Raw genomic sequence first — 144179 nt, 5'->3', positions numbered from 1 at the left:
CTTTCTGAGTCTGGGTTACCTCACACAGAATGTTTTGTTTTTCTAGTTCCATCCATTTGCCTGCAAATTTCATGATGTTACTGTGTTTTTTTTTTTCAACTGAGTAATATTCAATTCTGTAGATATACCACATTTTCGTTTTCTACTTTTTAGTTGTGGGACATCTAGGTTGTTTCCAGTTTCTGACTATTATGAATAATGCTGCTATGAACACAGTTGAGTGAGTGTCCTTGTGATATGATTGAACATTCTTTGGGTATATTCCCAAGAGAGGTATCACTGCGTCTTGAGGTAGATTGATTCCTGATTTTCTGAAAAACTGTCATACTGATTACCGAAGTGTTTGGACAAGTTTGTACTCCCACCAGCAGTGGAGGAGTGCTCCCTTTAACCCACATCCTTTCCAACATAAACTGTCCTCAGTATTTTTGATCTTGGCCATTCTGAAAGGTGTAAGATTGTTTCTCAGAGTTATTTTAATTTTCATTTTTCTGATGATTAAGGATGCTGAGCAATTCCTTAAATGATTTCCAATCATTTGAGGTTCTGTTGAAATTCTCTGCTTAGCTCTAATACCTCATTTTGAAAATTATTTGGTATTTTGATATCTAGTTTATTGAGTTCTTTGCATATTTTGGAGACCAGCCCTCTGTCAGACGTAGGGTTGGTGAAGTTCTTTGCCCATTCTGTAGACAGTCATTTTATCTTATTTACCTTGTCCATTGCCTTACAGAAGCTTTTCAGTTTCAGGAGGTCCCATTTATAGATTGTTGCTCTCAGTTTCTGTACTGCTGGTGTTATATTTAGGAAGTGGTCTCCTGTGCCAATACATTTACCGATACTTCCTACTCCTACTTTCTCTTCTATCAGGTTCAATGTAACTGAGTTTATGTTGAGGTCTTTGATCCACTTGGACTTGAGTTTTGTGCATGGTGATAGATATGGCTCTATTTTCAACCTTCTATGTGCCGACATTCAGTTATGCCAGCACCATTTGGTGAAGTCGCTTTCTTTTCTTCATTGTATAGTTTTGGCTTCTTTGCCAAAAATCAGGTATTTGTAGGTGTGAGCATTGCTCGTGCTTCTCGACTGTTTCCTGTGCCAGGTGACAGATGACAGTGACTTCCAGCAACGGCTTCCTTTGCCGCTTCAGTCATCAGTTCCCCAGGAAAGTTCAAAGAAGATGATTCTCAGGGAATCAAATTGTACTGTCGTTTTCTGCTGTGAGTCTCCTGCCTCTGCTTCCCTGTGCTGAAATAGCAGATCTATTAGTATCGGTGCCTGTATGTGTATGGACTCGAATGAGTGCATGCTGGCTAGATGTTGACACCAGCTACCTTCCTGGGTATTGAGGCAGGATCTCTTGCTGAAACCCTTCTTCCTTCCAAGTACCGTGTTAGGGATTTGAACTCTGGTCCTCATGCTTATGTAGCAAGTGCTTTATCTGAGGATACATCTCCCCCTCCCTTTTAGTAGATATCTTTTTTGTATGTGAAATTGATGAGCTATTGCTAAAATAGATGTATAAATGTTTATGATAGTTGAAAAACTAAAATAATTTTTAGAAAGAACAAAGAAGGCAGTTTTACACTATTCATTTTTTATAATTTGAACAAAGTTACAATAATCAGCACTGTGTGAATTAATATAAAGGAGATAATATAGATCAATACAGCTTCTTAATAGAGTACAAATAAAAATGTGTGTGCATGTTTTTGTGTTTGTGTGTTTCTGTGTGTGTGTGTGCAGATACTGGTACATATGGTTAACTTATTTTTGACAAAGTTGTTAAGATAATTTAGTAGGAAGAGAATACATTTCAACAAATGATTTTTAAATGCCTAGATAAAAAAACCCAAACTAATACACTAGAGAAATATAATACATGAATGACATGATGGTCCTAAACCAAAGAGCTAAAACCACAGTGCTCCCAAAAGAAAACAAGAGAATCCTTTGTGATGTAAGTGAGTGAGACAAACCTTTTAAGAAATAAAATCATAAACCACAAATTGAAATAGATAATTTTAACTTCAAAAGGAATGATTTTTAAAATGAAGGGGGAACAATATTCTGGAAGACATTATTTTAAAAATATTTGTTGGACAAAGCATTTGTACCTAGAATATATGAAGAATACTTTATCTAAAGAATAACTTAAATTTCAACTTAATTTAAAAATGAGAAAATTAAAAAGAAATGAAAGATATGAAAGGAAAATTATCTCATCAGAAGACACTAGATGTTAGGCATAAGAAGTCACTTATGTTAGCATGCAAGAAGTAAGACAGGAGGATTGTTGTGAGTTTGGGGTTAGTCTGGGCTACAGAGTGAGACATCAACTAAAGAAACAAAGGAGAGAACAAAAACTCAGACATCATGAGAGAAATGCATATTAAACTACAGTAGAATATTCTTACTTAGACACTAGAACAACTAAAATTAGGACTGAAAATGGCGGACAGCTTGTATAAAATTAAGAAATTTTTTTAAAAGTCAAACACTATGTATATTTGCAAGAGAATGAAACCTCTCTCCACATCATGATATGAACATAAATGTTCATAGTATTTTCACTCATAATAACCCAGAATGAATAGTAATAATATATTCATACATTGGAATATCATTCAACATGAGGAACAGACTCCTGGTACAATCAGCAAGGATAAATCTGAAGCACAATGCTGAGTGAAAGAAGCCAGACATACAGGAGTGGGTACTGTGAGATTCCATCCTGAGGATATGTTGTACAATGATGCAAGTGTTAGTAGGTTGTATCTGTGGGTCAGCGTTAGCTTGTGCTACCAGAGTTCTGACCTAGTGGGAGACCATTAGACCGCATGGTAGAATGCCCCCCAAAGGGATCACGGTGGCTCCCATGGGACTTTGAGTTAGTCCTGTGGTGACAAGGCTATTAATAAAACAGTATTTTTTCTTTTTTTTGGCCCTTCCCCTCTCTGGCTTCCTTTCTTGCTATGTAACTAGTCTACTCATCTTCCTTTTGGTTTCTCTGCACTGCCTTCTATATGAGGTATGGCCAAGGTATGCACACGATAAAGTTGCCGCCATGCTATTTGGATTTTTTGGATTCAAAATTGTAACTTAAATAACCTACTTTCTTTGTGAGCTTACTGGTGTCAAATATTTTATTATAATATTCTAGGAATATCAGCCCACAGTAATCTTAGTGAGGAAATCAACTGTTTTCTTCCCCAGCAGAAGGATGCAGATCAATCCGGCAGATACAGGGAGAAGTTTTTCATATGTGGTGAATGATTTGACTACAGTGGTGGTTACAGAACTGGGAACATTGAGCTGTATAGTTTAAATTAGTGTATTTATTACATATGAATCCAGTTAAAATAAAACTGTTTTTAACGAAAGAACCAGAAGAAACGGTTGATTCCAGCTCTATTCCATGAAAAGCATGGAGGCTTGGGATGGCTCCAAGAGACAGGCTTTGTGCCTGTCAAAAACAAAGAACTATGCAATGAGTAATGGGGTATCCGAAGGATAGTGAAGATAGTGACGTCCTACTGATTTCTTCAAGGATACCTTCAGTACCCAAAGTGATATGATGCATTGTAACTCATTGGTGGGAGTAAGAACCAAGGAATCCCTTGTGCCATGAACGAATCAGTGAACCAATGCACCACAATTAGCAAAAGGAAAGTTCTTAATAGCCAAATGCTGTCAAAATACAGAAATTATGGCATCAAATTTCATCAATGAACAGTAAAACTAGTAATAAAGGTTTTACAACAAACAGGATGATCACACAATTCAAAAATGTTCCCTCCACTTAGCGCTTAAACATAAAGTTAAAATAGTATTCGTAATGTGAAAATCGCCCGCTCACACCAGTGACCACAGACAGCTATTGAGACACCAGAGAGGTGCCAGCAGATCTGGAAGGCTGAGAGACACAGTGAAACAGATGAGCTTTGAGCTGTGCCTTTAGGGGCTGAGTCAGGCGTAAACAGGCAGAGGAGGCTTTGAGACAGAAAGCCCAGCAACTACGGAGGGATGGGGTTTACAAGCACAGCTGTGTTCAAGTTTGCTTTGAATGACTGAGTAGAAGTGAGGGAGAGGGAGGTAAAATCGGAGGCTAAAGAAGGGCCAGGGTCAACCAAGAGAGTCCTCAATGATGTACGCTAGAGGTATTTTACTGTGCCTTGAAGGTAAAACCTTTAGACAATTCTCAAGAGACATGTTCATTAGGACTGAACAATCTACACTTGGAAGGCAATCGGAAGGTTAGAAATGTAGATTTAAGATTTTCTTTCTATTATTTACTTTTTGCATAGTGTGTGTGTGTCTGTGTGCGTGCAATCGTGCATGTGCCACAGAAGGCGACTTTTGGGAGTTTGTTCTCCTTAAACCATGGGTTCCTAGTATTGAACTCAGGTTACTGAGCTTCTGTAGCAAATGTTAGATAACTAGTTTCCAGGAGAAGAGGAGGAGGAGTCTGGGAGAGACTGTCTGGATGAATTTTCTGTAAGAACAGTGCTTGGTAAAGCCAGGGTCAGATGGGGTCTCCCGGAGAGAGGCAGGTAGACCCGGGAACATAAAGGATGTATTTGCCAGCAAGACCATCAGTAGTTACAAGACACCAAGAAGAACAGAAGACAAATTAACAGCTACAAACAAACAAACAAACAAACAAACAAAAGCCAGGACAATGTTAGAGGACATGGAGAGAACAGAATGGCAACATCTACAAAAAAAGGAAAAAATAAATAAAAAATAAGCGCTTTCACCACAGATGAAATAGCCATGAATAGGACCTAGTACCTCATCTGTCACCTGCAACACCCTTGGAATGTCCTGTGCTGAGGCAGACAGACACACTGTCCCGTTTCCTTCCGTTTGTTTCTGTGATCGTCTCAGAGCAAGCATGGTCTCCAGACCAGCGGGTAGCTGAACTCTGTTCTGCTTCAACTCTATCTGATCCTGTCTATGTTTGCGCCGGGTCTGCAGCTCAGATTTCCTATTACTAGGAAACAAAGGTGAATGTTTCAGTTCTCCGTCGCAGAACCTGCAGCTGGCTGCGACTTATTTTGAAAGAAGGCAGAGGCATGAGTGTGGAAACATCCTTAAAACTTCTAAGCGTCGGCAGGCATGTGGAACTTCAAGCGTTCCAGGCAGAAGAGACAAGCCTGCTGTTTGTTAGGGCAGCTGGACCACAGGCCTTCATTTACATCACTAGATAGCCTGTGGGCTAGGGCTGAGGTTAAAAGTTTAAGGGCTTAGTCTTCTGATAAACCAGGTGATTCAGACGCTGTGCCAGACGGAGGGCTCAAGCTGATAGCCTCACTGGGCCATTTCTGGTTTTCACAAGTAAGCTAGTTGCTTATCAACGGGAAAGTGTTTGTACACACATGCTTTTTTGGAAATCGGCTTTGCTTAGCAACAAGCTGATCGATCTAAGATTTGTGTCAGCTCTGTGTTGCCCACTTTTGAGGAACAGAAAATGTTGATAATGACACAGCCCAAGACCACAAGGAACCAGTGTAACAAGGGCAGACAGAAAGACATCTGTCTATGTGTTCTCGTGGGATAGAGTGGCACTGAGCTCACGGCAGAGGGCGAAAAGAAATCTTGTCTCACTGTGCTCTGTTTCAATTGCAAACAGGGCAGTAGATAGCTAGGTTTGGGCTGGAATGGCAAAGGGCCTTTGAAGATAAGAGGCATCATGTATTTGAGCATGATCTCAGCTAAGGGATCAATTATGGGAGACAGAAAGAAGGACCAATGTTTGAGGCAGGATAAATTCCATTTCCCTTTGCCCCCTTCCCATGGAAAAGAAAAAGGAGTTTCTTATGGTAGTTGTATGGTGAGGCTCCAAGGCTTTGGTGGTCCGTGCAAGTATTGAGCCCTCAAGTTTAGAATGTTTATACATACAGAAAGCTCTGGAAAAGCCAGACGCTGTATATTTAACAGTCACCTAAGTAGCACTTACTTTGTCCCAGGCACTGCTCCAAGTGCTTTAGAAATAATAACTCGGTGCCCTTCCCAAACCGGCGACGCTTTATTATTCCCATTTTGCAGCTAAAAACTGAGCCACAAAGAGCTCTAATAATTTGCCTGAGTCACACTTGTCTTCCCGTTTTCTTGACAGATCTCAGGGGTAAAACAGTCTAAAGCACAAGGAAGAGGGGAAGTGCATCTCCCCGCTAATGGCACTCCAGATGATTGAGTCCCCAGGTTCGTAGTATTGATCCCGTCTTCCCTCCCTCTCCATCCACATCTGCTTACTATTCAGGTTCTATTGCTGTTTTCCAAGTTCCCTCAAAGACAGTTGGTAGATGTGGCAAGTGGGATTCCCTACCCTGTTCCACACTTCAGGGCACCTTCCTCAACTCTTTAGTCTTTTGTTTCTTGAGTTTAGTCTATTAGTGCTGTTCCTGGGTGTGTTCCGGCACTAGTGGAGGTTATTTGTGGGGCCTGGTACCCGTTGTTCTCTTCAGGAACTGTCTGACCCTCCCCACTAGCACAGGCCAACACGGTGGTGTCCCTAGGAACTTCTTCCAGTGTGGTTCCTTGGAAAAGATACCACTTCTGCTGACCAGGATGCTTCTTTCATGAGACTATACAAGAACCGTGACGATGAACTCCTCTGTGTTGTGCTGGTTTGAATGAGGCTCATATGTTTTGGTCTCTGGTTGGTGGAACTCTTTGAGTAGGATTAAAGGGTGTAGACTTGTTGGAGGAAGTGTATCCTTGGGGTGGTGTTTGAGGTTTTAGAAGCCCACACTAGTCCCGATTACCCCTCTCTGTGCCTTGTAATAGATTGTCATCTCAACATGTGGACTCTCAGCTACTGGTTCAGTACCACTTCTATCTGCCTCCTACTGTACTCCCCCTCCTCCTGTGATGGTCATGAACTCACTCTCTCAAACTGTGGTCCTCAATAAACTCTCCCTCTACAACTTGCCTTGGTCATGATGCCTTACAACAGCAATGAAAAACCTTAATTTCTGGTCACAGAACGCATGGAATGAATTTTTGGTGCTGATCCATTGCCAAGCATGCTTGAGTCATGCATTGACTTTTGTCTATCCATGTTCCGATTATGGTGCTTGGTCAGGAATGATGGCCAACATCCTTGAGATTATGGCCACCCTACTGCTAGAACCCAGGGTGGCTCTTGAATCCATCTAGAGGCATGGGGGCTCACTTCAGTGATCAAGGATAACCACCTTTTCTTTTCTTTTTGGTTTTTCAAGACAACTCTGGAGCACCGGAGCCTGTCCTGGAACTAGCTCTTGTAGACCAGGCTGGCCTTGAATTCACAGAGATCCGCTTGCCTCTGCCTCCTGAGTGCTGTGATTAAAGGCATGAGCCACCACCACTCAGCTCAAGAATGACCACTTTTAGAACAACTGAGGACTTTACGGTCCACTATCCCATAATGCCTGCAGCCCTTCTAACTGATATCCCTTCTCCTTAGTTTTCTGTACAAATAAAAAATTCCCTCAAATGTGTCTTTTGCCAGGGTAGATCAGAGACAAAGACCCTTTTGCATGAATGGGACAACTTAGCTCTGTCCATGGCCCCTTACCTGATTTTCTTGCTCTGCCTGATGTGCAAATGGTTGGCATGAGTCATATTCTAGAAATGTAATGGTTATGGACTAAGGAATTTAGGAGAGGACGCTGTGGAAAGTGAGTTATTCTATTTGTAATCATAAAATTCCAAATGGTGGAATGAAATGACAAGCCCCTGGTTGTTCAGTGTCTACATCTCCAGTACGCCCCACCTGCCCATACTACTCGAGCCTACTTGAGCAGCGGTTTTCAAGCTGGGGTTACGGCACTTTGGGGGCTTGAATGACCCTTGACAGGGGTCACATATCAGATACCCTACATATCAGATATTTACATTATGATTTATGACCGTAGCAAAATTACAGCTATGAAGTAGCAATGGCATCATATTGTGGTTGGGGAGCTGTGTTACAGGGTCGCAGCACTAGGAAGGGTGAGAACACCATGCTTCAGGTACACTTCTCCACTGCTCTGTCAGGGACTTGCGGCATCAACAAAGGATCAACACTGTTTGAAAGTTATTGGAATCCAATATTTTCAAGATACACCATGAGTAATCAAATGTTTTAAACAGTTGTGTAAGAGCAGGTGACAAATCATGTCAGGAGCCACAGGACAGGAAAAGCTAGGCTGCTTTAAAAGGCGTCTCAAGAGCCACAGTGCTGTGCCAGCAGAATTGCTGTCCCTTCTAATACATTTGTTAGAAACAGTTCCTGGGACAATAAAAAGAGGTAGTTCTAAAACTATAAAACAAACAACAAAAACAAACAAAAAAATCCCACTTCATTGCACATTTGCTAGTAAGCAAGTCTATGTTCCTGCATACTTGCTGTACTTGAATATACCTGCAGATTCATCTGTCTGTTTGGGAGCTTTTCTGTTGCTTTAAATCTTCATCTCCTCTTTGCTTGCTGGTGTAGCACAGATCTCCTTTTGCATCCTCTGCATCCTTTCGAATCTAGCTGCAGGCCACCTTAGCAACTGCATCCCTTTGGTGTGGTGTTACCACACATGACATCTACAACACTGAACTTCTGGCTGCTCTTCAAAGTTTCTGCTTCTTTCTTATTGTTTCACATTTGGTTTCAATATTCCTGCCCCACTTCTGTCTCTTCCATTTTTCTCCACTAAAATTATACTCCAGCTTGAAGGACTCAAATGCCTCCATTTTCCCAAGCCTGGAGTCAGAAGGATCGTTTTCATCTCTGTGCTTATTTAGCTGCACTTCTTTTCCAGTTTATTTCCTATTTTCCTTTATTCCCCTTCTGCTCCTCGTTGCAAACTGACTTAAGAAACATGAAGACTAAGGGACTTGGCCAGGGTGCGAGTTCAAAGCTGTCAAACAGTTGTTCATCTCGGCAGAAACATTTTTCCTGCTGCCTATTTTGACATCTAGATGATTAGCTTTAGCAAAAAGAACCACACTTATATTCATAGTGGGAGCTGATAATAGGAATAAGCTTGTGGGTTTCAAGACGAAAACCTTCATGCTCTGTTGAGTAAAAGGGAGGAATGAGTCCAGGCTGAACTGGGAAGTCTAGAAGTCCTCGTAAATGTTCTGCATCCCCAGACTTAAGAACAGCGTCAGAGAACCCAGATTTCTTCTTGTTGCCTTTGTTGTCTTAAAAGAGCAGACTCTGCCAAACCTACAGCAGCCATGCAGAGCCCAGCATCTGCAATCTCTGACAGGTTTCAGATTTCCAAAAATGACTTGAAAAATCACATGTCAGCAAAGTAGAGGCATACAGGGAAATGCTGATAGGAAACCAGCAAGTTTCACATGCTCCTGAAATTCTATGACAAAAACATGCGAAGCACTAATCAAGAAGTCTGCAATCTTCCATTTTCCTCTGTATGACAGTGATTAACTTCATAATGTCTTTCAGAGACTTGAGCAAAGAAAACAAGCTGGAAAATCAATACAGTAAATGGCAAACACGCCATGGGTGTGGATTGGAATAGGAACCAGAGTCACTGAGAACACGATGTTTGGGTAACATTGTGCCTGCACTGGCAAACTTTGATCTGGCAAGTTTTGTATCTAAAGTATGCCGTAACACACAGATGTGCTGTTAAAGGCACAGACCGTATTAGAAAGTCTGTTCGGGAATGAAAATCAGACACCTCGGATTTAATCTTGGTCCAGGCCATAGTTAACACATATGACACAACGTAGATTCCAGAATGAAGGACAGCTGTCAACCAGGTATCTCATCTCCTGGGAGTCTGTCTGTTGCTGCATATTGTCTCTTCTATTCATCTGATCATGTACTGTTAAATGCTCAAGCCTGTATGTTTGCTATGGTTATATTATTACCAAAGATGAACAAATAGAGAACACAATTATATTTATATGCCTACCATGGTGGAACTCAGCTTGTGACTTAAAGAAACACCTGTGTCCAAGATTAATGACGGTGCTCTCAAGAGGCTGTTGCATCACTTGGGTCCTTGCAAATAGCCTAAGTACACTAATGCTTTCACAATAGAACTAGAAAGAAGACATATTTTGTAGAATTATTATGCAAACACACAACCTATTTAAATTGTATCTACGGGCAATATTAAAAATTAATGTTATATTGTAAAGGTTAGCATTTAGTATTTTCTGAATTTGGGGTACTTAGAAATAGAAGAGCCTCACCCCTTAGACAAATCATGTTAGAACATGTGCTAATGGGTTAGGGATAAAAGGCAGTCACTGATTAGACTATCATCAAACAGGAATTCTGAGTGCTCCAAGTGAACATATGCCTGTAAACCTTAAAAGTCTTTTAGAAATTAAGTTAAATTGCAGTTATATGTTTAAAATAACTATTTTAAAAGATCTTTTCCCATTTTGTAGGCTTCCATTTTGTCTTGTTGACCGTGTCCTTTACTTTACAGAAGCTTTTCAATTTCAGTAGGTCCCATTTATTAATTATTTCTCTCAGTATCTGTGCTATTGGGGTTATGTTTAGGAAGTAGTTTCCTGTGCCAATGAGTTCAAGTGTACTTTCCTCTTTATCTTCTATAAGGTATAGGTGTGGCTGGCTTTATGTTGAGGTCTTTGACCCATTTGGACTTGTGTTTTGTGCATGGTGGTAGACATGGATCTATTTTCATTCTTCTACATGTTGATATCCAGTTATGCCAGCACCATTTGTTAGACATGCCTTCTTTTTTCCATTTGAAAATTTGTTTTGCTTCTTTGTCAAAAATCAGATGTTTGTAGATGTGTGGATTAATATCCGGGTCTTCTATTCCATTCCATTGGTCATCCTGTCTGTTTTTATACCAATCCCAGGCTGTTTTCAGTACTGTATCTCTGTAGTAGAGTTTGAAGTCAGGGATTTTGATGCCTCCCAAAGTTCTTTTATTGAACAGAATTGGTAAAATAGAACCTTAAAGATGCTTCTCTGGTAACAAGAACCCTGGATTCCAGTCTCAGAGCATTCAGCTGCAAGCCCCCATTCAGAATGGCCAGCCAAGACGCCATGTAGACAGACTGCTTCAGAAAGACCATTCTAAACAAGTACCAGTGATCTGACCAAATACCCCATGTTGAGAGCCCTCTGTAAAGCCCTGAGTGCGTGTAGTCAGAAGTCTGCTTTTTATTTACTTTCCTTGCTTGTTATCATAAAATTTGAGTGAACGGCAGAGACCACAGTCTAGGACAGACATGCAACTCTGTCTTTAGCAGGCATAGGGTGGGGCTGGAGTGCGTCTCTTTTCAAAACTGGGTTAGAAATGTGACCTAATGCCGGAAGTCTGTCGCTCCCGAAGAGGAGAGAGCTATGCATGGGGCTGGTGATGATGGCAGGTTGCCATCCCAGCAGAATTGCACAATCAGCTTCCAGAACATGTTGCTTTCATTTTTTCTTCCTCTCCAGAAGTCAGTAAGCTACACTAGAGGGCAGGCTGACTCAGACCTTTATTTTCCTCTAGCATCAGAGTTTCATCTGTTGTGTTTGCTATAAAATACTATGGAAATAGAAGGCCCCAGGTGGCAACGATCACGACACTCTATTACCGGCGATGGAGAGTTGTTCATGTGATATGGCTTTATTTAACTTTGTTCTTGGGACAAGTAAATCTTACCTTAAAGTAAAACTTAAAGAAAAGTAAACCAACTAAAGCCTGTGAAAGCAGTGAACAACATGTGATTATCAATCATATTATTTGGAAAGAGTCATTGTCTTGACCAGTAACATGCAGATACCTTCTGCACAGGAACAGGAAATGCAGGCGTCATTGTCAACATGGTGCAAATCAGATGCAGAGTGCCAATTTATACCTAATATCTTGCTTGAAGACATGATAATTTGCTTCCTTTCTTCTGTGTTCTCTTAAAGCATACTGGGTATTGATAATATCAACTGTATAAAGTAGGAAATCCCACAAGCAAGGTCAGTGCTCCTCAGGCTGGGCTTGTCCCATACCCCCACAGAATCCTCAGGCCTCGTAAGGATGTTGGGGTGTGTAGAGAGTGGCATAGCATTTTCAGACTGAACACTGATCGCACATATTGTCAAAACAGCGACTGATAAATAGCCACAACTCCCTGCTTGCTGTTCTTTGAGCACATCCCTGGAGAAGCTTAGCCTCTTCTCATATGTCGTGTGCTTCTCCATAGACAAGAAGACCATACGATATATACATCAGTGGATTTATCAGTGGGGATTGCTGCATGTACCTCTGCAATCTGACAAGTCTCCACATCTGTAGCTAGAACCAAATGTGGTAGCACACATCTGGAACCCCAACATTCGGGAAGCCGAGGCAGGAGGATTGCCAACATTTTGAAAATGGCATGGGCTGTATAGGAAAACATGATCTTACAAAAAGGTAAAATAATATCAAGTATAGAAATAAAAACCCCTGTGATCAGCAGGCTGGAGACAATGGCATGTCACATCCGACTGTAAAGACTTAAATACTGTGGGAGCTGAAGAGGTAATCTCTCATTGGAGTCGGAGTTTGAGAGAGAGGCTACTGACGCTACAGTGAACAGGTAGATCGCTCTACAGTGCTTGCTCCTCCATGTTTTATTCAGGCCTTCAGTGGACCTGGTGAAGCTGTTCTAAATGTATAGCCTTTAATGCTTTTCTTCTTGGTCTACAGATCCAATTAATTTTGTCCAGAATCAACCTCCCAGACACAACTAGAACAATGTTTTCCCATATCCGGGCACCTCAAGTGTCACAAAAATTTAAACATCACAGCTAGTCTTTTGCTTTGTGCTTGCTTTTATGCCATAGAGTATACAAAATCCCTCTCTGAAAGCATGATCTCAATTGGCCCCTACTTGCAGTCTGTGAGCTAGGATGCATATGCTGGGATGGTACGGGAGAATTGTCTGTATTCTGTTAATCATGTTTTAAATAAATGCTGATTGGCCAGGCATTGTCTCGTGGGTCAACCAGACAGGAAGTAGAGGTGGGGCGATGAGAACAGGAGTATTCTGGGAAGCAGGAAGCTCCCTCTGCCGTTCTGCCCAGATCACCGAAGAAGTAAGATGTGAGCTGCCCCGCTGAGAAAGGTGCTGAGTCATGTGACTAACATAGATAAGAATAATGGGTTAATATAAGCTACAAGAGCTAATAAGTAGCCTGAGCTAATGAGCCAATCAGTTTTATAACTTATGGAGATCTCTGTGTGATTTTCTTTGGGGTTTACTGGCTGTGGGGAGCTGGGTAGGACATAAACGCCAACAAGCAGATCCCTTCATTTTACACTGAAAGATCACCATGATTACTGCCATGAGAAGAAACCATTTAAATCCTGGTGGTCTTCATGCGTTTTATGAAAATGAAGCTTAGAGAGAGTTCATAACTTCAGCAACATGAAATTTGTATTATTTTTTCTAACTATTAGTCCTAGGCTTAAAAAAAAAACACATTGCATTTTATTTCAAAGTCTGAACAATGGTGACTACAGCAAATACCAAGTCCTCATAGATGACGTGTCTGGCTGACAAGTACAATATCCCTGACTAGTCTGCTCACTTTAAAATCGGTGCACAGTCTCTCTTTAGATGGCTTGGTAGTTTAGAATAAGTGCAACACGAGCTCGGTGGTGGTAGAGGAAAACGTGAACAACACATGAATAAGTGTGTCCTCACAATTAATAATAACAGAACCACAAGAACACCCCATGCTGGGAGACTCCTTTCCTCTCATGACTCATTTGGGAAAGATTTCCTTTGTTTGCTGTTTTTCCCAGATAGCACTTTCTCTCCACAAATAAGATAATCTAACACTTGAGGTTGATCTGACACTTTCATTTGGTGACCAGGACATCTGAATCCTTCAAGTATTGAACCTCCTAGTGATGGCAGAGATGACAAAATGGGGAACAAGAGAACAGGAGAAAGGAATGTTGTACCGGACAGACAGGCTTTTGTTCTTTGTTCTTTGGTTTATAAGCCAAAAAAAGGTAAAAATGTAACCTTTGTAACTTTCCTTTATCCTTCAAAAATTTAGTGGACTAAGACAAGCCCTAAAGTGTGTATATTATAAAAACCATGTACAAATAAAATTGTCCTATAAAGTATTTTTAAATTATATATACTCACATATATGTATATACACAGATCTGTACACACTTATATACACAATACACACACACACACACACACACATGCATGTTTTGACTGCATGTAGGTCTATGTACTACATCCATGCCTGGTTTCCATGCAAACCAGAAGAAGACTTCAGATCACCTAGGAGTGGAGTTATAGATGGTTATGTGCGGCTATGTGGGTTCTAGGAACCAAATCCAGATCCTCTGCTAGAGTAGCTAGTGCTCTTAGCTTTGGAGTCATCTCTCCAGTCCTTCATTTATGATCTTAAACCACTCTTGAACTGTAGTATAAACCCTGATTAACATTTTACACATGCTTATATATGTATAGTGTATACTATATGGTATATACACATGTAAAAAATTTAGAAACCAAACATTCTGAAAACCAAAACTGACCTTGGCACTGAATGATGTGAGGAGAGTGTTAACCATTGTTACCTAACTATCTCGTAAAGGAGTAAGTCACAAAACAATCCCATACCAGTTTGGAATTATGATTAATAAAAGGGTTATTTATTTAAAGGGAAAAACTTACAGATCATCGCCCTAGACAACAGCCTCCTGCATGACCAGGAAAAGCATCTGGTAGCCAGAAGCTGGGTCCGGAGTCTGAAACAAGAGAGAGAGTGGAGGACTGCCGCCGCTTTTTTAAAGTGAAAGTGGGCTGGTATCTCAAAGGCTATTGGCTGAAGGAGTGGAAGGAGCTCCTGCAGCAATCTTGTGTCCCATCTTCACTTCATTCACCCCCTCAATTCATGTTCATTTAGTAAATGGAAACTTGGATTGCAAGGATATATATATATATGTATGTATATATATATATATATATATACACATATATATACATATATTCTTCCATATAGTTTTTTACTTTTACACAATTTCAGACAATAGAAAAAGCTACATAAATTACCCAATGTTAAAATTTTAATATTTGCTTTATTTTTTCTTGATTTCTCATTCCTGTGTTTTTGAGGATATTTAGAAGCAATGCTTGTCTTTGTTTCTGTGTGTACCATATTGTATCTTAGTGCTCTAATCAGTATTGGTGAAATGTATTAGAAACCAAGACAACTAAATGATGATCCCCAAATTTTGACTTGGCGAAGTAAAATGAATCCTAGTAACAGTGAGGAATAGAAGATCACCAGAAGGATGCTAGTTGTTTACTTATAGAAATCTTTACCTAACAAAGATAAAATCTGTCTTTTTCTAATTTACATCACTAATATGCTATTACACCCTCTTGCCTTTGTTAACATACAGATGTGAATGGCATGTGTGATCTCATGAATAATTCAAAGATCCACTGTGTGTTCTTACCGCTGGAATCTATTGTTCCCTAGCCAAGAAAGATGGCTTTCAGTTTTACTGGAACTGGAAGAATCCTCACAGGCAATATTATCATTATTAGTGTTACAGCAAGTGATTATTGTGATTACAAGTGATTATTTTCTTTTAACCAGTAATTACCAAGATCCTGTTTTGGGTGGTCTCCAAACATCAAGACACATCTCTTGAATTTCAAAACATAAGTTATTGTATCTTAATGAGTGTTTGGCTATGGGGCTGCTTAGTAAGTTGCTATCTTGTAGAGAGTTAAATATCTTTAATGTTTTTGAATTTTGCCCATACTCAATACGTAAATTACACTCTTTCTAGTTCCAGGTCATAGAAAACAATGAAACCTTTGAGAACGTAATGAAGAAAACCCAAGCAAGATGCATCCAGTCAAGTCAAATTGACATCTCCTGAACAACGCTTTCAGCTGCTCTCTTAAGTGTTTGTAGCATGATTTGATCATGATTTCCAAATTGCAGTACACTTGCCTAATCCCTAGGATTGCTGTTGTTTGCAAAAGAGCCTGGTTTATCTAAGTTTGCACATCTCATCTTTCAAAAAGCTTTCTTCTTTTCTGATACGTGTCAGCAATGATCAGTGAACGGTCAGCGGTTGTCCCAGAGTTCATGAAGAAGTTGTCTTTTCAAATGAATGCCCAGGGAATGCAGAGGAAGCTGCTGTGCACATTTTTCTTTTACATAGTATGGACTTAAGGCCCTGAAGAAGAGGGACTTCACCAAATACCTGTGACTAGGCAGAAATCACTCATGAGTTCTGCACTGTGCCAGCATGCTGCGAGAAGAGACGTATATGGAAATATGTGAAGGTGAGACACACATCCCGCTTCTGGATCTACCAGGCATGACTGCTGCACGCTCACAGCCTTGGGTGATAACCAGAAGGGTCAGGGAGGGGACAAAACACCCTTAAAAGAGTTTTCTCTGAGGCAAATATTTAGGAAGTTCCGCCATTTCCTCTGCACAGTGGTTGCATGCATGGCCATTCTTATCTGGAGAAATGAGAACACAAGGAAGTTGGGTGAAGTGTCATGTTCCAAACGCTAGGCAAGTGGGTGAGCTTGGCCTAGTACAATGGTTAAGGTGAAGGAAGAGATGCTGAGCTTCAGATCCTCCATTCGTGCTCTAATGCTTTTTGGCTGTGTTTCCTGAGGCAAATCATTAATAAGTGTTTATTTTTCTTATACTTGAAATGATTATACTTACTTTTTAAAAGTTAGTCTTCATTGTATACATTTTCTGTAACCCACAGCTGAAGTGTCATACAGAGCTGCTTATGTTAGTGCAGATCCTAACTCCCTATCCTTTCATGGTTCAGCGGTTCTTCCCAAACTCCCGAACCTACATTGCTTCAATTTTATCACTTGAAGAGCACAGATAATAACCATGACTCCTCTCTCGCCCTATCTGAGGACTGGGAGAATTCACAGGAGCAATCAGACTGTCTTCTAGCTCAATGGCAACTCATGAGAACCAGACATTGTATTTTTGCTTCTGGACTCTGAGCTTGTAATTCAGATCTCTGCAAACACGGAGTTCCCTATACGTGCTGACATGCTAGCTCCTCCGGTCGTTTATCAGCAGCCCGTTTACTCAAATGAGAAACTCTTTATTTTATGCTTATTATTTTTGACAGAAAGTTGTATAATCCATTTTGGTTTTTATAGAATGAGAGTATTATTGAGACTTTAGAGTGCCAGTAGAGTCCAGCAATCACACTTTTATGGTATTATAAATCTATGTCTTCCCCAAGCCTTGAAGACTGTTCCTAGCAACAGAAATCATGTTAAAGGAGCATATTACCATTTTAATACCCACAGGTGTTTCGCTCTTAAGTGCCTTTCTTGCCCACATCGCCACACTTAGCCAGTACTGAAATAAATGCATATTAATTTTGGTGTTATTTTATTTCTGCAGGTGCGTCTTAATTCTAGAGTCCAGTTAAGCCTGTCTAGACCTTAAATGCCACCAAATCTCTTAAGCACACACTTTGGATTTTATTGTTTTTGTTGCACTCTTTATTATGAGAATTAATGAGTGCAGTTTTTTTTTTATAAAGCTTATTACTAACCCTGAAGACTGGATTTGAATGTACCACTCTGGTCTGCAGAATAAATGGAGATTTAATAACAGATATTTAATTGCTTACTGTGAACTTATGGACTAGGACCGTGTAAGGCCTCTGCACTGCTTTTCCCCTGGAAATGCACTCCTGGGGCGGGAGCTCGTCGTGTTCTAGCTGCTGGCCTGCACAACTTTACCTCTAACCTGCTAATCGTCCCTGCCCGCGGTTACTGTGGAGCAAGTATTCTTGATAATATTATTTATAATCTACTTACTGTCCTTCTATATAAGGGGAATACTCTGAGAACAAGTGGTAGCTATATAAGAATAAATTTCCGAGCTAGCTTTGGTCTTCTTTACAGAGAAACAGTCACTGGAGTTTTTAAAACAGAAAGGCCAAAAATTCAACTGAAATGTTGAATAAATGCTGATTATATGATTATCTTGATTCTCACAAAAAGCAAAATACAAAATACTACCGTATTTTGAGAATATTTTGAGAGTCCTTTGTTGTGTTAGAATGTATAGCCATGAGCATAACTAAAACTGATTAAAATTTAGTTACACATCCTCTTTATGTAATGTTGGTACAATATTATGGGGAAATTTTACCTCATATACATTTAGTGTACTGATTTTAATCACAAACTTGTCTTCCCTAGAAATATATCCATCCTGCAATACAATATATGCATAAAATTTTTATGGGATTTTACTTTTATAAAAACCATTTTGGTGGCTATGCTTCCTGATGCACTGTCAAAATGCGGTCACTTCATAAATGGCCTTTTACATGGGTAGCTTATGGGGATGGCACGCAGTTCTGCCATGCAGGTGATGCGTACTCATCAATGTCTTGCATTAAGAGTTGTTCCTCCCTTCCCTACATTAGCCCCTGTTGCCCAGGAATCTCTGGAGATCTTAACTCCCATTCAATTAAGAATGCCTTCTTTCCTCCATCTTGGCATTGAACACAATCAGTTTGATCAGCGTGCTCCTGAGGCCGCCACAGCTGTCTTGCTAGCTAATTGTTGCAGAAGGAGTTATTGCAGCAGATCTGTTTCATGGCAAGAGTGGGTAGTCATGGTGCTGTGTTTTCACAGTGAGCACTGCTAACACCCTGGGGTCCTTGCTTCCTGCCCTACCCAGTACTGCCCTGCGGCTGAGGGTTCTGTGGCAGGCAGTGGTTCCAGATGATCCTTGTCTAGGACAACGGTATGACACATTGTTTAATTACATAGACAACATCTACATATGAGTCACTTTCTTCTTGAGTACTGGGATGTGTTTAGTACTTCAGCAATGTGCAACCTCCATTCCACTGTGTCTGCACTGTGAACCCATGGCCAGTCTTTACTCCCCTCTGTCATGATGAATGTATTTTAGGGCCCATAGTTCCCTTCTCTTATGCATGCTCTTTGTCAGAAGTACCTAATTCACACTGTTGATTTCAATAATATGTCCCCATTAGAAATTTATGGCTATTTGCACATCCTTTATTCTGTAACTTCAAGATTTCTATTGAACACCTATGAAATATCAGTTCTGTTCCCTGATATATTCATGATGAATTTTTATGTGAAGCAGTTGTTTTCATGAATATGATGCATTTTGTAAGCTAATCCATTTATGAAGTTAGTTCTTTGGATGTGGTCAAGATTGTATTTAAAATGAGTCAATTAATAGTAATTTAGTGGTTATAGCCTTCATTTTAAAATATTCCAAATAAAATATCTGAATTTTCATAACTAAATTTATTTTAAATATTTTATAAGAAGAATCTTGGGTTCTCATGGAACAGTTTTATGATGACAGTTAATAAATATTATACTGCAATTATTATAACTGCATTTCACATCTTCTCTTCAGTTGCTGTTTTCTTTCTCACTTACTCTCAGGTGACTGAATATAAAAAGCATTGACAGTAGTATTTCAGGATTTTTTTTGACTTTTGAAAGTTCAGAAATAAAAGATCAAAATTGAAAATAGTTCCTTATTCCATCACACGCCCAAAATATGTTAATGGTCTTTACAGAATCAGTTGGGATATAAAGGAGTTATAAACACAAGGATACGAGAGGAGGGTTTCTGAGTATGGCAGGCTGGTGTTGGGCACTGAGTTACAGATTACTGATGACACAGTGCCTTAGGGTAAACATAAACACTTTCTTTATTTTCCTGAATTACTCCAGGAGACAGATTAAGGTCATTTTAAATCAAGACATAGGATACAGGTAACAAAAATACTCAAGGCTATTTTCTTAGGGTAGGGCATGGAGACACATCTCCAGCTTGGTCTTTGTCCCACCTTTAAGGAGTTGTATGACACTGATAGTGGCCTAAGGAGGACAGTCAGTAGCATGGGACATTCCCTAAACATTGGTATTAAAGTCAGTCAGTGACCAACACAAGCAAAACCAGTATTTAGGTCAGAACATTTTATTAAACTGAAACATTAAAATGCATATGCTTCATTTCTCTTGAATAGTATATTTGCAAAGACTTATGTGACTGGTCCCCAGGGAAGGATACTTCAAGTATTCTAGTATCTCAGAAGTCATTTGAAAATAAAATGAGTTGAGGCTCCATGTTGGAGGTGACAGTTGAGGACAGAGGTCAATATTCACTATTTCTGGTCCCGCTGGTGGGTTTGTCACCATGGACTCCAAAATGGAAGAATTTTTTAATTCATATTTTTTCAACTTTGGGTCCTTGAATGCAATTTTAGCTGATTTTTCTTGTCTCCCTGATAGCTCAAGAAAACATAGAACATCAAAGCCCCAATCAAGGGAATGGAATTCCTCCTTTATTATAGAATGAGCCTTCAGTAGTTGTTTAGCTGAATGCCTTTATTTTAAGGCAAAAATCAGAGTCCTGGTAACAACAGTGACTATGACCGTCAAGATTTATGCATTATGCTATGTAAGTAACTAGGATTATTTCATTTAATCCCCTTGACAATCCTGTGAGGTAGGAACTCTCATTTCCTCTTCAAAGAGAGAAAACTGCAGAACATCAAATAATCCATATGTCTAAAGAGAGACATGATCTTAGTAGTCTGGTTAGAAAGACAAAAGTTTACCTACTACAACCTTACTTATAGTACCTACTGTACTGCTTTTGTATTTGTGTGTGTTTGAATGTGTGTATGTGGTATATATGTGTATATAATATGTATGAATGTATCCATGTGTGTATGTGGTGTACACATATACACATGAGTGTGTACATGTGTATATATACATGTGTGTTTATGAGGTATATATATGCATGAACACACATCTTTCTATGTTTATGTGTTGTACACATATGTGCATGAGTGTATAACCATCTGTGTATATGTGTGGACAGTAAAGCTCAACCTGGAATAGTGTTCTTTGAGAGCTGTCTGCTTCATTTTCATTTTAATAAAAATATTTATCTTTTGGGTATGAGTGTTTTTGCTTGCATGCACTTATGTGCCCCACATGTGTGCCCAGTATCTGAGGAGATGAGAGGAGATGCTATGCGGGTACTAGAAACTGAACCTGGGTCCTCTGCAACAAATACTCTTGACCATTGAGACTTCTCTCCAGCCCCATCTTGATTTTTGAGATCTAGAATTTCTCTAGATCGATGGCTCACCAGCTAGGCTGGCTGGGCACTGAGCAGCAGGGAACCCATCTGCATCCCCAATACTGGGGTAAGACTTTACTCAGCTCTTTGGATAGGCTCTGGAGAGCCACTCAGGTCCCAATGCTTGCAAAGCAAATGCTTTGCTGACTGCGTTATCTTTCTAGCCTGCTTTTTCATTTTCAAAATTAAATTACTTGCAGAATATTGCATGATAATTTGCTCCTGCCGTAGCCCAGATTTTCTGCTTTTTAGTCTTTTGCAATTTATGGATTGCCTTGAGCAATGATGGTAGCCATTGGTTTAAAGAGATGGAGGAGGAAGGGCAGAGAGAGAAATAGTCCAGGAGATCTTTTTATTGACTTGCTTGCTTTTTTTTTATTTTTTATTTTTTTTAAATTTTTTTATTATTAAATTATAAAAGTTTCCATTTCAGCCCCTCCTCCCACCACCCTCCCACTCCCCCCACTCCCTCTCCCCCTCCCTCTCCATCCCCCAGAGCAGTCAGGGTTTCCTGTCCTGTGGGAAGCCCGAGTTCCTCCCCCCTCCCTCCAGGTCCAGGGAAGGTGAGAGTCCAAACAGACTGGAGCGCCAAAATCCAGTACATGCAGAGGAAGCAAGTCCCAGTGCCATTGTCAACGGCTTTTCAAAAAGGCTCCGGGCCAGCCACATTCAGAGAATCTGGCTGGATCATGTCCTTGTTCAGTCCCAGTCCAACAGGCCTTGGTGAACTCCCATTATATCAGTCCCCTTGTATCAGTGGGTGCTCGCATCCCTCGCAGTCCTGATTACTTTTTTTTATTTTCTTCATCATTCTGTTCCTCATTTGGACTGTGGAGTGCTCAGTTCAGTGTTCCAATATGGGTCTCCATCTGTATCGCCATCCAACGTTGGATGAAGGTTTCCTGTGCCCTTGCCTTCATTGCTCACGATCTCTTTCCTTCTGCCTCTAGCCACTGTGGAAATCAGTGTGGCGGTTTCTCAGGAAACTGGGAGTCAACCTCCCTCAGGACCCAGCAATTCCACTCTTGGGAATTTACCCTAGAGATTCCCTAGCATACAACAAAAGCATTTGTTCAACTATGTTCATAACAGCACTATTTGTAATAGCCAGAACCTGGAAACAGCCGAGGTGCCCCTCAATAGAAGAATGGTTAAAAAAGGTGTTAAAAATGGTTAAAAAATGGTTAAAAACGTAACATATACACGTTAGAGTTTTACTCAGCGGTAAAAAATAATGACATCTTGAATTTTGCATGCAAATGGATGGACATAGAAAACGCTTTACTGAGTGAGGTAAGCCAGACCCAAAAAGAGGAACACGGTATGTATTCACTCATAAGTGGATTCTAACCATAATTTAAAGGTATTTGAGCCTATTTTTCGTGATCCTAGAGAAGCTAAATAAGAAGACGATCCTGATGAAGATTATTTAGCTATCCGCCAGGAGGTAGGAAATAGTCAAGAGTCCCAGGTAACCTTGGGTGCATGGGGGGGTGGGAGGGTTGTTGGAAGGGGAGAGGGTTAGAGAGAAGGGAGTAGGGGAGGAATGGAGAAAGCTCGGTTGACCGGGATGGGGGAAGGGAGGAAGGATGAATAAGGGATCAGGGAAGAATATATTTCAACTAAGGGAGTCATTTTAGGGTTTATAGGAAACTTGATTATATATGGGATCCCAGGTCCAAGGAGAGATCCCCAGATTGTTCTCTGGACAGAGGAGAGGGTACCTGAACCGGCCTTGGCCCACAACCATACTGATGAATATTTTGCATGTCACCATAGAACCCTCATCTGGCGATGGATGGAGATGGAGGCGGAGAACCACGTTGGAACACTGGACCTAGCTCCCTAGGACTTGCTTGCTTTTTAATTTATTATTACATCACTTTCCCTTTTCCTTTTTCTCTCCACAACCAATCCATGATGCCACACTCTCTCTCAGATATAGATAGATAGATAGATAGATAGATAGATAGATAGATAGATAGATAGATAGATAGATAGATAGATGGATAAATCTTGCTGAGTGTTTTAGGGATGGGCACTTTGTGTTAGATAACCACTAGTTAGGGGCTCACCTCTGGGAGAGGTCAGTTGTCCCTCTCAGCAGCCATTTGTTGACTATGATTCTTTTAAAAGAAGTTGAATTGGTCAACCTTTAAAAACATCCTACAACTCCTTCATCTAAGCTAGGGGCATCTCTGAACTTCCACCTTCACTTCCCACGTGGCTGCTTCTCGTTTCTCTATTTCCCTGTTGAGTAAACAGTCACCTCCAGTCCTAATGCAGGTGAATTTTAAACTTTGTATCTTTATCAGTCTAGTAGGATATTTTTTCCTATTAAGCAGAAAGTTCATGAACATGTATGTAGATTACTTAATCATACACTCTAGATCTCCAGAGTAGAAGGAAAAACACTGCCAACATATAATATTATTTGTGGGACCCTCCTTCTCCAAGGATAACTTCTGTTTAAAATGCTGATTAGGTCTTTGTGGTGTGTGTGTGTGTGTGTGTGTGTGTGTGTGTATGCACGCATGCTTGTAGCTTATCACCTATGTTATGTAACAGTGCAGTTAAATTAGACCAATACAATTTTTCTTTCTTCACCTCTTGTACTGCAGGCCATACGTTTCCCTTTTGTGACCCTCACACTTCAAGCACAGAAACCCCTTCTTTAATCTTTTGCAGGTAAACACCTAATCACTACATTAATCAAAGTTTTTCTTTATCATTAGCACAGCAATGCACAGTTTTCCTTGTGAGTTCTTTCTTTCTTTTATATTTATTTCTTCATAATTCAACATATTACATCATTTCTTAACTTCCTGAAAAGAAAAGAAATATAGGAGTATGTTGGAGAAGGGCAATGGGCAGTTTGGTACTCATGGCTTTTTTCCCCTGGAAACAGTGGCTGGGGTGTGGTCCAACATCTGCACTACTGATTTTACAGTGGTTCCAGATCCATTCCTCTTGTTCCTCTGAGGAAATGGTTCTTGCCCCACTGTCTTTACCTGGGAAAAATCCCAATGGAAGTACATAGAAAAAAAATACAATGGCTAAGTATACTTATTAGAAAAGCCCCATGATCCTATCCAACTCTAAACATTTTGATCTTGGTCCATTAAAGAAAATGACTTTGTACCCATCCAAAATGGTGTTTTGTCCATCATTTAGTGGTCTGGAAGTGATGCTTCAATAACGATTAAATATAAAAGCAGAGTTTTGGACTCTCCAAATTCACAATTCCAATTTTAACAAATAAGTGCACAAAAACATAGTACAGAATAATATATCAAAATATTAACAACAGTTATTGGTTATTTATACTTTTTCTTTGTATTTTTGCATACTCAGGATTTTCTATAAAGAGCATGAATATTATTTTTATAATCACACCTGAATGATGTATGTCTAGAAAAAGAAACTGGGAGATTTTCCATTTGTCTGAGAAAACCAATTCCCAAAGGCAGGAGACTGTCATCCACGTGTCTGTCTGGAAGGGGCTTGAGTCTGGTGGTAACAGGTAGCAGACTGGCAGTTCGGGCTTCCATCCCATTTGGAAGCTGTTTGGCTCTTAGGCAAGGCTCCTCCTAGACCCTTCCATTTCGCACATCTGGGCATATCCCATGTGATCTGGAGGGAGAGCATCCCCGCCCCCAGAAGGCACAGGGTTCCTTACCTTTATGATCATTTCTGCACAGAAGGCCCTGAAGATACATTCTCATGACTGTGAGGGACTCACGGAGTGCCAGGCTGGGGCAATGCTGAATGAAATGTGCACTAAATTTGTTCTTTTCTGCTACTCTGAGCTCATGCCTCATCCTTCTCCAGGGTTTGTGAGGCCATAGGCACCACAAGGAAGCACAGAGGAGCTCTGGGTCTTTGTGCAAATAGAAGTTTGGGTTGCAGCGCTAATTGTAGTTTTCAACAGGATAAAGGTATCCAGATGTGAGAGACAATAAAGTTCTTTCCTATGCCACCGAACAGATGGCTGAGTTCAAAGAAACTTTTCTTCTGTGAGGGAAGAAAACGAATACACCTGTGCTATCTAGGGTCCGCTCTCATGCTTCTTAGATTAAAGTGAACCATTATACAGGTCATATTTACGAAGGAACAAATGGAGCACTGTGTTGAAATGCTTTTGATGTAAACTGTTTAATGAAGGGAGAACAGAAATGCATTTATATGATATTAATGGATGCGCCAAAGCTTCCAAAAAATATAGAAGATATTTCATATTACCAAACCTACCATATAAATTTTATCAATGGAGCATTTGTGAGATGTTCTGTGTGAGAACACTTTTGAGGTGTACCCTGCATTTCATTTTTCACTATAATATCTATAAAAGGAATGGCCAAAGCAGAGAAGATGGGAGTTGGATCTAAACAGATGAGGTCATGTAATTAATGTTTTACATGAAAACAAGACAAAAAGACAGCATTATTGAGGTCAAGTATGTCAAGGTCAGCACTGCTGTATTCATATTTGTTGATTGACTAGTTGATAGCATTTCACTACTATGAATGATGAACGGAAGATACTTTGCAAGAGAAGTAAAGGAGAGTGAAACGTGATCTACCATGAATTTAGAAACTGTGTCTTTTGCATATAAGGGAAATAACATGGCTTTTATTGCTACTACTTACACCACATGAATCTTAGCAGTGTTCCCATCACAGATGATGGTATTCATCATAACATACAAAATACAGAATATCTTGAACTGGGGATTAAAAAATAAAGGAAAGAGGGATGAAATTTGGGCAAGTCTACAGAAGAGCAGTTCAAATTTCCTATAAAGTAAAAGAACAAAATGAAGTCTTTCAAATTTTGGAGCAGTGTGCTTCTGGCAAAATTTGGTTTTCAGTTTGTAAGAGTGATGGCTTCAGATTAATTTTTTAACATCAAACAGGCGTTTTTCCAGGGACTCATTTTGATGAGTTCTGATGGGTAATCAGAAATACATGGATTAACTCTGCTTTCAAATAAACATGGGTTTAGCAATTAAAGAGAAGAAAGCTTGGCACAGGGAGTTCAGAGTTCTGCCAAACTCTAAACATGGGACTAGTCAGTTCAGGGTACTGGATGAGAACATGTGATTGGGTGAGGTCTTCTCCTCCAAGATCATCTTAATAAGTCTCAGGTCCTGCTGCTTTGCTCTGCTCCATCCAGGGTTGGGAAAGAAGATGCTATGAGCTAGCTGTCTCCCTGGACCCTTTGCTGATGGTAAAGTTTCATCACATCCTTGTCTCATACTGACTGGAGAATTGAAAATACCTCCTTGGGCTTGTCCCTGGAGCCTACAGAAACCATCCACCTTTGCTATATGTTTTTCAGAGCAATTCTGTAGCGCAAAGTATTCTGTTCTATTTGTGATAATTTACTTTCTTACATTTGAATGCAGTGTTAGTAGGATACAAGCATAGGCCTTCCTCTTGACTCTGTTCAGATCTGGGGGATAAAAATTGAGAGAGAAAGGACCAGGCTTTTTGTAGACGGAGACTACACAATGGCTTCTCGGCTTAGTTGTGAGACCCAAATAATTGCACAAGAACTATATTAATTACAACACTATTTGGCTAATGGCTCAGGCATATTTCTAGGTAGCTCTTACATCTTAAATTAATCAATTCCTATTAATCTATGTATCAGCACGAAGCTGTGGCCTACCTGTAACTTTTTGGCATCCTTTATGTCGTGTTCCTGACTCTGCCTTCTTTCTCCCTGCATTCAGTTTAGTTTTTTGCCTAACTCTATTCTGTCCTGTTGTAGGTCAAAGAAGTTTCTTTATTAACCAATGGTAATAAAAAATACTCCCAGCATACAGTGGCGAATCCCATATCGGCTATTCACAGTGAAGGAGCAGTGTTTCAGCATCTCACAGATGCTCACACTTGCTTCACGCTATATCCTCCTGACAGGGGCAATGGGATCTGGCTTCTGCAGAAAACTCTTGCCCTCAGATCCACAATGATAGGATTTGACATTGAGAGCTATGTGAGAAAGGACAACATTTGAGACTAAAATTTCCTGTCACAGATTGAGGGCATAAACTACCCTTGGTAGTAGGAAAAATCATAGAATCAATCATTATCCAGAATCTGTTTACTGGCACAAGAATAATGCACTAAATTTGTGTATCCCTGCTAACTTAATGCCAATTTTCTGTGTTTCATCCTATTTATACACAAGACTCTGCCATGCTCATCTACTGGAAGGACACTCCTGTATAAAGGTTACAGTTGCGAGCACACTGCTTTTTAGTAGCAGGACTCAAGCAATGTATATGGAATTCCAATTAATATTCAGTCTTTCATCTCGCTTGTCCTAGGTGAGGAAGCAGAGACTCCGAGTCAACATTGGCATCATTGTAACATTCAGCCATCATGAGGCCAGTGAAAAGTGTGGCTTTCAGTGAAGTGTGGCAAATATTCCCACAGGGGCAGGAATAAGATGACAGTTGTGTGTGGTTGACAAGGAAAAGCAGCTTGTTGAGGAATGAGCCAGATCTTGAACCAAAGGCAGACTGGGGAATCCTTACTCTTAGTCTTTCCATGGGTTAGGTTCTCATTCTAGAGTTTTATTGGAACAAAGTGGACTCTGAAATCAGACCTGAGTTTGAATCCTACTTGGCTACATTTGAATTGTGCTCAAGGCACTGTAGGGGGCATTGGGCACAGAAGCAGGTCACATCCCTAAGAATCCAAAAGTTGAGGGCAGAGAGGCAAACAAGAAAACAAGAAGTGAGTTTTGTCAGTACTGTAGAAAGTAAAGCATGCAGTCTGTTTTTGACAAAACTTTAAAGATAGTGGGGAAATTAAGCAATTGTTAGCTGGAAAGAGCCTCAGAGCCAAGGAAACATCATGGGCAGAGGCAGTGACGAATGTGCGGTGGGAAAGTTCAGGGCATGAGTTGGAGTGACTGAAAATACCAGAAAAAGAAGCAGAGGCAAATTTACTGAGGTTCCCCCTATCTTTCTAAGGGAGGAATAGGGAGCCAGTGATGACATTTTCATTGGCTTTGGACTGGTCCGTTGTGTATTTTAAAAGTCCGCTCAGGAACAGAAAAACTGAGTACCAAGAGTGCAGGGTTAGAAAGAGAGATTAGTTAGAAAAAAAAATCTTGTAATAACTCCCAGGAGGTATCAATGGCTTAAAACCATCGCAAGAGAGAGGGGTCTGACACAGCAAAGTCAAGAAGAAAATGTATAAAAGTGAAATTGCCTGTTGATGGCTTTGTTTCATTGATCACCCTTCCTTAAAGAGTAGCCTCCTCCACCTCCATAGTCACCTTTGGTCACTTCAGCATACTGTGTCATTGGGGTCTGAGAGGACACGTGTGTGCTCTGTTTCTTACCTTTGTGGACAAGGACTTGGTGTGGTCTCTCAGTTTTGCATCCTACTGCTGAGAACAGTTCGTGGTGTCATTTAGACATACAGTAGGTAATCATTGAAAGAATGAAGGCTGATCATTGGGATTCTCAGTAGAGTCAAACTGAACTTTTAATAAGGAAACAAAATGTGGTTAGGGTTTGACATAGGAAACGTGAAAGCAGTCAACAGATCCAAATGCCCATGGGAGTACTTGAGCCTCCCCTTCATAAGCTGTAAGATGAAGAAATCAAGTGTGCCATAATCAGCTAAGACACACCGAGTGTTCACTGCCCTCCAGACATGATTCTATGTGCATGCCACATACTGTTGAGTTTAATTCTCACAATGCCATGGAAGCAGGTATCATTGTTCTACTTATTTTGCAGATGAGAAGAACCAAGGCTAGGAGCAATTTAGGAAAGTCATCAGCACCCAAGTGAAAACACTGAGTATGACAACGGCACACCTGGAACCCAGCACTGTAGCAGGCAGAGACTCCCTGACTCCAGTCTAGTTCCCACAGGCAGTGAGGAAGCCCCTGTCTTAAGAGAATACAGCAGAGTGATGGAATAGGATGCCTGACTTCCTCCTCTGGCCTCTTTATGTGCAAGTATGTTTATGGACATCTATACATACACAAGTTCATTCACGGCACTTATATGGAGAGAGAAAGAGAGAGAGAAAGAGAGAGAGAGAGAGAGAGAGAGAGAGAGAGAGAGAGAGAGAGAGAAGCTCATACAGTTTACATGTCCAGGATGTGCTGGAAATTGAATTATTCCTATTCTTTTAGGAAAGTCTCAAGAGCTGAGTGGTGGAAGAAAAATAGGAAAAACGTTGTACAGATCCAGGTAGAAGATGGCCAAATATGTTAACAACAGGACAGTTTGAGAAGATGGAAAGTCAGCATTGTTAAATGCCAAAAGAAACAGAATCAGCTAATTGGGGAGTTATACTTCACTTTTCCCAGAGTTATTTCAGTAGTGTTCTTATAGTACTTTATTATAGCAGTTTCCCAGAAGAATGGTAGCAGTGTAGATGAAAGTTTCTGTTCTGTCTGGTCCCATAGCCAATCACTCCCAAAGAAACACACAGAGGCTTATATTATAAACTGTTTGACCTATTAACTCAGGCTTATTATTAGCTAACTCTTGTACCTTAAATTAACCCATAGTTCTTATCTATGTTTAGTCATGTGGCTTGGTACTTTTCCTCATTAAGGCATTCTCATTTTGTTATCTCTGTATATGGTTGACAACTCTGTTTCTGCCTTTCTTCTTTCCAGAATTCTCCTAGTCTGGTCATCCTGCCAATACTTCCTGCCTGGCTACTGGCCAACCAGGGTTTTATTAAACCAATATTATTGACAAATCTTTACAGAGTACAAGAATATTATCTCACAGCACTTTCCCATTTTTAATTTTCAAAACGAAAACCCTGAATCTAATCTTTGTTAAACTTTTTTTCTGATCATTATCCATAACAACTTGTATTCAGTATGCTAAACAAAGACAAACATCCATAATCCATTTTTTTTTACTGTGGGCATGGTTTTCTAGGCTACTTCCTGCTGATTGGGGGTGTTTGTAACTTTATGGGGACCCAAAGAAAATTTAGGATTATGCTGAAGTTCTGACTGAAGTATTCTGTGGGGCTGGATCATCTCAGTCAGCAGCCTTGTAGGTTTTCTGGATGCAGAACGCAGAAGAATTTGCAGCAAAGGTGCTCTAAAATGTTGGATCATCTGGGTTATTTGTTCCCATTGGAGATTTTTTCAGGGAGTCTTCCTTGGTCAAACTTTATTTCTCTTAACCAAGAATGAATCCACAACCTCTTATTTCCTATGGAAACAAAAGCTAAACCTCTTCTCCCAAGTAACATATCTTTTGACTCAAATTTTGAAGTCAAGGTATGTTTAAAGTGTATAGGTTGGATTATATCTTTTAGAAGCTGTTGCTTCTTCCTCAGCAGTCAAACAATTTAAAGACTACACAATAACATATAGTTTCCAGATTTTCTGTGTATTTTCCATCTTTACATTTTCTTAAAAAAACTCAATTTCTTTTATCTTTATTTTAAAAAATTTTTTGATACAGGGTTTCTCTGTTATCTTTGGCTGTCCTGGAACTTACTCTGTAGACCAGGTTGTCCTCAAACTCACAGAGATCTTCATGCCTCTGCCTCCCAAGTGCTGGGATTAAAGTTGTGTGATAACTTTAAGCCTACATATATTTTTAAACACACTGTTAACTGTTTAGAAGGCTTTTTTATTTTTATTTTTTTACAATGGAGTCTGTCTTTACTGTATATCTCTAGCTTTTTCTGACCACATGAGTCTTTAATCTGCTAAATAGCATGGCTAGGATGAAAACTGTGGCTTTGATGGCTGGCTCTGTCCCTTTCCTTAGCTTTATGAGAGTCTAGCTCCATGGCAGAGATACTGTTGGGAATCATGTTTATTGTCTCAACTCTATAGAGTTTCTAGGTCCATGCCACCTGTAAATGTAAGTTTCTGTCCCACCCGTGCCACAGCCATGCATCCCAAAAAAAACACACAGAGGCTTATATTAATTATAAACTGCTTGACCTATTGACTCAGGCTTGTTATTAACTAGCTGTTACAACTTAAATTAACCCATAATTCTTCTCTATGCTTAGTCATGTGGCTTGGTATCTTTTCTCAGTGAGGTAATCTCAACTTGCTTCCTCTGTGTCTGGCTGATGTCCCTGTCTTTGCCTTTCCTCTTCCCTGAATTCTCCTAGTCTTATTCCCTGTCTATACTTCCTGCCTGGCTACTGAACAATCAGCATTTTATTAAACCAATACAATAGATAAATCTTTACAGTGTACAGTGTAGCAAAGTCAGTAGAGCTGGAGGTGAGGCAGCCTTTGAAACCTGGGCTTCTTATATATTTTCCTCTTGTAACCCCTTTTCTCCAAGAATTTTTTATGTGACCCCAGGTGTGTGTGTGTGTGTGTGTGTGTGTGTGTGTGTGTATCAAACATGTAGTATGAATACATCATACAGATATTTATTTTAAGACAATTCATTGATGATATACTGCAATTTCAGCATTATTAAAGTTGAACGCGACTCTGCATGCTGATTAAATGGAGGTGCTTGTTTTCTTAGGTGAAGAATTAAGTCTTGGCTGAGTACTCAAAACTGCAGGATGTAGAGCATTTTGGGTGCTTTTCAGAGTCCATCAATATTTTTATATCTATCATTAAGGTCAGGCCTGAGAATTTCACTTCTCAAAACACATAGGACAAAATGACAGAAGTGTGCTGAGAGTCATTTCAGAAAGGGAAAAATTCTGTCACAATAGCAATTCAAAATCCCTTTAGTGATTTTTAAAAATGAAACATTTCAGCAACACAAACATCATTTTTTTTCAAAGAAATATTCTGACAATCTGGGGACTGATTCAGGAAGGGTGCAAGTTTGAGGACAGGCTGTGTAAGTACATAATGAGACTGTTTAGTAGGAAGAAAGAAAGAAAGAAAGAAAGAAAGAAAGAAAGAAAGAAAGAAAGAGAGGGAGGGAGGGATGGAAAGAGGAAGGAAAGGAAGCTAGGAAAGAAAAAAAGGAAGGAAGGAAGAAAAAAGAAAAGAAAGAGGGATGGAGGGAGGGAGGGAGGGAGGGAGAGAGAGAGAGAGAGAGAGAGAGAGAGAGAGAGAGAGAGAGAGAACAAGCAATGAAAACAAGACAAAGATTTTGCACAAACCTGCAGCAGTTCTGAGCTCTGGGTTGGCTGTTGTTTTAAGTCCCCATCCCTTGTGAGTTTCACTTGATAATATGGATTTTAGATCAGTCATAGGTCTTTATTATTGCTCTTTATCACAGAGATTTATGATCCTATGCCCAGAGGCCTCTGCTAAATTCTTCCACAGTGCCACCTGCAGCAAGCCTCAGGTGACAGTGGAGTACCCCAGTGTTCCAAGGGGCTCCATGCATTTCTCTGCTTTCCTCCACTGGGAAGTCCCCACTGCTTCTAACGTCCTGGGAATTAAAAGACCCAAACCTACTGTTTATATAAATAAATGCTGCCATGAGATTCAGTTGAACAGTTAAGAAATAAACAGAGATGTATGTGATGGTTGGAAATACTGGGATTCACGGAAAGTAGTATACCCAGGGACAGGAGAGGCCATATCTGCTCTCCAAATAGTTCATCGTCCTTAGTGATATCTCAAAACAAGTGCAGGTAAACTAAGAGATGGCAAAGAAGATACATAGCTCAAGACTGTTTGATTTCATTGTGTGGCAAAGGGCACCATGCCATTCGAAGTGCCGGGAGTGGTTTAAACATTGAGCAGGCACCTTGAGTATTTTGGAGACCAGTAAACTATGAGCTCCTGGAAGGAACACTGAGTTCCTCGATATTCTCGCCCCTTGACCTCTTGCAGAGTCATCAGTAGGCTTTGACCAAGGTCTCCCTCATTGCTTTGGCGTACAAAACCTTCCCATTCTAGAATGTTCTTTTCCAACAGGTGGCTTCATATTCTCACAGGTCTCTTCATTACTGAGGAAACAGGTCGGATTTCACATGTCAAGCCAGAAAAGGTAATTGTTCCTGCTGTTATTGCGGGGCAGTGGGAGAGGAAAATAAAAGGCGAAATTAAAGCAGGTCTGCTTGGCTCAAATTCTTCGCTTTGGCTCCCCGGTCTGCTAGAATTTGCTTGATGCTTTTTGATGAAGAAAGCTCACATATGCACTTGGTCACAATGACCATATTTTTCTCTTTCATATTATGAAGAACATTAAAAAATAATAGTCTAGTGATGCATTGGGGAGTTATGCTTTGCTAGTGTGTGGTTCTTGGCCCAAGGTATATGATGATTGGAAAAAAGTCAACACAGACTGCTCTGTATAATATTATGTCTCTGGCAGAAAATGGTTTGGAGGTTTTTATGGAGTACAGATTCTCAAGGTAAAAGCTTCAGCAAGTCACAGCTCAGAGAGAATAATCAAGCCACACTTTCAAACCTTGCATAAATAAACGAAAAATCTCTACAAAAAAAGAGAATCGCCAAGATTTCATATTTGATTTGAATACTGCATTTTAAAACACTTCAAGCCCAATATTTCCACCCTCTCCTTTGTAAACTCACACAAGCAGGCTGACTTGCTGGTAATGCATGTGTTTTATTCATGTAATAGTGTCTGATAGGATGTTAATACACGTTTTCTAAAATTGTTTGCTTTTTATTTCTCCCATTATTTCTAGACATAGACTTTACAGTGTTTTCTTAAAAACACTTTAAATATCTCTTTTCATTCAACATTTTGGACCTCATATATGTTTATCTATTTTTTTATATTAAATAATATCAATTCAATGAACTGACAGATTTCACTGTGGAACTTCTGAACATGCATGTACTGTTTTTAGTTTTTTTGTTCACACTCCCTACCATCCTTCATACATCTCATTCTTTTCAAAAAGTTCATCCTTCATTTTCAAATCATGTTTGTTTGTTTCTCCATATAATATAAATAAGGAATATTTATCTTTCTGTGTTTCTATAATTTTGCACTGGTTGATAACCACTATTCATTTTCACATATATAACAATAATACATCCTCCTCTATGGGTGAGTAACAGTCTGGCATATATATGTATATGTATATATTATAATATATTATTTATATATACATAAAATCATTTTTTAATTCATTCGTCTGTTGATTAGCATGTAGACTGATCTGCACTTTGGCTATGAGGAACAAAATGATTATGTAGTTATTTTTCAGGTTTGTTGATTTTCTTTTCTTTGCAGACATGCCTATATTTACAAATTTTTCTATACATGTATGTGTGTATCAATCTGTTATTTATCATCTTATTGAGAAATGTTGTTGGATCATTTGGTAGTATTATTTTCTAAAATTTCTTTAATTATTTAATTTTTTAGGCTATACCAGATATAAATAATATAAGCAATAATGAACATCCTTTTCCCTGTGTCTGCAGCAGAGGAATTACAAGGTTGGGCAGCATAGTGTCAAGTCTCCTAAGATATTGCTTCATTTCCTTCTAAGTTGTACCCCCAGATGCTTCTCCCAGAGGGTATGTGTGCTTCACATGCTTGCTAATATCATTATCAAATTTTTAAAACATGTTAATCCAATGAATTTTAAGTTTGACTTATATTTAGTGGATTTTAATTGCCTTTGATTATACCCAGTATTAAGTATCTTATCATAGATCAATCGGTATGTGCATTGAGTCTTCTATGAATAAATTTAGCTCATCAAAAGTACCTGGCAAATGGTTCAGTAATTTTCCAAGTTTTAAAGGGAGGAGTGCCTGTAAATTGCTTAGTTACTTACAGTGGCAACTGCAATCAATCATTAGATTCCAGCCATCCTGGCGAATCATCCAGAGTTTATTTATTTCTCTGCTCTAGAAGAAGCAAAAGGAAACATAAAATTTTGCACTTCTTTCTTATTTTTGGAAGTCGAGTTATCTTTAATTTGAAAAAAAGGTAAAGGAAAAAAATGCTTGGGTGAGAAAAATGAAGCAAAATGTCAAGCCTAATATTTATTTGACTCACGATGAGGCAAGAAACAGATGCAAACATGTGTACACATTTTTGAGAGGACTTTTGTATTTTTAAGTATTTGAATTATCATATATTCATTGTACACAAAGGTGGGCTTCATATTTTAATTAATGTACACTTGTATTTTGAGTACACACAGTACACATTTGACATGAACTGATATTTCCAGGCACAATGACATTTTTTTTCTCTCTTCAGACATGCTTCTTCATTTCTTATTATTCCAGCCACTCTTTCAATCTTGGCCTTATTACTTAAATATGAAAAACAATAACAAAATATGTAATATAAGGCCAGCAAGATGTTCAAACTGGAACTTTCCTATATTGGAATATAATATAAGGTATATACATTACCCCAAATTTTCTAATAGATGCATTTTAAAATGTTAGAAAAAAGAAAGAAAAGAGAAAAGAGGTAAGAGAAATGATATGTGTCTTTTTACCAAAAACTTATCTTAACATATAATTAATGTAGAAGAAATGCAGAAGATGAGAACGGTATCTTGATTCGTTTTGAATCTTCAAAACTCAGTGTGAACTTAAGAGATGGCTCAGTGGGGAAGATGACTGGCCGCCAACCCTGACCACCTGAGGTCAACGGTCAGAACCCACATGGTAGGAGATTTCTTCACAGAGTCCTCTGACCTCCAACCCCTACAGAACACATGAGCTATGGTATGTACAAACACATAAATACTATAGATGACAGATAGATAGATAGATAGATAGATAGATAGATAGATAGATAGATAGATAGATAGATAGATAGATAAATCACCATATAATCTTATCTTTTAGGTCATTTCAAGTTATGCTATCAACATTAACATCTCAGGGGCTTAGTAGACAAGTGAGTTCTGCCCATCTCCTTGGAAAGATTAAATGTAGACCATTTGCAGCTTATTTTGATGTCATCCATGTTAAATTCCCATTCTTCACCTCAGTTCTTTCCTCACCCCCTAATGGTTTGCTCTTCCATCTATAATTCTGGCATCTTTTCAAATTGCAGCAGAACTGAGGTGATGAAGTGAACAGGATTGTCCCGGGATCCCCGTGGAGCACTCTGCCTTGCTTTTCACCGGTAGAAGTACCCCTAGGAACAATGCCCACCCATAATTTACTGTAGAAGTTTAAGTTAGGGTAATCACCCTAATTTTTGTTTCCTTCAGCGCAACCTAATTCCAAAGCACACAAGTTTTGTCAGTAAAGCTAGAAAGGATAATTACTTCTCAACTCAGGGTGGTTAGGTTACTGACTGAAAGAGTCATAGTCCAATAGAGATACATAGTCCAAAGTTTAGCTATCTGGACTCCTTGACCAGTATTTATTGTGTTTGTTAGTCAAGATGAGCAGTAATGATGGGTGATAAGTCTTAGACAATGTGACTAAAGTTCCCTTAACTCTCTAGTGTCTACCAAGGTCCTACAGCATGACTCCCTCTCAGTGCATGGTTGACAAATGCGCTTGCCACCTAGGTTTAGCAGAGAGACTGTGGTTAACACATTATTAGACAAAACAACTATGTCAAAGGCAATGTTTATTTAGCATAGCTGAGTTATGCATACAGTCAATGGATGACCAATGGCTGTCCTTAGGATACAGATGTTCTTTCCATGTGATCTCCCAGATTCTCTTACTTTGTTTAGCTTATTGTGAAGAGTGTGTGTACACAAAAAACGGGATTCCTTTTGGTGAGATCTAGCTGCTTCTCGATTTCTAAGCCCCAAGTCCCTATCAGAGAGCATTTAGCTACTTAAACTCATTTTTCTATTGTTCAAATGTGCTGTTCTCTGTTGAAAATGCCATAGACTTCTTATTTGTTCCACTGTCAAGTAATGTGTGTAAAATACCATCATGACTAGCAACAGATTCCCTAGAGCTTAAAAAACAAAACCAAAAAAACTCTGATTTATCAGTTTTGTGGTGACTACTCAGAAAGCAACTTTTATGTAAACTTCTTTATGATAAATAACAAAGTAATCAATAGCAATGCTTAGATGATGTGGGATTCTCCTCTGTATTCTTTGGATATATTTTACTGTCATTGGTTAATAAAGAAGTTGCTTTCAGCCAATGGCTTAACAGAATAAAGCCAGATGGAAAATTTCAAGCTGAGATAGAGACGAAAAGAAGGCAGAGTCAGAGAGACACCATGTAGCTGCCACAAGGAGAAAGATGCCCACTCCAGAACCTTACAGGTAAATTATGAGCCTCGTAGTAAAATACAAAATAATAGGGATGGGCTAGTTTAAGATCCAAGAGTTAGTTAATAAGAAGTCTGAGCTAATAGGCTGAGCAGTGTTTTAATTAATACAGTTTCTGTGTGATTATTTAGGGTCTCGGTGACTGGGAAATGAATAAGCAGTCTCCGACTACACTTAGGAACTGTGTTTACTTTAGAATAGATGTGGACACAGTGTCTTGAAATAGATTTGTTATGAAAGTCTATGCCTGAAATTGTAACTCATCAGGTGGGTGGGAAGAGCATGCTCAATTGAGGAATAAACTGTAATCTTTCCCACCCCTAAATGTCAAATACAGCAATGCAGTTTGAAAGGTACAAGATGTCTTTGTGAAAATCCCCTAGAAAATCACTAGGGAGGTTTTTGTAGCATTTTTCTTCCCTGTAGTGTGTGCCAGTGAGGCAAATGAGAAAGGAACCTGGCACGTTAAGTCATGAATGTCCTTCACACCACCCTCTAGGTCTGGCATTTTTCAAAGATCGCTATGAAGATTTCTCTCAAGAAAGATTAAGTGTTATTGGCTATTTGGCCACTTGAATAAATGGAATCATGTTGTTTTGCAGGCTGGGTTTTCTTTTGGATTATTGCACTTAGAACTTTAGAATTGTGGGAGTTCTCTCACTGCAGGTGATGAGATGAAGTGCGGGTGTTTTGTAGCTCAAAAAGGGTCAATATGTGAGAAAGTGGCAGAGATGGATTGAAACCTAAATTCATTAACAGTAACTGCTCAAAACCAAAGGGCTGTGGTTGACTGCTGTTAAGAGAGAGAGAGAGAGAGAGAGAGAGAGAGAGAGAGAGAGAGAGAGAGAGATTTTATAATGAAAATGACACGAGGAAAGATACTAGACTCTTCTCATTGAAAATTTATCTAAACATCTAGTAGGTTTAAGCTGTCTGGCATCCTTCACTGAATAATGCAAGATAACTACTTAAATATTGTGTTATCAATATTGGCTTCATGCCTGCCCATCACAGAACATCTGTCAGCCATTGGAATCCATATCAATGAGAGATATCAGGTTTGTTCCTGCCCATCAGTCCTAGCTGGAGTTAGTGTTGGCAGCACAGCATCACAGTGTTACCCAGATCACCACTCCTAAAAAGACTGTTGGCTTCGTCTTCTTAAAATTCTCCCACCTAAAGGACCCCAGAGTCAACAGTTCTTCAATTCAGAGGCGAGACTTCCAGTTTCTCCATTAGCACATGGAGTGCTGGTCTCCTGGTAGCTCTTAGTGCATGATCTGCTTTTGCCACATTTGTCTTTTCCACATGTCTGTTTGTCTGTTATGGGCATGTTCCACCCTTTCTACATCTGATTTTTTTTTCTTAAATTCAGTGCATCTTTGGGGACTACTGATCAGTTCAATAGGGACTTGTCAGGGACTGTTCTGACTTCTGTGACTTCTCCTGTTTTCCATGTTGTTTTATGTTTCTTAATTCCTAGCTCAATATGAGACTTGAAGTCAGGGACAGTTCTCTATCCAAGGTCACTGAGCACTGTTCCATGGGTCCTGCTCTTGTATTTAGTATGGCATAGTGATTTCAGCGAGAATGCCAACTCGCTGTAGCTAGCGCCATTGCTCTTAGATGTCAGTATACATGCTTCTGGAACATATCTGAATCAGGACATCTAGAGGATAACACACATCTTTATTTGCTCATGAAAACCTCTGCTTCTCAAATTACCACCATATAACACATGTATGTGTGTGTGATTACATGGTATTCATTACCACCATATAACGCATGGATGTGTGCATGATTACATGGTATTCAGAGCTCACGTCCCCAGGTTGAATATGTTTCTTTCTATAACATTGAAGGAACACATTTAACTTAAAGATGTTTCTGGTCTCTATCATAGTTCAAGGCATGAAACGTTTGGCCTTCAATTAATTTCTCTGTATTTGCAGGTATTAATAAAACTTAGAGTCAATATAATAACATTTGTAATATGATGTCTAATAGAAAAGTATGGCTACTTTAAGCTGTGATAAAAAAAATCATAACATTCTTTTATGTCATATTGCAAACATTTCCACCAGTGCTAATTTTGAGTCTTGAAGTAACGACAATCAAAAGCAGAATGCGGAGGCCTTGACCATTAGAATACAACTACATCGTGTTTCCAGGGGGAGAAGGTGATCAGAGAACAAAATTACATAGCATTTCCACCAAACAGGTAGAATTGCTGTACATAACTTCATGGGCATAAGTAATAGTAAGATATCAGGAAGTGATCAAATCTCAGTACCTGTTATATTTCCTTTGTATGCAGCTTACATAAATGCAGATTTCTACAAGGCAAATTCTAGTAAAGGTTTATATTAAATAAGTGCTCACTAAATTTTTGAAGGTTTAAAACTCAAGTTTTGAAGGCCAGTTTGCCCTTCTTCCTAGTTCCAGGAATCCTGTGGGTATATAATGAGTCATGGCCGACACTTACTTTTGGAACAGTGCAAGCTATCATTGCAAGTTGTTGTGATGCACACATAAAATACAGATGTTTAGTATAATGCCTCGTACCTTGGTGCTCAATATATTTGCAGTAAATGCAAGAGGATAGTCTTGCGTAATGGAATGAAAAAAGTAGGTGCTAAAATATTTACATATTTGGTATCCTAAGGAAACCAAACTTTCACTCCAATAGTGCTGAGACTGTGAGCACGGATTTTGTCCTGCTTCGGGTAGACTGTATCCTACAGTTAGAAAGGGAAAGGGAGGAGAAGGCCTAAATGACATCATTTCTCTCGTGTGCCCCAAATGGTCCTCATTAAGTTGACTGCACAGACTATAAAGGGGGATTTTAAAAGCCTGGAAAAGTTGAAGGCAGACAATCTCTTGTTCAGAGGACAAAATGGGGTAAATCATAACATATGTGACAAATAATATAGTCTTTGTTTTATGTAATAATTTATTTTCCTCCCTGCTTTTCCTTTCTGCAGGACAGACAGAACTCGGGGGCAGCACTCAACAACCCAGGAAACTGGAAAGTAAACAGGGCTGATGTGGTATTTTTTCTGCCAGGGAACGGCTGAGCTCAGTGCACAGTGGCAGCCTCCTAAAAGTGAGATTACTGTGGCTGCGTTGGCCAGACAGGTCTCACGTTTTATGAGGCTGATAGTGTTCTGCATTTAAACTGTTCGGTTTGCAACTGGGGAAGCCCTGGTCAGAAAAGGTAAAAAGGTGACTTTCCTTCGCAATGGGTCTCAGAGCCGAAGTGATATCTTTCCCGAGGGGCTAACTGGAGAACATTCAGCTTTCCGCTGTGACAGAGCTCTCACCTAATTGAAAATCTGGAGGATAAAAGGATCTTTCAGTGAGATATTTAGACTCATTGACATATATTTTCCTGCTAATTATTAGGACTAGTGGCTAAAATCGTGTGTTACTGTGGACAGAACAAATCTTTAAAACCCATGGAATTATCTCCCAAGAGTCTCAGTAGTATCTTCAAACTAAGTAGAGGATTGGCAACTTCCAATGAACTTTATGAAATATAGAACTGAAAAGTGCATGTTCAAACATATTTCTATGTAACTACAGAATTAACTGAACGTCTAAGATTTTAAAGGCACTAATGATAACTAACTTGAAGGTAGTGAGGTTACTGTTTGTTTTCTACTACTTTGAAAAAAGAGTATATAGCACAATCTAGAAGGAAGGATTTATGTGTGTTTTGGGGGCAGACTGTGGTCCAAGAGATATAAGGGTCTATACATATCACAGCAGGGATGTATGGCAGCAGGCAGTCCTAACTACTGGAGAGGCAACCTGAGAGTTTGCATCTTAAATCCCAAGTAGGAAGCTTATAAATGGCCCAAGTCATTATAAAGTCTCAAAGTCTTCCTTCAAGAAAAACTTCCTCTACCAAAGCCATGCCTACTAAACCTTCCCAAACAGAATCACTAACTAAGGACCAAGTATTCAAATTCCAGAACTACGGGGAACATCTCATTCTGACCAGCACACTCTTCTCGTACTCTTCACTTCTTTTTCACCAAAATACAGCCAATTATTTTGTAAGGCAGCATGTGTGTGTGTCTAAAAATGGCGATGCTAAGTAAAATCATGCAGTAGGTTCCAACATCAGAAAGTCATTTTAAAAAAGGTTAGATAATTGAGCTTCATTAAAATGAAAATTGTTTCTCTCAGTTTCTATGTTGCTGGGGTTATATTTAGGAAGTGGTCTCCTGTTCAAGTGTATTTACCACTTTCTCTTCTGTGAGGTTTAATATGGCTGGCTTTATGTTGAGGTCTTTGATCCATTTGGACTTGTGTTTTGTGCATGGTGACAGATATGGGTCTATTTTCATTCTTCAACATGTTAATATCCAGTTATGCCAGCACCATTTGTTAAATATGCTTTCTTTTTTCCATTTCATATATTTTGCTTTTTTGTCAAAAGTTAGATGTTCGAAGGTGCATGGATTAATATCCAGGTCTTCGATTAAGTTCCATTGTTTCTCCTGTCTGATTTTATGCCAATACCAGACTGTTTTCAGTACTGTAGCTCTGTAGTAGAGTTTGAAGTCAGGGATTATGATGCCTACAGAAATTCTTTTATTGTACAGAATTGTTTTGGCTATCCTGGGTTTCATATGAAGTTGAGTACCATTCTTTTGAGGTCTGTGAAGAATTTTGCTCTGATTTTGATGGGCATTGCATTGAATCTGTAGATTGCTTTTGGTTAGATTGCCCTTTTTACTCTGCTAATTCTACCTACCCAAGAGCATGGGAGATCTTTCCACCTTCTGGTGTTTTAATGTCCAAGATCAAAAACACTGATGACAACTTATGCTGCAGAGGTTCTCGGGTAAAGGGAACACTCCTGCATTTCTGGTGGGAGTGCAAACTGGTATAGCCCTGTTGGATATCAGTGTGATAATTTCTCAGAAAATTAGGAAATAACCTTCCTCAAGACCCAGCAATACCACTTTTGGTTATATATCCAAAGGATGCTTAATCGTGTGACAAGGACATGTGTTCAACTATGTTCATAGCAGCATTGTTTATCATAACTAGAAGCTGGAAACAACCTAAATGTCCCTAGACTGAAGAATGGATAAAGATAATGTGGTACATTTACACAATAGAGTACTACACAGCAGAAAAAAATAACAGCATCTTGAATTTTGCAGGCAAATGGATGAAGCTCAATGAGGATGGGTTATCTCATTTTGAGTGAGGTAACCCAGACCCAGAAAGACAATTATCATATGTACTCACTCAGAAATGTTTTTTAAACATAACAAAGAAAACCAGCCTATAAATCACAATTCCAGAGAACCCAGACAACAATGAGGACCCTAGGAGAGAGACATACATGGATCTAATCTATATGGGAAGTAGAAAAAGACAAGATCTCCTGAGTACAGTGGGTTCATGAACATCATGGGAGAAAGTTGAAGCAGAGGGGAGAGACAGGGAGGGGAGCAGAGAAAAATGTAGAGTGCAATAAAAATCAATAAAAAAATCCAAAATATAGGGAGAAAAAAAAGAATATGGACAGGGCAGTGACAAACTGACAAATAGTCTTTGGATTGCCTATTTAATAGGGTAGTATATCAGAATACATAATATTAATTTTCATCCTAGCCGAGAGGAAAAATAAAATATTGCCATACAATTAGAAAACATGGAAAAATGTGAGGAGATATTTTGGAGAAGAAGACACACAACTGGAAAATAAACATTAGAATGATTTAGCAATAGCAGCCACAGGAGAGACATGAATGAAACTCATAGTAATCTATCAATGCATACTCATCAGAATGCCTGATATAAAAGCGGGACTGGGGATATTGTTGAGAGTTCAGCACTTACCTAGCATGTTCAGAAACAGACTGTAGCTCCAGCATCATGTATATGTGTGCATATGTGTACATTCATCCATCAACACATAGTGACCACATAAATGCTCATAAATATGAAGGCAAACTTGGTCACTCGTACATTTTTGTGGGGGATCTAAACTAGTACATCCATCTTAGGAAACAGATTTTATATATATATATATATATATATATATATATATATATATATATATATCCCAACAACACACTCATGTGCACTTATCCCAGATAAATCAATACTTAATTAACATTTACACAAAACCCTTAAGTGGATTTTTATGGCAGCTTTATTCATAATACTAATAAATGAGAGACAACTTAGGCATCCTTTTACTCTGGCTGGTTCTAAGCTACAGTGTCACTCCTGGGTATTCACTCAAACTTCTCCATGTTGACATCATACAGAGATACTTGAAAATTCATGCTCATTGCTTCTCTATTACAGTGGCTAAGCTGTGGAAGCAACCTAGCTGTTCAATAACCAAGAGGTAGATAAAGAAATGTGGCTTCTACACACAACAGAATTTGTTTCAGTCATAAAACCTGAAGTTATTCCATTAGTGAGAAAATAAATGCAATTGGAAACAACCATATTTATCAACTTAAGTCAATCCTTGAAAGACAAATATCACAGTTTCTCATATGTCTTAGAAATCATAGATACATAAAACAATGCATGCATATAGATAACATAAATGTAAAAGTGAATTATCTCAGAAAACAAAGGGTACTAATGGGAGCAAAGCAAGCTAGAGGAAAAAAACTTTGTAAGTTCATTATATACCTGCACAAAGTGGCCTTGTGTAACTTTAGAATAAGTTTTAAATATAAAAAGAGATCTTTGGACTCTGGTCTAAAAACCCGTGGTATTTATGTAAGAAAACTTACATTATCGACGTATTCAACATCTCCAATGAATCTCTAGGGAATTATTCTGGGAAACATCATTTTCCTCAAGGCTTGCATCATATATATTTTATTTGTTGCACACTCCAGAAATGCCAGGGTTGCAGAGATGGAGAATAGATCAGTAGTTGACAAGGGCTGGAGGCAGGAAAGGAAATCAAGAGGTGAGACTGTCAGTAAAACAACAGGAGCACCGGCTCCTATGGTGATGGACTGTTCTGAACCTTGATCATTTCCATGCCGGTGTCCTGACTTTAGCATTAGATAAAATATTTTGCAAGGCATTATCATCAGAAGAACTAAGTCGATAAAGCATAAAGTAGGTCTCTCTGTACAATTTTTATTGCATATGAATATATATAAATGTACCACACACACACACACACACACACACACACACACACACACACCAACACCAACACCACATATTGTTTCCAGTTTTGTATACTTTAAACTGGTGTTTCATTGAGCTACATTCACAGTCCTGAGACTATAAAAAGACCTTAAATATTATGAGAAAATCGAGGAGTATAACTTTCAAAACTGTCAGTAGCATCAAGGAAGTACAAACAAGACTCTTCTGAAACTGGTAGCGGTTTGACACAGGGTACACGACTGGGAAGTGAATAATGACCTCCTTTGCTATGGTGCCTAAGCTGCAAACGGCCGGCAGTTGACTTGTGGAAGGGAGGGTCATCAGAACGGCAGCTTTGCCTGTGCTTGTTTAGCAGAGCCTTGTCTGAAATCATTTCAAAGGTTTAAAAACCGGATATGAATTTTGTGACTATTATAACCAAGAGAGAAAAGTGCAGCAGCTGGGAGGAGTTTGGGAACAGAGACATGCCCTTCACTTCTTTTGTGTGGTCTTGCCCATCTCATAGTTGGGATATATACACACAAAAGGGGCATGCATTCTCAAATTATTTCCAATTATGTTCTTAGCCTTAAAACAAGTTTTGCATCTCCCAAAACAGGCATTAAAGCAGAACTGAATTCATATTCACTATACAGAAATGGCACAATGCCAGGACCAATGCCAGGACAGTTATGGGAGAGAGAAAATTCCACTTCAGCTGAGAGGTAACTGGCATTTGGATGTCTGAGGGATTGCCAACTGTAGTGACCCTGCGCAACTTACTGCATATTCTTAAAAACGATGCTAAAAATTGAGCAATTTTTGTTCTTCTTTTTTCCCCAGAGGAAAACTAGGATGAATTTAAAATTAATAAAAAGTTCCTAGATTTTTGACTGAAGCAAGATATCACAGTGATATAAGATGTAGATTAAAAGGAAATAAAAGAAATATAGACTTACTGCAATTTTAGGGAAGCAGACACAAAATTTCCTCATTTATTGTTTTACATGTTGTTTACCTACATTTAGTTTACATGTAGTGTGTATGTGTGTAAGTATGTATTAATAGGCATGAGTGAAAACATGTGTGTGCCATGGAGGTCAGAGGACAACAGGTCTTGGTCCTCACCTCTTAACCTTTAACACACATGGTCTCTTATCATTGTTTCCTGCATATATGTAGTTGCACCATGAACTTCCATAGAGTCCTTTCCCATAGGGGTCAGGGATCATTTATATATATATATATATACACTGCAATATCTGGCTTTTGCATGGGTTCAAGGGATCTGAACTTGGGTCATCAGCTTTGTATTGAAAATTCTTAAACCACTAAAGTCACTTATGTCCCTAGCCCACCTTATCTGCATTTTCTTTTAATGAGCAAGGAGGAGAGAAAAAATTTTGTGGTGGAAAATTGTAATTGTACTTACTCTGCCTTTTCTATGAAATGGAAATGAATTGCATACAGTTCGTTGTTGAAAGTTACCATTCCTATTCCATATAAACGGAAACATAAATAGACTATTAGGGGCACCGTTGACGTAATAGTAAATTTGTTCTGTGGTCGGTGGGTTCATTTAGATAGAAATACTGTGGTAAAAAAAATTAAGGGTCTATGTTTGGTTCCCATGGCCAAGTTCCTGTCATGTAGATGACTTGTGTAACCAGATCTCATTTTACAAAGCGCTATGGTCATCAAAGACATTAATGAAATTCTACAGTATTTCAAGTCTGTTGACATCTGAAAGCTGTCCTGATTACAGATCAATAGGACAAAGGGATTAAGTGTAAGAACCCAGCAGTCAGGATGCTCAGGAGACCTTGCTCCACCAGATTGACTTGAACAGCAGTCCTGGTCCAGACACTGAACACGATGCACAAATTACAGGGCTGAGAAACACCAGAGGTTTCTTTAGTTCCCTATTTGAAATTATTAGCACTCACAGAATTGGAGGGATGTGGTTTTGATGAAAAACATGAACCTGAGGTCTCAGGCATCAGAAAAGGTGCCCTGTTTTCTGCAGCAGCAAGGATGGCGGCATCAGCAGGAAACAGAAGGAGAACATGGACAGATCGGAGTATAGGAGGACACCACAGCTGACAACTGACATCCTTCTGAGAACCCAAGTCCAAATGAAAAATCAGGAAAATAAAACTCTGTTTCCAATATGAGAAGGAAATGACCACAGCCTCAAACCACAGATTGAAGAGCAAATCTTCCAAAACTGAAAAATTGGTACCAATGAAAGCAAAAAGAGGCCAGTCACTCGCACCAGCTTTAGCAGATACCATGCAGGATAAAAATTTCCTGAAAAGTCAGTACCTCAGTCTTGAAAACTCTACCAAATAACATTTTCATTAAAGAGACAAGACCTTCAGACTATGTTCAAACCAGGCAATAAGACTTGTAAACAGCTTAGAAGGGCAAGGTGGCCATTACTTAGGACCTGTCCTTTTAACCTAGGTAATGGCAGAAACAAATGGGCCTGTGATAGCTTTGCCTGGATGAATGCTGAATTTAAACAGAAGCTTATATTACAGCGGACTATTCAAGATAGTTCCGAATAGTTGAACTATTCAATTATTGTAGAGTTGTCTGCTCTGTTTTAAAAATCCTAATGGCCTATTTCCTACCAGAATCTGTTCCCTGTTGATTTGCAGCAGCAAAGAGGAAAAGGCCTCCATTTTCATGCAGCAGCTTATCCTGGGGGTGCAGGTGGATTTGTGTTCATATATGAAAACTCTTCTTTACATTATAAGTGAGCATCAGAGAAACATAGATTATATATGTGAAAAATAAATAAAGCACAAAATGAACTGAAGAGAAGCAAGATCATAATTTTGACTTTTATCCATACAAACACAGACTTAACAGTAATAAATTAATATATACGACTTCTGGAGGAAAAGAAAAACAGATTGAATCAAAACCTTTCTGGTTGCTTAAGTAGCCTAACGATTGTCAGCACCAAAAACAGAATAAGAATTTTTTAAAATTGTGCATGCATGTGCATAAATTTATGCATTGTGTGATTATGCATGCCTCAGTGTGCATGTAGCTGTGAGATGGTGACTTGCAGGAGTCAGTTCTGGCTCACTTTTATGAAGGTCAGCATTTAGACACACCATCAATCTAGACCTTAAGTCTGTGCAAGTAGGAATAAGTACTGAGAACAATAGAAGACAGAAAAGCAAGTGCTTTTCTGAAAAGAGAGGTGATTTACTTGCTTTCTAATGGAGAAAGAATTGGTTCCTGAAAGTTTGCCATTTCAGGCTTGCCTTCCCATGAACTCAGCCCTGTGAACTTGGACACCTGAGCAGCTCAAGAACCCATGACAAAACATTAAATTAAATTAAGGTAGTCTTAAATTGCTAATTCTCCACAGTCCATGGAAGAAACAAATGCAAAAGTTCTCAAGAGACATAGACCCTCAGCTAGAGATCATCAAGATAACCACAGATTCAGACCCAAGAAGGAGCAGACAACCAAAGTTATGAACTAGCAGGTCCATAATTCCTCGAGGACAGCAGTGAAAATAGGAAAAAACAAGCTGTAGAATTGAGCCTCTAAGACATCCACGAATTTAGATACCATGTAAGAACCACAAAGTGATTACCTTGAAATGTATAAAATAAAAATACAATGAATCATGGAGGAATTGGGAGAGGGGTGGAGGGTGAATATTATCAAAATCTGAGGAATTGATGAAAATATCTTACATTGAAAGAGAATGATACAAGACTTCAAGAATAGAAGGGACAGGTCAGAAAAAGAACTCATGGAAATGAAAAATGTTCCCTATATAGATGGAATTGTGCACTGATATATAATGAAAGGAAGAACTATATAAACCCTTAGACAGTTCTGAGAAAACTATGTATACTGTGTGTCTAAAGAAGCAAAGTAAAAGAAAATAGGAGTTTAACATGGGATAGAATGAGGAAGTATAAATATGTCAAATAGGAGTTGCCATAAGGGGAGGAGAATGCAACAGAGCCTTGCTTAGAGGCAGGTGGTTGACACGCCTCTAGTCACTATACACAAAACCATGAATAAAAATGTAAGTTCCAACTTGTTTTTTTTGATTCATTTATTCTTTGACATCTTCCTACATTACACAATGAGTTTTGATCACATCCATGATGACCACATTCCTCCACGATGATCCCAATTCCATCTTTTTCCTGATTTCATGTCTGTCTTCTTTGTCTTCAGTGAAATTAGTGCCGTTCATGTACACATGGGTGTGTGGCCATCAAAGGAAGCAGGGAAACCCTGAGAGGAGACTGACTGTTCCCTGCCTCATCAGTCATTGCATGATTCTCTACCACAGAGCAGCTAGGAGAACTTCTCAAGATACAGCATAAAAAAAGGAATGATCCCAAAATGAGAGTTTGAGATAAAAGAAGAAATCTTTTATCAATTTGAAAATTTATTCTTTGACAATTTTTTACACACACACACACACACACACACACACACACACACACACACACTGAGATATACATGTATATAGAACCCTCCCATTTTTTCTCTAACTCTCACCCTACTCTCTAGATCCCTTCTTCCTAACACATCCCCTTACCCTTGTTAGTCTTTCTGTTTCTTACCCACTAAGTTGCTTCCATGAACACAACTATGGGTGCACTTACTGGATAGTGGAAACTTACCAGTGACTAAACACTGAAGATCCTCTCCCATGCCTGAGGCTTTGGATGCTCCCCTATCATCTGTGGGGGAACCTGGCTTGATCTTGCCACACAGGATCTTGTCCATGTAAGCACAGGTGCTGTAAGGAGTGCAATAGCCAAGCCACATCCAGAAGTCATTTCACAGAGCATCTTCCCATCCTCCAGCTCTTTCATTCTTTCTGCTCCCTTCTTCCACAATATTCCCTGAGGATGGGGCGGCATAATACAGTTGACTGACTCCTCACAATTGAAAACCTGCAGTTACTTATACTTGGCACTTTGTCCCATTAATGAATCTCTGCATTAACTAAAACTGGCTGCAAGAAGAAGCTTCTCTGTCAAGTTGAGAGCAGCAACCAGTCTATGGACATAAACATAAATATTTAAGAGGCATTTTGACAGCAAAACCATTAAACATGCAACAGTAGGTTCCTCCCTTGAGCATATGATAGTCCCATTCATAAATTTTTGACCAGGTTTTATAGTACCATGCATGAAATAGCTCCCAAGAATCCAATTACAGAGTAACAAGTTGGTTGCTCCCCCAAACCATCATGTCACTATGTACCCATAGGCACATCTTGTAAGGGTGATCATTGTTATAGGACTGGGAGAGGTCACTGGTGTCTGTTCTCCCCTAGGAACTTAGATAGAACTTTCTGGTACTATGGAAAGTGACCATCAGAGAGCGTCTCCTGGTCAGTTGAGACTAATTTCTTTATGTCTGGCATCCAAATGAGTGCTATCTTTAGCAATAAGATCTTACTACCTCTCAACTTATCATTTACTGTCTTGGCAACCAAGAATAAGGGCAATAGCCTTGTTGTCTTGGGTGCCACTGTGGCCTCCCTGACCAATAACACATGGGAAGATATCCCATGTATAGCACAGAGATTTTCATTTAATAATCCATTTCCTCTGTAAGTACCATTGTCCACCTATGCAGAGAATTATTGAGGAATATTAGTTAAAGACGTGTTAGATTTCTTGATGCTGTAGATGCAAAGAGGTTTTGCATTATTTTATGTGGTATTTGTCTAACTCTTGGAATCTGTGTCATTTTGCCTGCCTAAAACACCAGACAGGTCTAATACAGGGATGCATGGCCAATAACTAGGCAGGAGAGGGAAATAGGTGGGGCTGGTATGCAGAAAGAATAAATAGAAGAATAATGAGAAGAGGGAAGAGAATAAAAGGACAAGGGAAAGAGAAGGAGAGAGGACACCAGGGGTCAGACACAGAGCAAGCCATGGAGTAAGAAGCAATGAACAGTATAGAAAAAGGTAAGAGCCCTGAGGCAAAAGATAGATGGGATAATTTAAGTTAAGAAAAGCTGACTAGAAACAAGCCAAGCTACGAATGGGTATTCATAAATAAGTATAAGTCTTGTGTATTTATTGGGGAGCCAGATGGTGAACCCCTAAGGAGCAAAGAGTAAGAATGAAAAACAAAACAAAACAAAACAAAAAACCTAAAAACAAACTAGCAAACAAAACTACAGGACATGTCTACTTAAACATATTTCACTAATATATGATGTTTTTAATTACCTTACAAGCTAGTAGATTTCTGTAAGTCAAGAATAATAAATTTTAAGAAAACCTACCTGGAGTCCTTGATTTGAAATTCAGAGCACTCAAGGCTAACAAAAACATTTCAATATTCAGAGAGAGAGAGAAAGATGAGCTATGAAGGGCAGAAGGCTATAATGGTGTCTGACTCTTTAGCCACAGTGGAAACAGGACAGGGTGAACTAAAATCTTTAACCTGCTGAGAGAAATTTATTGTCAGCTTCAGATATTTTCTCCTAAGAACAAATAGGACATTTCTAGACAAATCAACATAGACTATTAAACAATAGCTACAGGAATGTCTCATATATCTAGACAAAAACAGGAAAGAAATTCAGCCCCAGAGGGACTCAGATTCACCAAACAAGCATGGGAAAGCAATTCTTGGACATGTTGGTAATCTCAAAATGTGACACACTTAAACAGTAAAAGTACAATAAAAACCACAAATAAAAAACTTAGCACAAACAACGAAGAGTGCGAATGACCATATAAACACAAGAATCCATGAAACGCAAGTTAAAATGTGATGCAAATGATTAGTGTGCTAAAGTCTTTGTCCATGAAGAATGTGAAAGTAAATAATCCTTGACCCAGTTAATAATCACTGTAATAGTTTTAGAACATATCAAATATTGCATATAAAAATAAGAAAAATAATATTCCAAAACATCATATAAAAGTGGGAAATCTGTTGCAAAACAGGATGAATTGAGGCTATAAAAAGTAAATAATAGAAATAGCAAACAGATGAGTAATCAGAATGTGTTTAAACAGATCAACTGCCCTGGTTACAAGTTTATATGTCATATTGAAACAACAATGATAAAAGTCTATATTACTTCACAGATTCACAGAAAGTCCCGATTAGTACAGACACTAAAAACACATTAAAATTTGGAACACTTCAGACTATGAATAAAGATAGTGCATATTGATTGGAAATTTAAGAAAAACAGTGAAAAATTATATTTCTGAAATGAAGGGTCAAATACCTGCCTTCAGAAAGATCTCAAATAACCGAAGAACATTTTATTTCTGAAGGTTATGACTGCTAAAATGTATAGTCAGTAATAGTCTGGGAAATAAGGATTTTATCGCTCATGGAAGGAAGCTAAATGATGCTGAAGGTTTCTATCTTGAGCAAATTATAGTGTAAAGACAGAGGAGAAGGCCAGGCACAGAGTCTGGGGTATGGATATCCATCATGTTAGCAAAGCCTCAAAATCTCTAAGACTTGAATTCAGATGGGAATCCTTAGAGAATACAAAAAAAAGGTCCCTAAACAACTCTGTCAAAGGACTCTGGACATTTGTTAAACTCAACAGTGAAGAGAACGAAGGAGAGCAAATTACAAATCAGCTCAAATGCACCTGAGAATGCTGAATGCAATACCAGAGCAGAGTATAATCAAGATCTTTGTAAGGGTATTTGGTCGGGGGATAGTGAAGACTGTTCCTTATGGAGCTATAGCAGTGCCTGTCAGGAGTGGCAGCAGAGCTTGTCTTGTGTTTGGTCTGAATGGAGGAGCAAACATCCAGGAGACAGCTTTGTCAGGAGACTGTCCTGAAGGCCACCGGGAGTGTCACTGGAGGTCACTGATCTCAAGTGATCCCCCAGGAAGAGAATTCGAAGGCAGCATTCCTGATGTCCTTCTGCCTGCCTCCCTCCAGCTTCCGGGATTGCTGCTGGTCACACCTAGCTGGGAGCTAGAAGGATGTGAGCCGATGTATGTATAGCAGTGGTTCTCAATCTGTGCATCTCAACCCCATGGCTTACATATCAGGTATTACATTACAATTCATGGTGCTAGAAAAGCTCCAGTTATGAAGTAGTAATAAAATGACTTCATGGTTGGGGTTCACCATAACATAATTAACTGGATCAAAGGGGCACAGCATTAGGAAGGTTGAGAACCCATGAGCTATAGAGGCACCTATTGTTACTGGTCCTCAGCAAGCTTGTGTTTGGGTGGGAGTACATGGAAAAGGAAGACCAAGCTATGATGACATGTAGTGAGCATCCTTTGTGTTCCTGTGAAGAAGCAATGTACTAAATATTGTTCTTTTTAAAAATAATGATGTTGGGATGTCCCGGGCAGCTCGCGGAGCAGCTGCTAGTGGCTGTGGGTCCCCGTAAGATCTCCAGGGTGGCAGTGCCATGAGGCCAGGGAGTCAGGGTCCCCGGACGAGAGGCAGAGTCAGGCGGCTGGATGCGGTGGACGGCAGAGTAAATGGACATAAGGCTATACATAAAGCTAAAAGCTAGACATTTATTACTTAAAGAAAGGAAAACATAGACAAATATAGAGAGAACAAAGACACACACACACACGCACGCACACACACACACACACACACACACACACACACAAGAGAGAGAGAAGATGGCTGTGGGGGAGGTCCAAAGTGGCTGGGGTGGGCGTGGTTAGTTCTTAAAGTGACAGCAGAAGACTAACACTAAATATAAACAGAAATAGTTTTAGCATCTCTGACTGAAAAGTAGCCAGCAAACTTCTGCTCCTTGAAATACAAAACAGAAGAATATTCTGCTCCTACTCAAAGGAACAGCTAAAATTACTAGAGAAAACAACATATTATGTGCCTGTGTTCACATATACATGTGCATAATCTGCATATTATATATAACTGTATATATGTCAACATATACTACTATACATAGTTACATTGAAAAACCCTAATTTCTAGGGTTTGGGAAGGATCCCCCAGACTCAATAAGCCACGCCAATGGATGCAAACAGCAAGAGGATTCTTTATTGTCGAAGGCACCAACGGGTGACTCAGTACTCCAGTGAGACTGAGCCCCCTGTGTACTTTTCCAGCAAGCATTTATAGGGTCTCAGGGCTACATAATGGGGAAGCATAGCAACAGCAAAATCATTGGTCAATTCAAATTAACATATGAGGTGGGTCAACATCAGAACAAAAAACAAGTCTAGATTAAGTCAGTTTCAGCCAGTTTCTGCCCCCTTGGGTTTCGATACACAAAGGACTGGGTGTTTTTCTCAAGGCTGCTTCTGCTGCCCACAGATATCCTGTTTTTACCTGGTCTAGTTGATTACAAAAATATCTTAAGATAGAGACTAGGGTTGGGGTCTTTCAACATAAAATGTGTATTTTGTACTTACTTATTTTTCAAATATAGTCTGAAGGAAGCAAAAAGAAATCAGACCAAATTCCCTGGGCTCACCATTTCTATTGTCTCGGTGGAATGCCCATTCCATTCAAATGAGGCTGGCTTTCCACTCAAAGTGTTCTTTCTCCTATTTATTTCCTAAGTTGTAACTATTTGTTGATCTCAGGTTTTATTGTCTTTCTTTGATCTCTTATGCAATTTTCTTCGCATTTTCTTTTACTAAGACCACACATGTTCCAACTTCTGAAGAGAATTTGAAAATCACATAGTATGTGTTTTTTTTTTCTATCATAAAAAGCTTTGCCTCTTTTTCTTGGAAAAAAGGTATATGTGTGTGGGTTTGTGTGTGTGTGTTCGTGTGTGTGTGTGTGTTCGTGTGTGTGTGTGAATGCAGGCATGTGTATAAGGTCTGTAAGTGTCATCTATATTTGATTTTTATGGCTAGTGTGAGGAAGATTATCATGGAGTTCACATTACTCTTATGCTATAATTCAGGTTTGTTGCCTTAAAATTCTTTTTAAATATCTGTCATGGGGCTTATAATAATCTCCAATAAACAAAAAGTCAGTATTATTAATCACCAAGAAATGATGACTTATAATCACTATTGAATATGACTATCTGTCCACTAAAATGGTTATATTAAAAATGACTGACTGTATCACACTCCACTGTTGGTTTTTATAAGCTAATCTAACCATTAGAACAACCAAAGTTAAATAAATGTTTTATCTCATTCAAAATATACCTTGGTCACCAAATAGCACAGAGACAAATGCTACTGATGATGTTAGGGAGTGTGGGCCTATGGAGAGGATGCCCAATAAGATATATTTAGATGCCTGCATGTATTTTATAATACAATATTACGTCTATTACAAAAATATAGCATTTAAAAATTGAATACCTGCCAGGTGCAAATCTTTTGCTCTATTGAATTTGTATTCATTCCTTCTTCTTTCTTAACATATTGCAAAGAAGGTGTTGAAAATGCAGAGCAATAAGGAAATGGGCCAGATGTAGATTGATTCCAAAAGTTTTCTGCTAAAGTCATGAAAGTTTATCTAAATTAGACAGTTATGAAATGCTGGGAAACTGACACAGCCTACTACTAATCTCTCACCTGTGTTCTTCAAATTGCTAATTAACTTCTGCTGGGCTTTGCTTCTTCCACCTTTTCTTTTTACTTTTAAAATTTCTGAGGTGTGCTGTGAATGAAGGTAGCAGACAGCTGTGGAGAGATGGGATGATTTCTTGGGTTGCCACACCACCTACCTGGGTACTACAATGATGGGTCAGAAACCATCAAAGCAGAGAGTAAGATGGCTGTTCTGAGCTGGGACATACTCAGTTTCTAGTGCAAGATTTCTTACACCAAACATTAGAAATAAGTATGTCTATATTCAACAGATGATCCACAAAAATGCCCTATTGGGTAGTCATTCTGCCATTGAATTATACCGTGTTCCTGCAAGGCCAGTTGCTGTGGCAAGTATAGTGTGAGAACAGAGGCTCCATGGAGATTTAAGACCAGGATAGTTACGAGACACATACATGCTTACAGTGAGGTTGCAGTGAAGAAAATTCGGGCCTTGCTGGAAGGGCCTTGAAGGCTTTCAAGGAAGATTATTTTAAGATGTATAAAGAGAATTGCTATGGGTTTTATTAGAAACATTAGAATAGAACCCAGACATTTACAAACATTGCAAAAACTCTAGTGTTTTTGACTCCAAGCAGATTAATAAAATAATGAACACTATAAAATAATGCTAGAAGAGCGCAAAAAGATGTAGGCAATGTGATGAGTTAATCTTCAGTTTTGAGCTCGTCTTTTCCGCGGCCTTCCAATTCTGGGTATGAACTGAAACCTGGTAGTGTTACAGGACCACCCTTATGCCTGCCTCTCTCTATACTTCTTCTTTCAAAACACAAGCAGACCCGGTGCGCACACCTATGTGATCAAGTTTCCAGGCTCAATATCTTACATAAAAAATCTTCTGAAAGCAAGAGGATGCACCCACTTATGAGTGTAGGAATGGGAGCCAATTTTTAATTTGTTCCTCCTGTTTGCTGAAAATATAGTATTTCTCTTTCAAAGACTTTACTAGAAATCTGGTTTTCTTTCAGGAACATAGAGAAACAATTCACAGTGATGCATTAGCGTTGATGGCTGGAGTCAAGAGGTTGTGGTGTTATTAGGAGTTGCTGGTTTTCTTTAAAGGTTTTAAAGTTGCACAAAGATTTCAGATTTTAAAGGAGCTAATTCAAAAAAAAAAGAAAGAAAAAATAAAACAAAGAGAACTACTCAATAATGAGAATCATGACAGTCAAGATGCGGGTGGTCCCTACGGTATCTGGAGATGTGCTATGTGCCCACCCAGCAGTTCAATGGCAGATTCGTCCATAAGGATAGTGCAAGTAGACACCATGACATTATTAAATTTATGTTAGGAAGTCTATTGTCAAGGTTTCAATTGCAGCAAAAAAAGAAAGAAAAAGAAAACTTGCATTAAGTCATATTTAAAGACTGTAAAAGAGCAGTAAATAAAGGCTTGGTGCCCAAGGACGAGGGTGGACTTTCAGGAGGCACAGAAACTGAACTGTACAGCAGAACAGGACTGATTCCAAGAAGAGCTGGACAACAATGGACTCAATGGGGAAAGAAGAAAAAAGTCATCTCAAAGTTAGGTGGGACAGGAAGGGAAGATTGAGTTGTGGTATCATACTCATACTCAAGCGAGTGTGAGTATGTTCAAAATATACTTCATGAATTTCTCAAGAAATTAATAAAATATATAGAAAGCCAAAACCCATAATCAAGAAATGGACAAAGATGATTCAACCCAAATTTAGATCCGTTGAGTGTGTGTTTGTATGTGGTGTATGTGTGTGATAAATGCACAGTGTGTGTGTAGTGTATGTGTGTGTAATGTATGCACAGTAGGTGTGTATGTGTGTGTGGTGCATGTATGTGTAATATATACAGAGGGTGTGATGTATATGTGTGTAATGTATGTATAGTGTATGTATGTGGCATATGTATGTGTAATTATACACAGTGTGGGGTGTATGTGTGTGTCATAGAAGCATAGTGTGTGTGTGTGTAATGTATACACACTGTGTGTTGTAGCATATGTGTTTGAAATAGATACACAGTGTGTGGGGTTTATATGTGTGTAATAGATACACAGTATGTGTGCATGCAATATATACACTGTATGTGTTGTATATGTGTGTGTAATAGATGCACAGTGTGTGTACAGTGTATGTGTGTGTACTGTATGTACAGTAGGTATGTATGTGTGCATGTGTGTGGTGCATGTATGTGTAATATAAACACAACGTGTAATGTATATGTGTGTAATGTATCCAAAGTGTGTGTATGTGGTGTATGTGTAATCATATACCGTGTGTATGTGGTATATATGTGTGTGTAGTACATGTGTGAATAAATAGATGTACAGAATGTATGTGGTACATGTGTATGGTTTATATGTGTATAATAGATGCACAGTGTGTGTGTGTACAATGTATTACAATGTGTGTTCCTGTGTGTGTGTGTGCTTACATGTAGATACATATCTCTATATGAATATACAGACAGAGGCCAGAGGATGAGAATGTCATGTGTCTTACATCTTGCTCTACTCTGTTTTATTACTTTGACACAATATTTTTTACTAAATCTGGAGTTTCCTGGAAGCTAGCAGCCCCTAGGGATCTGTGCTCTCCTCCTCCACATGTTTGGGCTACAGGTATATGCCACCTTGCTAGGTTTTTATGTGAAAGATTAGGATGGAAACTCAGGTCCTCATACTTGTGCAGCAAGTACTCAAGTTACTTCTACAGTTCCTTTTCTTCTTTTCTATCATATAAAGTAGCATGTGTGCATGTGCTAGCATGTGCACACACACACACACACACACACACACACATCACACCACACCCCATACAGTGTAGCCTGAGGAAAAACAGCTCTGTGAATGTGAAGCATGAATTTACAGAGGCCTTTCATCATGAGTGACAGGTGTGTTCATTCTCTCTGGGATAGACTACAAAACCTTGCAGCTTTGTGAATGTGAAGCACATGCTTATAGAGGCCTTCTCTCGTAAGTGACAGGTGTGTTCATGCTCTCTGGGATAGATTACAAAACCTTGCAGCTTTGTGAATACAAAGCACGTGTTTACAGAGACCTTCTGTCGTGAGTGATAGGTATTTTCGTGCTCTCTGGGATAGACTACAAAACCTTGAATGTTTGAAACCATGATGTGACTAGTTCAGCTTTTTCTCTCTACCTGCCAAACAGTTCTGGATTATTTTGAATTTTATTAATACCTAATCCTAAAAATTAAAACGAACAATGATTGTGAATACATGGTTTGAAAGGAAGAATATCATATGCTGCATGTTATATTTTGGTTCTTGATAAATAACAGAAGACTAGTTATAGTAACCATGTTTCTAATAGAGCACTCCAGAACCTGTATCCCACAACCAACATATCCCCACCCTACTCTTTTACCTATCTTCCCACCTTTTGTTTATGAGAGTTTAATATTTTAGATGTCATATATAAATTAGATCGTTCAGTAATAACCTTTCTGGGCCCAGCTTTCTTGTTTAACTTTCCGCCTCCCAGCTCTATCCATGTAATAAATGGGTAAGGCAACGTGGTTGAATCAATACTTTGTTATGTATGCATGCCACACTTTCTTTAGGTGCTCATCTGTTGCTAGCCATGTTTTGGCTGCAGTGAGCAAGGCTGAGGGGAATGTGGGGTTGAAAATGGGTTCCATTTATGTGTGTCTCACTAACAGCGCTGCTGGATTGTGCATTGGCTCTGCTTTATATTGTGGCTGCATCAACCTGTTCCCTACTAGCACTTACAGGGTAACCAGTGCACAGCATGGGAGCATGATGACTTGATAGGACAGTGCTACCTTCTTGAGATTTGATAAAAGAGGAGATTTTAATTGTTTTAAACTTCCTGCTACATGTGTATGCAAAAACACACAAAACCCATAGGTACTGATGGGCATGTTGATGAATTTGCCTATGGTATTCACAATAAAATATATGCACATATCAGATTATTTTATTGTACATCTTGAACACATATCTTCACTTGTCAATTAAACATCTAAACAAAAATTAAAAATGATTTAATCACTTTAAACAATTGATAAATTGGACTTGATCAAAATCAAAAGCACACTACAAAGAACATTACCAACAATGTGCAACAACTCTGGAATATAATCTTTATGGAAAATCATTCTGTCAAAGAAATTCTATTTAGAATATAAAACAATTTTTAATAGCTATTTTCAAAAGGCAACCACAATGTTTAATTGCACAACAAATCTGAGTAGCTATTTCTCCACAGAAGACATAACAGTTCATTAGCACATGAAGAGATGTTTGACACCATCTGTTATTAGGAAATCACATGATAGCATTTCACACTCTGTACAGTGTCTATAAAAAGAGGCAGCCAAGACTATGTGTTGCTAAGGATGCTGAGAAAAGAAATTGCCATCCATTGCTGGTGGAAAAGTTGGGTGGTGACTTAAAATGCTGTATGTAGAGTGTCCCAGGCATTTCAGTCAGAAACATCTAACCAAGAGAAATAAAAACACAGTATTCTGGCTTTAATGCAAACTGTCTCCCACAGGCTCATGGTCTGAGTACTAGTTCTTTGATAGTGGCAATGTTTCGATGGCCTTGGACCTTTAAGAGTTGAGTCCTGGGTGGTATTATAGGTCCCTCAAGGTGGCTTTTTGGAGGTCTTATCTGTCTTTGCCAGTCTTCTTTCTGTGTTTTCTGGTCAGACAGAACATAAGGAAGCCACCGTGGCCATGAACTCTGTCTTGCCGCCCCACCTTCAATGTGCTTCAGTTCAACCATCTGACTCAGGAGGCTAACACGAGCCTCCTCCTCCACTGAGCATTCTGTCAGGTGTCTTGTTGCCCAATATGAAAAGTAAGTAAAGTACACATCTACACAGCCACGTGCGTGCGTGTTTATAGCGACATTATTTATAACGGCTAATGTGTGGAACCAATTCAAATGTCCATTTGAAAAGTGAATAAATAAAATAAATAAGGCCTCTAGAGAATAAAATATTATCTAGTAACTAAAATGAAACATAAGGCTCAGTGGCAGAGTTCTTGTTTAACATAAGTGAGGCTCCACTCCAGGTTTAATCCTCAGTACCACCAAAACTAATAATAAACACAGTACAGATAAATGCTACACTATGTACAAACCGGAAATGCTGTATTTTCTGTAAGAAATCAGTCACATTGTTGACCATGTACTGTACAATGTTCTTCCCTATATGTATAGTAAAAGCAAACTATAAACTATAGAGAGTGATCAGTGGGGCAGAGGGAGGAGAGTGTACCTGTGGGTCAGGCAGGGGCTACCTGTTTTAGACACCAAGATTTCCTGTCAGGGTGACAAGAACATCCTCAAGTCAGATTATGATGGTGTTTCCCTTTACACTAAAAGCCAATTATTGTATACTTTAGGAATGTGGACTGAAACTGAATAGTTCCTGAAACGTGAAGGGTAGCACAGGGACCCAGGACCAAATGCCTTAGTAAGCTCTAGCAAATATCTCTTTATTTGCAATTGGAACTATATGCCTCCTAGAGCCAAAAATATCACAAGGCTGCTGAACTTGGATGTTGTAGAGCTTAGTGTAGTCTCATAACTTCCGGCTGGCCAGTAGGACAGCAGAGGAAACACGAGGTGAAATCATGGTGAGCTTGGCAGTTTCAGGGTCTTCGGTGTTCCAAGGGACCCCTCCCCTCCCCCCACTGCTGCGGGCCCTTTGTCTCCTGAGTCCTGGGAAGACCAGCTAGCCCTGTTGCCCTGCTGAGCAGTTCTTCCCAGAGAGGTGAGTGGGTGCTCACCACTGCCCAGGAAGAGAGCACAGCCCCCCCCCCAGCATCTGCAGCAGGGTCTTTGGTGTTCCAAGGGACCCCTCCCCTCCCCCCACTGCTGCGGGCCCTTTGTCTCCTGAGTCCTGGGAAGACCAGCTAGCCCTGTTGCCCTGCTGAGCAGTTCTTCCCAGAGAGGGCTGAGGAGCTCTATCCAGAGAGTGCTGTGAAGTCCTACCCAGAGAGTGCTGAGGAGTTCTATCCAGAAAGTGCTGAGGAGTTTCATCCAGAGTGGAAGAGATGGGCAGGCGCCAATGCAAGAATTCCTCCAACAACCTGAAAGGCAACATGACATCGCCAGAATCCAGGGAGCTCGAAACTAGAAGAATTGAACACCCTACGCCAGAAGAAATAGAAGAAATTGACTCTAAGCGCTTCTTTATGAAAATAATAGAGGAACTTAAACAGGAGGTGAAAATCTGCCGTAAAGAAATGGAAGATAAGTATAACAAAAAAATTGAGGAAATGAGTAAAGAAATGGAAGAGAAATATACCAAAAAGTTTGAAGAAATGAGTAAATCCGTAAATGAAATTCTGGGAAACCAAGAAAAAACAATCAAACAGGTAATAGAAACAGTTCAAGATTTGAAAACTGAAATGGAGTCAATGAAGAAATCACAAACCGAGGGCCGGCTGGCTATGGAAAATCTGAGTAAACGAACAGAGACTTCAGAAACAAGCTTAACCAATAGAATACAAGAGATAGAAGAAAGAATCTCAGACTCTGAGGACACCATAGAGAAATTAAACACTCTGTCCAAAGAAAACAGCAAATCCAACAAATTCTCATCACAAAACATTCAGGAACTGTGGGACACAATAAAAAAACCAAATCTAAGAATAATAGGAGTAGAAGAAGGAGAAGAATTGCATTTCAAAGGTCCAGAAAATATACTCAACAAAATTATAGAAGAAAACTTTCCCATCCTAAAGAACGATATTCCTATGAAGGTTCAAGAAGCATACAGAACACCGAATAGACTGGATCAGAAAAAAACATCCCCTCGTCATATAGTAATCAAAACACAAAGCATTCAGACTAAAGAAAGGATATTGAAAGCTGCAAAGGCAGTTTCAAATTGGACAAATATACTCAACGGGCAAGGAAATGCTACGGGTAGCGTAATTCTTCACTGTGAGCTAGAACTTTCGATATTAACTCTTCTAGGAACCATCTTTTATCAGTGATTTGAAGCATGAAGATCTTGGAGAATAATCACTTACAGAATAGCAGAAACAAAATGCTAAATACTTCTGACGAAAGACCTCAGTGTCTGTTCACTAATACTCAACTGGGTGCGTGCAGTAAAAGAATCGAAATGAAATAAAAGCCACAACGTTTTTCTTGGGATTAAAAGTTTGCAGCTCATCAGGCATTCTTCTGTTTCAAATGACTTTAAAAACAGCTGAAATTTAGAGTGAAATTGGGTCTCAAGTATCTAGTTCTGCTATTTCTCTAGAATTTTCCCAAACTGTAGCTCAGCAGTCTGTAACCGAAGCCACTGGAAGAGACAGACATATAGAAGAACTTGTTAGTCTTGGCCAGGCCTAGGCCCTGTGGCCTAGAGCCTAGCAGTGTATGGAGCTAAGCGGGACTTCGCTTCCAAGCAGAATTCACTCCTAAAGCAAAGGAAAGCTAAAAGCCTCCAAGCCTCCTGAAAAGTGCCCATCTTAAAATAACCCGGAAAATCAGCCTGTTGTCCTTCTGGCCCATTTAAAGCATGGCTGCGGTTTCCATGTATCTGGGGTTCCTCTGTTTCGACGCCAGCTGCCCCATGATGTTTATGGAGGTGGAAAATCCAAGTAAGGCTTGCCTTTGCAACTCCTTACCTGCCGTTCTCATGCACACTCTGAAGGAGCCATTGTTCAGAGGCCTCGTCACAAACACTGCTGTGTCTATTCATGCGGTGTTTGCTGGGAAAGATGTTGTCTCCGGTTTGCACATGCTTCCTTTTCTTTATTTGCTATTGTTGTTGTGTTGTTAGGTTATATATCCCCCCTTGGGGGCAGTGAATGGAGTTGGAAGCTACTGTCCTGCCAAGACACAGGTTGCAAAACACTTCTGAGTGACCTCAGATACTATACAAGCATGAATCACTGAAGCCCATGCTTTCAACGCTTTGGCCATTCTCCCGTGAAATGGGGACTCAACATATTTGTTCAGCAACCTCCTTACACGAGTCATGCAGAGCTGAAAAGTGGTGGCAGTTAGCAGGGTGAACGCTGGAGATAACATTTCCTGTCGAAAGAAGATGTGCTTTGTGAGGGCTTTAATCAATTAAGTATTTCAGAATATTGTATTCTCCACCAAAATTTTTCTGATAGCATTTCTGTCTTTAATCATAATAATGGAATGTAGTCCAAGCCACATGATTGCATCTGTTTGGGCACTGGACTGCTTTGCCTTAAATCTAGAGATTTCAATGACTCTAGCAATAATAGCATATACCCTGTACCAAGAGGCGTGCCAAGCATTTGTGCCAAGTGCACAACATGCAGCATTTCTAAACCTCACAGCATTCCTCTAAGATATACACTATCAATATCACTTTCTGTGCAAAGACACCAGGATGCAAGTGCATCAGGTAGTCTCCGGTTAATTATTCATTAATAACGCTCAGTACTGAAGACAGGAACGGGCCAAATTCAACTCTGTACCCGCCTGCCTCTACTTTGCCGTCCTCTTTGCACTGCTAAATCAGCCCCCATATTGTTCTTTCAGGCTTACAAGCCTTGCTGTCACTTAGTGGCAATAAGCTGCTATCTCTAACTTGCTATGCTGCATATTAGCAAGAGTGGCAAACATGAGGTGAGGAAAACACTATCCCACCCAGGTGTTATTTGATTTTATGCCTTTATTTTATAAAAGCCATGTTTACCTCATCCACCTTCCATAGCACAGATTACTTTCTTCTTTGAAAACTACAAATTGTTCTTTCTACTTATGTTTCTTAGGCTCTGTGTCCCAATCTTTAAGTTTGATCCCTTGAAATCTCTTCTTCTTGCACATCATGAATAATATACTTTGGTTTTCTTTCTCCCACTCCTTTTTCTCTGTTTTCACACTTATTCACATACTGAGTAATATTGTGGAAACATACACATACTTTTAGTCATGGAAGTATGAAGATAGCATCGACTTAAAATTTAAAAATTCCAATGCATTTACTCTATAATTTGTTTGTTGCGTAGGAAAAAAGGGGCCTTGGGTATCGCTTTTGTCTTATCTATGTGTACTTCTGGGATGTGGTTTATTATACAGCTTGTCTTATACCATGAACTCAACTTATCCCCCTTCTTGGAATCCCTTCAAGGCAGGAACCACTGGTTGTCTGTGGCTTTTGACAGTCTTTTCTAGAAAAGCTCAACACATACATACAAGCACAAATACACATGAGAAAGGAAGGAGGAAAGGAGCGAGGGGTGTGTATGTGAGAGAGATGGAGAGGTGGGTTGGGGAAGGAGAGAGAGAGAGAGCAAACAGATTTGAAATTCAGGAAGCACATTCTGGGATACAAAGGGTATCTGGGAGACTGCCATGTATCATGTGTTTTAGTTGTGAGACAATGAGATTTGAACCTAAATGGAGGATAGGAAGTTGCATGAGGTATAGAAGCCGTTATGTAGATAAAGCCTATTGAACTTGACAGGTAACAGGATGAAACATTGAAAAGATGAAACTCTCTCTAAAAGCAATACTCCAAAATAAAAAAAAATTATTTTAGAGAAAGAAGACATTTATAGATCCATATTCATTTACATACACTCTTTCTCCTTCTTCCTCTCCCTCTCATTCCCCTTCCCTCCCTGCCTCTGTCCCTTTTCTCCTCATCTTCTAAAAGTCTGAAGATTGAATCCAGGGCCATACATGTGCTAAGAAGTCCTTTTACTATGACTCATGAATCCTCAAACAGACTTTCTTGATGATTTTTTTCTCTCTCTCATTTTATTTTTCAAACAGGGTTTCTCTGTAGCTTTGGAGGCTGTCATGAAACTAGCTCTTGTAGACCAGGCTGGCCTCGAACTCATAGAGATCTGCCTGCCTCTGTCTCCCGAATGCTAAGATTAAAGGTGTGTGCCAGCACCACCCAGCTCTTGCTGACTATTTTACTCCTCCATCATTTTGTTTTGGGTAGTAGAACTGCTGACCTTAGGCAATCAGCATAGATTAAATCCATTTTTCATGAATGACTAAACTTGATGTGTTTGGTGTGCCAATGGATCGCTCAGTGCAAAAAAGATGAAAATGATTTTCTGTAGATTCTGTTTGTTAAACTTGTATTAATCATCATTTTATTCCGTTTTGCTAGATATAGCTCCCCAATATCCTGGAATCTTTGTGCTCTCACTGCGGTTGCTCAGCTCCCATCTTTTCCTTTCTTTTCAAGTCTGGTTGGACTAAAGAGCTCGGTTAACGATTATGAGTAGAAACTGAACACGAGAAAGGAAACTGATGCTATCCATCTGGCTCTCCATTTTGAAGAGTGACTTACCAAAAATAAATAATTTAGAAGATATTTTTATTTATATAAAGCCCAAATTAAACCATAATACTTATCTTCACCTGTTTTTATATCTGAGGGAGTGTTATAAAAGCTCAAACTTATTGTACTTGTTGTACACAGTGTTCTAAGAGAGGGATACCAACATTATCCTTATTTATGATGAGGAACCGGAAACCCAGCGAGGTGAAGAAACATGTCTAGAATCATAAAACTATGAAGTGGTTGGGCTAGGATTTGTGAGACTTTAATCTTTTCATCTCCCCACTTCATTAGCATGAAAAATATGAAAATAATTAAGTGTTGAATTTGGCAATGCCCTATGGTGGTTTTTTTTTTTTTTGAGGATTTTACTTTAAATGTATTTTAATCATTTGCAAGAGTCCAACATTTGTATTTGGTTTTTAATTCAATGACTGAAAATAAGTAAGTAGGGATTGAGCATTTGAATGTGTATTTCTAGTTCTACCATCTATAGTTTTGTATGCGCTGCTGTAACCATGTTCATTTTATTTTTCTCCTGCTTGTATGAAAGCTATAGAATCATTACCTTAGCATCTCCACTAACTTCCTCAGTGCAGAGGGATTGCATACCCGCTGACTCACATGAATCCACAGTGCATTGTTGAATAAGGACTGGTTGGCTGTGTCCATCCCTGTTGAAGTGTCAAGGTTCCTTCTGCACAGTGCTGATAATGCTATGTTGCCTGGCCACCGAGTGCGAAAGGAAGTTTCAATACGGTGTAGTGCATTCCTCAATGATCCCATATTGTAAAGACCCCATGCTCAAATTTAAATATTGCACTTGATTTGTAGACAATAACTAGAGTGATCTTTATCATGCAGTTGGTTTTTAAATTTGTTTTATTTTTGTTTGTTTAGTTTTTTAAGTTTTTTTTTTTAGGTCATTCTCTCTTTTGTTGTTGCTTTAGTTTTTGTTTTATAAGATAGGATCTCATTCTAGTCAGCCCAGGCTGGTCTAGAATATGTGATCCTCCTGCTCAGGTTCCAAGGAGCTGGAATTACAAATGTTTGCCTCCATGCATAACTACTATTCTTAAATTTAGTGAAATGCACGTGGTGGGAAAAGGCGGAGGTGGTAAGCAAAGTTTCCTAACCTTTGACCCTGTGGTCTCACTCCAGCACTCTAGAGACAGTTTGAGGTCCCCAGTAGAGATGGGCTTCAATGTCTAAAATAAAATGCATACTCCTTAAAAGAAACATCAATCTGTTTTCTCCATTAATCCTATGTTAAATAAATAGATGGTGTACTTGAAAATCTTTTACCTTTATTTGTATGTATGTATTTATAAAGCTAGATATATTTTTCATTTTTGCATTGATTTACTCTGTGTGAATGTGCGTATGCATGTGTCTGGACTTGCTCTGCTACTGCACATGTGAAGGTCGGAAGACAATTTTTGATATTTGGTTCTCTCCTTTCACCATGTGTGTTCTACAGAAGAACTCAGGGTGTCAGACTTGGCAGCACGTGCCTTAGCCTGCTGAGCTGTTTCACCAGGATGAGTTAATGGATTTTAACGATACAGTGTGGGTGCTGGAATGACAGCATTATAGAGGAGATAATCTTTAACTCGCCTCTTCTGAAGAGCTGGCTGCAACAGCTAAAGATTATGTATTACTGGAGTGCAACTTAGGTTTCTGGGTCACCAGCAAAAACCCTCAACTTCAACAGGATAATGAAGCTATAATGCCCAGAGAGTTCTCATGGGAAGAATCTGCCAATTACACACAATCCACCAATCAGTTTAAAGAGAGCATGCATACATACATATTTATGTGTATATATGTGTGTGTGTGTGTGTGTGCTATTTAGGTGCACATATGAATGCTATATGTATTAATATGCAATAAAGTGCATAATGATGTTTAAATTATCATTTGCAATTATGAGACCAGGACAATATCTGTAATTTCATACCAGTGCCAACCTCACTTATGCCAACATTTTTACATATGTCATAACTGAGGTAAGCTTCATTAGAAATGATAAAAAATAAAAACAAAATTACTTTGCCAATTTTCATGATTCACCTAAATAAGACTCAAAACTCTGCTCCTCAATAAGGACTTTATCCTTATTATGGCCTTACTTTCTCATTGAAACTAAGTTAACTTTTAAAATTTTTATTCTTTAAAATGATGGCAGAAATGTGTACTTTATGACTTTGATATCACCAAATTTGGATATTAGGCAAGGCTTTAGGGAGTTTAAAATGTTCACTGATTTTATTATTTCTCTACACTAGCATTGTTAAGAAAATAAAACCAAATCAGAATCTTGTTTGTTTATTTGCAAACTTATCTGATTCTTCAAATTCCTTGATATTTTTTTCTCTTATCTATGAAAGGTAAAGTAGTGGAAGATGGGAGTGAAGAAATGGAGCAATGGCAAATAAACAATGGAAGAGTAAAGAGAGTTGACTGTTGAAAGCTAACTCCTGAGTTTTCTTCACTGTTTAGCTGAGATAAAATATTAACATATTAAACGCACACATTAAGTCACATTAGCATCGTGTAGACAGATGGCTTCCTTGTGTTGCAAGGAGAGCCAGGCCACTTGTTTGTCCCGGCCGCAGAACTGGGCACCTGCACCAACCTGAAGAACCCGGAAATGTCCTGGATGCTCTTTCCCCACCTGTGGCCCGTACCTCCATCAGCAAACCCTACTCTGGCTTCAGTGACTTTAATATCATGAAGAAGATTGGCCTATTGGTGAACTTTACGTAACAAATCACAGAGTATGTTAGCTGACTTTTGCTTCTGGCTTTTTGCTAACCAGCAAACGCTTGTGATACTTATCTGTTTTGCTAACTCTCTCAATGGCCTACTTCTGTTTGTGTGTAGAAAGCCTGGTTCACTTCTCTCATTAATTTCATGTTTTTCAGAATCCTACTAATTCAACTAAGAATTTGTAGCTCTAAAGATGGTACAAATGTTATAACAGTTGCCTCTTAAATAAGATAGAGTCTAGAACTTTTAGAGCATCAATAACAAATACTGTTATATTTTGAGTTCAAGAAAAACATGCTTCCATTTCTTCTGGGCATCCTTTCTCCAGATTTGAGATACATGAGAATGCAAGCAATGCATTGTGTGAGATGAGATAATATGAGAGGGTTTTGGCTTTATTTTTTTTTAATTTCTCCCACCACCACTGAGCAATCTCTCAGAAGACCAAATTAGTAGTGATCTTTGTTAGTTAAAAGAAAAAACAACCCAGATCTAACGTTGACAGTCATGCAGCAGAAAGTCATTTGGGACTATCACATGTCCCTCTTTGGGAACTCGCAAGTGGAATCCTGGTTCCACTGTGTTATAGATTGTTCTGCTTGCAGAACTGCCGAGAGGCTAGGATCTGTTTGCAATTACCAAATCAAAATGCAATTAACTAGTCACTGGGAACAAACAATGATGTCTTTAAATGCCCCTTGGTAATGCCGAGCTGGCCATAGGGATCCGGTTCCCATGGCTCGGATGTTTTCACTTACCAGCCTCTCTGTGAAATATTATTCTGAGGACCATGCGATGGTTGGTCTGGGGAGGAAAGAGGCGAGGGGGAGATGTGGCATTGATCTGGGCACTGAGGCATTTTCTCTTAGCGTCTTCAAAGGAAACTTTCCCTGCTTTCTTCATTCTTTTGTTCTGACCTCACACATAACATGGAAATGCATCTCAAACTGGGTATTGAATGTTGCTTGCACATGATCTTTTTTCTTATAACATTCTTATAAGAAGTGTTTCTGAGATGGCTGAGATACATAATTCTTGTTTTTTTTTATTTTTTAAACCTTCTAGATAAAAGTGAGTGTCTTTTTCAAAAAAGAAAAAAACTACATTCTTGTCAAGCTAGAAATGTTGCCTTTCCCCTTCCTTTTGTTAAAAGATTTCTCTAGTATATGATTTTCTAAATATTAATTCAACTTGTATTAGATATTGGTCGTTGCTCCTAAAATCAGTCTTTAATCAAGTTTTGCCTAAAGCTTTTCATAGGAATCAAAATATAACAGCAAAATATTCCATTTTATCACCCCAATACTTGCCCGTTACATTACAAAGGGCTTTCCATACATTGAAATTATTTTTTGTACATTTTGTAAATTTTGTATTTTGTCCTTTACTGCTCTGCTGGATGTCAGAGTGGCAATGGAATTACCAAAAACAGGGCAGAAAAACCGCAGTGGGAGCTGGAATAAGCTATACTCTTTCTCAGGCTGAGAGTGAACTCACTAACAGGAATATATACATGAGATCAGAGAGATATACAGAGTCTATGAAGAATCCCTGTGAGTTTGGTTGACATTTCAGACGTCACTCACTAAGGAATAACTGACATTCAACCTTTTACGGAAACTGTAGTGAGAAAGAAACATTTTCCCTAAGAATGCTTTCTCCAGCAATAGGAACTTGCTGCAGGCTCTCTCCTAGTGACTGCAGACAAGGATCCAAGTAGAAACTGTAAGTGTGTTCTTGCTACAAATGAAGAGAAGATGACATCAAGTCAAAGAGCGTAGCCTCCCATCTTGATAGATGCTCCTGAGTAAGAAGCTTGAAGGCCGGCCTTGATCTAGAACCCAGGCTCTTCAGAGTTCCCTGCTGCAGTGTGACTACATGGATGGGGGTGCGGTGGGGATGGGGGATAGTCCGGGCCTGCAGCCTGTAGTATTTCTCCTACTCCCAGCACCATGCTAAATCTCAAGGATTCCTATGAGTTCCCATACGGACACCCCGATCCATTGGTCTGTGTTCCATTCCTAATCCTTGAAAAAAGTGATGGTTATGAAATAGAGGCTCAAACAGTGACAGCTCTGGAGAATTCTCACATTAGGCCTTCAGTAAGGTCAGTTCAAGTTCCACAAGTATACTTGTGGCTATTCGGGAAGTGGTTTCCAGAGCCCGGGTGTCTACACCATGCTTGGATGTGAAAGAGATTCTCCCTAAGGAGGTGCAAGTATGCAGAAGGGCCTTTATTGCTTGGTTTCATATAAGATGGAGTAGCTCACTGCTTGTGATCGTTGAGGAGGGCTATTCGACAACTCTAAAGGTCTTTTCTTTAATTGTACAGACGCTGTACCAAATAGTGCAGATCCAGACATGAGTTTGGCTACTTCCCTCGAGTAAATTACACCCTTCTGAAAAGGCTATTCTACAATACAGGATTAACACAGACAGTGGGGAGTTCCTTCCTCTCTCAGGACTGCTGGAATGTGAACTTTATTCTCAGATGAGCTAATCGCTCCCATTTAAGGGCCGTCTGAAAGCCAGACCCTGGTCGTCACTGCCACTGATTCATGCTGTTTGAGGGTTGGACCCGATCCAGTAAACAGCTCTCCACCTAGTTCCTGCTTCAGTCTTGGTCCATGGTCTGCTCCCCATCCCTTCTCCTCTGAGTCCAGCTTCCTAATCACAAACTCCTGTGAGGAGTCCCTCCATCATCAGCCAGGGCCCAGATGAACCTATCTGTAGTCGAGACTCCCCAACAGCTTCATTTGCCAAAAGACACTCTGCTCAATGATGGAGGAGACCTATGTCCCTAACTTTGACCAGGATGGGTGGGAAAGGTCATCTATGTCTAGGGACTTTCCATGCACATTGTTACCAGCTTCCCTGAACCACCAGATACATGAACAACCAGAACATGCTGACGAACTACAACCAGTGTCCCTTCGGCAAATTCAGTCATAATTTAAAGACTCTAGAATGTACCAAACTTTCTTTATTTAGATCCTACTTTAGATGCAAGTATTTCGGGGGCAACCAGGTAAATTTAAATGTGTTTTTATTGTTAACTGAGATGGAAAACTAATGAAATGGAAAGACTGAGATTGGCACCAAAAGGAAAGACGATAAGTCCCTCTCAAATGCAGATGCGGACCTGCCTGGAAAAACACGCTCAGAGGTTTATAGTGCTCATCACTAGGTGGTACCAATGTGAAGTTTAAGGTTTTTATTATTGCTTTCACGGGGATTGTCATTTAGACATAATTGAAAAATATGCTATATATCTATTTGTTTCCAAAATTATTTGTGCCTCTGAGGTTCTCTACCCAGTAGGCTCAAGCCCCAGGTTTTCTCAAGCAGAAGTATGCTAATTTTCTACCTACATGGGTTCGCTGAGTTAACATTTAATGTTGTTTCTTTGGTTTTCACAGCAAAGTGGGAAAGACACATTAACCTAGAGAATGATTTACTGGAAAGAAGGTAATTTTCTATTAATTAGTGTAATTCATGTAGTGTCTCTTTAGAAATTTATTCATTCATTTTAGAATGATTCAGTCTTTTCAGAAAAGTCTTTTTGCTGAAAAAATTTCCTTTCCTTTTTTCCTATATGTATATGTATTAAAAATATATATTGAGCTTAAAACTCCATCTCTATCAGGTTTTCCTGTTAGTTTGGCTGCTAGGAACCTCAGATGTGAAATAGGCATATCACTGCATTAATGCATTTACTACCTAGTAGCTTGAAAATGCAATCTCCTTTTTCTGTGTACTTCATCACTATTATGCAAAAGTGTAGTTTCAAGGCCTAAACTCTAATGACTCTTTCCTGTTCATGGGGTGATTTTCTATACCATTTCAAATCATTTGGAAAATGGTAACATGTAAAAAAAAAAAAACTGCAGGTTTCCTCTACCAATAATATCAGGTCCTGTGAAGCATATAACATATAATTATGGCTTTAGAGTGTTCACCAGGACCATGGATTCTCAGAGTGATGGGTATTTACAGGGTGAAATCTACTGTCCCGGTAGCAGCTCTACAGTCGAAGGACGTGAGAGCAGACTGGAGTGTGGGGGGTCTCACTCTGGGGTTTTGGAATTGATGAAGTGGGAACTCTCCAGTCTTGACTCTGAAAGTTCTCTGAGGTATAAACAGGACAATAATGGTAGTGGTGATGGTGGTGCCATTTTATTTTTTGTAAAACAAATTTCGTTTTTTAGACAACCATGCAAATTGTACTTCCCCACAACTGATACTAGACTTAGACGAATCTGCTGCTTTAGGGAACCAAAGAGAAAAATATTATATTCTAGTGTAAGTGCGATTCAGTGCAGTAGTTGCAGTGAGGGGCAGGCAGGCATACTGGGGCCTTATCCTGTGGGGAGTTTTGATCAGAAGCATCTTTCTCTACACGTTCCTTCATTACCTGCAGAGGCCATTCTTGGAGCTGTACAGTAGGAATTTGGTCACATGAGATCTATGTCTTGTCCCATTATTCTAACCTTGAAGGCTGTTTGAGATGAACATTCTTTTGACTTCAAAGCGAAACTAATGAGATGACCCCTCAGCAAAGAGTCCCTGATTTTAAATAAATTAGCATTAAGCCATGTTGGTTTGGGGTCAGGTGATAGCAGTAGCTTATTAACTGAGTCTGGATTGAAGTATCGATGACTTTCCCTGATGGAAAATGTGTGATGTTCTCATGACTAAACTGCCCTGAATGGAGCAGTGAACTGCAGCTGGGAACAGCTGTCTAGAGCTCCTCCAGGCCAAGGGTCTACTGTACTCTTCTCAATAGCACATCCTTCTTCCGCTGCACACTTCAGATTCTCTGTACAGATTTCTGACTCCGTTCTCTGTCGATTTTCACATATCTGCAAAAAGAAAAAATGTGATGTATTCTCAAAACAGAAACAGATGTGAGATCTAATTTTTTATTGGAAGTGGCAAGACATATAAAGATTTAACAAAGTACTAAGCTCACATATTTCAAGACCACAAATGCAGTCACTAAAAAATAGAAGAGTAAGACAGCAGGGTGGTCTTCATCCAGATTTGATGTTCTTCATAGTGAAATGACCAGGATACACCACTGTCAATAGAATAAGGCAAACAAATACACACACACACAAATATATATATATATATATATATATATGTATACACACATATAGAGAGAGATCTTAAAATGTTTTATAAAACATTTAAGAAATGTACCTTTCTTTCAGCTTTAAAGAACTGAACTTGATGATTCTTATGTGAAAACTCATTGTGAAAACTCATGGAGTCATTTGACCAAATGAGCTGTTTTATCATGAAAGAAAAAGTTCAAAATTGAGTTATTTTGCTCATTAAATTTTAGGAGAAGCTTCTGTACCAAGCAGAGCAGAGTAGATGGAACAGCTTTTAAGAAAGAGAGATGCAGGCAGCACACACTGATGGAGTATAAGCTTTGTGGTGAGGAAATTAGCATTTATATGGTGCTATTTTTCAGGTAAGACAGTCTGGTAATATATTTGCTACAGTACGTAGTTAGGAAGTCAAATCCACAGTAAACAAAAGTGTTACAGTTCTTTTATTTTTGAAAAAGGCTTTGGATTTGATTAACATTTCTCTGCTGTCTACAGTTCACTAGGCATTGTGCTAGCTGAGAGCTTATTGTTGCTATTTAGTTTCTCTGACAAGCTTCTTTGCTATTACTGTCTCTATTCTTTGAATGAGAAGTCTGGATGTCTAGGAAAATTCAATGATATAGTCAAAGTCTCATATTTACTAAATTGTGAAGCAATGATTAGAACGCTGTTTTCTCTGAGGCTAAAATTACTTTCACAACTATCACAAGTCAATCAAAAAAAGAAAGTTACACATTCTCTTAAGTACTTATAATTCGATATTCTTTAAGTACAAGTTAATTTTCCATTTTTTGTCTTTACCTCTTCCATACATTCATAGGGCATAGCATAGAGGATGCCCGGATGAGTGTTAAGGAATATCCAGAAAGCGTGAGGGACACGTGACAGTAGGCAGAATGTGTGGCAGAGGAGTAGCTAGGCAGCTTTTGGTGACCTGGGATAATGCGTGACACACTCTACGAAATTAATAATTAAAAACAGTCCATGCTTTTGCAAGAAAAGCCTATCCTTATCTGAGTGGTCTTCCAGTGCATTTTAAGGAACACTTGGATTCTTCCAGAGGATCCAACAGGAGGAGAAGTTGGTGAAAATCAACCGAGATGGAATCGATAAAATAGAGGCTCAGTCTATCATCTTCCTGGACCACAAAAGATCTGATTAAATTGTTTTGCATAAGGTATCTCCCCAATTATACTTTGTTCAGATATAAAAATTTTCCTGGTCTTATAGCATTAAATAATTATATATTTATTTCATATACATCTTGTGCTACTTTGATGTTTTATATTTTTTGTACCCACAAATTTGAAAATTTTAGATAGAATCAGTGATTAAGTAATGGACAAAAAGCAAAAGTATAATAGAGTTTTAAGATAACATAAAGTTATAAAGTATTCTGCATATTTGACACAATCAGGATACATGAAATAATGTTTTCCAGTAATCAGAGAAGTAACCAGATATGTCGATGCTTTTAGCATCAGATTAAATTATTTCTAATAGAGTTTGTTAATATATATCAACATAATCATTGAGCCTAATAAAGGGGGCATGATTCTATCAGCTACACACACACACACACACACACACACACACACACACACACACACACACACACACTTTCTTATGTAAATTTGAGCATCCATTGAAAGACTTTGCATTCCTTCAGCAGAGCCCCTTCCCCAAAGTCCAACTGTGCCTATGATTGCTTCTCTATCAGGCTTTTAAGTCTTTAATAAGTTTTAAACCATATACAACATCATAGTCTCAAGAATTAATACTGGTTATTCCAAATTTTGAATATTAAATCCTATATTCAAAGAAAGTAAAATATATTTTATTTTCAGAAAAAAACAAACTCTCATTTTGTCTTTATTAATACAGAGAGAAATAGGGTTAGTCTTCAAATCTCAATAGCAGTACTATTCCTAAAACTTAAATATGATTTATAGTTATTTGAGTTTCACAAGTATTGGCAAAATTGAGAAACAATGAAGAATATTTATCGTCTAGAAAATTTTTCCAAATAGTGAGTGGGTTGAGTGAAGTTGGTGCACTTGTATGCCAACATGAATATGTAATTAATAAATTGGGATCGAATGCTTGCATGAGAATTATCTTCTTTCTAATAAAATCTCTGTAAAAACAACTGATACGATCAAAACCTAACTTCACTGAGAGAAACTTACTCAGCTGGGTTAAAGAATACCTTGTGCACTTTCAATATCTAAGAGGATAACTATATGTTATTCTTTGGGTTCACCTTCTTATTTAGGTTCTCTAGAATCATGAATTATAGGCTCAATGTCCTTTATTAATGGCTAAAATCCACCTATGAGTGAGTACATACCATATTCCTCCTGGATATTGGAAGTGGACGAGATTGCTGGACAGGGGTTGGGAGCACAGGGACAGGGGTTGGGTGGCGAGAAGGGGAGATGAGGAGAGAGAAGGGAGAAGGGGAGGATGGGGAGAGCGTGAGGGAATGGGATGATTAGGATGGAGGAGGGGTGGATGAGGGAGCAGGGAAGTAGATATCTTAATTAAGGGAGCCATTTTAAGGTTGGCAAGAGACTTGACTCTGGAGGGGATCCCAGGTGTCCAAGGAGATGTCCCCAGTTTGTTCCTTGGGCAGCAGAGGAAAGGGTGCCTGAACTGGCCTTATCCTATAACCACATTGATGAATATCTTGCATATCACAATAGAACCTTCATCTGGCGATAGATGGAGATAGAGACAGATACCCACACTGGAGCACTGGACTGAGCTCCCAAGGTCCATATGAAGAGCAGAAGGAGGGAGAACATGAGCAAGGAAGTCAGGACCACGAGGGGTGTGTCCACCCACTGAGATGGTGTGACTGATCTAATGGGAGATCACCAAGGCCAGCTGGACTGGAACTGATGGAGCATGTGATCAAACCAGAGTCTCTGAATGTGGCTGACGGTGGAGGCTGACGGAGAAGCCAAGGTCAATGGCGCTGGATTTTGATTCTACTGCATGGATGGGCTTTGCGGGAGCCTAGTCTGTTTGGATGCCCACCCTTCTGGACCTGGGGGAAAAAAGGAGGACCTTGGACTTCCTATAGGGTAGGGAACCCTGACTGCTCCTTGGAATGGAGAGGAAGGGGGAGGGGAGGGAAATGAGAGAAGGGAAGGAGGTGGAAATTTTCAATAATAAATAAATAGATTTAAAAAAATAAAGGCATGCATCATCACCAAAAAAAAAAAAAGAAAAGAAAAAAGAATACTTTGTGTAGAACAAAGGTTCCCTTGCTCTTATGTTTCCAGGTGGCTCTTTCTTTTATGTCAGGCCATGTGTCATGCTTCACATCAAAAAAAAAATTGCTGCTGACATTATTTAAAATTTCATTAAAATATGAATAATTAGTTGGATCTCTACTTTTCAGAGTGTTCACTAGTAACTCCAAGACATCCAGAGATAGATCCTTAAATTTTAAGATTTTTATTTATTCAGCATTTTACTACCTTGTCTAAAAATGGTAATGGGAAAATGGTAATGAAGGAGAAATAGGAAGGCTTTTGATATGAGCTCTATAAATAATTAGAGAATTAGAATTGACACTGTTCTGTGTAAGAGCAGTTTTACAGCAAATCGGGGCATTGCTCAATGTGGGAGGGGTTAGAGGGAGGAAAGGGAAGAGGGAATGGTATAGCTACATTTTAGTTTAAAAACATATGAAAAATTGATAGTTTATCAGTTACAGTAGAAAGAGAAGAACAATAATCATGGAATCACTGGGACTAGTCATAGTCCAACCAGCTGTACCATGGTGGCTCCATCTAAATCATCCTCCTCCTGCAGATGTCTTCTGTTTCTTCATTTGCAAAATGAAAATACTTACCTTTCAAGACTGCAACCGTGATTAAAAATTAAATGTCTATAAGACACAAGAACACTGTGTTATGCATCACTTGTGTTTCACAGACAAAAGGACATTAAGGGTCTTGACCTGAGCAGCCGGGGTCTTGCCTAAGCCTGTGCTGGTGCTGAGTGTCAGAGCTGAAGGATGCTGTAGCACCTGCCTTCCTCTGGATGATGTTATAGAGCTCACCTTCCTGCCAACCCTGGTCCTCCTCCCTCCACTATGCAGCGGTTGTGCTTGGAATGTCAAGAAGGTTTTTCAGGATAGCTTGAACCGGTCTTTGTAATAAAAAAGGGTCATCTGTTGATTTCACTTTGTTCTCTAGCTCAAAGCATTATGAAAGTTGTCTACTCATTCATGTGATACATACTTATTCAGATGTAAAACTCATCAGCACTGTCCTAGCAGTTTGAAGTATGTCTGTAAACAAAGCAGGTACAGAATTCTACATTAATGAAGTTTGCATTCTAGCCTGGCAGACCCCCCGCCCAAACTGAATGAATTAAATTATAAAATATATTTAGAAAGTGTTAAGAAAACAGAGTTTTCAAGCCTGTCCTTGAGGATGACTACCGCGGCCTTTACAAACAAAGCGTGTGACACTGAAGGGAGAGTTGATGAAGATGAGGCAGTTGATTACATTGAGATAGGAAAGGGATAGAGGCAAGGCAACAACGCAGCTAGTGTAGGAGCTCGGAGGCAGAAATGCTTCCTATGTTAGATGAGAAGTGAAGATCCTTGTGCTGGAGTAGAGTGAGCGAAGCAAAGATGAGGGAAAGAGAAAACAGGCATGGGGATGACCAGCTTATGTGGGCGTTCTTCAGTCATCACGGAAGAGATGTATCTATATGTAACTATACTAAAGAATAAGAGGTCTGAAATTTGAGAGAGAGTAAGGATGTGAAAGGAGTTGGAGTGAGGAGAGAAAAGGGCAAAATGATTTGAAAGCAGTATTCATATATGAAATTAAAGCAACATTTTAAAATTTTAGATAATAAAAAATGAACTCAGACTCAGATGCTCAATAAAATAAAGTCACGGAAGGTACTCAGAGTAGAGGAGAAAGAAATCAATTTATAATTCAGAAAGATCACTCTAATAATGTATGGGCAAATATCTCAAGGTGGTGCCTTGGCTACTGTTTTGTTTCTGTGAAGAGATATTATGACCAAGGCAACTCCTACAAAAAACAAAACAAAATAAAACAAAACTTCAACTGGGGTCTTATTTATAGTTCAGAGTTTAGTCCACTATCATCATGGTGGGGAGCATCAATTTCCATGCTGATTCACAGGCAGCAGACACACACACACACACACACACAGAGAGAGAGAGAGAGAGAGAGAGAGAGAGAGAGAGAGAGAGAGAAAGAGAGAGAGAGAATGGGCCTAATGTGGGATGGGATGGGATTTTAAAACCTCAAAGCCCACTCCCAGTGACACATCTCCACCTACTCGAATAGGGCCACACGTTCAAATCCCTTCCAAATAGTTCATTAACTAGGGACTAAGCATGCCTATGGGGGTCATTTTCATTTATACCATCCCAGTGAGCAAGCTGAGAAAGGGCTCATCAGAGGTTATTTGTTGGGCCAAAATTATCTCAGGACCTGTACCTCAAGGCCTGTAGGACAGAGAAAAGTCTGGCTCAAGTTTGAAAGATAGTCTCAAAGCTACTGAGTGATGATGAGACAGCAAAATCTATGTAGACGCCCCTCCAGCCAGAAGGAGGACTTGGTTGTCTCTCATTGGCTGGAGGTACCCCCACATCACAGGCTGTTACTTAACTTATATAAGTTGATGCTCACAGTAATAAACTGAGTTCCTACTTTGATTCAGCTCTCTGTCGCTTCTGCTTGTCCTGTGTTGTGGGGCTGTGGAAGGGGCAGATAGTGCACTCACATTTCCCTGGAGGATAAGGCTAAGGAAGCCTGGCAACTGGCACCTGAACATGGGGCTCAGCTAGTCCCAGGGCTAAACGGGGTCATGGTGAGTGGGAACCCATGTTGGGTAATAAAAATTCATACAAAAATGACCCAGTGCTTTTATGCTACTCTCCCGAGGCCTGGAATTGTCAGACTACAATGCAATCCAGGCATGGGAGGATATAATTACCCTGGCCCCCAGTGTACCCACTGGGAATCTTTTCTCATGGGACACATGGAACCAGGTGGAGAATCTGGCCAGAGAAAGGGAAAAATACTTTGATATACCACCACCATTGGGATTCTATCCAACTATTAAGACCCTTAACACATATTTTCACCCCGCTGCTCTGCCTCTCCCAACAACAGGTAAGAAAAAGGTCAGAAACAGGGAGAGGTTTAAAGAATCCGAAAATAACCAACTGGCTAGAAGGACAGGGGAAAGGAGACAGATCAGGAGCAGGAACAGGTCAAAGATCGGGAGAGGTCTGAAGAATCCTGCTGTGAGACAATGGTCTGTACCCTGTCACTTGTATTTTAAATAAACGCTGATTGGCCAGTAGCCAGGCAGGAAGTATAGTCAGGGCAACCAGGCAGGAGGTAGAGGCAGGCTATGAGAATTCTGGGAAGAGAAAAGAGTTAATCTACAGCTGTCACCCAGATACAGAGGAAGCAAGATGTGACTGCCTTGCCAAAAAGGTACTAAGCCATGTGGCTAACACAAACAAGAATTATGGGCTAATATAAGTTATAAGAGTTAATAAGAAGCCCGGGCTAATAGACCAATCAGTTTATAATTAATGTAGACCTCTGTGTAGTCCTTTTGGACTGACCAATGGTGGGCGGGACAGAAACCTCAGTCAACAGAATCCAAAAGTAACCAATTAACAAAAAAAAAAAAAAAAAGAAAGAAAAGAAAAGGAGACAGACGAGGGGAAAGATCAAAAAATGGGTACAATTTACTGAAGAGCAGTTCCAGGGGAAAGAAATAAGGCAGACGGAGGCAAAGACAAAAAGGAAAGTAGATATTGCCTGTGACAAGGAGCAGCTGCCTCCTTCTGCCCACAGCCACCCTGGAAATGGTAAATTGGGAGAGGGGAATGGGACAAATAAGGGGGCTCCATCCTTGCCAGGAGAAAATGAATACACCAGCCTTCAGTAGGAACTGCAAAGTTGGGGCTCTCACAGAAAGGAAAGAGGGGTGGATTCTCCTGGGGATCCTAACCCTATTTACACCGAGGCCTAATAGACCTAAGGTTTATGGACTCTAAACCTTCCCAGTCATTGTTGCCCCTGACCCTAACTGCCCCCTAGCCTGGTCTCCTTCGGAATCTAAGGACCTGAAAGAATTGAGGAAGGCAGTGGCCCCAGATGGCCCCAACTCCCTTTGGGTCATGATCCTCCTTTAGGAGATAGCCTACCATCCTTGTGTCCCCAAGCACTGGTATGATCTGGCTAAGGCTACCCTGGGGGGGATCCCAATAGGTTAAATGGACAGCCTTCTTTAAGGAGGTCTGTCGCACTAAGGCAGAGTTCAATAGAGTGGCCAACCCCCCCAATTTCCATCACTTATTTGATGCTAACTGGTACTGGGAAGGCTTTTCCACTGGGATCCAGTAAGCCAGGATTGCAGCTTGTATCGGGACCAAGTTAAACAAGCAGGCCTGGAGGCCTGGGCCAAGCTAGAGGTAGGACTCACTGAATCACCTATAGCTGGCACAATGCAGAAACCAGGGAAGCCACTTTCTGACTTTTTTGTCTGTGCAAAGACCAACCTTGAGAGGAAATTGCCCCTCGGAAGGCTCAGAGACCAATTTACTAAGCTCCTAGTCTGGGAAGGTATGAACCAAGGTACAAGATGGCTTGTGCTGGCCTTAGGGAAGGGTCCATGAGTCAATGGGTTGTGGCATTGCAGAATGTTGGGACCCAGTTACATACCAACCAGACTCTTGTGGCAGACCTCTAGCCTCTTCTATTACTCAAGTCCTGGTAGCTGGACAACAAAAGGAAATGCCTGAAAAATGTTTTCTAGATGAAATCTGGGGCATTTTAAGAGGGATTGCCCACAAAAGGGTAATGAGACTCAGGTGTAGAAGGGAGACTCCCTCTGTCTCCCTGCCCTCACTGCCACAAGGGGTACCATTGGGGCTCAGAATACCACTCCAAATTTGATATAAATGGGAAACCCCCTGCAAATCAACTTTTAAACTAGATGGGGGCATTCTCCAGCTTCCTTAACCAAAGGAAGGGAAGATGCATCTTTAGATAACTGGATCATTCCAATGATAGAGGGGTTCTGACCTAATATGACAATAATCTTTGGGGGACAAAGATTCCAATGCCTGATAGACACAGGAACTGGCAGATCAGTTCTCAGAAAGGAAGAGGTTCTGACCAGCTGGGATCTCATAACTGGGCTGCCCATCACAGGGGTTGGGGGAAGGTCTGTGTCCCAAGAAACGGCCAGTCCCATAACTTGGGTGGGGTCAAACAGAGACAAAGGTAAGTTCAGGCCTCTGGTCCTCCTGGGGTTGTCTGCAAACCTCCTGAGGCAAGATTTGTAAGGACAGATGGATGCCATTATTACCACTGACCACCTAGCCTTTTATGATGATTAAACTGAGCAAGGTGTCATCAGGCAGACTCCCGATACCTAGATTCACACCCAATAGTAGAGGCCACTGCCCCCAGAGTCCCTTCTATTAGGTGTGCACCTGGTAAGCCAGTATGGGTGGAACAGTGGCCATTACTTAAATTTAAACTTAAGATGCTCAAGGAAATTACCATAAATCTGCTTAAAGAAAGATGGATAAGGCCCTCAATGAGCCCTGGAACAGCTCTGTGATTGTGATACATAAGCCTAATGGGACCTAGAGAATGTTACAGGACCTATGAGCAATCAGTGCCCCTATAGAGCTAGTAGGGACCTCTTCACATGGCTTAACTTGGGTCCCAGCAATCCCATCCCAGTTTCACCTCACTGTAATTGATCTAAAGGACTGCTTCTTCTCAATTCCTTGACTACTTTTCAATTCCTACAGTTAACTCCACTTGACCTGACGGGAGATATGAATGGACTATTCTCCCACAGGGGATGGCCAATAGTCCAACTGTTTGTCAACAATATTTGTATAATATCCTCTCTCCTTATTTTGAAAAGATAACACCCTCCTAAAAATATATTTATGTGTTTATCATTGGGCGTTTGGAGGAATCAGGGCTAGCTCCCTGGGTAACCTCTATTGTTATCCTCCATCAACATGGCTTTATAATAACCCCCCAAAATATATGAAAGGTACTCCCATTTCATATATTGGGATCCCAATTAACACTCAAGCCAAAGTAAATGGACCCAAATTAATCCTTCTTGAGCCTCTCACTTTATCAGGGTTACAAAAGATACTGGAGGTAATGAACTGGTTAAGGCCCTGGTTGCCTGTAGAGACTGGAAGACTATATGTGTTATGTGATCTCATGGGGGGGGGCAACCTTATGAGATCATTTCCTTGACCCCTGAGGCTCGTCAGGCACTCACTGAATTCATCAACAAGCTCCATCAGGCTTCTTTGGAGACATATAATCCTAACATTCCAATCCAAGGCTGGATATTACTAGGAAAAAAGACCATGTTGGCTAACATTGTTCAGCAGACACAACTACTAGAATGGGAACACACCACCCGGGGGTGGGGGCATTCCCAGAGTGTACTCTCTAATGGATCAAATAGCTGATATGTTCATAAAAATCAGGGATACCTCCCTCTGACATTATGGAAAAGAACCTTTTAAATTAATTCCATTCAAAATTAAAAATTTAGAATGGGCAGCCAGACATTGTTCTCAACTGAGCCTCACACAGGAGGGATTTCTGGGGACCCTGGACACCCACTTTGGGGAGTACCAGTTAGTGAAGCTATATCAAGAACTATACTGGAGCATCCCCTTAGTCTTTTTTTCTAGACCCCTGCCCCAAGCATTCACTGTTTGCACAGATGGTGGGAAGAATGGGGCTTCCTTTGTAGTTTTCCCTGCAGGGGGGAACCAAGACAAAGATTACCAAAATTCTCCCTTGTGAGGGATCTGCTCAATATAAGCAAATAGTGGCCATATATATTATCCTACAGGAGGTCCCAAAACCCTGCAACCTCTATTCAGACAGCTCTTATCTGGTGAACCTACTACCACACTTACCCTATGCCTATATCAGATTGGATGCTAATCCTATTTCTGCCTTGATGATATAACTTGGATAGTTCTTAGAAGGTAGAAATACATACATACATATATATATATATATATATTATATATTTATATATATATATATATATATATTCAACATCTCAGAGGACACCAAAACCTTCCTGGCCTCATTTCTCAAGGGAATGCTGCTGCGGATGCTGCAGCTTCAGGGGCCCGCCTCATAGAGATCTCAACTCTGCCCATTCAAAATGCTACACAAATTCATGACTTAACTCATGTCAACTGGAGAGGACTCAAATACCTATACCCCCAGATCCCCTCAACAGAATTAAAAAGACTTGTTCATACATGTAAGACTTTAGAACAGTTTCCCTGCACCCTCCTTTACAAGGGCTGGGGGTGAACCCAACAGGGTTAGGACCCAATATCATCTGGCAAACAGATGTAACCCATTATCCTCCATTTGGCAAATTAAAATATATGTTTGTGACCCTAGACATGCACTCTAAGGCATGCGGGGCTGCTGCCCACTCAGGGGAAAAGGCAACCCATGCCAAAAGTCATTTCTTGCAATGTTTTGCTATGTTGGGACTACCACAACAGGTCAAGATTGACAATGGCCCCTGTTTTATAAGTAAAACATTAAAAGAGTTCTTCCAGAGATGGAATATATCCCATACCACCGGGATCCCATACAACCTTCAGGGTCAAGCGATTGTCGAAAGACATCATCAAAATCTCACAGAGGTCCTTATAAAACAAAAAGGGGGGAAAGTCTACCCCATCCACAACTGCAAAAGGCATTATTAATCATCAATATTTTAAATTTTCAAAAATCAGATGAACAAAATAGATTCCAGAAACATTGGGGATCCCTACCAATGAAGCCCTGCCTAAAGGTTAGGTGGAAGGATCCTCTCACTAACCAATGGAGGGGCCCAGATCCCTTGTTGACATAGGGCTGAGGATATGGATGTATCTTCCCAAACAGAGGGGAAATGCCTATATGGCTACCCATTCATAACTTAAAATTTCTCCCCTCCCCTCAGTACAGTGGGGAAGACCAAGATGACCAAGAAAGAAAGAAAGAGATTATGGTGGACAACCCTTAAATTCAAACACAAGAAAAGAAAAATCACCACTCCCTAAGGGAGACTGATCCTTGAGGAAAGTGTTGCCTGACTATCTTTTTCAGATTGCCCTTCCTGCAATTATCATGCTAATTCTTCTCAAGCATGGGGACCAAGATCCAGGAAGCAAGCTGCCACCAACCACAGAAGGTGATGTGGATCCTGTCGAGTGCTGGCACTGGAGGGATCCTAAACCAGACTTCTCAGATGACCACACCCTGGATGTGGTGGCCTGACCTGATATTTGACCTTTATGATTTGGCACATGGGAGCTGGAATGTGGGAGACTGGATTCCAGGGATCAAAGGGAGACCTGAATGCAGAGACTTTCAGGGGCATACCATATCCCAGGCATCTTACCTTAATGAGCCTGAGCGTTTTCATGTCTTCAGCAGACAGGCCTTTCAGTAGACACCCTTTTACATATGCCCCCCCCCAGGAGGAGGGTCCCTGATTACTATTGTTCTTCCTGGGGATGTGAGCAGACTGGAACTGGACATTAGGTTAAACATCATGGAGATACAATGATCTCCAGCGTCTCCCAGGTACCCCTATCCCGGAACCCCCTATATGGAAGATACACTCGATTTAGACATAACCCTCTGATATTAAAATTTACAGACCAGGTGAAGAAAAGGGACCTATCCTGGTTAACTGGTAAGATGTGGGGATTAAGGCTATACCAAAAGGGATATGATCATGGCCTGGTACTAATGCTTTGAATGGAGATACTTCTTGAGGACCCTCCTTAGATGCTGGGGCCTGTTTCCAAGATAATGTCCATGGGGAACATGCCTGTATATACCTCAACTTTACAAACCTCCACCCCCCCCCATCATCTACCCCAAAGGTATCCTTCACCAAGCCGTCTAGAGATGTAAGAGGTTTAGAAGCCTCACCTTATTTGATGGAGGCCATTAAGATGTCATTTATGGCTTTAAACCTTACCCATCCTGAAGCCACTGAGGCCTGTTGGTTTTGGTTACAGCCACTACCCCCCTACTTTGTAGTCTTTGGGGTAAATGGCTCTGATGAAATACTAGATAAAGCTGATATTTGTAGATAGGAAAACCCCCAAATGAGGGAGATGTTGAGACTGACTATGCCTCTTTGGTGGATGTCAAACACCCTCTTTTTAACCTCACTTGTATTGTGACTAATGGGTCTATAGCTTTATGGAGGGTGCCCAAAGATCATGGATACTTTTGGATCTGTCAAAGGTGGGGGTTACTCCCTGCCTGTCGGAACCACTGATCATTCAGCATAATGATACTTGCCTGTTTGCATTAATTTTCCCTCATGTGCTTACCACACGCAAGAGTTCCTGACCTGAAGGCATAAGAGAGAGCCCCTAACAACCCTGGCTGTCACCACATTGATGGGGCCAAGGGGTAGCCAGGACTGCCCTGGGCATCTCATCCCTGGTGATTTTACAAGAAATGGGAATAATTCACTCACAATTGACAGCAACCTTAGAAAAGACAGAGACTGCATTACATTATTTACAAAAGTCTTTGGATTCCTTAGCAAGGGTAACCTTATAAAATAAGACTTGTACATGCTGTCTGTGGGACAGGGAGGAATTTGCAGGGTGCTCTATGCGGACCCTTCCAGGATAGTTACAAGAACCCTAGATGAATTAAGAAAAGATATTGATTCATTTAAGTCAAGGACTCCCTATGAGACCTGGTTTAGTTGGTCCCCATGGCTTACCTCCCTAATTTGGCTGATGACTTTTTGTTTATTGATCTGTTTTTTTCCCATGCTTTCTCCAAAAGCTGAAACAAGCATTTCAAAAACAGATACAACAGGTACAACTCATGGCCCTTTGAGTACATTATGATAGGCTTGATACATCTCACCCCACAGATGAACTCTCAATTTGAGGGTGTCTAAGCCAAAACTCCAGATAGGGGTGACCCTGACCTGTATTCTTTCTTCAGTGGGCTGTTCTGCCTTGGTGACTGGGGTAGAGGGTGTGATATAAAACAAAAAAGGGGGAAGATGTTGAGGAAAATCACCTCAGGACCTGTACCTCCAGGTCTGTAGGACAGAGAAAAGCCTGGCTTGAGTTTGAAAGATAGTTTTAAAGCTACAGAGTGAAGATAAGACAACAAAATCTAGGTAGATGCCCCTCCAGCCAGAGGGAGGGCTTGGCTGTCTCTCAAATCACAGGATGTCACTTAACCTCACAGTAATAAGCTGAGTTCTTACTTTGACTCGATTCCCTATGGCATCTGATTGTCTTGTATCGTGGGGTTGCGGATCTGATTGTCCTGTCTCACGGGGCAGCAGATGGGGCAGATAGCACACTCACCTTTCCCTGGGAAATAAGGCTAAAGAGGCCTGGCAGTTATTTGACTGATTCAGGTGAGAGACAAAAGTGGCATGAATCGAAAGTAGCAGTGAACTTTCAGAGAAATAGATGAATCCTGGTTACATTTTGAAGAGGAAACTACAAAGATTTGCAAACAGATTAAACATATTAGTTAAAATTAATTGTAAAAGTTGCTTCTGAATTCCTTGGATTTAGTAACTGGAAAATGGGGTTTTTATTTATTGAAGTGAGAAGACTGGGGTGGAGTATATTTTTAAGGAAAACAAGAGTTTAATTTTGGACATATTAAATCTAAAACCACTACTAGATTTTACTTTACTTCAAAGTATTAGGGGAAAATGGTTAACAGACAATGTTATAAAAAAGTAGAATTCAGAGAAGCTATTGCAATTGAGTATAAATCTGAGATGTCTCAGCACATGAGAGTATTTAAAATCTTTAGATTATGAATACTAAAGGATAGAATACAGGGACATGAAGAAATGCCACTCTTGTCTCTCAGAGCTACAAGTGGGACCTTCTGCTTCACAATCTAACGTTGCCTCGTGATCACATAGCAACGCAATTCATTTGTGAAACAATTTTAATTTTTTTCCAGTTAGAAATGAGGAAGCCCCCACTACCGTCACATGTGTATGCACAATCACTCACACACAGACACACGCAGACACACGCAGACACACACACACACACACACACACACACACACACACACACACACACACACCAGAACTTACTTGACCTTAATCATGTTTTATTTGATGGAACTGAGTTTGAAAAGGGCTCATGGTTAATGACCACATAATTGCTTCATATGCCACAATGAGAGCCCTTATCCACTGAAACCAAGGAGTGCATCCCAATGTCTTTTGAATAGCTGCTAATCATTCCTTGCTGATGATGTATTTTCTAAAGTCCTAGAGCAGCTGTTCCTTTACAGGCATCTTTTCCCTTACTCTAGACCTGCCGTAGAATTTACTGCTCTGGGTACTACACAAACCTGGCTGCTTGCCCAGGCACAAAATCAGTGAGTCAATGTCACATTCCCACATTTGAAATATGTTGTCTTTATGCCATAAGTGAGACAGTGGGTGTTGTGTTGTTTCTTAATGGTAGCCTATGCAGTATGAAATGATGAGTTCTCTACTTTGAGATCTATGGATATTCCTTAAATCACTGAATCCGGAAATCTTCACTGATTACAGATCTCTGAATTCCCATAGGGTTTAGATCTGGAATATGTTTATCTTATAATGATACAAAGTTGATAATCTTTATTCAACCTACAAACTTAGTCTAATACAAAGATGTCATCAATATAGCAAATTCAATTTTTTCAGAAAGTTCACCAAGATTCCTTTAGGCTATGGCAAAGAATGGATAAGTTACAACTCTGAACAAAATCATAAATAAAAGAACATGTCTGGACCAATAATCGCTTATCATATGTCCAGGCTACATTAATTTGCTCTAGCAAATGTTCCATAGAAGCAAAAGTGTGGACTTCCATTGAGTGCACTTCACTTTCCAAACTCTTTCTGCTTCAGGAGAAATAAAGCAGAGATATTTTGGGGCTGTCCGTACTGTATTCCCAGAGGTAGTGAAGGCTATAGCCTGACTATGCAATAATATTTCTTCCTGCGAAGTTGATTGAGCCATAAAGGACTCATAACTAGCTAAACATTCTTCTATGTGTCTGTGGTTGCTCGTCTTGGGATGAGATTAGCTTTGAGTTAATTGATAAACCGAGTAAAGTAGATGGTACTTACCAACGGTGTAAGTCTCACAGAACTCAGTGAAGATTGGAACAGAACAGGAAGGTAGAATATGAACTATTTTCATTCCTATTATCTCTGTCTCTTTCACTTTCCTTCCCCCCTCACTTTGAGTGTGATAGTCATTTCCAGTAGTTAAGCTAAGACTGGAATTGATGCCTTTGGTTCTCCTAGTTCTTATATCTTCGAACCAGGGTTGGAATTGTGTCAGTGCCTCTCATGAATCTTGAGCTTTCCAGTTTCCTTAATCCCTATGACCATGCAAAGTAATTTCTTCTCATCTGTCTCCTTATGCTCACCAAATATAGGAGAATGCAGACTGGGGTACTATCTTGGTTTAAGTCCGTGGTTCTCAACCTTCCTAATGTTGTGACCCTTTACCATAGTTTGTCATGTCATGGTGACCCCCCACCCAGAAAATTATTTTTGTTGTTACTTCATAGCTGCAATTTTGCTACTGTTATGAATCATAATGTAAATATCTTACATGCAGGATATCTGATACATGACCCCATGTGAAAAGGTTGATCAACCACCTAAAAGGGTTGAGACACACGTGTTGAGAACCTATGATTGAAGCAGAGCTGGAAATTCATTTTTAGTTCCTTCTTTGCTTTTCTCATGACAATGCTTTGAACTCACAGCTCAGTATACCTTTGTAGGATTCACCTACCTCCTAAGTATGCCAATCTTAATTATACTCTTGGCCAATTAGGAAACACCTAGTGGGTGCTTGATCCTAGATGATCCACTGTAAGTCTGACATGTACCTGGACCTGTTTACTACTCGGCTCTCAGACACTTTCTTTAAAAGGTAAGATGCGGTAATGATTTACATTCTTAGGTAATAATGCTAATCTGATTTTGTGTCCATAGTTGTTTAAACATTTTATTTGTTTCTATGGGTTACCAGGTACATAGCAATTGCTATCTACTGGTGTGTTATAAAACCGTCTTTGTTGCAGAAGAGGCTTCCATAGCATGACTGGAAATGAACATTGGATTGTAATTGAAACTGTAAAATGATTTAAACTTTTTAATTTGCACCTCTTACCTGATTCCATGTGCTTTGATTGTGTAGACTGAGTAACGTACTTATTCACTGCCTGTCTACCTTGCAAACTTGTCATCTGTTCAATACATCTATGTGTTGTGGTCAGGACATGCTATCTGACACTTTGATCATGCTGGTCATAATTATTGTGTAGACTTTTCTCCAGATGGCTAAACGCTGTCACTTGGTTCATTACACCAGAGCGCAGTCATTTCTGTTGCTCTTAGAAAGCTTGATCTTATAGCATATTTTGTCTATCAAGCCACAACTGCAAAGGAAAGACAATACAAAACTTATTATGATATAATGTGTTGTGTCTCTTTATACATGGTGTATGTAGCAGACCTTCTCATGTACATAGACACCTGCATCTTCTGGTTTGTGCAGTACATTCTCACTAGCATTTCAACTCTGCAAAGCTCTTCCATCTTTCTCATTAGTCATGATATTTCTTACATAAACTTCTATTCTGCTTATTATAGGCCACTGTTTCTGAGCTTCCAGAAGCTAACCTAGGAGAGTATTGTCTCCTGACATTCTTTAAGTCCTTGTATGCCACATCATAGAAGTAGATCTTTATGAAAAAGTCTTTCTTGTTAAACTTTATATTCAATATAATATCATCCAGAACCCCCAGGAACTAGTCCATCTAAACCCTCCAGCTAAAAAAGGGACACACTGACTAGGTCCTGTTACTTCTTTAAGGTATGCTTCAGACATTCAGAAATTTCACAGCTGAGTGATGCTAGCGTTTATTGTTATTCATTGGTCTTGTGGCTAAGAGAAGAAGGAGCAGGTCCTAAGGCGAAGAATTTTCAAAATGTTGTTTTTTCTAGCACCCACAAAAGGAAAGAGTGCTGGCCTCCATTATACGAGAAAGGTGCTTCTACAGGTCAAAGGGGTTCAGAAGAATTAAGAATTCAAGATTTTTGAGTAGCTCAGAGTCCACACTCTAAGTCTCAGGGTCACACTTGTTCCCAGGTATAACTTGTCACAATTAGCTAGTACTTAAAATCCAATGATCCTTAAAGATGCTGGACAGCTGTCCTTTTCAATCTCCTTTCCATCTTATGTTTGTCTGGGTCAGCTGACCATCCCTGCCACTATCCTGGAAGTGGGATTGCAGACAGCTTTTATGTGGGTCTAGAGTATCCAAACTCAGGTAGGTCATCATATTTACGCAGTAGGCATTTTACCAATTGGCCTATCTCCCTCTATTTTGCTAAATTTATGTGGGCTCAAATATATTAATTCTCTGCCCAAGACTAAAATATACCTTTTTTTCATGAAAAAATTCCTATACCAGGCAAGTAAGTCACAGGAAAATATTAGACAGATAGAAAGAATCACAGGAACCTAAGGTTGTATGGAATTACCTGACATAGCCACAGGTTATGTAATCTCCACTATGAATGTGAGCTGCTATTTCAATAGTAAAGCCAATACCTGTGGTAGAACAATGAGAATCCTCATGGACAACTGACTAATCCCTCATTTCGCTTCTAAGTGTGGCTCACGAGAGCCAAGTCTAAACATGGAAAAATGGCTACTTCTTAGATTTCTGAGTTGTTAAAGAAATTGTCTTTGTTTACAAGGCATGTTTGGGAAGATAAGGCCAAAACGATATCAATTTAGTTAAATCTTTAGCAAAAAATAGCGTGTTAGATTAAACCTAATTTTAACTTTAGCAGACATTTTTCATTTTCATTAGCTGAGTTATAAAAAAAATACATTTAGGGGGAGGCAATAATGCCTAAAGAAAAGCGCAAACAAGCCAAGCATTTGGGCATGTGTCCCGCGCTACCGTCTCGCCAGCAAGAACAACGCGGGGCACTTAGGATACTTCTGCAGTAAAGCTTTAATGCCTCTTGAGAGGGAGAGCATCAGCTTCCAAAGCGGAGACCCCGAATGAGGGGAACCCAGCCCTTATAAAGGAAACAGTCCTCGCTTCTGATGTGTCACTCTTGGATTGGTCCACTGCCCATTATCCCAGATGATGCCTCGGGAGTAGGCAGGGACGCAGCGGTAGAGAGTTACCAAGCACGTGCGCTGGGATTAAAGGCGTGTGCTACATCACCTTGAACTCACAGAGATCTGCCTGTCTCTGCCTCCCAGGCATTGGGACCAAAGGCGTGTACCACCACGCCTTGAGGTCACAGAGGTCAATCTGCCTCTGCCGCCCAGGCATCAGGACTAAAGGCGTGTACCGCCACACCTTGGGGTCACAGAGGTCAATCTCTACCTTTGTTCCTAGAAGCAATGGAGAATGTGGTCCGGCCCTCCACAGGCATGTATCTCAGTGGGGATGTGAGAGCAAAGGTGACCTGGGCAGCATGACTACAGCATGACGGAATAGAGCAGAGTAGAACAGATTTGTCGTAACGGTGGTCACCTCTCTCCTCAAGCACTGCATGTTCCTGACGCCCCTTACTCTCCTATGCTGCCACGGCATATTCCTTTTAACGCTGTTGTTAGATTTCCTGGTTTTGCTAACCTCTAGCTGTTCACTAACCACACATAGTCTCCCGGTTATTTCATCCCGCCTAACTGCAGCTTCCTTCAGACCTTTGACTTGCAGATGTGACTACTTTCCTGACTCTGTCCCTTGAAAGTTAAAAATACATGCCAGAATCAAATACATAGCCGCACACCTCACTTACTGAAAGACCAATATAAATTGTTCCTGTGATCCAGAATAACTGTTTACCTCAAGGTTTTATTCCAACACATTCATTTTCCTTTACTTTGCAAATGTATCCACTGATAGTTGTATATGTATGACTCCTGTCGCTTCAGTGACATTATCAGGTTATTTGATAGTGATCATGTGTTTAATCTACTAGAACATAACCTACACGATGTTCACATCAAGCTACTGATTGATTCCTTCAACTGACCTTTGCCAAGCAGTAGAGAGAAAGGAACTGACTGGACACTGGGGTCACTCATACTTGATGACAGATTCTCTCTGTGCCACGTTTCTTTCCATGTTCATGCACAGAGGAGACAATTCCAAGCATACGACATGCTTTTTCGTCTCATTCTGAGCATGCTTACAGGCGCATACACGTTTACAAGAGAGCTAAGGCTAGACTGTTTCCAACAATGAGTATGACAAGAACGGTCTAATGTGTGACGCTCAGGCTCCTTCTTGTGGTCTAGTGCTCCCTAAACTCTGTGGATAGGAACTGTGTGTCTAGGAGTGGGGTCTAGGGAAACACCGGTCCCCTCCTCTGCGTGCCCATCTTCCTGTTCTTCATGGGCATCTTCCTAAAGAATATTGCTACTGCCTATCATTGCACAAAGTTAGTGATCTGTGATTCCTGAGATTTCCCCTCAAGGTCAAAAGTGGCTCCAAGAGGTTGCGCCACCCACTCCTAACTTACAGGGAAGTTAAGTAACTTGTCGAAATCAAAGAGATTCAAGTTTGACTTTAGAAGCCTTATAGAGCCATGCTCTCTGTTTCTGTTAATGGGATGGCCCTGGAGAGTGTCTTGGGAGTGTTACCACAATAGATTAACACTTAAACTCATCATCCCTCAATATCTCTAGTAAAGGGAATTTATTAGTTCTTAAATGCATATCACATCACAGCTTATGATTTGGTGTCAATCAATAAAGTCAATATTTAACTCCAAGCCATTAAAAGAACAACCAAGGACCTTAGCAACCTAGTATTGCCTTTCTGTCTGACCCTCTGGAGCCACTTGAATTTCCTGTAAAGGATTTTTTGAGTGCTATTTTATCTCTTATCTAAATGGATTCTTGACCTCTGGTGCTGGAGAAGGAAGAAGGACACAACTTTCTTGATTGGGTTTCTGGAGGTGGTTAATAGACATTCACAAGAAATTTTTCTCTGCTTCTCACCCTCGGCTGTCCAGGCTAAGTTATTGTATGCATGTTGGTTTTCTAGAACATTCTAGGTCTGCCTCCTGCTATAACTATGATTCACCAGTAATTACTAAGGTTCCCCTTGTTTTGGGGGGAGCTTGTCTCAATTCTATTTCTTTCTACAATCTGTTACCAGGTGGAAATCAAGCAAAATTGGCTGTACTTTCTTAATAATAGGATGTGGAGTAGCAATGAAATTGGGGATGTCTCTGGATATGAGGTTCAAGCAGGATGACACATAGTTCTCAGGGTTTGAATGAGGGTCTGGCATCATCTATAGATGGCATGTTGTTGACCTCTGGTTTTTCTGGGCATAAGAACCCAGCAAGGGAAATTCACCTTAAGTTAGAGAAGCCCACCTTAAACATGATGCGGTTTCTATGGAGCGACTTGTATCCTACAACACTTCTCTCCATGCCCTGGCCGTGTGGACTCAGTCCTGAGCCAAGAGTGCACTCGCTCAGTTTAGCTTCCATGACTTATTTCATTTTCATTCCTTTTGAGCTCAGCCTTCATTTTCTTCAAGGTGTTGACATTCGGGCTTGTAGTTCATAGTCTCATTCCAAAGCCATCTGCTTAGGTCAATTGCAAATCTGTTGGTGTCATAGAGCAAATCGAGTCTCACTGTTGTCATAGAGCAAATTGAGTCTCACTGTTTGATTTCATTCCTTGAGTTTGGGTCAAAGCAAAGCAAAACAAAAACAGCAGGGTGGTAAACATCAAACAAACCCTGCCCCTCTCAGCCTTCTAGTTTGTTCATGTTCCCTCCTCCCATTTCTCAGTTCCTTTATAGACTTCCTCCCTCACTCCCTCTCTCCCTCCCTCTCTCCCCCCTTCTCTCTCTCTTTCTTTCTTCTTGTTTATTTGTTTGTTCGTTTCTTTTGAGACAGAATCTCATGGAGCCCAGGCTGGATTCCAACTTGATATACACCTGAGGGTGACCTGGGTTCCTGATATTACAGTCATGTGCCACCATGCCTGACCTTTCATTTGTCTTTAACTGATGGCTTCTTTTAGTGGTTTACCACAGAATGCCATAGGTATAATTAGCAACTTAGCTTGTTAAGGAACCAAAAAAAGGATTCACATTCAATGGAAAATGAGACACTGTTATCAAAGACCCTACAGTTTCTTCATTCTAATCAAAGTAGTGTCTGTGTGTGTGTGAGAGAGAGAGAGTGTGTGAGTGTGTATATACATGTGCACATGCACATGTTCTTTTAAGTGCATGCGCATGGGCATTCATGTGTACGCAGGTGCACATATGTGCATGTATGGGTGGAAATCAGGGAATAATCTTGGAAATTACTCCTCTGGCTCCGCCCACCTTTATTTGAGACAAGGTACACTGGTTAATTGTTGCCAACTTAATACAAACTGAAGTCACTTAGGCAAAGAGCCTCACTTGAGAAACTGCCTCAATCAAATTGGTTTATGGGCATCAGTAGAGCATTTTCTTGGTAACTGCTTGATACTGGAGTCTACACTGTGGGTGGTCCCATCTCTGAGCAAGTAGGACTGGGCTATATAAGAAATAAAGCTGAATAAACCAGTGCAAACAAGTCCATAAACAATGTTCCTCTCTGGTCTCTGCTTCATTTCCTGATCCCTGGTTCCATTTTGAGTTCCTCCCCTGGCTTCCCTCCATTATGTGATAATGAACTGGAACCTATCAGGCAGAAGGGCACTTTTCCTTCCCCAAGTTGTTTTTGGTCACTGTTTTATTACAGCAACAGGGAACCAAATTGGAACGCAAGGTCTCTTGTTGACCTGGAACTTGCCAAATAGTCTCTATTGGCTGACCCGTGAGCCCTAGAGAGCAGTCCCCGCCTCTTCCCAAGCTTGGGTGTTAATATGTGCTCTACTTCACCCAGCCTTTTCCATGTGATCTGGGGAGCAATCTCGGGTTACTGACTGGACTATCATCTCTCTCTCTAATCAAAGCCTTAAGGAATTCAAGACACTATTATAAAAATTGCTAGTGTTTTGTTAGAGGACACTTTTATATTTGATCTAAGACATTTCCTCGCTTATGTTTGGGAAGAGAAAGCACCCTTGTGTGAGAGCCAAGATTCTACTTTAATATTTCAAGATCTGTGGCTACTCAAATACATACTAGTAGTATAATCCTAAGTTTTATCGATCTAAATTTGATGAACAACATTAATTAAAATTTTGAGTGTACTCTTCTTCCAAAGTCTGTTCCTTTATTTACACTACACATAAAACTTCTGGAAGGATCTCATTAGTTCTGTCTCGGCAAAGCTGATAGGCATTGCTGAGAGAAGAGTGCAACATTAGACAATTATTTCATCAAAGCTTATTTAACCTTCTGAACGAGAACAGTTGGAAGATACATGGGGGAAATTCTTAAGTAACTTTAATGAGTTAATCTTGGTATTTCAAAACCAAAACCATTATGTGACTCTGTAGGTCAATAAGTGCATAATTTGCTATCCAGAATATCATCAGACTATCAACATTTCTCTGGGCTGATTGTGGTTAGGGAACTTGGAAAATAAGACAGACGAGGAAGATCTTCATAGATGCATATACCAAAGTTTCCTTGCTATATTAATAATAACCAGAAGCAAATTCAACCAGAGGTATAAATACCTTGAAATTGAGCAAAGACCCTCAATAAAAGAACATGAAACATTGTAAGTATAATTTATAATTAGAAAACCAGAAGTAAAAGTCTTAAGTATAGGAGTCGGGGGGGGGGGGGGTCAGCAGGTCAGGTGCTTGCTATGCAAGCCTGGAGATATGGGTTCAATCCCTAGACACCATGGAAAGGTGGAAGGAGCTCAACTGGCCACTGGGAGTTTGACCATGCTCCAGTGAGTATATGGGCAGCACAAATTGAACCTGGTGGTGTTTGTTTGTTTGCTTGATTGGCTGTTCTTTATTGGGGGGTGGACCTGAGAAAAATAGGAAGTGAGTATTATTAAGCTGCATTGTATGAAATTCCCAAATAATTAATAAAAATATTATGGTGGGGTGGGGGGAAGGAGAAAAATAATGCTACATAGTTGTTTGTGGCTTTTACTAACAGCTTACACATACATCATATATATACATATGTAAATAGTAATAATAATAATGTAGATTTATTCCTAAAATCCTATTGCATAGATAGGTTTAAGCTAACATATAACTCATGTTAATTCAAATAAAGATTATTCAATATTAACTTTAGGCTCCTGTTCTAAGTGTTTTATACTAAACCAGCACATTTGTTAACCTCTATGTACTGGTACTAATATTTTCATTTTCATAGGAGGAAACAGGCTCAAGTGTTAAATAAACTGGTACAAGTTCATTGAAAAATAATGAAATAGGCATGCTCAAGTTCCAGAAACTAGTTGAACATTATTATTATGAAATTCTGTTTTATATTAGCATGTGACATATCTGACCCTAATGGGGAGGCTGCATCATTCATGACCTTCCCTAGAACCATGGTCCTCCTCCTCCTCATTAGCAGGAAGAGGGACTGGGAAGCAGGCCGTGAAGAAGGCCAGCACTGACACTGGTCAGACTGCAGGGGGTGACCAGAAAAAAAAATATGTTTCATGATTAGAATAAAAATTACAGGCTACTTAACATTTTTACTTCTTTTTCAAGAAAACTCAAGAGACCCTTGAGACACTGTGTTAAAACTAATTTTAAAAGGTCAACCTTACTATTAAATATATTTTAAAATTAATAGCAGGCACATAGGCTAGCAAAAACTAATTAAAATGTGAAAGGAAAAAAAAGATGAAACATTTACAAGAGCAGTAAGAACTATTAACTACATAAGAGCAACGGCACTGTCTCTATGGAAAAATTGCAAACTATTCTTCAAAGATGCAAAATGTCTCAGTAAGTATTCACAAAACACGATTGCCTGCATATTTTATGCCAAGCACCTTTCCAGAGTCCAGTTTCTAAGCAGCGAGACTGGAGATGCAAACAGGACGATACAGACAAACAAATCCAGTGTTAAGTGGAGGTGACTGATGAAATCACAGAATGAAGGAAATATGAGTGGAGGCCCTAAAAATAAAAACTATAAGGGCAGAACGAGGAGAGATGCCTTCTCCAATGAGGAGCACTTGGATAGCTTTGGGAGGCTTGAGAGGAGGCTATGGAAATTTCTGGAACAGAAATGTCATGGAAGAAGTCAGAGATGAGGAGGTCTCCTTTCATGCTGTTATTTCAAAACAGCAGGTGTAGAACGAGTGAGAGATGAAAGTGAAAGCAGAGAGTGTAGGGGCCATTTCATTTCACTATGCTACCAGATTTTGTTATTAGAACAATGTTAAAATCAGTAAAACTTACCGTCACTTGCATTCTTCACTATTTTCTTATGGTAAATTCCCAAAGAGAGAATATTAGACTTTTTTTTTTTTAAAAAAAAAAAGAGTTTGGTTCTGTGATGTGTCTTCAGGTAGACACCATGACTGCTAACCTGACTAGCAACCATTCTTCCTTTCACAACCACAACTCCTTCCGGGAGTGGGGTGGATGCTAGGATGGCAAAATGACATCATCCAGATCCTATGCTGCTAATGAACACAGGGACACACCTTGTCAGTAAGTCTTAAGTTCTCTGTATGGAGGTTTTCCCTGGTACAAATGTGTCCTTTCTTGCTCTTCTCTCAATTTCCTGCATGCAACATAGTCTTGATATTGGTGGCAATTGTAGGGAAGGTGAGAAGGAGTGCGGTGGAATGGCAGGAGTGGAGCCATCTTGTAACCACAGGGACAGGATAATGGTCGGGATGAACAGTAGGCTGTTGCTGTTGCACCTGGCAGAAGGGCACACAACTGCTGAAGACAACATGCACTACAAACACAGGGCGCAGAAACCCTGACCTGGGACTGATTTGAAAGTCTGTTCCCAGAGGACTAGCTTCTGGTGTGGGAGAATTATCCGTATTCTGTCAATCATATTTTAATAAAACACTGATTGGCCAGGCAGGCAGTATAGGCGGAAAAGCCAGACAGGAAGTAGGGGTGGAGCAAAGAGACTGGTAGTATTCTGGAAGCAGAAGCTCCCTCAGACACTCCTGTGCAGACTACCGAAGAGGCAACATGTAAGCTGCCCTGCTGAAAAAGGTATGGAGTTATGTGCTAATGTAGATAAGGAAAAAGGATAATGGGGTAATATAAGTTATAAGAGCTAATAAGTAGCCTGACCTAATGGGCCAATCAGTTTATAACCTTATGGAGTCCTGTGTGTGATTTTTCTTTGTTGCTTGCTGGTTGTGGGGTACTGGGAGGGACAGATACCCCAAGCAAGCCAGCCCTCATGTTACAAGCTTTCATGGGACTAACTTTGCAGGCAACATGCCTTCTCTCCAAAGGAGAGAAGCAAACAGCAATCCTACCCAACTATGACATCTATGAACCACAACAACAACCAACATGGCAGGATAACCCTAAGTGTACAGTAGTGGCACATAAACCTTGGGGTTATCATTTGAATGAGAATGCCACCCACAGGGCGATATATTAAAATACTAGGCCCCCAGTTTGTGGGACAGGTTGGGAAGGCTTAGGGGGTGTGGACTTGTTGGAGAAGGTGTGGCATTGGCATGGGTTTTGAGGTTTTAAAAGACTACATTATTCTCAGGTAGCTTTTACTGTTTTGTGGCTATATCTCAAAATGTAAGTTCTCAGTCACCATTTTAGAGCCATGTCTGCCTCCCTGCTGCTTTGCTCCCCACCACGGCAGTCATGGAGTCACTTTCTGAAACTGTATGCCCCCAACAAGCTTTTTTTTTTCTATAGGTTGCCTTGGCCATGATGTCTTATCACACCAATAGAGACGAAACTAAGACCATGGTAACTAACAGGTTTTTTTTAATGGAATTTAAGGCTTGCTCAACACAGGAGACCTCATGCCTTTTGCTAGAAACCTAGCTAAATACCAAGGGCTAATGAAGTTATGGGTTTTGGGGGAGTGATGTGAGATTCCCCTCTGTATGCTGTGAATACCATTGGATAATAAAGAATCTGGCTAATAAAGAATTTGGGCTTATAGCAGCGTAGAATAGGGCAAGGAGGGAATTCCAAGCAGATAGAGGAGGGAGTAGGTGGAGTCAAAGAGACGCCATTAGCCTCTGCATAAGACAGACACCGGATGCCAACAGAATTTTACTGGTAGACCACAACTATGTGGCAATACACAGATTGATAGAAATGGCTTAATTTAAGATATAAGAGCTAGCTAGTAAGATGCCTAATCTATTGGCCAAGCAGTGTTGTTATTAATACTATTTGTGTGGTTATTTAAGGTCTAGATGGCCAGGAAATGAACAAGCAGCCTCAGCCAACAGGGGGAAACCCACAACTGCCACTTTACTAACCCTGAACTCCTCCCTAGTGAAGTTGTCAATATGTGTTTTTTTGTTGTTTTTTTTTTAAATAAACAAGTTGTTTATTTACACTTTACATTTTCTTAAGCAGGCGTCTGTCACTTAGCTTTCAATCTCGAGAGATTTTGGAAGTTAACATTCTTCTTCTTTTTTTTGTAATTTTATTAAATTATAAAAGTTTCCATTTCCGCCCCTCCTCCCACCACCCTCCCACTCCCCCCACTCCCTCTCCTCCTCCCTCTCCATCCCTAAGAGCAGTCAGGGTTTCCTGCCCAGTGGGAAGTTCAAGTTCCTCCTGCCTCCCTCCAGGTCCAGGAAGGTGAGTGTCTAGACAGACTGGATCCGCAAAATCCAGTATATGCAGAGGAAACAAGTCCCAGTGCCATTGTCAATGGCTTTTCAGAAAGACTCCGGGCCAGCCACATTCAGAGAATCCAGCCACATTCAGAGAATCTGGTTGGATCGTGTCCTCGTTCAGTCCCAGTCCAACTGGCCTTGGTAAACTCTCATTAGATCAGTCCCCTTGTATCAGTGGGTGATCGCATCCCTCGCAGTCCTTATTTCCTTTTTCATTTTCTTCCTCCTTCTGCTCCTCATTTAGACTTTGGGGGGCTCAGTCCGGTGCTCCAATGTGGGTCTCCGTCTGTATCGCCATCCATCATCGGATGAAGGTTCTCTCTGATTTTGCCTTCTTTGCTCACGTTCTCTTTCCTTCTGCTTCTCGTTTGGACCTAGGGAGTTAAGTCCAGTGTTCTGATGTGAGTCTCTGTCTCTATCTCCATCCATCGCCAGATGAAGGTTCTATGGTGATAAGCAAAATATTCATCAGTATGGTTATGGGCCTAGGCCGTTTCAGGCACCCTCTCTTCTGTCCAGAGAACAATCTGGGGATCTCCTTGGACCTGGGATCCCATTTATAATCAAGTCTTCTGTAAACCCTAAAATGACTCCCTTAGTTGAGATATATTCTTCACTGATCTCATATCCATCCTTCCTCCCTCCCCCCATCCCAGTCCACCTAGCTTTCCCCATACCTCCCCCACTCCCTTCTCTCTAACCCTCTCCCCTTCCAACAACTCTCCCACCCACCCCCATGCACCCGAGGTTACCTGGGACTCTTGTCTATTTCCAATCTCCAGGCAGATAGCTACATGATTTTCATCAGGTTCACCTTCTTATTTAGCTTCTCTAGGATCACGAATAATAGGCTCAAAGACCTTTAATGATGGTTAGAATCCACATATGAGTGAATACATACCATATTCCTCTTTTTGGGTCTGGGTTACCTCACTCAGTAAAGCGTTTTCTATTTCCATCCATTTGCATGCAAAATTCAAGATGTCATTGTTTTTTACCGCTGAGCAGAACTCTAATGTATATATGTTCGACACCTTTATTAACCATTCTTCTATTGAGGGGCACCTAGGTTGTTTCCAGGTTCTGGCTATTACAAATAGTGCTGCTATGAACATAGTTGAACAAATGCTTTTGTAGTATGATAGGCCATCTCTTGGGTATATTCCCAAGAGTGAAATTGCTGGGTCCTTAGGGAGGTTGACTCCCAGTTTCCTGAGAAACCGCCACACTGATTTCCACAGTGGCTGCACAGGTTTGCATTCCCACCAACAATGGATGAGTGTTCCCCTCATTCCACATCCTCTCCAGCATAGGCTATCATTGGTGTTTTTGAGTTTGGCTATTCTGACGGGTGTAAGATGATATCTCAAAGTTGTTTTGATTTGCATTTCCCTGATCGCTAAGGAGGTTGAGCATGACCTTAAGTGCCTTTTGGTCATTCGGAGTTCATCTATTGTGAATTCTCTGTTCAGTTCAGTACCCCATTTTTTTAATTGGGTTAATTAGAGTTTTAGTGTCTAGTTTCTTGAGTTCTTTGTATATTTTGGAGATCAGACCTTTGTCTGATGAGGGGTTTGTGAAGATCATCTCCCAGTCGGAAGGTAGCCTTTTGGTCTTACTGACGGTGTCCTTTGCTTTACAGAAGCTTCTCAGTTTCAGTAGGTCCCATTTATTCATTGCTTCTCTTATTGTCTGCGCTCCTGGGGTTCTGCTTAGGAACTGGTCTCCTGTGCCTATATCTTGTAGACTACTTCCCGCTTTCTCTTCTATCAGGTTCAAAGTGGTCAGATTAATGTTGATGTCTTTAATCCATTTGGACCTGAGTTTTGTGCATGGTGATAGATATGGATCTATTTTCATTCTTCTACAGGTTGACATCCAGTTATGCCAGCACCATTTGTTAAAGATGCTTTCCTTCTTCCATTGTATACCTTTAGCTCCCTTGTCAAATATCAGGTGTTCATACGTTTGTGGGTTAATACCCGGGTCTTCTATTCGATTCCATAGGTCGACTTCTCTGTTGTTATGCCAATACCAAGCTGTTTTCAATACTGTTGCTCTGTAATAGAGTTTGAAGTCAGGGATGGTAATGCCTCCAGAAGTTCCTTTATTGTATAAGATTGTTTGGACTATCCTGGGTTTTTTGTTTTTCCATATAAACTTGATTATTGTTCTCTCAAGGTCTGTGAAGAAGTTTGATGGAATTTTGATGGGAATTGCATTGAATCTATAGATTGCTTTTGGTAGAATTGCCATTTTTACTATGTTGATTCTCCCAGTCCAAGAGGGGGGGGAGGTTTTTCCATTTTCTGGTATCCTCCTCAATTTCTTTCTTCAAGGACTTAAAGTTCTTGTCAAATAGGTCTTTCACTTCCTTGGTTAGAGTTACCCCAAGATATTTTATGCTATTTGTGGCTATCATGAAAGGTGATGTTTCTCTAATTTCCCTCTCTGCTTCTTTATCCTTTGTGTATAGGAGGGCAACCGATTTTTTGGAGTTGATCTTGTATCCTGCCACATTACTAAAGGTGTTTATCAATTGTAAAAGTTCTTTGGTAGAGTTTTTGGGGTCGCTTATGTACACTATCATATCGTCTGCAAATAACGAAAGTTTAACTTCATCCTTTCCAATTCGAATCCCCTTGATCCCCTTATGTTGTCTTATTGCTATTGCTAGAACTTCAAGCACTATATTGAAGAGGTATGGAGAGAGTGGACAGCCTTGTCGTGTTCCTGATTTTAGTGGAATGGCTTTGAGTTTCTCTCCGTTCAATTTGATGTTAGCTGTCGGCTTGCTATATATTGCTTTTACTATATTTAGGTATGATCCTCGTATACCAAATCTCTCCAACACCTTTATCATAAAGGGGTGTTGAATTTTGTCAAATGCTTTTTCAGCATCCAATGAAATGATCATATGGTTTTTTTCTTTCAGTTTATTTATATGATGGATTACATTGATAGATTTGCATATGTTGAACCAGCCCTGCATCTCTAGGATGAAGCCCACTTGATCATAATGGATAATTTTTCTAATGTATTCTTGGATTCGGTTTGCCAGTATTTTATTGAGTATTTTAGCGTCAATGTTCATGAGTGAGATTGGTCTGTAATTCTCTTTCTTGGTTGTGTCTTTGTGTGGTTTTGGTATCAGGGTAACTGTAGCTTCATAAAAAGAGTTTGGCAATGATTCTTCTGTTTCTATATTATGAAATACATTAAGGAGTTTTTATCCTCATAGACAAGTGTAGTAATTAATGTCTTGCTGGTGTGGAAGAATTATCTGTATTCTGTCAATCATATTTTAATAAAACGCTGATTGGCCAGGCAGGCAGTATAGACAGGAAAGCCAGACAGGAAGTAGAGGTGGAGAAAAGAGTATTCTAGGAAGCAGGAAGCTCCCTCTGCCACTTCTGAGCAGACCACCGAAGAGGCAGGATGTAACCTGCCCAGCTGAGAAAGGTGCTGAGCCGTGTGGCTAACGTAGATAAGTATAATGGGGTAACATAAGTTATAAGAGCTAATAAGTAGCCTGACCTAATGGGCCAATCAGTTTATAACCTAATGTAGACTCCATGTGATTTTCTTTGGAACTTGCCAGCTGTGGGGTACCGGACGGGACTGAAACCCCAACAAGCCGGCCCACATGTTACATCTTGCCTTCCTTACGATTTCGATTGCTATAGTAGAACACCATGACTAAAAACAACTTGTGTGGGGGGGGAAGGTTTATTTCATCTTACAATTTTGTCTAACATGAAAGTAAATAAGGGAATGAACTCAAGGCAGGAACTGGAGGGAGGGAGTGAAGCAGAAGCTGTGGAGGATTGCTGCTTAGTGGCTTGCTCCTCATGGCTTGTTTAGTTTACATTCTTTCTTATGGCACTCAGGACCACGATCCCAGGGGCAACACCAACCACAGTCAGCTGAGCCCTTCCACATCAACCCATCCATCAAGAAAACACCCCATAGGCTTGCCTACAGGTCAATCTGTTGGGGACATTTACTCAGTTGAGGTGCTTTCTTCCCCAATGACTCGAGTTTGTGTCAAGTTGACATAAAATTAACCAGCACGCATAGGCTGACCTGTTAACAAAGAAGGATGTCTTCTGATACAGTTTAAAGCCACATCCCTTCAACATTTTAGTTGTGATTTGCTTCAGTTTTCCTCTCCATCTTCCTTCTTTTTCAGGAAAATTAACCCTTAAAGGGCAATTCCTTAGGAAACAAAGAAATCTAAATGTCCCAGAACCTCCAGGTTTTCCCCCAAATTAGCAAGGATAGGAAGAAACAGACTAGAGAATTAACACCTTTTATGTTAAATATTTCATATGTGCATAGCAATAGTCTCTTTGTCATAGAAAGAGGCCCATATTTTACCACACTGAGTCAATTACAGATTGCTATTATTGCTGACAAGTCGTTTTAAATCTATAGAACAGTGTGTGTGGGTTGTATGATTTCCAAAGAGTTATTGCTTTGATAGGTGAAATCATACCTGGTTTAGGAAAAATTTGACTGCAAATATATATGCACAAATGATTATGTGTATATATAATATATCATGTATTTTTAGCACAAATGTATTTTTCTTATAGAATTTTGACAAAGCTTTTAAAAATAGTTCTTGATTAATTTATAGATGCTAGATTACCTGTTGAAATAAGATACAGATAATTCTCTCTAAATAACAAATAAAGTACTTTTAGTCAGTCTAATCAGTAAATATACATGCACTGAAGAATTGAGTTGCAAGAACTCTGTCTCATTCCTGACATAGACTGACTGGGTCTACATTATAAATAGTCATGAACTAAGAAGAAAGAAAAACGAATTCAAGGGCTAAAGAACATAGTTTGTAACATAGTCAACAGATACTGGCATCTGGAACAGGCATCCTAACATGTCCAGCCACAAACCAAATCAGGAGGTGCAAGGAGCAAGAAACAATCATGTTTTTGTTTACTTTTTCTCTTTTGAAAGAACAATACCACTGTAAAATTACCATTGCATTCTGAAACTAGTTTGTTGGATTTGGGAAGATGTCAGAAAAAAGTACTTAAAATAGTTTACACTCCTACTATTTCAAAAAAATACTGATATGTTGAATAAAATATGATCATCCCTCCATTTTCCACCAATTCCATTCCAATAAGCAATGCTGTTGTTCACAGCAATGTCCCATTCACTTGCGATTTATAACTTGTCTAAATATGTAGGCTTTGTTCTACATTATCTATCACTACAAGAGTATGAATATAATATTTGTGGTGTAGGAGGTTCCTTTGTAAATGTGTTGCTTTTATTGGTTAACCAATAAAGAAACTGCTTGACCTGATAGGGCAGAACTTAGGTAGGAAGAGAAGACAGAACTGAATTCTGGGAAGAATAGCAGAGAGATGGCATGGATCTCCTGTCTGAGACGGACGCTGGTTAGAATCTTGCCAGTAAGCCATAGTCACGTGGTGATACAGAGATTTAATAGAAATGGGTTAAATTAAGATGGAAGAGTTGGCTAATGGGCCAGGCAGTGTTTAAATGAATACAGTTTTTGTGTGATTATTTTGGGTGTAAGGCAGCCGGGTGGCCTGAACAAGGGGCCTTGCTCCCTGTAATAATTAGTGCCCCATGTTGGGCACCAAGTGAAGGCAGAAATGATCTGATGCTTAACAAAAAGGAATCTCACACTAGCTCAGAGCTAAGAAAACAGATCGGTGTTTATTAAGGGGTAGACTTACAAAGTAAGAATGTTCTGCTTGAACGATGGATGGAGATCAGATCCAAAGCAAACCGAACAGCCAAAATGGGGCCCAGGGGTAAGCAGAGAGAGGAAGGAAGGGGCCAGATGTGCTTTTGCATCCAGATAAATAGTCCATGAGGCCACGCCCCAGTAGGTGGGTAGGTATTAGCTGTAACCTTCCCTCAGCATATTTGCTTTGGTCTTTAACTATTCCTTTAAATAATTGTATAATTAGCTTAAATATAGGTGTTCCACAATTAATTCACCCAGTTCCTTAGCTATACTGAAAACAGACATACCTGTACTTTCAGGATTAAATGCATCTTGTGTGGAGGTGAAACTTTTTTCTTTCCTACAGAATAGGTCCATAGACATTTTATTATTTTAGTCAAAGAATGCTTAGTTTAAGAGACTTTTCTCCACATTTCACTTATCTATGTGTAAATATAGGAAAAGCAGTCTTATGCTGTATATCTTTTATCTCCCATTAAACAAGATGAATGAATGTATGAAGCATGCAAATTGTCAAGAATTTAATCACAATTAATGACCTTATAAAAATAAATGACACCTATATGAGAGAATAGGGAAGTAATAAGGATGGGAGACACGATGGAATTAGAGCAGAGAGCATGGGGGTTGGTTATAGATGTTACTCTGATTTCTATTTTCAACTTTTAATTCATTTGAGATTATACTTTAAGAACATAATACAATTTCAGTTTTCTACAGCACCAATAAAACCTTTAAAAATAGTATCTCTGCATCACCTGAAAGTTTAAGTCTTCTGGAATGTGTGTGTGTGTGTGTGTGTGTGTGTGTGTGTGTGTGTGTGTGTGCAAGTGCAAGCATCAACATGCATACAGAAGCCAGAGGATGTTGCTGGCTGACTTACTCTCTCACTCTATTCCTTATTCCCTTGAAACAGAGTCTCTTACTTGAGCCTGTAGCTTTCTAGTGAGGTTGGTTGGCCTACATTACCTAGACCTCTTCTTGTTTCTAATCCTTTCTCTCTCAGTTCTGGGTTTACAAGAGTCACAGCAACATCTGACTTTTACAGGGTGCTGGGACCCAGACTCAGATTGTCATCCTGATGCAGCAAGTACTCCTGTCCACTGAGACATCTCCCTGGCCTACTTTTTATTTTTATTTTAAATATGTGATAGAATAAGGTTCAAGGCATTTTTCCGCATTTGTCCAAAATTCTTTAAGTAGTGTCAAGTCATTTGCATTATGTTATGGAATGATTGGATTCTGTTAGGCAAAGTGTGTTTTTCCAGACAGTCTTTTGCTAGAAGAGCATCTCTGCTCTTAATAGTACATGTCTTACTTACAATAGCCCTATGCCATTCAAGTGAGCCTGGATTAAAAATATCCTTGGGTTTTTTGTGATTAAAACTATTTTTAGTCAAAAATACTCTTGTTCTTGAGTCACTAAGTATGGTAGTTAGCTTTAATTTTTAGTTTGAAACAATGTAGAGACTCTCGAGAAGTGAGTCTCAGTGAATCAAATTAGCCTATGGATATGCCTGTAGAGATTGTGTTGTGGAATATTAGTTTAAGATGTGTTACATTTATTTATTCTGTGGAATAATTGCTTAATGTTGCAAAGTTGTGCAGCATTCTTTTATATTGTATTTGCTTAACTCTGTAAAGCTGTGTTACTTTTCCTGTCTAAGACACCTGATTGGTCTAAGAAAGAGTGAACTGGCCAATAGCCAGGCAGTAGAAAGGATAGGCAAGGCTGCCATTCAGAGAGCATAAATAGAAGAAAGAATAGGGAGGAACAAAGAAAGGAGAAGGAGAGGAGGATGCCAAGGGCCAGTCACAGAGTAAGAAGGGAAGAAGGATAAATAGAATAAAGAAAGGTAAAAAATCCCAGAGGAAATATGTAGTTAAAGAGAAATGTGATGATTTTAGTTAGAAAAGCTGGCTAGAAACTTTTAGATATTTATCTGGCCAACAAATTTCTCCGCAGATGCAAATAATCCCAATCAGACTAAATCAGACAGAATTAAAAGACTCCCAGGTTTAATAGATGACAATACTCCTGGGTGGCCCTGGGAAAACATGGAGAGGGGAAGAGAGAAAAGGGGAGACCATGTGAAACCAGGAGACCATGTGTTCATTCTCAGCAAGGGGGGGCAGTTTAAATAACCTGTGGGAGTGGTCTTGACCCTCCCTAGGGAGGAGTCACCATTTGGCAGGCTTTCTTGGAGATTAGACTGGGGCATCACCCTGTGGAGACTATTTGTATAAAGGGGTACCAGGGAGCTGAGGTGATGCTTTTGACCAAACAGAAACAAGCGAAGCTAAGGCTGGGCATTCATAAGTAAGATCAAGTCTCATGTATTTATTTGAGAGCTCCGTGTTGGGCCTGCAAAGAGTAAAAATTTCAGCTCTAGGGTTGTCTTAAGAGTAAGTTCCCTCTTTGAACAAATTATAGTCTCTGCCATGGGCTTTCAACCAGATTTATGGAACTAGCCATGAAATCCTTCCTGTGCAGTGGCTCTCAATTCAAGAAGAGAGTTGCCTCCATAACAACCATGCCACTATGCACCAGTGAACTCTTCTTGTTAGGCAGGTTGGTTTTGTAGCATACAGAGTTTATCACTAGTTAAGACAAAAATGGATGGTGTATGAAAAAGTATACAAAAATTATCTTGCAACCCAGAAAAAAAGTATAATTGGAGTTTATAGCAGAATACAAGTGATATGAAAGACAGAAGACAGGTAGAAAATAGTGGGGGTTAAAGGTTTAATCAGAGGTGGGGAGAGGGGATATGGATCAGAGAAATAGGTTAATAAGAACTAAAGATGTATGTAAAAATGAGTCCCCTCATTAAAAACGGGATTTTCAAAATAACCGAGGGAAACAGAAAGTGATGTTCCCAAAAGACATTAGCCATTAAATAAAAATATCAGTGTCTGTAAATGGCATGATTCCCTAAGAGCTCATAAGGAAACCCTCATGAGTCCCTAAATACAGGCTGCACACTCTCTTGATTGCTCTCCATAAGTAAAGACCCTATTGCTGAAGACATCACATAATTTGGTTACAAACAGAAATCAATGTTGAACTGACTAGGAAGCCTCTTCTTTGCTGGTTACCTCTTATAATGCCATAAGGTGACGTGCAGGAAACGGAGGGCAAAAATGTAACAGGTAGAGTTGAAGTAGACCAAGAGAGTACTTCAAGTACACCAAGGCTTATCTGCTGTTGGCCTTTCAAATTTTATTTTATTTTATTTTTGATATTATAACATTTTTCCCTTCCCTTTCCTCCCTCCAAACTCTCCTTATACCCTTTCCCACCCTCCTTCAGATTCGTACACACATGCATATTCCTGATTAATCTTCATAATGCTTTTTGTATGTATGATTTTCGGGTTGATCATTTGGCACCGAACAAACAATTGACATGCTCTTCTATGAGGAAGGGCACCTTCCTACCCCCAACTTTCCTCATCTTCTATGCTTTCTGTGAAAGGTTGTAGTCTTTATAGCATCCTTTTTTTACACCTTGGATGGGACCCTCCCTATAATGAGTATCTTCAAGGGAAAAGCGAGAAGGGAGCGAGTGATGAAACTCTCTAGAGTTTATGGCCAGCTACAGAGAGCAGCTCTGGTTTCTGTGATCTGTCCACAAGAAGAGAAGCTCTGGTTTCTATGATTCATCCTAGAGGAGGATGGCTGGGGACAGGAGACGGGGGCAGAAGGTCACACAAACCTTGCTTTTGAAGCCTTTCCAGTCTTCAGTTCAAAGGGCTCAGCACACCAAGGCCCCATACTTTGAGGTATCATGTTCTGAGCCCTGAAAACACGCAGGGAGGACAGGCCTTGCACTGTCCAGGACTTCCTGGGTTGCACATGACAGAAAGTAACTCACATTCACCTAAGCAATAAAAAACATTTATTGGCTCACAAAACTGGGAAGTCAAGAATCCAGCTTGTTTCACTCACTGTTAGTCTCAGATGTCCAGATGGTGTTGCTGGGCCCTCTCTGTGATCATTCCTTGACACTTTGGGTCTTTCCCACAAGGGCTGCATTGCTACTTTCCTGCTGCAGTCTTCCAAGGGCATCCTTGAACCCTAGTCTCACCGTGCATTGCTTGACATCACAATTACAACCAAGCAACTACACTTATTTGATGCTCTTTTGTTTCAGATGAGAAGAACGGAAAAGAAAAAAAGCCGAGCTTCTGAGTTTAAGAATCTATCGCATTGAGAACAGGGCTAACTTACTTTTTCAGGCACCGAAGTTGCTAATTCCAGTCTAGATAAAGGGGAAGCAAATGGTACTGAATATATTAGCTATCGGATGCAATACCAACTTCTTACTATACAATTTAAAATCTTCTCCATGGCTTTACAATAATTCTAGTAACAAAGAGCCTAAGAAAGGAATTCTAGTACAGACAATTCATAGAAGACAATAGCCATGTGAACATAGGGTGCTCCTGGGTCTTGAAAAGAGTAGACTTGTCTCACAGTCACCAAGAAGCACCCCATTTTCTTCTCATGCCTGTCTTCTTTGGTAGTTAAGACCAGTTCCCCTTCTCCAACTCTATCAAAAAATCGATGCAAGAGGCAAATTGCTATGAAATAAGGACTGAAATCACTGTTGTGAGACCTCTTTTCCTCCACATGTCCTAATTCTCTGTGCTGTGCGCTTTGAACATTCCTCCCTCCCTCACGCCCCAGAACAGGGCGAGTGCTGGAGGGATGAGCACTGGGGACCACAGCTTCTAAAGGGACTTCAGGCCATCTGGTCTGTGAGCTGCCGGGCGTTCTGGATTGCCAGTCCAGAGGACACTGAAAAAGACTAGGCCTTGCCAATTGGAGGTGTCCTTTTCAACTTGGGCATACGTCATTCTCTTGCAAGGTCTAAAATGATATGGCGCAATAATAAACACAATGCCTGACTCCCATCTGTCTAATGCTTTTTCTATTTCCAAAGTGTTTCAGATGCCATCTATCCAAAAAAAGGGTTTATTTAGCTTTGTCACCTAAATAACCCACATTGCTTTTATTATAATGGTATGCTACATCATGGTCCACCAAATGAATGACCATGTTCTCCACAGTCGTTTTCTTCAGGAGCAAGTATGTGACTGCATACAAATAGTGTTTGAATGTGCTGTTTCCAGACATGAACCTAATAGATGCCACATAGATTTTCCTTCCTAGGAAGCCAACAGAGGAGAGTCATTTAGCTGCATAACCAACACAACACGCACACAGTCTTGTGTGGAATCACAAAGCAGCCCCGGACAATCAGATGCTTTGCTGCTGACTTCAGTCTGTTAATACTTGTCTCATCCTTTACTTTTATGAATGAGTAATTTGTAAAGCCACCAAATCAAAACTACCCCAAAACACTTTTCTTACGTTTCACTCTACATGCCAGCTCCAACATGTAATAGCAAACATGCTCATTATAAAGAATATTTCCCACTTTACACAGTGTTCCCCTCCAGAGCTCCAGCGATGGCTCAGGGGATAAAGTACTGGCCACACAAGTGCGATGTGCAGAGTTTGAATCACACATATGATCCAGGTAGGCATGGTAAGAGTCTATAATCCTGGTGCTTGGAAGGTGGAGACTGGGGATTTGCCCAGGCAAGGTATCTTATAAACCAGCTAGAATTGGTGAGTTCCTGGATCTGTAAAGACTCAGTCTCAGTAAATGAAGCGGGTAAAGACGAAAGAAGTCACCTAATGCCAACTTTGATCCTCTATTCGTGTGAACACATGCACACACACTATGTACGCTACACTTTACACTGTCCCCTCAGCGTGTGTTTTATGCACACAGTCTTAATTCTGTGATTAGTTATCCTTTGTAATTGAAAAGAAAGTGGTAGATCCCCTAGATTTTGATATGTGGTTTCTTGTGACAAAGAGAAATGCCAGTCACTGGCTGAAATAACATGATCTCAAGAAAAGTGCAAGCTCTGCCATGCAGCTAGATGCCTAGCTGCCGACACAAATGAGTTTAGTTATTTAGCAAATAATCTGACACTAAAACATTCTGATTACACACAAACAGTACTCCTCCTATTTGCTTTAGATTGCTTTCCTGTGCTCCAAGGGCTTCTATTAGTTTACTTCCACATCAGTTGAAATTCTAGATTCGGATTGTGCGAAAGACTTCGCAGATCGTCTCTGCTCCTCGACTTGTCTGTGAGTGTGAACTCCAAAAAAATCACCGAAGGACTAGCAGGCAAATGATAACTCTAATCCATTCATTCAGGCATTTTCATTACTGGTCATTGATTTTTCTCCCTAAGTCCCGCTACACTAGTCACTTTTCTATTGCTGTGATAAAACGCCATGACCAAGGCAATGCGCAGAAGGAAAAGGTATTTGCAGCTTATGGTTCCAGATGAATAAGAGTCCATCCCCATGATCGCAGGCAGCAGGCAGCAGGCAGACAGGCAGGCACTGGAGCAGCAGCTGAGAGCTCACATCTCAGTTCACAAACAGGATGTGGAGAGGCCTAACTTAGGCTTTGAAACCTCAAAGTCCCCGATGACATCCTTCCTGCCAACATCCTAATCCTCCCCAAACAGCCAGCAATTAGGACTAACCATTCAAATGTCCAAGTCTTAAGAGTACCATCTCATTCAAATGATCACACTGGAGCCACCCCCTGTGATACACACACACACACACACACACACACACATAAACACACACACACGTACACTTACACACAGAAATATATACACATACATGCACACACATATATATACATACACATATACATGTGCATACACATATATACACATGCAAGCACACATATATGAATACAGACACACATGTATACAAATACGTATACATACATGCACACACATATACATGACAAACATACATACATAATATACGCACACATACACACACACACGTACACACATATGCATACACACATATACATACACATACGCACACATACACACATGCATCCATCCATGTATACATGCAGACACAGGCACATACATACATGTACATACATTCATATATGCACAGCAAACATACATGCATGTACACAAATGCATATATGCACAACAAGCATACATGCATGTATACAAACATATATGTACACACATACATATATTACACACATATAAAGACATTTACACACACTTACATACACACACACACACACACCCCTCTCTGAAACATAGTCTTAGCATTTTATTTTTCTTCACACTGATAATAAGAACCATATTTGAAAACCAAACAGGACAAAGATAACCTCGTTTATGTCCAGTGCACAAGAAGACATTTAGGGAAAACGTTGGTCCAATTGCCACTGACTTTATTAAATAAGGGATTCCCAACACGGCCAACATCTAACTCACTTCCTCAATGTGTGTCTGAGTATAAGGAGAGACAGAGCCTCTTTTGTTTGAAGGAGACTTTGTGAACTCAACCGCAGGTCCCCAGACACCCCTAAGTCCTCTGTTCTGAACATGTAATTAATTCATAAGAACCAGGTACCATAGAGGCTGGAGTCTGACAGTAGATTCATTCAGTACCAACCAGATGTGAAAAGCTTTCAAAGGGACAAAAGGCAGTCCTATTTTTCAGGGAAGCAGGAAGCTGTAACCTGGACTTCTCCGCCCTACCATCACCTGGGAATGCCATTTCTAAGGTACTTGCGTCCACCCTAACAGCTGCAGATGTTTTTCTAGTCTGAAAAATCAAAGGTCATTGATTAACCCAGAGTGAATAGGAAGCCTCTGCTCAAAATTCAAGTTCTTCAGTCCAAGATAACTTAAAAACCACTCAGAAGGAAATATTTCTTGTGATTATTTATTGCTGTATTAAAGTCTTTCTAAAGACTGATACTATTTTCAGGAAATTAAGGAAGACATTTATTGCAAAGTCTGAAATACAGTCTTAGTATTTTCTTTTCTTTCACCCTAGTTTACTGGACATGAAAGCTGATGAAAGACTTGTTCCTAGAAATACTGCATCACTAGCCAGCTCCACCCGATCGCCAACAGCAATTTGTTGTGAAAGATCATTCTATCATTAGAAATAATAAAAAGCTCAGAGGAAGCCTTCTTGGAGGGAGTTAATTCAAGATGAAAGTTATCTTGATACAAGAATCAATAATACTGAAATCAAGCAATTGGCATGAAAGTTTTCATTTAGGATCTTAAATCAGCTAAGTAAGAACAAGGTAAGTCGATGAGTTTTTAAAATATTAAATAAAAATATCCAAAGAGTTTTATATTACTGTTTAGCACATTAAAAATTGGAAGTTGAGTATGGTTGTTTAATGATCTAACACAATTTTTGACCCCATTAATAAAGAGTCATTTGTGCATTATTTTGTATTTGAACATAGTCAGACCGCATCTACAACAAAATATTGAACTCTGTTGATCTTTTGAAATTTTACAGAACAGCTTTCTTTGTGTATAAGGTTTTAATGTAAGGAATTTGGAAATCTTTTCAGATAGTGTATAACGAACGAGGGTAACATTGAGAATGTAGTGTTTAGCATCCACCCAAAGGTCATTCACCTTTGCCTAGAATACGTTTAGCTGTAAGGGCATTGCTCTGCGTTGTTAGGGAGTTCTGGTTCCTAATGTGCGTTCTCTGCTTTCTGTCACTGTCACTTGTTAGTCTTCAGTTGTTAGCACATTGTTTTTCTGGGTAATTTCCCTTAACAAGCATTATAGATTTCATAGCCCACTATGACATCTTCAGAGTTTATGACAAGATTGTGTCTTCCCTTCAAACTAACCAACTTGGGAGAAAACTACACCACTATAGTGCTAAAGGCTCCCTCCTTGAATTGAAGGACCCCCATTAAACAGATTCGAGTTCTCAGAGGTTATATTAATTTTGAGAGACAATTGCATTTTCAAACCAACATACATTTTAAAAAATTAGCATTTTATCATTTACAAGCATAAGCTGATCTCTAAGCATGGTTAGAAAGTTTGTACTAATGAGAAAACTTCAATTATAATTAAGTTTACTCCTAAGCTTTCTTGTCAGGTTAATAACTCATACAGCCAAAAACGGGTGGTTTCAGCATGCATTTGCTTTTGTTTTTAGAGACATTTTACAAATAAAGTGTTCCCTGTCGAGTAAAAATAATAATTTGTTTCAATTGCGCTTAACTTCTCTTCACTCCTCCCACAAACGTGTGTGGAGATAAAACCATCAAACAATGGGCTTCTGCATTACACCACTTTCTTAATTGTTTCCAGGAGAAGGCAGAGGAGGAGCAAAGGGGGGAGGAAAAGAAGAGAACCTAACTCAGACGACAAAGTCATATCATCGAATTATGTTAGTCTGAAGAAGAACAAAACAAAAACGAAAACAAACCAGAAATCAGAAGCTCCAGGGTTTTAGCTTTTGAGCCAGAACTAATACCTCTAATGAGGAACACAGAACTCGCTGACATAATCTCACACAAGCCCTTGGCTGTGGAGTTTTAGAGTCCCTAAGGAAGATGCTGAGAGGTCTTCAGCCTGAAGTCCTTGGGCTGATCTCCTAGAAGGTGGGTGGTTTGTGTTCTAGCCCTCTCTCACATTCTTCCAATATTTCTGATTGACATAAGCAAGAGTCCCTTCAGTTTCATTTTTTCAAACAATACCTGGAAACAGGTCCTTGCCTCCCAATAGAAAGGAGACTTGTCAATAGAAATTTGATTTCCTTTATTATTTGCTAAATTGTAATAGTTGCAGGGACTTCAAGGTCCCTTGAGATTTGTTAAAGGACAGATGATGTCCCTGTGTGAGATGTAACCATGCCTGAAAAGGTCTCTTGGACTATAAAGAAAAAAGACAAGGAGTCATGTGGAGCCTAATGGTCTCATACCTCTTGGGTGGGAGTTTTGACAGGCAGTAACTAAGGGGGAGGCTGTGGTTAGTGCCCTGTTAGCAGGCCCTTCTGTGAATTCATCATTGGAAAAGAGTTCTAAAGCAAGATGCGGGAGCCGAGACAAAAGGAAACAGGAAATACACACCAAACAGTAAAAAGGAGACTTTTAATGAAAAACGTAAAGACCAAGCCTCGGTACCAAAGACAGAAACTCAGGGAAACAGTGAACAACAGCAAGGTAGACTGCTTATATTTCAATGTCCTGAGAACAGCAGTTCTTCTCTTTGGAGGGAGAAACAAAGGAAAATGCATAGGTCAAAAAATTTTGCTGACAAATATATAACATCAAAAATATATTTTAAAGCATTGCAAAAAAAGTAATATCCTTTCTCCTTCCTGTGCTGGAGTGAATTGCTCCTGTCTGTGTGAAGAAATGAAAAAAATGAAAGAACAAAGCAGTCAAGCGGTTGCCAGAGAATTCGGGGCTGAGAACAAAGACTAGGAAATGAGACAATTAGCAACCACAGAGCAGCAGTGTCTAGGAAGATAATTCTGAGATGGTTATTGAGAATTAATTTTTTTATGACTGCTCTAAAAATAAATTTTAAAAAACCACCCTAAGACTAAGAGTCAGTTTCCTTTAAGGATGGGCTCCCTGGTAGGTGGATTACATTCCAGGTCAGGCCTCACACTCACGTGTATTTGGGCAACACAAATACTCACTAGGAAGGTGTTGAGGGATGAGTATGATTCTGCCTGGCTAGGGAGGTGAGGTTGCAGGGGTGAATCTGGGAGAAAAAACAGAAATGGGGTTAAATATGCTGAAAATATACTGTGTGAAATACTCAACAAGTTTCATAAAAATATCATTTAATTTTTTTCTAATTATCTTAAGATAGATAAAAAGTCAAAAGAGCAAAATTAAGCCACTGGCTGCCAATGAATGCGCAATGATATGAACTATTTAATGGCTAAATTAAATATGTACATAGAGTAACCTAGAAATAATATAATCTTCTAAGACATTAAATTGCATGGCAGAGAATCTGATGGTAGAACTCCTTCAGAAATGAAAGGCCCTCTCCTCCTTTCTGTTTTGCATCAAGAACAAGGGACCTTTGTTAGGAGGCACCGAGTCGCTGAAGGATTAGTGTGCACCGAAAAGTCAGATAACCTTTTGGACTCACAAGCCACTTTAACATAAAAATGGCACTAGGAAAGCCAAGCCGTCCTTAAGCCTGGCCTTGGGAGTCTATCGGCTGTGAACTCTGTTAGGACACAGAAAAGTTTTTATAAACATTAAATAACAGTTTGGACGGCCTTAATGTCAGGGCTTCCCCTCCGCCCCTCATCTTACAAATTAAATAAAAAGATTGACCTCCTTCACCACACTGGTGCTGGATTAGAAGCACCAGAGTGACAGGGAAAATGGATTATGACGATAATTTATGAACTCTCCCTTAACATGTAAGGCATGACCATAATAACATTTTATTCTGCGGTCAATTTAAGTGACCAAACTACAGGCTCTGGCTGGACCATGACCGTTGACTCAGATCTCTTCTTTACAGCCACAGATGGTTGTCTTATTGCATACACTCAGTTCATATTACCTTTCCTTTCTTCCCTTTCTAGTGCACAATCATACCATACTTGTCTCAGAAATTAATTTTAAAATGAATGAAATAAAGTTACTTGTTTCTAGCAGTTAATCTCTATGAGAAAATAAAGAAAAGAAATCTCAAAAACTCCACGGAACTGTGATACTCAGTAAATCATATGCTAATAGTCCCAGAAGAATGCCAATGGACTGGGAGACAGGATATATTCATTCAACCAGGGCCTTTGGTTTTCTTTCAGTCATGTAGTATTTCGGTTGGATGGAAAAGTGGCGGCATCCATGCGATTTTCTTAAAATCTCCTTACTTTTGAGAATCTTTTGAAAGGAAGGCAATAAATAAATAAATAAATAAATAAGCTCTTCAATTCATTTCCAAGAAAAACATGAAATAATCATAAAGAACTAGGTGGTGCATATTTTATCTAAAAGTATTCATTTCTTTTCCATAGGCCTGAACCATTGCTCTTTAAAATCCATTTTAACATATAGTACCAATTTCTTTAAGTATCGCCTACACCCCTGTAGCATGCTTTAGACTGACTGAGCATGTTGGAGCCTGCGCAGGCGCAAAGCACGGAGATCTTTCCACAGCTGTCTTCTCACCAACTCTGTCTCAGCTGCACTCATCTCTGACACCTTAGAAAATTGCATGAGACCTTTCCACTGTCTGCCACGTTCTTCATCATGGAAATGCAAGGTGCTGAGAATTCCAAGCTCCACACATCGGAAGATGGTTTCTGAATTACCCCATCTCCTTCCTCAGTGAGCATCAGAAACCCCACTCTATCTGAGAATATTTGCTGAGTCAAACTCCAGCTTCACTGCATGAAAAATGCTAATTAGATATTGCTTAGGTCTAGGATTTTAGTGCTGACTAAATTGTTCATTTACCTGTCCATTTGGAGAGATGAGATTACTTGCCGACACGCAGGGACAATATGCATACATCACACACAGTGTCAATGTTACATGAGATTAGTTTCCTATTACTGGTTAGAATGTTAAACTTTCTTTTGTAAACTTTTCTCACAGCAGGTGTTTACCAAATTATAAAGTCCTAAAACATCTAGACTATTTTCTTCTATTTCTTGGTAGTGGATCCTGGTCACCAAACCACTAAGACTGTGCTGTGATCCACCATTCATGAGGCACATACCTTTTTACAGCCTTGACACTTGGCTAGAACTTAAGACATTGTTTATCATAGTAGGTTAGAGCTAAGTTAAGTCCTTTATGAATCTGGATGGGACACACAAGATTGCATCCAGTTCAAATATATACACCATCCAACTGGAGAACAGTAGGATCCATACAAAAGCAAGATATTTATATAGATAGATTTATATAGCTATTTATATATACACAGATAAAGCAAATGAGTACAATCCAAACCTCACACCCCCACTTCTTCACCTCTTAGGTGCAAGTAACAACTTTTCCAAAAGCTGGTTCTTATAAGATACACCATTAAGACATAGAGTGCTCATATCCTACTCCTACATTGTTCTCGTCTATCTTTGTAATGCACCTTAGAAATAACCGCTGAAATCATCCTACTGTCCCCTATTTTAAATAACTTTTACAATATATGAGATCTGTTATCAAAATGTATCAGTGTATAAAAAAACATTACGAGTTGCCAAGGGGTTCAATAATCAGAAAATCACCCAAACCTGATAATTCAGTTCCTAAACTGATTGCCACATTAGCTAATAACTAATCAATAATAGTTTCCCTACCTAAAGATGGAGAATAGATGGAAGTAATCCAGCTGGTATTTCCTCGTAGTTGGTTATGAGTTGTGTATTTTCACGTATCTTACTTCTGGGTCAATGCAAGTACATTCTCATCCCAATGCCTCTGCAGAACAGAACGCAGAAAGTCAAAGAAATTAATAGCTGCCTGAGGTCATACAGTTAATCGTGGAGCTGGAATTTAAATTTCAGGATCATTTCTCAACCGAAAACCTTCCTCGCTGTGTAAATTGAGTTGCTGTCCCACAAATGAATAATGGTAAATAAAAGCCTCAAGGAAAGGCAGGGGGTATTGTTCCTGTATGTTCCCCATTTATTCCCTTCCTCCCCAGCATCTCAAATAACCATAGCATCCCTGGCGATCCCCAGCCTTTGCAGAGGCTCATGGAAAGCCCTGGTGCTGAGGAGCTAACTGATTGACTAACCATTCCAACATGTGCAGCCCCGCAGCCTTTGCTGCTCTGGGAGCCTGGGAAAAGGAGATGGAGAAGGAAAGAACTCTACTTCCTTTTATTGGAGCAGAAACATAAAAGAGGATGCTAAGCAATACCACATATGAGCCTTCATTTGCAATTACCTCTCCGCTTACTCAGTGGCGTGCCGCGGGTCACGTGATAAACTAGCAGGCTGATCACTTCAGGAAGTAACAACCTCCTCCCTTGGACCTGTCACAGAATAACGGCCCCACCTTGTAGCCTCCTATATGTCTCTACAATTAGCTTTTGGTGAGAGTCAGTTTGTTGGTGCTTTTTCCGTCTCCACTCACCCCCAGCCATTTCAGTGTTCTTCAAACACTTTCCTACACATTCTGCCTGTAGTTTGCTCAATCTTCTACATATTTTTTTTAATAGAAATCCTCCTATTCCTGATATCACTTTTCTTTCCCTCGCATTGTTCTTTCTGGTGGCAGGACCCAAACATCTCACCTTCAGGAAGATGGTGTTGTCTACCTTATTTAAAACTATCCCAATCCAGTACGATGGCTGCTCCTTATTCTTCCCCAGCTAGCATAGTTTATTCCCCACAGGTTTGCTGTTTCCCTGATGGGAATGGGAAATCTATGGGAAAGGAGATTTTGTTTTTAATTTATCTGTAGCAGCAATGTTTAAAATGGTATTTGACAAATGCAGATCCAAAATATACACAAATGAAGGAATGAATTAAAAACTGAACTTCCTAAATGGCTTTTTTTTTTCAGTCAGTAACTTCCTCCTAGCTTATAATGCCGAGTGCTAGAGTAACATTTCAAAGCAGCGCTATTGAAAGTGCCGTCTTTGGACCATCAGCATTGGTCTCAAGAACATATTACAAATGGCAGTTTTCAGGACTCATTTCAGGCTCGCTGTTTGTACTTTTTGAAAAGAGTGACAGAGGTGCTATTATTTTTCAAAGCCCCAGAGTTTGAGACATATGACCTAAGAGTCAGGTATGATCAAGTTATTGCTTTCCTTTAACTCTACCTTGAGACAGAGTTAAAACCTGGGAACACAATTCCATGCCTTCTTGCCATGACTCACTCTGTGGCTTGCCTTCTGTTCACCTGGATCCCATTCACTGGCTAATCTGAGTGCTCTTTAGCTTCGGCTTTCATGCATGTTGATTCTGCCAGTGATGTCTCCTCTGTGCGGTTGCCAGTGTCTGGCTTGCTATGGGTCACTATGTTTGTCATTCAGCGTTCATTATGGCCTCACACTTTCCCTGATCATGGTTTTGTGGATGTGGGGTCCTTGACTGAACCAGTAGACTAAATGATCTAAGAGTCCATGCATTTTCTTTGCATTTTAATTATACTATTTGACTCTAGGTAGGCTTTCTATGATATTTCTTAAATACATAATCTAATATAGAGCTGAGGGCATTTGAGGGCTGGCTAAAAATAGTGCTACCGGTGGTGGCTACACATAAGTTAAATGGTATATCAGTTCCAAGGCTGAGAGAAATTACTAGCTAGATCTTTTAGATTGATTCGTCTGGAGAAAGGACCCTTTTTATCAATCCACGTTTCTATAACTTGCACGTTGTCTTTATAAAGAGGAAGGTCTGAGTACCGGGCAGAAGCAAGCCTCAAGGTCATCAGCAAAGCTTTTCAGGCAGAGAACTGGCAGCCGAACCATCTTCATTTGGAAGCACACTCAGAGCATTCCAGGCATAGCGAGGAAAAGCCAGAGAGGATGAGAGGACATAGCACAAAATCAGTCGTTACAGGGAGGAGGGGACCACAGTGGAGTCTGGAGCTTGTTAGAGTGAGTTTAGAGAGCTTTGAAAGGATTTCTGCATCAAAGGATGGCACTCTGATGACCACATTGAGAGAAGGCTGCGAAGACGTGGAAAGCTGAGGGTTACAGGCATACGGCTATGCTTGCGGAGTTTATTACACCGATCCATTGCCTATGTGATGGGCTCATCTGCTCATGTACGGGTGAAGACAAAATGGCAGATGAATTAGCACTTTTTTCTTTTTATTGTTTTTATTGCACTATACATTTTTCTCTGATCAAGCCCCCAAACGGAGTGAAGATTATACAGTGTGAGTGTGACTAGGGTAAGAGTAGGCTACTGATGGTCCTTTAACCTCGGATAGAAGATGTGATTGCACCTTTAAGAATGGTAAGATTTGATGGACAGAGAACCAGGTCGTTCTGAGTGTGGCAGTTAGATTTCTTGCTGAGTCAGCATGTGGTATCATATTTTTTTGTTTCGGAGCTTATTTATTTATTGTTCCTAGCAACATTGTTTGTCATAGCCAGAACATGGAAACAACCTAAATGTCCCTCGACCAAAAATGGATAAGGAAATGCGGTACATTTACACAATGGAGTACTACAGAGCAGAAAAAAATAATGACATCTTGAAATTTGCAAGCAAATGGATGGAGCTAGAAAACATCATACTGAGTGAAGTAACCCAGACCCAGAGAGACAAATATCATATATACTCACTCATAGGTAGTTTTTAAGCATAAAGCAAAGAAAACCAGCCTACAGTTCACTATCCCAGAGAATCTAGACAACAGTAAGTACTCTAAGAGAGATATACATAGATCTAATCTACATGGGAAGTAGACAAAAACAAGATCTCCTGAGTAAATTGGGAGCATGAAGACCGAGGGAGAGGGTTGAGGCGGAAGAGAAGAAAGAAGGGGAGCAGAGAAAAATGTATAGCTCAATAAATCAATTAAATAAAAAAGAAGAAAGAATTAGCATTTTTCAAGGCCAACGATAATCTTTAAAATGAGAAGTCACAGAGGACAAATTGAGCCAATTTTGTTGTGGGTCATGACTTGGTTTATGAGCTATGTATATTATAGACACCTTTTTAAGTGCTTGTTTTATCTGATAACTCCAATCTTTGGATTAGCTAAATACTAAATTGAGCACTTAAGGGTTTTCCTAAGTAACAGATCATCCAGAAGTAACTTATTTTTGGCTATCACTAAAAATATATGCCTGTTGACATTTGCATGTGGGGTCTCTGTACTAATTCCACCCATGAAACAAAATAATGAAAATTTCCCTTCTGAGTTAAGCACATGGAAGGTGGAAAAGAATCAACGCCTCTACTGTACACTCTGGCTCAGCGAACCCTTCACTATGCTGAAACACTGATCACAAATACTCCCGAACGGAAGGAGCTTGCCTTCCTGTTAAACATCATCAAGAGAAAGAAGTTCTTTGGTTTGGTTTAGAAGAAAGCAATATCCATTTCTATAAAAGCTGGGGTAAGCAATGTCTCTGGTCACAGGACTGAGAAACCTGCTGAGGAACAATATCAAACTCAGTGAAGTCCAGAGTCACACAGACACTGGTGTTTTCTACCTCAAGGCCTGGGCAAGCAATCGTACCTTCTCCAAAACAAAGACTTGTCAAGATTGCAGCACCATTACCAGTAATAAGGTTCAAGTTCAAGCTAAAGCATTTCTTCTTAACTTCTAGCTCATCTTCAGTCTGTTGTCCTGTTTTTTAACCAATTTCTCTCATTGCTTTGAGCATTGAAGAAATTGGAAGAAAAACTTGAATGAAAAATTTGCTAGCCTATAATGAGCATAATCAGCACCTGTATGAATGAGGACATGGATAATATCAAAACACTGGAAAAACGTTCAAAACTTACTTGACGGATTTTGAGCAATATAAACAAATAGTGAGCTGAGCAGATATTAGGCATTTTATGTCATTTTAAATAAAAATATTAAATAAAAACAACATACAATTAAAGAATATTTATAGAAAGTTTGAATACTTTTATGACAGATATAATAAAAGTTACTAATGAGCCAAACATCTGGAAGAAGTGATCAAAATTGGAGCTTATGTAGTTGAAGCTTCAAATATAATTATTATGCATTAATGATGCAAAACTATAGCATATCTTTATATTAGTAAAGTATTGATAATAGTTTTATTATACTGAGGGATTTGGTATTGTATGTAGGCTTATTTTTATGATGGGTGGTCTCATTAGGATACTGGCTTATTTCTTATGATTTACACATATTAGAGGTTCCTAATGTACCTAATCTTCTTAAGTTATTAAAAATAAAACATAGATTCCTAAATTATGATGCAGGTAAGCGAAGATTGTGTTTCATTTCCTGGCCTCCAAGACCAGAATAAACACACAGAAACTATATTAATTACAACACTGTTTGGCCTATTAGCTCAGGCTTCTTATTGGTTAGCTCTTATGTCTTAAAATAACTCATTTCTATTATTCTGTGTATTTCCACAAGACTTTGGCTTACCAGATAATGTTCTGGTGACTGTCTCCTTCGGCAGCTACATGGCATCTCTTTGACTCTGTCTATTCTCTCTCTATAATCTTCCAGCCTGGCTATATTCTTCCCTGATATAGACTGACGCAGTTTCTTTATTAACCAATGGTAATAAAACATATTCACAGCATACAGAGGGGAATCCCACATCAGATGCCAATAGTAACAGAGGATGACTCGCTATCATAGTAAATAAGGAATAAACTAGAGACTTGAGAAAGGCACCGGTATTACTGAGTTCAGCTGATAATACCTAGGAATACTTTGAGATAATGGTCTGTCTGATAACAATTTAAAGAACAGAATGCTAATATAATAGATATCCTTACTTGTCACTGGTCTGAGAAACACACTTCCTATGCCTTTATATTTTCCTTTATGTTTCAGGGTCTTTACTCATGGAATATAGTTTGAATATGTTATACCATAAAAGATACAAATTCCAGAGGCACACTTCACTGGCATCCACCAGATTACAGTCTGTAACACTCTGATACTGAACATCATTTTTCTTCTGCTACTCTTTGGAGCACATGCTTCAGCCAGTTACATGACTGTGTGTTGTACATCTAGCCACATTCAGACAGAGGCACATAACATGCAGATAAAACATAAACTGATACTTGTGGTTCCTTTTTTTTTTCTAAACTCTTTGTTCTTTCAGGACCCAACACCCAGCTCCCAAATAAATACATGGAGGCTTATTATTATTTATAAATGTCTGGCCCTAGTCTGGCTTGTTTCTAGCCAGCTTTTCTTAAATTACCCTGTCTACCTTTTGCCTCTGGGATTTTACTTTTCTTTCTTTCTGTTTATTTTTTCTTTACTTCTTATTACATGTCTAGCTGTATTGCTGTGTGGCTGACCCCTTGTGTCCTCCTCTCCTCCTTTTCTTGCTCCCTGTTTTTTCTCCCTCTCCTTCTTTTTTTCGAGACAATGTTTCTCTGTAACTTTGGTGCCTGTCCTCTTGTAGAACAGGTTGACCTCGAACTCACAGAGATCCACCTGCCCCTGTCTCCCGAGTGCTAGAATTAAAGGCATGTGCCACCACTGTTGGCTTCTTTCTCCTTCTACATATTCTCTCTGCCTGGCAGCCCCCACCTATCCCTCTCCTGCCTAAATATTGGACATTCAGATCTTTATTAGACCAATCAGGTGTTTTAGACAAACAGCTTCATAAAATTAAACAAATACAACAAAAGAATACAACACATCCTTGCATTAAATGAATATTCCACAGAATAAATAAATGTAAGCATCTTCAGCTAATATTCTACAGGAGACACGAACATCTTTGATTATTCCATGTAGCTCTATATTTTGGTTTTAGGATTTTATTTGTGTTTTTGTCACAAAAGCTTTTCCCTGGTCTCTGAGAACGCTTAAAAATATTACTGTCAAGTTTCTCAGACATTTGACTTCTTTCTCTGCTTTTATTTATAGATATCTTATAGGCCGATAAAGGAAATAAAAAACCAAGAGTTTTTTTTCTTTCATCATTAAGGGTTTGTCTCCCCAGCCCTACTCAGGGGTCAGGGAGTTCTGCAGAAGAGGAGGTGGAAAGATTTGTTAGAGCCAGATGTGCTGGATGACTGCAAGGAAGCAGTATCTTCTGTGGCAGCATGTGTTGGGCCTGTAGAGGTTCAACCAGATGGGTCCCAGTATTCAGAGGGGAAATGGACATGGGTTCCCACTCATTAACGAAGAAGCTATTCGTACTTGAAAGCCATCTGCAAAGGAAAAATTAGTTTTAACCAATAAGTCTCACTGAGTATATTGACCACACTTAAAGGTAGGCCTCATGTCCTGCCATAGATGGTCAGCACAAAACCAACTCAATGGTATATTTGTAGACTTTTTGTCTCATTTTATGTCGTTTGGACATTTTTGTTTGTTTGTTTTAGTGGTTTTTGTTTGAGTATTATGATTTGTTATTTTGTGTTTTGTGGATTTTATTTATGCACATGTTTGTGTTTGTATTTCATGTGTTTATTTCTTTTTTCCCCATTAATTATGTTTTGTTTGTTTGTTTGCCTGTTTGTCTTCTAAAGAGGAAAAAGACAGGGCATGGAGTTGGTGTGTGGGGAGTAGAGAGGATCTGGGAGTAGTTGTGGGGGGTAAACCTTGATCAGAAGAAATTGTATGGAATTTTTTCAATTAAAAAAACGACAATGAGTTTGGCTTAGAACTTTGAGACTGGGGTTTGTGAGAGAATGAAAGAAGAGAAGAGGACAGGACAGGAGAGGAGGGGAGAGGAGGAGAGCAGGGGAGAGAAGAGGAGGGGATGGGAGAGGGGAAAAGGAGATTGGGGAAGGGGGGGAGGGGAGGGGAGTGGAGCGGAAGGGAGGGGAAGGAAAACCTTTACGATGAAAGAATAAACTCTTGGTTCTTGATTTCCTTTATCTGCCTATAAGATGTCGATAAATAAAAGCAGAGAAAGAAGTTGAATGTCTGAGAAACTCAACAGTAATATTTTTAAGTAATCTCAGAGACCAGAAACTGTTTAGTGAGTTAGCAGAAGGGAAAGGAAGAAGTCTAAGGACCACCACTGTTTTATAGGGAGAATGCTTTCTTTGCTGAGGTTTTGTTTTAGAGAGTATTTACTCAAATTTTAAACTATTGAAAAATTCTCATTTGTCATTCATAAAGTTAAAATTCTCCGTACCTCAAGAGTGTTTCACAAATTAGAACTCAGTTATTAACGTGAGGTACTACTGCTATCTGTTGAAGCTTTCCTTTGTCTCCACACATAGGTAAGCTGGGATGAGAGGTATCACTTCCAGAAAGTATGAAGATTGAGAAAATGGGTTAGGAAACAATGTGAAGCTTGACAGAAAAAGGCATTTCCAGCACTTTTCTTAGCTTTCTAAGATCTCTTCATTAATTTCTGAGCAGATAGTTGCTTCTCTGATTTAAGCAACTATCCTTTTAAAAGTGGCCTAAAAGGAAACAGCCTTCCGGTTAAATTAGCATGACTTTCCACATACCACAAACCAACTTGAGGGTCTGATCAGGCTAAAACTTGGGAGGTCTGAACATCAGTGTGCCTCTCAGACTCAGAGCAAGGGCCTCCTGATGGGAAAACAAAATCACAATGGAACCCCTAATAAAAAGGAGCAGGGAATATGAACTGGTAAAATAAAAACATTCCTTAGCTTTATATTAAACAGAAATGAAAGTGAAGCTACAAAATTTAATTGATTAGATAGACAAAAATAGTCCTAATAAAGAATATTCTGAAAAGCTGAGGGAAATATTTGCATTCATGTGTATCATTCAGGTTTCATTACTATGACAATTCCCTGAGGTAAGAAGATGTATAAAGGGTAAAGGTTTACACTGGCAAAAGATATCTGAAACACTAGACCTTGATTAGGATTACACAGCAGTATGTGGGGTCTGATGTAGGACACAGCACACATAATGGGCACATGTGTAGGAGAAATTCTCTCACCTCAGCATGAGAAAAGGTGTCCACTTCAGGGAGCATTCCAGAGTCATCCCAGCTCATAGACATCCATGACCTCTCAATAACACTGTGCGGTTTGATGTGTGAGCCGTTGGGGAGACAGTATAAATCCCAACTGTAGCAACTAATGTTAAGGATGGAGATATAGACTTGGTATTTTGAGACTGAACTTCTGTCATAAAAGACTATGCAAATTTAACAGTCTTATATTCTATCACAGAGAATATTTCTCTAGTCTGTTAGATAATTTTATTCTCTAGGCACGTTTTTCATAGAGATATGCATATTGTCTTGGCAGTATATATTATTTGGATTAATATTCTAAAACAACTTTACGATTAATTTTTAAAAATTTAAATATTTTTGTTCTACATAATCTCTTCTTACTCTGCTCTTCCAACAATATTTCTTATTTTCCTTTTATCTAGTCCCATTTGTAATGTGGCCTTTAAAGCATCCAGTCTTCTACAATGTTCACATATCTTAAAATGTATATTGATTTGATTATGATAAGTCAAGGAATTAAGTAATTATTTTGCATAACGTGCCAGCCCTTTAATTGAGGGATCATTCTTATGAATATATTTATTTCTGACTTTTATTTAAATATTTAGTTTATGTGTATGAGAATCTTACTTACATGTATGTTTGTGTAACATGTGAGTGTCTGATGCCCACAAAGTTCAGAACTGGGCATAGGGGTGACCTAGGGTTGGGGTTACAGACAATGGTGAGCCACCATATGGTTGTTGGGAACTGAACCCAGGTCCTCTGCAAGAACCGGTCCTCTTGCAGTGTAGACGTAAGTTCCTGTTCTGCCTGGTCCCGCAGACATTCAGTACCAAAGAAACACACAGAGGTTTACAATAATTATAAACTTGTTGGCCTACGCTTATTACTAACTAGCTCTTACAACTTAAATTAACCCATAATTCTTGTCTATGTTTAGTCATGTGTTTTGATGCCTTTTCTCAGTATAGCATTTTCATCTTCCTCCCCCTGTATCTGGGTGGCAACTGCAGACTGAGCCTTTCATCTTCTCAGAATTCTCCTAGTCTGGTCGCCCCGACTGTACTTCCTGCCTGGCCTCTGGCCAATCAGTGTTTTATTAAAACCAATATGAGTCACATATCTTTATAGGGTATAAGAAGCATTATTCCACAACAGAGCAGTCACTGCAGCATATCTGGTCACTATTATTATTATTATTATTGTTATTATTATTACAAAATACATTCATTTATTTTACATCCCAACTGCATTTTCTGGCCCCTGCTCTCCTCTCATTTCCTCTCCCTACTTCCACCTCCAATCCACTCTTCCTCTATTTCTGTTCAGAAAGAAACAGGATCTCTCATGAGAATGAACAAAACATGCCATATCAAATTGCAGTAGGACTAAGCTCCTCCATTTATATTAAGCCTGGGCAAGGCAGCCCAGGATGAGGAACAGAGTTCCAAAAGCCAGCCAAAGTGTTAGGGACAGGCCGTGCTCCCACTGCTAGGAGTCCCGCACGAGGACCAAGAACTGTCACACATATGACTATTCTTAAACACTCGCATCTGTGTCTCTATTTTCCTGTGGTTTCAGTATACTGGAGCAGAGAAGCAGCCATTGGAGAGAAAGTCACATGCAAAGAAGACGACATGGAATCTGGGGCATAGCAATGTGTTCAGTAGTAACTAACTATACCCTTGGCAACAACAGGAGAATGGATTGATTATAGACTTCCTGTATCATTAAATATCTGTCTAAGTCCAGGACAACAAAATATAATTATACTCATTATTTTTAAAGTGTGATTTTCTACTCATTACAGAAAGTAGTATTTGCTTGCTTATTCTCTCTCTCTCTCTCTCTCTCTCTCTCTCTCTCTCTCTCTCTGTGTGTGTGTGTGTGTGTGTGTGTGTGTGTGTGTGTGTGTGATTTGAATGTGGTGGTAGTTACTGGTAGCGTTCAGAAGACAGTCATAGGATCTCCTGGTGCTAGACTTACAAGTGGTTGTGAGCTCCTCTAGAAGAGCAAGCAGCAGGTGTTCTGAGCTTCTCAATCGTCTTTCTAGTTTCTGGAAGAATTGTTCCTAACTATGAAGACTCAGTGTGTGTGCAGAAATTTGATAAAGATAGATTTTTCCCTCTAAAAATACCTAACAGTAGTTAGGTGTGTGCCTATAATTTCCAGCTGCTTGTAAAACCGAGACAGGAAAATTGCGTGAGCCCACTAGTTTGAAACAACAAGAGAAATGAAGCAAAACTTTCTCTCACAAATAAAATAGAAATAAGCTCGAAACACATGAAAAACCCAGGAAGCTGTGTAAACGTTGAGAGTGGTCCTGTCATCCAGGAGGCTGCTGTTTCTCGGTGATCATTGGTTTGTCGACACCTTAACATCCCTTTAGTTGTCTACGCTGTGTTTGTCAGTCTTGTGAATGTTGAAGCTCTTCACGGTGAAGCAGTGCTGAGCACCGCAGAGCATCATTTTGCATTTCTGACACAACAGATCCCAGCACCTCTTCACCCTTCCTCTATAGTGACAAGCAGAAGGTCTATAGACAATGCTAGATGACACACTAGAGACAAAACTGGCACCAGCTAAAAACACTCTTTTGTTTTTGGTCTTTTGAGACAGAGTTTCTGTAGATTTGGAGCCTGTCCTGGAAGTAGCTCTTGTAAACCAGGCTGGCCTCGAACTCACAGAGCTCTGCCTGCCTCTGCATCTCAAGGGCTGGGATTAAAGGCGTGCGCCACCACTTCCCAGCCAAGAACCACTGTTTTAACACTAAGTCTAAATTGTCAGAAGTATGGCTACTTTGATAGTTATGACGTTAGCTTCCCATAGATGTGTGGTTGACCTGTTTACACATGGGAGCAGCTTCAATGTTGCAAGAGAAGTCTGAGAGCCATTGGTGTGAGCAACAGTTTCTTCCTTCTTTGAAATAAGTCTGCTGCTTTCAGTTCCTGCCAATGAATCACCCTTGACAGGAAGGTTTAAATGATGGAATTTGCTTTTTTTTTTAAAGTAATTTAAAAATGGTTCAACAACATAAGATGTTGTATGCAGGAATGTAGATTATGCAGGATCTTAAGGTTGGCAAAGCTCAGGTGCCCCTGTTTTCAAAGAGGCTGATCACACACCAACTGAGCTTTTGTTAACTATTAACACCTCAAGTGCAGAGTTTGTCTAATCCTGTTTGAGTCATTATTCATCACTGACAGGATCAGAAATGTACTAAAGAAAGAAGATTTTTGTTTAAAAAAAATAAGTATTGCTTGTTTTTCATACCTTTGGGGTTGAACACGGACTTGATTGTTGAAGCACTAAGCAAGACTCCATGGAAACTATCGGGTGTCTTCTTTCACTGGATTGGTGATTAGGAGTAAAGAAGAAGATACTACTTCATATACCTTCTCTTAAAACTTTCTGGAAGGAACTTAAAGAGAAAGAAATTATCCGCTGGTACTAAGTAGCGCTATCATCTAGCTCTGTCCCTTGGATTCAGCCTGGGGTGCTGCCTACCAGAGTTACCTTCCAAATATTCCCATCCCTTCAATCCCGTGTTTTCTCTTTCCTGAGCTCTCCCTGGTAAATGCAGTTGATTGAATTAGGACAGACATGTGGATCAAGGACATCCAGGTAACCCTAAAAAGATAACCCTCCTAATAGTATAACTAGGATACATACGATAGACATCGCAGTTAATAAACTGTACAAAGAATGGGCCGTGTGGCAATCAAGACCTTGAGACAGACTGAGAACCATAAGCCATTAAGTCAAAGTGAAGTTATAGACAGCAGAACACTCTTACAGTGGCTTGGGAGGTGGCCCAATGGATAGGAGTGCTCGCTATACCAGCATGGGTACTCCAGTTTGATACCCATAATCCAGGTTTAAAAATCCATATGTGTCTGTAACCCATGGTCTGTGGGATGTGGCAAAAGAGGAGCAGCAGGGTTACTAAGGGCTTTCTGGTCACCAGCCTAGTGTAAAACAGACAAGCTTCAGGTTCATGGAAAATATTGGCTCAAAGGAATACTATTCAGAAAAGAAGAAAAACTAAAATGCTTTTTGAATTTTGAGAGAAATCAATTTTCATCTTTCTACCACTCTTCTTAAAATAGGGTAATTGCAGGCAGTCCACCCAAAGATGTGAAATGGTTAAGCATGTCTGCTCTAGGGTGAGAGAATCTAGGTCTGAATGGCAGTTTGTAGATAAACAAAGGATGAAAGACACAGTACTGTGGCTTCCTCCTTCAGACTCTGGGGATGACAGAACTGACGGGGACTTTCCCAAGCTCTCTCTTATTGGTGAGGCTTTAAGGACACTCACCTTTCCTGGACAGCTCTGGATGCTTCAGTGTCAGAATTGCCTTCCTACCCTTTGATTTTTTTTTTTTAAATAAAACACCTATCAACTCTAAGCTGGTCATTAGCTGTAATAATGATTCTTCTTGGGTGGTTCAGAAGCAAAATAAATTTTTTTAGGATACTGACTGTTCAGATCAGCCCAAGATCCTAAAGAGTATCTTTCTGCACATTTAACTCTTTATAGTTTCTCAAATCTAAGTGATATAGGTAGGTCTTCTATCTATCTGTTGTTTCATTGGTTAATTAATGAAGAAAACTGCTTGGCCTGATAGGTCAGAACATAGGTAGGCAGGGAAGACAGAACAGAATGCTGGGAAGAAGGGAAGTGAGTTAGACGCTATAGCTCTCCTCTCCAAGATGGACACAGGTTAAGATCCTTCCCGGTAAGCCACCACCTCATGGTGCTACACAGATTATTAGAAAAGGGTTAATCAAGATGTGAGAGTTAGCCAATAAGAGGCTGAAACTAATGGGCCAAGCAGTGTTTAAAATGAATACAGTTTCCATGTAATTATTTTTGGTAAAGCTAGCTAGGAACCAGGCCCACTGCTCCCACCACTACATCTAAGCAGATATATTGGCATCTAGTATCCCAGAAATACAAATTTCCAAGTTTTACTCATTTCATTTCTTTAGCTGTAATTCTCTCTCTCTCTCTCTCTCTCTCTCTCTCTCTCTCTCTCTCTCTCACACACACACACACACACACACACACACACACACACACACACCACACACACCTCCTTTCATTCTCTCCTGAGAGTTCTCCTGATCATTCCCTAAGTATTCCACTCTACAGTGTCTTGACTGTTAATCTTCTTGTGTGGTTACCTCATTCCTCCATTTATGTGATCTGGAGTGCTATGTTTGTGCTATATGCTGCATAAGACTGAGCCTCAAACATTTTAATTAACAAAGAGCTGGCAATTCCTATGGAATTGAACATAACTCTCAAGTTTGTCACAAGGCTCAGAAATATAGCAACTAAGAAACCTCCCAGGAATCATCATCAGTGGTTTATCTGGGTTGAGAAGAATCACCGTGATTCCAACCGTGTCTTCTAGGAAGTGGATCCTGGGTGGAGATGGGTGAGCTAAACACTCAGACTGTGCTTTCTGCATCAACAGTTACAGAAGGGGAGAGAAGGAAGCAGTGCGGGCAGATAGACAAATCAGGCTGCAGAGCAATGGCATGTGGATAACACCGAGGCCAATAAAGTCAATCAGACACTTACTAGAACAAGGGAATCAATTCTTCCCACTTGATTCTACAACCCTGAACAGTTTCGAGATGTGGACTTCCCTAAGAATAGTCAAGTAACTCTTTTGATTGAGATCATTCCCAGAGAGGGCTGACATCGGAATTTTGGTGGTGTTTGTGACACCATCAGGAATAAGTCATTTAGCCCTTAAGAGAGATGTGGGAGGCACAGTATAGAAAAACCACACATCTGCAAAGACTTAGTACCTGGAAGTGGTAGACAGATCTAGGCTAGATGGAATCTGGCAGGACTTTCCTGTGCCAACCGCCTGCTTTAGACTCTTCTACTTTCTTCCCAGCATCTGAGTCTCCAAGGGACAAATCACCAGGGTCATTTCTCCCATGCTTGTACTTGGCCCTCTGACTGAAACTCCTTCCGCACACCATACCTCAGAAGCCAACTCCTATCATCCACTTCACCCTTCACTGACCCTCCATCCCAGTCTTTGCTGCCAGTTTCTTTCACAACACATTAGATTGCCCCACCTGCTCTGTTCATGCAGTTCATGTGGGCATTTGAATGTGCCCCACTTTGTGTGACTCTAAATATCTGGGAGTTACATATAACTCTGCCTGTTATCTGCTAAGATTCTTGAAGTTAGGAATTACATTGGCAGCACCCAGCCTAAGACCTGGTGTATTGGCATCACCCATAACGTATCCAATCCTCATACCCAGGTCTACCCAGTCTTCTGTATAGAAAGAGACGTGTTTTTGAAGTACAGCTTGCGGATGGGATTCCCTTTGTTCCTGGTCCTACCTGAATGCTACTTTCTCAAAGAGGTCATAAAGCACAGTGCTGCAGACTGCCAGAGAGAAGGAAAACTCAAAGACTTCTGCTCAGTTGCCTCTCCTCACTCACACACTGCAAGGCAAGAATAGGGGCCTCCTGTCAACTCAAACGGCCTTATTTATGAAGCTTATCCACAGGCATACGAAAGGCATGCACACAAAACAAGTTCATCATACATCCTATGACTTGGTTTAAAAACCAAGTTCATATAAATCAGAAATTTTTGAAGAGTCAACATAATTTCAGATTTCACCATCATTTCCTGAAAGTACCATCTGGTAAAACTGGCTTATCACCTCACTTTAAGTGTACGTATGAGATTTCCTGCTTACAACATTTCCTCAAGGGATGAGAGAAAAAAAAATTACTACTTGGAAGTTTTATAAGAGGGATTAGCTACAGTTCCTGAATGAGACACCTTCTCCCTCTGTGAGCACACCTGCAGATACTAATAACTGATTCACGCAATTTTCCTCTTGACTTGAATCAAAATTGGCAATAAGGCTATACGTCTCGAATAGCATTTAAAAAAAAATCTTGTGTTTACTGGTTCATAAAACTGGTTCCTTCCAGTTTACCAGTGGGGAGGGGTGGGTATACAGGGAGCAATTAGGGATAAGATAGCCAAAGGAACAGTTATTTGGAAAAGGAAATCTGTGTGTCTGGCTCTCTCTATGAATTATGACTATTCAAAAGGGGGAAAAGTCTGAACATTTGCCAAAAAAGACTGGAGTGTAAAGGGACAGCTGGAGCCCTCGGCGAGGGTTACAATGCATTACTTGTTCAATACGGGAAGAGTGGAATCACTTAGCACAGCGACTCACACATTGCTTGAGACGCTGGTACATCGTGAACTCATGAAGCATTTTCTTCAAAGGGAAAGAGCTGGGTATTTCAGGAAGGTCATTGACAGCACTTTGGGTACAGACGTGCCGACCTTCTCGTGAGGGCTTGCAGCCTTTTTGGCGTGTGGGACCAGTCTCTGTGGATGCCTTCTCTGTGCTGTAAGGTTTAGACAGGATGCATTGTGTAAACAGCCAACCCTAGCTCTGAATCTCTTGGGGGCTCAGAAAAATCTAACCAAATAAAATAAAACTCCACTGTATTTTTTTTTATTTGCTTGAGATGCAAATATCATTTTCTAACAAGAATGTGAACAAAATATATAAACATAGAGCAAAGTTGGAGCATTCAATAGGATTCTAAGGTCTATATGCCTTTAACAGCATAATACAAAAGAGTCGTACGGGAGAATTGTCTATATTCTGTCAATCATGTTTTAAATAAATGCTGATTGGCCAGGCAGGATGTGTAGGTGTTTAAAAACAGACAGGAAGTGGAAATGATGCAAAGAGAGCAGGAGAATTCTGGGGAGGAGGAAGTTGATTCTTCCCACTCCTGCCCAGATCACCAAAGCAGCAGGATGTGAGCTGCCCCACTGAAAAAGGTATTGAGTCACATGGCTAACATAGATCAGAAAAATGGGTTAATCAAGATGTGAGAGTTAGCCAGTAAGAAGCCTGACCTAATGGGCCAATCAGCATTATAACTTACAGAGATCTGTGTGTGATTTTTCTCTGGGACTAAACAGCTGGGGGTACTGGGCAGGACAGAAAACACAAACAAGCAGGCCCGGCCTTCTCATGTTACAAATGAGTGCAGAAGTGAGCAAGTGAAATTGGAAAGCGATTTGAGACTCTATCCCAGAAACCAGCTAAAGACTCTGTGGTCACTGAGCTAGAGGTGGATGGGGGCTCCAGCCTCCAGCATGCTACTCAATAGTGCTGCCAAGGTCACGGTTCCTACCAGAGTCTAGTGCCAGCTTATAGAGACAGGTGTATCTTTTCCTGATCCCAAATTTACACAATAAACAAAAAGCGTTTGAAAGTTTGATTGGACAAATCAGTTTCAACGAAGTGAGATTAATCTTGTGCAATTGCAGTTGGTTTCTAAGATTTTTTTCAAGTTGGTGTATATGTTACTCCTTGTTAATTCTTGCTCCTTGTGAACATCAGGGCATATTAATTTATAATTTACTTTATGTCTTATTTATATTAGTAAGTCTCATGCTTTGGTTGATACTCATGATGCTTATAGATATGAAAATATATCTCAGTAAACAAATGAACCTCAAAGAAAAAGAAGCAAATTCCACAGTGAGAGTCTCCTGGAAGGATCTCCCTTAAATGCCCTTAAGGTAGTGTGTCTTGGTCAGTGCTGGTACTGTGGCAGATGGTCCAGGATCTGTTCAAGTTCAACCCTGACCCAGAGGAAGAGAATGACTGACTTACTTAGCATTATACAACTCTCCACAGACTTGTTCGATCTTTATTATTTATTTGTGGTGAGCCTTAAGTAAGAAGAAATATTTTGCACAAAGTCCCAGCTGCCAGAGAACTTAGTATGCTTTGAAATGCCTGCTGGCAGAATAACCAATTAAAAGCCCCATTGTCATTGGAGTTTTATAAAATTCTCAAAACTCATATTAATAATAAAAGATGTGAAAGAAAGTAAGAGAAAGCCCCACTGTTTGACGCTCTGTTCAGTGAAGACACACTAGTGTTCTGAGTGGCTCATTAGTGTTCTGTTGAACTGCATCACTTTCTATTTCATTGTTAAGGTTTGCCTGCTTTTTTATGCCCCTAGACTGAAACAACCTATCTGATGTTTTCATTAAGGGTTTTACATTTTAATCTTTCTCATTTCAGAGAACATATTTTACAGATTAGGTGATATCTGTACTTTTTGATCATATTGCATAAAGAAGCAAAGAAAGACTTGCAAAAATAGGCAAAAAACCATGTACAATATATTTAGCATCTTCTTTCTTTCTTTCTTTCCTCCTTTCTTTTTCCTTCCTTTCTTTTTCCTTCCTTCCTTCCTTCCTTCTTTCCTTCCTTCCTTCCTTCCTTCCTTTCTTTCTTTCTGTTTTCACCTTATTTTGTTTCTGGGACCAGGTCTCACTACATAGTGCAAAGAGGCTTGGGACTATGTTACTCCTGAACTCTTGAATCTCCTGACTCAGTCTCCAGAACCACGGGTTTATAGACTGCCATAGTCTACCACCTGGACATTTAACATTTTTCAGTGAACAGTTCAGTAGTGAAGTTCATAGTGTTGTACAACTTGACGACATTCATCTTATCAATTGAAACATCATACCCATTAAATTATCTTCCACATCCCTCTGCCTCCTGTTCTTGGTAGTCATTGCTTTCCCTTCTTTTTATATGACTTGAGCACTCTTGATATCATATAAATGCAATCATCTAATATTTTCCTTTTCAAAACTGCATTATTCTACTTAGCATAATATCTTCAAGTTACCCCTGTATTATACCTTCTTTTTGCAAGAATTTCTTCCCTTTTAGGACCTAGTAATATTCCATATGTCTATGCACCATACTATATTTTATTTTGCATTTATGCATCAATGAATTCCTCATTTACTTTCACCTTTTTTGAATAATGCTGCTATAAATATATTTATGAAAATGCCCACATTAGATCCTGATTTTTAACCCTTTGGACACATACTGCACTGGTTAGTTTCTTGATAGCATGACATAAGCCAGGGTCAGAGTCACCTGAGAAGAGAAAACTCCACTTGAGAAAAGGCCTTCATGCTATTGTTGCAGACAGGTTTCTGGGTCATTTCCTTGATTAATGATTGATGTAGGAGGGTCCAGATCATTGGGGATGAGAACATCCCTGGGCAGGTGGTCCTGGGTCATATAAAAATGTCAGCTAAACAAACCACAGGGAAAACCAGTAAGCTGCATTCCTTCATAATCTCTGCTTCAGCTACCGCCACTGGGTTCCTGTCCTGTTTGAGTTCCTGCCTTGTCTTTCCTCAATGATGCACTATGATTAGGACAGGTAAACTAAATAATCCCCTTCCTTCCCGAGTTGCTTAGGTCAGAACATCATCACAGCAGCAGGGCAGCAAACTAAGACACATGCCTAAATGTGGCGTTCCTGAAACATATGGTATTTTTATTTTGACTACTTTTTGAGGAAGCATCACAGCATTTTTCTTCAGAAGTTACACCATTTTGCCTTCATACCAATGGTTCATGAGAGATTTCCACCTTCTGTGTCTTGCCTCCATGGGAATCATCTTGGTGGATATGAAGGGAAATTTTATTTGTATTTCCCCAATGATCAATAATATTCAGCATCTTTTCATGTACGTATCAACAACCTATATAGCACCTTCAAAGGAATGTTTATCCATGTACATCTTTTGCTTCTACTTTAATCCAGCTATTTGGTGCTTTAGTATTGTTGAGTTATATGAGTTCTTAATATACTCTTCTTGTAATCATTGACCAGATTGGGATTTGTAAACATTTTCTCCCATTTTTTAAGTTACCCTTCACCTAATGGGTGTTGTTCTTTGATGCAGAGAAATTTTAATATGAATGTGGTTCAGTTTATCTAGTTTTTGCTTTTGTTGCTTACAGACACAGTTCATCAGTTTGAGACTTGCACACTGCACACAAATTCATCAAAATTTTCTGCCTATAGTTGAGTCCTACTTTACTCCCATTGGAGAAGAGAACCTGCTCGTTTGCAAATGTCCAGGCGTGATGGACAAGTTGGTGACTCCCCTTATAAAAAGTTGCACTGATGAAACACAGACATGGCAGTATATTAGAGAGCAGAATTTGTGTTCAGATTAATTTATTCTATTCATTTTTTTCTAATAAAAATGAACAGGATTTTTACTGCCACATATTTTAGCTCTTATAAGCACAATGCAACAAGAAAAAAAATGATGTCTTAATATATCAGAAATCTGCTCATGCAAAACTAGGAGAGAAATGCAAGAGATAGTGAACCTCTGGACAAGTGCATCTGCTTTTCTCTAGAAACCAAGTCTTTGATGTGTATTAACACTAAACAGGAGCTTCTTTGTCTCCCACAGAAGCCATGAATGCTTAGACACCAGTCCCAGAGGGTGAGACACCAAAGAAGCTCACATTGTACTCAATGAATTGCTCTTCCATGCTTGTCTAAAACTTACCCTGATTTACTTCATGATTGTAGATTACTCATGGAAAATACCATTGAGAACTGAAAACACAAATAACTTCCTCCCAACCATTCATAGCATGTGTTTAAAGTCAGATATCTCGGGCACAGGGAATTTCATTGATCATTTTGCTCCAAAGCGATACTTGAGAATTAAGAAGAATCTGATTTTTCCTTTCCCCATAATAATGTAAAAATTTAAAGTAGATGAAGCTTATGGTACATAGAATTGTTGCATAGTTCTCTTCCATAATGGTATGATTTTTTTACTACTCAATTCTGAATTTTTATATGTTTAGAACATTTATTATTTCAAGGTTTCTCCAGATTCTAATGACATTTGTCCCTTTTTAATTTTCAACTTCTTGGAGAACATACGTTCTTGATGATTATGAACAACTTTTTGTGCACAAATATTTTAAGTGCCAAAAAGATGTCTCAGTAACCATAAGTTTCCTAGAGCTGAGCATCTGGTCTTGGGTTATATCTGGCTTTTTCTACAAATACTTGGATAGCCAAGGAAAGATATATTGGGCTTAATTGATTAGAAACAAAGATATATTTTTGTATTTTTATTTCTTTGATAGAAATATTGGTTTATGCTCTTTTATACTGAGAAGAGAATAAACACTACATTAATAAAATTTTAAAATAGATTTAAGCAAGAAAATAAATTTTAAAAATGTAGAAGGGGTTGAGAAGGGAAAACAAAAATATAATACAGTAATAATAATAACAATCCCTAGACAACTCCTCCAGTTTCAAGCAACTTTGGAGTTTGTGTTGCATGCAACGTTCAGATGAACTCACAGGAGCTAAAAAGGCCTTTGGAAGGATTGCATCTGCCTCGGCCCACATCTTGCAAAGCAAGACGCCATAGTATAAATTGTTCCTGAGGTTTTCCTGATAGCTAATAGAGCTGAAATCAAAGCTAAGAAGCTGCTTACTGTTTAAATTCACAGAGGGCAAACAGTACTTTGATACTGAGCCAACTCGAAACTGAAGACTTGGATACATGACACACTCCAAATCCTGCCACAGCAGAGTGTGTGGACACTCTCTTTGGAGCTATAAAGTATAATCTCATCTCTGAGGTTGGAAAAAAGACTTGGGCTTCTGTCTTGCTACAGTGAGAAAATCTCTACTCTCTGGTCTTTGGTCTTCTCATGTGTTAAATATGAGTTAGATGACATTTGATGTCATTCCCTGATCTGAACCGAGCTGACGTCTAACATCATTTCTGGATCTGAACTGAGCTGGTTTCTGCTCACTGACACTCACACATTCCTTCCCACACAGCCTTGGAACACTCTTACCAGAGCAATGCTTGTGTCTAGCCCTCACTAGATGCAATGAGCCACGTCAGCACAGCGAGACTGGCTGGCCAGCTAAGGTTTGGAAGACCTTTCTGCTTTCTGCAATCTGGAGCAGGCAGGGCTGTGTTCCTGTTCTTCACCCACATCACACTCGCAAGAATCCAAGTCTGCTCACATATGCTGCTATGGGGATTAAAAGGTTTAGTTTTCTCATTAAATCTTCAGCATAGAAAAATGGCAGAGACCAGAAGAGCATGCCCCTTGGGTACAGATAAGCATTCTGTGCAAAGTCCTTGGAGAGAAAGCGTTCTCTCTTCTCCAGCTTCCACACTGTCTGAAACAGACCTTTAATTTGTGCAACATGAAGTCAAGCCCATTGGACTGTGAAAAGAACTTTAAAAATAAACTTGGTTTATTAAAGGACAAAAGAATGAAAACAGATGCAAGGCTTTGTAAGTGGTGGGAAATGATCTGCAGATGAACTGAGGGATCACTGGGAAAACTCAGGTTTTGAACTCAGAAGGTTGAGGGGACACTGTGTCTTCCTGGAGACACCTCTCCTTATTCTTGTTATCACAGGATGATCATCAAATTCATTGCATTTAACTCTAAAAAAACTGCCCCAACTGAGGCACTCAGTCGTATAGTTACCCCTCAACTAAGCTAGGCTACTGACAGGAGACCTTTGCTGTAGAGGCAGGGAGGGGATACAGCTCCCTCCAATGCCTCCGTTTATGGTTCTGAACTTGACTATGAAGTTGAAGAACATTGGCCACCTGTATACCCCTACACCCAGACTTTATTGCTTCCCACCAGCATCTGATGAGGCACTGTGAAGACATTGCTACCCTGGCCCATATGACAGCTAGTGCCCAGGGTCAACATCCTTCTAGCTATAGTTTGTGGTCCTTGGAGGAAAGGGTTTCCTTGTTGAAATACCATGGCTCTCTGCAACTTTTAACAACGAGGCTCCTATTCTCCCCCTTTTCAAAATAATACTGGGTCTTCAAAGAGAAGAAATAAGTGTGTCGTTCAAATGCAGCTTTATAATGATACAGAGGAAATTTAAAGGATTGCTCACGAGAAAGCAATGATCTAACTATCAATCTAACGAGTGCACATTGTATAAACAGCCAGAACAGAACCTCATATACTTCCCATGGCAATTGTACTTAGGAGTGAGTCGCTGGTGCTGAGCAAGACATGACTTGTAGCATCATCATTCACCTGTGATGTCTGTGTCAGATCATCACAGAGAAGCACATGTGTGCAACTGTGCTGTCTACTGCTCCCTGGGACCCCAGACACATCCTGGGGGAACAAGCAAGAAGGAGAGGAGCTGTCTACAGGAGGCATGTTTACTCTATAGCTCTCCCTGCCCACACAGATGACTTACATTTTTCATTTTTTATAGGGAAATGACAAAGGAGGCAGATTTATTTTTGAGTTGTAACAAATGGAGTTGCTCTAAGGAGGTGTGTATCATTGCCTTAGACAAAAGTCACCCATATCAACTCTCTCTAGTAAGAAATCAGGAGGGTGGAAGAGATATGTCTTCTTGCAGCAATTTAGGGTTGTTTCATTTTTATATTATTTGTAGGTGGAAAATATAAATAAAAAATTGAAAGCTTCCACATCAAATTCTAGGAAGTATTTTAAAATTTGAAACACCAGTAAAAGGCTTGAGATCATTTAAAGTATAAAAATCTATATCAAATAATTAATTCTTTTTTTTCAAAAAACAAAATCAGCTCTACTACTATAATATTCATATTTAAGGAGTTATTTGTTTTGAAAATATTTTAGTAACTCAGAACTACTTTTCATGGAAAGTTGGCCATTCTTTTGTGTGGCTGGTTTCTATCTTAAGTTTGATGAGGGTAGAAACTTGAGAACAACTATCATCTCCAATACCATCAACTTTCTTTTGGTTTGTATTTGTTATTTCCTTTTCTCTTCTTTGAACCCCCATAATAATTAACATAATAATGCGTCATGTTCAAATATGGTTTCTTTAGAGGTTGTAAAACAGATTTAACATTTAGTAACAGTTACTGGAGGTTAAAAGATAAAGATGAAAAGAGGTTTAACATTATGAGTATGTCAACTTTCTCTAATTTATAATTTTTATAAGATTTCTTTTTCATCATATAGTTAATAGAAAGTTTACTGGATTTTAGAAGTTTGTTCCTAAGGAATGTATGGAAAAAATAAAGAGGCAAGAATGACTAGCAAAAACAAACAAGCAAAACTACTGGGAAGTATTTGTTTTATCAAGTATTAATACATAAATTCATTAAGAAATTAAAACAGTGCTCTAGGATACATATAGTAACTTGAAATATAATGAAAATGGTATTTCTCATCATTGAGAAGTAATGGTTTTGTTCATTTGACTGGCAAAAAGTTAGTATTTATTAATACCCAGTGGTGGAGAAGATGCTGGAAGAACTGTGTGGAGATATACAGTGTCATAAGCCTGTGAGCACATTTTTGTACATCTTTATAAATGTGCACATGTCTTTCCTTTACACTTCTACTCCCAGCTGTTCATCCTAGACAATGATTTCATCTGCATGAACAGTGGTCTATGTGAGACTTCCATGGGCAGGAGGAGAGTAGATTATAAGCTGAATATCCTAGAACATAAGTACTCTATGGTGCCGGAGAATTGTCTGTATTCTGTCAGTCATGTTTTAAATAAATGCTGATTGGCCAGGCCGGAAGTATAGGCGGACAAACCAGACAGGAAGTAGAAATGATGCAAAGAGAACAGGAGAATTCTGGACAGGAGGAAGCTGATTCCTCCCACTCCTGCCTAGATCACCAAAGCAGCAGGATGTGATCTGCCCCACTGAAAAAGGTACTGAGCCATATGGCTAAAATAGATCAGAAAAATGAGTTAATCAAAATGTGAGAGTTATCTAATAAGTAGCCTGACCTAATGGGTCAATCAGTTATATAACTTATAGAGACCTATGTGTGATTTTTCTTTGGAGCTAAACAGCTGTGGGAACCGGGCATGCAGAAAACACAAACAAGCAAGCCCCCCCTAATGTTACAACTCTATATCTATATTGTGAAGAATGTAGAAGTTAAAATAAATAAAGTTAAAAATGAGGGGAATTATTTGATGAGATGTCGAACATGTTTTTTAAGTTGAAAAGATAATTGAAGAATATTACCCCCAGCACAGTCTAGCCTATGGAAGGAGAAACCAATTTATGGACAAGAGTTGGATGGTATTGACTTGAGTTTATCAGTACACCAGTAAGTACACTCAGGTAAGACCAGGAAGGTGGTTGTTGAGAACCTGCACCCTTTGGCTCTTTGTTGTTTTTCTTATATATTTGTACAATTTTGGATTCAATTATCATTTGATTCTCTCTTAGCTTCATTGCTGCTTTATTACTCAGACCTTGATTGGTCTTTATTGCTGACTTTGGCATCTACAGTATGAAATTTTTACACATAATAGTCTGCTTTGACCAGGTGTCAAGGCACATGCCTTTAGTTCAAGCATGCAGAGGCAGAGAACTGAGTTTGAAGTCAACCTGGTCTACAAAGCAAGTTCCAGGAAGGCTACACAGAGAAACCCTGTCTTGAAAAACAAAGTAAAAGCAAAACCAAAACAAAAAGTTCTACATTCAACTTTCCTATTTTACAGCCTATTTGATGTCTAAAATTTATATATATTCTTCCATTTCCTTCCTTCTATCATTTGTGCTATTTGAATTCCTAATCATAATTATGTATGTTGCAGATAGTGGTATTCCTATTACTTTTATTTCAGTAGGTAATAGTTATTTTATGTTGTTTCATTTTTATTTAAGTAGTTCACAAAATACCATATGCATATCACTAAGCTTCTTTTCCAATATATTAAATGAACGTATTAAATGTTCAGAAATCATTCTAATATTTAAAAGTTAATTGCGTCGCCAAAACTTGAGATTGATTTGTTCTTTATCTTTTCCATGTTGAGAATGTAAGGGTCCCATGTGAAAACTTCAGATCTCATTACAGCCCCATAATGCATGTCTTTCTTAGGTCTTAATGATACACGAATGG

The sequence above is a fragment of the Myodes glareolus genome, chromosome 15, assembly GCF_982192425.1.
Source record: "Myodes glareolus chromosome 15, mMyoGla1.1, whole genome shotgun sequence".
NCBI lineage: Eukaryota > Metazoa > Chordata > Mammalia > Rodentia > Cricetidae > Myodes > Myodes glareolus.
The sequence above is the reverse complement of the archived record's forward strand: the minus strand, read 5'-3'. Positions refer to the sequence as shown.